Source organism: Diadema setosum, chromosome 6 (genome assembly GCF_964275005.1).
Source record: "Diadema setosum chromosome 6, eeDiaSeto1, whole genome shotgun sequence".
Classification (NCBI taxonomy): domain Eukaryota; kingdom Metazoa; phylum Echinodermata; class Echinoidea; order Diadematoida; family Diadematidae; genus Diadema; species Diadema setosum.
In genome coordinates this window covers 38,832,325-38,976,503 of record NC_092690.1, presented here as the reverse complement: position 1 = coordinate 38,976,503, position 144,179 = coordinate 38,832,325, and the positions used below count along the sequence as shown (strand labels likewise).

The 144,179-nt window shown below is 38.0% G+C and overlaps 8 protein-coding genes and 2 long non-coding RNA genes across 10 annotated transcripts in view; 8 read left to right on the top strand and 2 right to left on the bottom strand.

Moving 5' to 3' along the window:
- Window positions 1-1,655, top strand: part of LOC140229787 (uncharacterized) — an 11,706-nt gene extending 10,051 nt beyond the window's left edge. The window contains exon 5 of the mRNA XM_072310020.1: window positions 1,611-1,655. Coding sequence (XP_072166121.1) covers window positions 1,611-1,655 — 45 coding nt within the window. The remainder of the gene's footprint in view (window positions 1-1,610) is intronic.
- A 6,397-nt stretch (window positions 1,656-8,052) lies between these two features.
- On the top strand, window positions 8,053-11,874 carry LOC140229483 (uncharacterized). Its single transcript, XR_011901309.1, has 3 exons — window positions 8,053-8,156; window positions 11,087-11,164; window positions 11,755-11,874. It is a non-coding gene; the product is annotated as an uncharacterized lncRNA (long non-coding RNA).
- Window positions 11,875-13,916: 2,042 nt separating this feature from the next.
- LOC140229864 (uncharacterized) lies at window positions 13,917-17,375 on the top strand. Its single transcript, XR_011901325.1, has 3 exons — window positions 13,917-13,945; window positions 16,295-16,365; window positions 17,148-17,375. It is a non-coding gene; the product is annotated as an uncharacterized lncRNA (long non-coding RNA).
- A 10,584-nt stretch (window positions 17,376-27,959) lies between these two features.
- LOC140229785 (zinc finger HIT domain-containing protein 2-like) lies at window positions 27,960-40,089 on the top strand. Its single transcript, XM_072310019.1, has 10 exons — window positions 27,960-28,054; window positions 29,033-29,182; window positions 30,082-30,224; window positions 32,460-32,584; window positions 33,471-33,634; window positions 34,340-34,409; window positions 34,828-34,920; window positions 36,173-36,335; window positions 38,099-38,242; window positions 38,976-40,089. The coding sequence occupies exons 1-10, from the start codon at window positions 27,960-27,962 to the stop codon at window positions 39,086-39,088; spliced, it is 1,260 nt and encodes a 419-aa protein (XP_072166120.1). The 3' UTR covers window positions 39,089-40,089.
- Window positions 40,090-40,797: 708 nt separating this feature from the next.
- Window positions 40,798-57,325, bottom strand: LOC140230224 (NADH dehydrogenase [ubiquinone] iron-sulfur protein 2, mitochondrial-like). Its single transcript, XM_072310406.1, has 12 exons — window positions 57,206-57,325; window positions 51,094-51,197; window positions 50,021-50,130; window positions 49,561-49,762; window positions 48,815-48,927; window positions 48,107-48,181; window positions 46,946-47,023; window positions 45,952-46,157; window positions 44,755-44,884; window positions 44,321-44,416; window positions 42,699-42,840; window positions 40,798-42,087 (listed from the first exon to the last, which is right to left on the bottom strand). The coding sequence occupies exons 1-12, from the start codon at window positions 57,307-57,309 to the stop codon at window positions 42,050-42,052; spliced, it is 1,398 nt and encodes a 465-aa protein (XP_072166507.1). The 5' UTR covers window positions 57,310-57,325; the 3' UTR covers window positions 40,798-42,049.
- Window positions 57,326-63,216: 5,891 nt separating this feature from the next.
- LOC140229784 (carbohydrate sulfotransferase 11-like) lies at window positions 63,217-64,179 on the bottom strand. Its single transcript, XM_072310018.1, has one exon. The coding sequence runs from the start codon at window positions 64,177-64,179 to the stop codon at window positions 63,217-63,219; it is 963 nt and encodes a 320-aa protein (XP_072166119.1).
- A 9,181-nt stretch (window positions 64,180-73,360) lies between these two features.
- On the top strand, window positions 73,361-79,769 carry LOC140229783 (G-protein coupled receptor moody-like). The gene is made up of 2 exons (XM_072310017.1): window positions 73,361-74,110; window positions 79,398-79,769. The coding sequence occupies exons 1-2, from the start codon at window positions 73,361-73,363 to the stop codon at window positions 79,767-79,769; spliced, it is 1,122 nt and encodes a 373-aa protein (XP_072166118.1).
- Window positions 79,770-91,352: 11,583 nt separating this feature from the next.
- LOC140229782 (G-protein coupled receptor moody-like) lies at window positions 91,353-102,682 on the top strand. The gene is made up of 2 exons (XM_072310016.1): window positions 91,353-92,108; window positions 102,311-102,682. Exons 1-2 carry the CDS (start codon window positions 91,353-91,355, stop codon window positions 102,680-102,682), a joined length of 1,128 nt encoding a protein of 375 aa, XP_072166117.1.
- A 9,188-nt stretch (window positions 102,683-111,870) lies between these two features.
- On the top strand, window positions 111,871-117,131 carry LOC140229781 (G-protein coupled receptor moody-like). The gene is made up of 2 exons (XM_072310015.1): window positions 111,871-112,626; window positions 116,826-117,131. The coding sequence occupies exons 1-2, from the start codon at window positions 111,871-111,873 to the stop codon at window positions 117,129-117,131; spliced, it is 1,062 nt and encodes a 353-aa protein (XP_072166116.1).
- Window positions 117,132-126,421: 9,290 nt separating this feature from the next.
- LOC140229780 (G-protein coupled receptor moody-like) lies at window positions 126,422-138,033 on the top strand. Its single transcript, XM_072310014.1, has 2 exons — window positions 126,422-127,177; window positions 137,662-138,033. The coding sequence occupies exons 1-2, from the start codon at window positions 126,422-126,424 to the stop codon at window positions 138,031-138,033; spliced, it is 1,128 nt and encodes a 375-aa protein (XP_072166115.1).
- Window positions 138,034-144,179: the final 6,146 nt, after the last annotated feature.

The following is a 144,179-nucleotide window of genomic DNA, read 5'->3' as shown; positions in this document are numbered from 1 at the left end:
ATTCTTTATTAGCCCTTTTTTCATCTCATAACAATTATAAAGACAACACATTAATGAATGAGATAAGTTATATATTACTTTTGTAGGCTATTACCACACACACGAGAAAGCTTCCCTATCGACATTCCAATATAATTATAGTTGAACTATCTTCACCAGCGCCTGCAAATGTAATAATCACGGTAGACAGGTTTCATCTTTATCGATGAAAATAATTAAACCAGTGACCTCTACCCAACAATGTTGTGTAGAAATCTAAACTATGCTTCGAACATGATTTATTTTAACATTTGTTGCCGCTGTAGATTTCTGGATCAGATTTCGATCAGGACTGGATATGCCAAGCGAATGGAAAAGCAGTAAGAGGGACTTCCCGTCTGACCGTTTTACTGAAAAGGGAGCCTCAAGGTATTTACGAGTAAACTAGCATATTAAATTGTAGTTTTTGAAAGCTGTCAAAACCAAACGTTTGTGCTTTTCAATCATTCCAAGTTGTGAGGTAATAAATGTGATCCAGATCAAGAAAACATGTGAGGCCTTGAAACTTCATCTGTCGTTTTATATTTGATTAAGATAACTACACGTTTGTTGTCCCATAGTTACAATGCAATCGAGTCAATCTATTTCGAAGAGAGATGAGTAAGGGTTTTACGTTGCCATTTCAATTAGATAGATTACTACCACCATTTTGTTTCTTTAGATTTTATTTTTGAGTTGAAAGGCAATTTAAGCATAGACTGATATTTCATTTGGTTTCCAAACATTTCTTTTTTCAAGACAACCCATGATTTGTCGTTAATTCAGTCACACACCTATACACCTGGGCGCCTGGGTTGAGAGCGACATTGTGGATAATACGCGTCTTTTACAAGAAGGAGCGCACGAAATAGGATTCGAATTCAAGACCTTCTGCTTGAAAGCTTATCACAGGGACCTTTCATTCCATGTTCTACAATCTTGCTCTTTTTTGTTGGGGGGGGGGGCTTAAAAATGTAGTGATGTTGACAAAACATTGAAAATTTCTATCAACTCGAGCGTTCAGCGGGAGACACAAAAGTAAGTTAAAACGATAATGCATTTTAATAACAGTATCAGCGGAAATCACAACTTTGCAGTAAATGATATCATGGTCTATTATTAAACAACGCGCCCACCCGTGCGAACCGGGTTCTTAGCCACATGCACACAAAATTGCAATTTTTATCGGTAAAAAAAATGTCTCTAAGATCCCCTCTACAAGTTGTCATATCTAACTCAAAATGTTAACGTATCAACAATATCTAGAAGAGAAAAAAGTGTATATTTTTAAAATTCATGTCAGAAACGAACTAGAGATTTATAACGCGCAGATGGGAGATTGTTGGATCCCTTTGTCAATTAAACAATATTTCTATTTTTTGTGTGTATGTGTGCATGTTTTACTTTGTCAGAGATCAAATAACTTTTTGAACAAATGATTTTCCTTTTTCGCTGTTTTATATCGATCTTCTTGTGAAAGTAAACTGAGCTTAGCTTCACGTTTTTACGTATATAACTATGTCACTGCTATTTTATCAGCTTCGTCCATAGTTTTCGTTTCTATTACTAATTATATGACTGCTTCCTTATAGGAGATCCAAGTTCGCATGGTCGGAGTTCCACGCCGGCTCTCGTAGCAACTTTAGTGATGCTCGTATTGATGGGACTGACTTCTGTGACGGTTATAGGCTTGTTCCTTTGGAAAAGTAAGTTAGGAATCATACGGCTAAGATAAATTCAGTCATAATTGCCTCCATAATTATTGTGGATAAAGGAAAGATCCTTGCGATGTTGTTAGAAGCGGAAATTCAATCGGGCGCCGCACAGTGGCGACCATCACTGGTTCGTCTGTTTACTGATTTTGTCTGTTTAAAACTGGTTTTATGTTTTATTCGTGTCAACCGGACGACAAAGATGTTGTACACATCCCTAAGAACAGTCATGGCGCTTTTTGTGACACTTCTGGTCCTTGGAACCATGTTTATGACCACTTTGACCTTGGAATTGGATCCACAACCTGCCAGTCTGATATACACACGGACCGAGCTGCTCAACCTTCGCTGCGCTACGGCGGACAACCTACCTACTGGGTATAAGGACTTCCCGCGTGATATCAAACCACGTAAGCGAGGTAAGCGGGGCGGGATCAGGACACGGATCAGGAAAAGGGGTACAAAGACACCCCTTCCCACGATTATTCTTGGAAATGTACGTTCATTACCTAACAAGATGGAGGAACTTGAAACATTAACTAGGTATATGAATGAATATAGAGATTCTAGTCTCTTAGCTTTCACTGAAACTTGGTTGAACGATAGTATTCCTGACAGCGCCGTTGAAATCCCCCATTTCCACCTCGTGAGAGGGGATAGGACTGAGGAGTCAGGGAAAAAGAGAGGAGGGGGTGTGTGTTTGTACATCAACAAGAAATGGTGTCAAAATTGGTCATTGAAATATACTGTATGTAAGCCAGATATTGAACTCATCACTGTAGGATTACGGCCCTTCTATCTCCCCCGTGAGTTTCCACAGATCTTTGTAACAGTAGTGTACATACAACCACGAGCTGATGTTACTGTAGCGAGCGAATGCTTAGCGGAAAAAGTACAACAACTGGCATCTGGGTCCCCCGATGCCCCCATTCTCATCATGGGCGACTTCAATCAGTGTCGCCTGAAAAATGTATTGCCAACCTACGACCAGTATGTTACAATTCCAACAAGGGGCAACAACACACTCGATTTGTGTTACGGGAATGTGAAGAATGCATATACCGCTAAACCATGTCACCAGCTGGGGAAATCTGATCATCTTAACGTACAACTATTGCCGACCTATAAACCGAGACTGAAACGCTGCAGACCGGTTACCAAGCAACGATATGCCTGGACAGATGATGCTACTGAGAAACTCCGTGCTTCGCTTGACTGCACGGATTGGGATGTATTGTTCGACTCAGCCGATTCACTGGAAGAGGCCACGGACATAATCTCCAGCTACATTAAGTTCAACGTTGATGCCATCGTGCCCCGAAAGATTTTTAAGGTTTACCCAAATAATAAGCTCTGGGTAACAAAGGAACTTCGGGACCTGTTAAAGGAAAAGAATGCTGCACTAACAGGAGGTGATAAAACACGTGTAAAGGTGCTGCAAAAAGACATAAAAAGACAGATTGATAAGTGTAAGCTGTCATATAAAGAGAAGCTGGAAAGAAATTTCAGTGAAAATAACCCGGCTTCTGCATGGAGAACAATGGACATGATCACAGGGTATAAACAGAAGTCGGCTACCGTGGACTTCGAGGTCACACAGATTTTTGTAGATGATTTAAATGACTTCTATTGCAGATTTGAGGTGGACTTCACCCTGCAGAATGAGGCTATCGTTTGTAGTTTAAGAAATGCACTAACTGAAATGGGTTCTGAAAACTATGTAAACCTCACTGAACACGAGGTTAGGGTTGTGCTTGGTTCAGTGCGTCCTAATAAGGCCCCTGGGCCTGATGGTACAACACTATCAGCAACAAAATCCTTGCTCTATGTAAGAGTCAACTATCGGGTATCTTAACTAAGATATTCCAATGTTCATTAGACCATGGATCTATTCCCCGCCTATGGAAGATGTCATTAATCAAATCCATCCCAAAGAAAAAGAAGGCATCGGAGTTTAATGACTTCAGACCGATCTCACTTACCTGTAGCGTAATGAAGTGCTTTGAGAAGGTAGTACTAAAACATCTTCTTAACTACTCTTCCTCTCAAATCGATCCCATGCAGTTCGCATACAGAAGTAAGAGGGGCGTCGAAGATGCAGTTTTAACATACTTGCACAAAATGTACTCCCACTTGGACAAAACTAAGACGTATGTAAGATCTACCTTTGTTGACTTTTCTAGTGCATTTAATACTATTGTAACTCACCTTTTGACACAAAAATTGATTTCTTTTAATGTGCACCCTCAAATCATCCTATGGATCCAAGATTTCCTCAGTAACCGACCTCAGAAGGTTATAATGGGTAATGTTCAATCTAGTATGAAAATTCTGAACACAGGAGCACCGCAAGGATGCGTCCTGTCCCCAGTACTTTTTTCATTGTACACCAGTGACTGTCGATGTTCGTCAAATCAGTGTAGCATCATAAAATACGCAGATGATACTGTCATCACAGGTTATCTTGCATCTGATGACATTGAAGCATACACCAGCATAGTTGAAAGTTTTGTAAAATGGTGTGATGATCATTTCCTACTGTTAAATGTGTCAAAAACAAAGGAGTTGATCATAGATCACAGACGTAATGCTACAGAGCATACACTCTAAAAAATTCGGGGTTAAAAATGACCCCGAACGGGATTGAAAATGACCCCGCATACTTGGTCAACTATGCACTAACCCCGTGCGGGGTCACTTTAACCCCGCATTGCGGGGTCACCCGAAATGACCCTGCAGCGGGGTTAAAATTTACCTCCGGCGGGGTTGAAATTCAACCCCGTTGCGGGGTCATTTCTAGATGACCCCGAACGATTTCGGGGTCATTTCAAAATGACCCCGCATGATTGCGGGGTCATTTCAAAAATAACCCCGCATGACTTGCGGGGTCATTAATCCGACCTTTTATGGGCAGCCAAAAATGACGAATTATTTTCACAAATGTCAAATTTTCACATCAAATTTATAAACAGATTAACATGAATCTAATTTTTTTTCTACCCAGAGCAAAATGTAAAGTGGGCCTACATATCAACATGATACGGCATTCCTTGATCATTAAAAAGAAAGAAAAGAAAATGAAAGCGTACATTTAGAGTCTACCAAGCAGTCTTGAAGAATCATCGATCACTGGCGTAATTTGTATGCTTTGTATTGATCAATAATACCAAAATATCAGAATCAGCTCTGCAATGATTCCTTTCTGCTTAAGCAGATTTTGGAGAAAGTGGGCGTGTGTCAAAAGATGTTAAGATTATAGATATGACTTGTAATCGTCGATAATGATTATGAATAGATATAAGTTCATCAGTTTTCCTGGGATTAGAAAAACGATTTTAACTTAGTATAACATGTAAAAATTATTTCAGTTTTACACAACTAACACAAAAGCACACAAATCACTGCAAAGTACTAGTCTTCTTTTCTTTCCCAATTTATTTAGCACTACGATTCTATCAGAAGAAATTCAACACTTGATCGTGATCATTTTTTTTTAATTCTTTGTTACAAGCATGCGTTTGTTTACAGTTGGATTTAAAAGATAAAGCTAACCAATTTACAATTGGACAAAAATCAAAACAAAACTGTTCAATAATAGGGTTCTATAGAACCCGGGGCCAGAGTTGTCTATTTCTATAGACGGATTCAAGCGACTGTTCATGGAAGTGCGCCCTCTTAAGGCGACGCCATAACTGGGGGCCAAATAGGCCGGGTCGGCAAGCGCCCTGCGTGCGTGGCGCGCGCGGCAAGGGTGCCAGCGGCAGCCAGTGCTTTTACCACCCGGCGCCAGCCGGCCAGCTAGCTATCTCTGGCGCTGGCAATGATCGACGCAACTGGCTTTGTGACAACTAGAGTCTACATTTTTTTTTTTCGCTAGCTAATTAAAAAGAAATAAAATTAAACAACTTTTACCAACTATGAGCGAATGGGTAGAGGACATACGGCTGTAGCCAAATTTGAATTTCAAGGTAAATATCGGTACGATCCGTGAATGTTTGTGGACTCTATATCTTTGGCGATGACTTGGATACTCGCGTGTAAGCCCCGTATATTTACATTTGTGTAAGAGAACAAAAACCGCTGAGGAGAATTATTGCTAGGCACAGGCAGACGTCTTGCTAATAAGCCTAGGCTGTTGACAAGTTAACTGATATAATTAAATACAAATAATGAATAAGAATCTTGAGCTAGATATGGCACAATAAATTGCAAGCTATCACTTAACTTAACCTTTTTAGGGCAGGCTTTTTTGCCTTTACTCGGGAGTGTCGGGCCAGCAGGGTAGAATCTGTCTAACGTTAGATCTTGTCTAGAAATCTAGGCAAGAGTCCAGACTAGATCTAGACCTATTGACTTGTAGAACCCTACATCCTATATCATTTTCGGTTGTCGATAACTTCAGGCAAGCCTAAGTAAACCAGACGGAATATAAATCTAGGTGTTTCTAGGCCGTATACACTGTATGCCTAAACTTAAGTTAGGACTACGTCGCCTGATGTCTACAACCAAAACTTCTACTGTACGGTAGGTCGAAGTAACCTTGCATAACATCACGCTAACGCATAGATCCCTAATTAATATTATCATCTACAAAAGTGGTTTGCCACCATCCATGGTTTAAAATTTATAAGTATCACTTTCTCAAAAGTCAAATTCAGAGTTCCAGATCAAAATAGAATACTGAATAGGCCTATGGTCAATTCAGTGCTGAACATTGAAGAAGTGAAAACAATATAAGAATTTAACGCATCTTGAAACATTTATTTAGCCGTAGTGTAGGCTGTAAAATGTTTGTCATAATGATAAGTCTAGCCAGGAAGTGTATTCTAACTTTGGCAAGTAGGACATCAAGGATTAAAAAAAAAAATAGTGAATTATTAAATTCTTTGAGTGGTTGACCTAAACTTGTCTTCTATTATTCGATGAACAACAAATTTTACAAATATGCAGTGATAACCTAATTAAATAGAGAATCTAGTAGACATAGTTTGTTTCGAAATGTGTGCATTTCTATACAGTTGTATTTCACTTAATTGTCTTTAATTTTGCCTTAATTTATCATGCGTCAGCGTGTCTGAATTTCACACACTGCCGTGCAGCTTCCATTTCCATTTGTTCTGTTATTTGTGCACCCAACAACTGCACAATGTGTTTTCCTGATCCTTCCTTTGAAGCTTTCAAAGTAGATCAATATGTCTGAATCACTCAATTTGTCCAAAAGAAAGGTATTAAAAGCCGCTGAATGACTTTTCCACAATGAGTAAACAATCACAATTAGCGCGGCGCCGGCGGTCGCCGGCCGCGGCGCAGCGGCCGCGCCCGGCTAACTATGCGCGATGGGTACGCTAGGCTGCTGAGCTGCAAGTGCAACTCGCTGGGTAGCTAGCTCGCCGGGAGGCGTTTTTTTTAAAGACGGCACAGATTGGGGCATGGCGCGTGTTAAACCTATGGGAAAAACGTTGGGTTAGGGTTTTTGGTTATGGTTAGGGTTAGGGTTAGGGTTGGGGTTAGGGTTAGGGTTAGGGTTAGGGTTAGGGTTTGATGGTTAGGGTTAGGATTAGGATTAGGGTTAGGTTTAGGGATAGGGTCCCCGATAAATTTTTAGTTTCCCCAATCTGTGCCGTCTAAAAAAAACACGCCGCCGGGAGCCCCCGTTGGCCCCCAGTTATGGCGACCGTTATAGCGCCGCTAGCGGCGGTAGGTGAATAGGTCATCGAAATTGAATCGGTCTATAGCGAGAGACCGCGATGTGAGATAAAACTAGAGAGTTAGACTGAAAGTCTGCTAACCCTTAGACTTTGATTCCAGAATGATAGAGCCAAGACGTCCAATAACTGAAACTCACTTACGTGGTTTTTAGGAAAGTTAAGCTGCGTCTGCGATAGGTTTTAAAAAGTACATAGATAAGAAGATGATCCGTTCGATATAGCCTACATTTACAGAAATGTTAAATATTCCATATTCCAAGCTGTTCGCGTTGATCAGAAGGATGATGGCCTGGAAAGGTGCCACGATGTCAGTGAATTCGTTCCAGCTAGGCTCAGTGAAGAGCTCGATCGGCTGCTAGACCAGATTTGCATGTTCAGGATCCCCATGCATGGGCCTACCTGTTCACGACGACGATGATGACAAGATGTGTCCAGCCCTGCTTCGACGATGACCTAATTTAAATTCCAGGCGCAAAGACGAACATCTCAGCAAAGTTCGATCTCGCGACGAAGAAACACCTATAAGAGCACGATGATTAAAATGCACCTTCTGTTGCAAAAAATCTAGAAGTAGAACTCTCTTTACTTTAGTTGAAGCTGACGATGTCGATAAACAGTAACCGTGCTGGAAGTGGAACACCGGCGGCGGCTCCAACCATTTGTAGCTTCCGTTTCTGTACCCTTTCGTCTGAAATGAGAAGAGTGTATAATGGTTTAGGTAAAGTGTAGGACTCCAAATCAGAATAGGAGCCCAATAGTTCCGTAAAACCAAAGTTGAGTTATCTGCACGTTGTAAACAGAGCTGTGTCATGATTTTCCAGATCTAAAAAGATCTAATGTCAGAACTCTAATATTTTTTAGCACCCATTTTCATTCACGCATTCCAGCACTGGAACTAACGTTAGAATTAGAAATGCGCAATACAGGCGTTACAGCGTTACGTTGCGTATAGCCATATGACTATAGGCCCCATAGGCCTACCTTATACTCAGTTAGTTAGAGAGTTTCTAGAATTTCTTTTCTTCGTGGGCCTAGTTATCTAGGCCCTAACGTTAGATATCTTCTAGTTCTACATCTGAACTTTTGCAGTGTTGGTCTGCCTGGCGAGGCCAAAAAGAATACCTACAAACAAAATCAAGAAAGCACCAATGTCTGCTTATTTGCCGGGGCATAGATCTTCCAAGTCATTTATGTAAGCCGGCTACATTGAACAAATAACGAAGGTCATGTAGGCCTATTAGTACATGTACTAGTATCTCAAACTCATGTTCTCTAACAAGTTAGAGTCAGTCACATTACGGGGGTAAAACCCCCCAGTATTACTATTCGGTCATTTAAGCTTTTCTGCAATATTTTATAAACTAAAATAATACATACATACATCATATCTATAGCAACGTATGTGAAATATATCAAATTTTTAAATCTCAATTTTCATTTTTTAAATATCTCACAGAATTTCACAAAATCCCATAAGATATCACCTTGAAAATCCCCCAGAATACGGTCACCGCGATCAGAATTCGGTCACGCGATATGCTATAGAAACGTGTTATATAGCTATTGGCCCTACCATAATACGGTTTCATACTAATAGCCTAGTAAAACCCCTAACACCAACGCTGCAAAATTGATAATATAGACAAGGGGTCTAGGCATCATACGCCAGTTAATGTGAATGAACAACATAGAAAGAGATAGAAGAGGAAAATAGTACCGATAATTACTTTTCTAAACACATAGTAGTTAAAAAAACCAAAAGATTCATTCCAGATCCAGGCTTACCTTTCGCTTTGCTCTTCTTATCACACGATCCTCATCCCCATGGCCCAAACCGTGCCCCACCCACTCGGCCGGCCAATAAGTACATCAACTGCGCGAGGCGCGTCGCGTCGCGGCCCCTCATCTTTCCGTGTGCAGCACACATACATTATGTATCACTGCGCGCTGCATATAGAATTCCATGACTGACGCGAAATTAAATAGTCCCAAGAAAAATCATAGTTTTGACATATTGCTTCTTTGAATTACTGAATGAAACAACCGCTTTATTTTTTTACTTTTTATCATCTTGTTACTTCCTAACTGCAATTAGATTCGCAAGCATTGTGACCCTGTTTATCAATATCCGAATATTCGACCAGAGATTTTGCGGGGTCGCAATAACCCCGTTTTTTCTGGACACTAGTGAATCGATCGAAAATTTATCAGACGAAACAACCCCGAACGAGGTTAAATTATTTTGACCCCGCAAAATCCAACCCCGCAATTTTTAGAGTGTAGGGCAGTTACAATTCACGGGGTAGAAGTGGAACAATTCCAGGAATACAAGTACTTGGGTACGACCATAAGCAACTCACTAAACTGGTCAAAAAATATTGAATCATTGCAGAAAAAAGCAAATCAGAGGCTTTATTTCGTTAGGACCCTGAAAAAGCTTCATGTGGAAGACAGACTCGTTGCTCTATTCTACAACTCCATCATTGAGAGTGTTCTAACTTATAATATTGTGTGTTATTTTGCTCAAGCAACAAAATGTGATTTGAAGAAGCTAAATCGTCCCAGAAAAATAGTCCAACGCCTATTAGGGCTAGACTTGCCATCCCTCGATGATGTCTATCAAGAGAGAGTTGCTTCTATACTGCGGAAGATTATGCAGGACCCCACCCACCCACTCAACGAAAACTTTACCTTCAACCGTTCAGGTATTCGCTTGTGTGTTCCACGTACTCAGAAAACCCGTTTCAGGCAATCGTTCATCCCTAACGCCATACATCTCTATAATGTGCAAGTCCGAAGGTCTGTGTCACACCCGTCATGAATACCTTATACCCAGATAGCAATTGATCCTAATAACTATGGATATATATATTGTGTGTGTGTGTGTGTGTATCAGATGTAACATTGATGTAACATTACATTGATGACGTAATTCTGAAATATTTGTGTGTAAGAAAAATTTACTCACACAAACACACACACACACGCGCACCCATACATACACTCACACATACAAAATACATACCACCCTTACTCACACCATACTTTGTATTACTCTCAAATGTTATTGCACAGACATACATCTCACCATGTATATATATTTTCGTAACTTAAACTCATATGTTGTAATTAAAGATTATATTATATTGTTTTTTTTTTCTTTACACGAAAACATTATATGAGCAATTATTGAAAGTTTTCTTTTGATGACTTTATATAATACAGAATATTTTGGCCAAAATTGATTTACAAGTTGTATATTATCCATATTTGGTCTATTTCATATGTTATCTTTATGTATACATTGGGCAAGCAGATTTATATGTTATGCAATATTTACCTTTGAATTATGATGAATTTGTTAATTTGTAATATGTAATTGTAATTTTTTGTCTTGTTCACTACGTAGACTACATGTAAAAAACCAGTGAAAAGAGAATTTCCTTTATGGACAATAAAGCAATTCATTCATTCATTCACAGTTGTTGAAATATCTCAACCTGCAAATCACAGTTGAGAACAGAGATGCGTCCACAGATACACACCCACACTTAAAACCTATCTACGGTATATTCATGTCTAACTATACATAAGAAGGTATTCGAATATGAATGACATTCGGAATATATTGCATGTATTACATTTTAGGATGGCAGAAAAAGAAGCGGAAGGGTAAAGATGAAGCTGCTGATGTGCTTTTGAAATCTACCAAGGAACCCGAAATAGGTATGTCTCAATAATAATATGTTATTATGTGAACATTTTCTATTGTTTTTTTTTTCAATATATGTTGCATTGTACTGTATATTTTGTTTGTGCTTCTCTTTTTTTTTGCCAATGCATTCACATTTCTCTGTGTCTCAAGAGACTGTCAGCAAGATTATTTTGCATTATCTATTAGTACATTTCCCATTTCGTATACTCTGATTATCTTACGCTGTTGGTATCTCCATAGAAAACGCAGTCAAGGAACAGACACATCACCTATGGACTGCAAATTGTATAACACCAAGAGTCTCAGACTTTTCAGTTTACCGTCCTTTTTTTCACAAAATTCTTCTACCGTATGATGGAATACAAAAGGGAAGTTATGAAGTTTAGGTCCAAGCTGCTGAACCAGTCCAGGACAGTATCGCTTGGTTTGACAAGCTCTGTAAGTTCTCATGGTAAATTCCGAAAGCTCCAGTCGTCCACTGCGTGTGCAAATGATGAATTGTTATTTTTATTTCTCTAAGTTCATACACATTTGAATTTTAGATAGAGAAATAAGGATGAAAATTTCCTTCTTTAATTTGTATTCTGTATCTCTTGCTCAGAGGAAAAGAAAAAGAAGATCAGAGACTATAGACCAGGGGGGTTTTCTGGACCCCATAGAGCTGATGATGTGCAACTTCCAAGGCAGGTTCAAATCTCTGTAATTGGTTCTATGGGAGCCGGGAAGTCCTCATTCATAAGGTCGTTGGACTACGCCCTCACTGGTAAATTAACTGATTTTTTTGACACTGCTTCAGCAATACTCGTGGGACCACAATGTGTAAACTTTTAAATTTCACCTGACATTTTGAAAGATAGCACCAAACACCAAGTTTCCTTGTTTTTGTCTCTTCCCTGCGCCGATTTTTGAATTGAAAATGATTGCTTTCCAAAATATTTTGGTTTGCAACTCTGCTTGCAAACCAAAACGGTAGATTCTTTTTGTCTAACATGAAACTTGTTTATGGCTTGTGTTATTTGTGAAAGAGTGAAAAAAAATGCGTTGTGCGACCCGTAAGAAGCTTTAAGCATTCATAAGCTAATTTGAAACTCTGCAACCATGGCAATCCGAAGGGATTTTTAAATTAATCTTTTGGTTTACTAGGATGTTCAACACGTCAAATATCGATTCTCTTCTTCTATTTCAAACTTTTCAGGGGTCTACTTTTCAAGACGAGTCTTTTGTCGAGGTTATTTACTGGTGTGTGAGACCAGAGGGACACTTCATGATGCATTTTGTCCTACAAAGTCGTCAGCCAAATTTGCTCTCAGCCAATCAGATACAAGGATTTCAGTAATTTATTAGAGTTTGGCGAAAAAAAAAAACCCTGACAAAAGCTTCATGATATGGCCCCTGAATAACCTTAGCCCAGTTTCGACTATGTATATTGTATAACAGCAGTTTAAATTATCTCGTCTGTGGATAATGCCGCAAATCATATAAACCATGTTAACCTCCTCTTGCTCTTGTGTACAATGGAAACGAGAACAAAGTAATGCGACATGTGGAACAACTTGTTAGAACATGAAACCATCATTTCTGAAATATGGAAAAACTTACTGTGATACGAAACCGTTTTTTTTTTCTCTCTTTTTTTGGGTGATGTCGCAGGGAAGTTTACAGACACTATTGAGGATGCTGGTAAAATAACATTTGATGGGAATACTCTGGATATCACTGCACACGACCTGACTAAATTCATCGTCGTGGAGGAGAACCGGGAACTTAAGGATCTCGATGCTAGGCGAATTGATGACCTGTTTAAGTTCTTCCGTAAGTCTATCAATAACGAGGCGTCATCTCACCGTTGTTTTACCCAAGCAGAAAACTGATTGGCGCTGTTTTGATTAAGAGATTGAATCACTGACACAATGTCTGTACTGTGCTTTACATCAAAGTGTCCGTTACCATTCATTTGCTTTAAGTTTTGAGAAGAGCATAAGTAGCTATGCATGCAGCATAACATTATACGGTACTATCCAGATTCATAGGTAATACTGTAATTATGTCCCTCAGTGCAATTAAATTTCCTGTGAAACAACTGTAGATTTTGTGCTCAGTGTTCACACCCGTAGCCAAGAGTTTTGAGAAGAGGGTGGGTATAAGACAAGAAAATAGACCTTTCCTGCTGTCTTGGAAATAAATATTGACCGCATTATGATATCTCAATCTGTGGTATGCGGGATTTGTACAGTAGGCGTCTACGGCTGGTTATGATTCAGACATGTTTACATATCTCTCTAATATCTAGCTTGCAATGGTGGGATACCTCCCATATAACATTAGCATAGCAACAATACATTCAAATAACAATTCATTTGATTCAGTCAGGTCGTTTGTAATTGAAGAATATAGGGATGAGACTTACTGTACAAGGGGTCAGATAGGTGGTTATTAGAATAATTTTGATTTGAAAAAGAAAAAGTTTTAATAGAAAAGTTTAGTAAGAATAATGCCTGTCAATTGATTAGCGAAGGGCCATATGTTAACATCATGTCATTATAAGTCTTATATAGCATTACAGGCTGAAATACAACCTGCATCGTTTTGTGGTTTCTTGCTTTCTCTTTACCCAGAACTCAACTGTTGCATCCATTGTTTTCATACTTAAATCTTATAAATAAATTATAGGACGATGTTAGCCAAATCAATTTGAAATGTATTAATAAGCTTACATGCATTTTCACCTATGTTCATGACGTTGGTGGCTGTGAAGGATGCAGAGGAGTACATTGCTTTATTTTAGTATTCAAGTGAGTATGACATAACCTTACGCTCAATTTTGTTTTTACATGTTTCCTCAAGGTTATGTGTTACCGTTGTTGATCAGTTGTTTTTAACAGCGTAATATGCAATCGTAACAGTGGCTCAAACACACAAAGAGAAACCAATGGCAATTTTAATCAAAGAACATTTTACAGTTCAGTGACGGATCCAAAGGTGGGCGCACAGGGCACGCGCCCCCTCTTTATTTTTGCTATAAAAACAAATGAAAGTAAAAGAAAACTAGAAATGTCGCTTTGGCGACTGGTATGCCTCCGCCATAATGCATGATTTTCCTAATAGGTGTGTACATAGGACAATGTGTGATTACATTTTCACAAAATTGGCAAAATATTGAAATGACAAGTTTGTCACAAATGTGTTGAATGTTCACCTTCCTTGACCTAGGTTTAATTGGATGAATAGGAGAGCATGTATCTGGGGATTTAAGGACTTTAACTTGACTTTGACCCATTCATACATTTAGGCATTGAGTAATTTTCAAGGTACAGGTGTGGAGAAAAAGTGCAATTTCTGAATTGAATAGTAAATTGTTACCATTTTCATCTGGCCTTTGACCCTAAAATTCGTAAGATAATCACTTTCAGGTAGAACATGCATAATATGTACTAAGTTTCAAGAGAACTTGAGCCACTTCCGAGATATGGAGGAAAAAGTTAGTTCAGCACTTTCACTTGATCTTTGACCTTTTGACCTTTGAGGCAAAAAAGAAGAAAAAAAAAACTTTCCAGAGAATTTCTATTAGGTTACACATGCATACAACAAGTGTAAAAAAATAACCCTGCTGGCATTGCATAAATATGAGGGAAATAGTAAAATTTTGAAGTGTTGCACTTGACCTTTGACCCCTGACCTTTGACCCCATGAACCCTACATTCTCTAGATAATCACTTCCAGTCAGTACATGTATATGCTATGTTCCATGAAGATACCTTGAACAATTTTCCAAGGTACGGAGAAAAAAAAGAAGTTTTAGTATTTTTACTTGACCTTTTGACCTTTGACCTTTGACCTCACGACCCAAACTTTTACCAGAGAATCATCATTGGGTAATACATGTATACACTAAGTTTCAAGAAAATATCTTCAGGCATTCAATAGATATGGTGAAAATAGTGAAATTTTATGTATTTGACCCTGACCTTTTGACCTTTGACCTCATGACCCAAACTTTTACCAGAGAATCTTAATTGGGTAATACATGTATACACTAAGTTTCAAGAAAATATCTTCAGGCATTCAATAGATTTAGTGGAAATAGTGAAATTTTCTGTATTTCACTTGACCTTTTGACCTTTGACCTTTCACCTCATGACCCAAACTATCACCAGAGAATCTTAATTGGGTAATACATATATACACTAAGTTTCAAGAAAATATCTTCAGGCATTCAATAGATATGGTGGAAATAGTGAAATTTTATGTATTTGACCTTGACCTTTTGACCTTTGACCTTCAACATGTGCACCCAAAAGTTGATAGGCACAACTTCACCCCCTAATACACATACATGCCAAGTTTCATTAGGATACCTCAACAGGTTTTGATAGTTACCTTGTCCACAAAATTCATTACGGACGGACGGACGGACGGACGGACGGAAGGACGGACGGACGGACGGACAACCCGAAAACATAATGCCTCCGGCACCACTTCGTGGCGGAGGCATAAAAACGGGGGAGGAGGGCTGCGCAACTTTTAATTTTGTAACTAGGCGCCTCCCCTTTACCTGGATCCGTCCCTGCAGTTGGCTTTTTTTTTTACCTGCTTTTACAACGATCGCCTTCTGGTTCGTGATCGGACAAAGTAAAGGTAATGTAATGTTTAATCAAAGAAGCGATGCTTAATAACACGAAGATATCAAAACAATCGAATGATTTGATGTTATCGTAAATGGCGTGGATATAAAGAAGACACAATAACCAGATTAACAATGCAAAGTATCCTGTCTATCCCAGAATATGGGTAAAGGCTTGCAGAGAATCAATACTGTAAAAAAGTATCTATTAATACTGTGAGAAAAAAAAATTGTTTGTCAAGTACGTGTTATCTTAGAGTGTATGGGGATACATTATGCCAACACATTCTACTACATTAAAAAAAAAATAGTTTCTATGACATAAATCTATTACTTATAATCACCTGAGTTTTAAACACTTTTGATCTTTGGAAGAATACAAATTTTGAAAAATCGAGTATAAGCCTACTTCCTTAGAAACTTTACACGATCCACATGCCTGAAAATCATCCATGCCATTATGATTATTATCACTAGACTGTTGATATCGTTCTTCATTCTGTATGCTTTGAACACTTAGCTCCCGTCAGCCCATTGCTTCACTGAACGAGTTTCTTTCCGAGCTCATTTCAAGGAATTGCGAGGTTTTTGGTAAGTACTTTTTGGCACTCTCTATTAGATAAATTGATGATTTGCTTGATAATTTTATTAAAAGAAAATTATGTCAAACAACGAGCGCAGTAGATACTTCAGATCAATTCACAAGCATAATATCATTATTTTTGTTGTGATGAGTTACTTAAATTTGCATCCATGAGCTATTCAACAATATTGATGCTCAAAATATACGTTTTGCAATCAAATTTGTAGCTGTGAATTAAGTAATTTTTAATAATTCACGTTATCTATTATGTCCTTATAATACCAAAGTATACATCGTTGCATTGCACTTCTTGTTCAGTGTTTCGAAACGTTTTGTAAGCGGTAATGATGTTTAAATGTATTGGTTTTCATTATAAAAGCACTTTTAATTGCGTGAGGGACCGAGCTAAAAAAAAAACGAGTTTACTTGAATGTTGCTGCAGTGTTCTCCTGTAATCTAATGTCTCTTACATTGTGTGTGTGTGTGTACATAAGATTTCCCAAGGTGGTTTTCAGCAGTTGTGCAAAAAGCTGCAGCAGTTTATGTAGTAGTATTGGACGGTTCACGTATAAATCAGTCATTCTCAATATTAACATCATCGTCCTCATCTTAGCCACAAAAAGAATCAATGCCTACCAAACCAGCGTGATGGGATATTGGTTACTCCATTATTACCGCCTTTAACTATCCTTAGCAAAACGTTGATTGTATGCTGAAACTGTAGCCATGAATGGGTTAACAGGGAGTAAGTTTACTGGACAGGTGTGCATCATCCATTCTATAATTCTAGGAAGCCACCCTGTCCTAGTGCTAACCCACAGTCACGATGCCGAAGCCCTTGGCAGGAAGATTACCATCATGGATGAAGCCAAAGCAGTCGCTGGCTTGGGTCAGAAACTCTTCTTTGTCGAAAACTTCACAGAAAGGCTAGAAGACAATGGCCCAGAACTTGAAGAGAGAACTCTAGAATTCCTCAACGTGTTTCTCAAGCTTCTGGAATTTGCCGACGACAATCTTGTTCGGCATGCCAACAACGAGAAAGAAAAAGGGATGCAAACCAACCCTCGTCGGTTACGGAATTTTTTCAAAAGAAAACCCCACGTTTGATTAGCGAGTTGTCGTGATCTCGTTTCCTTATTGCACCGCTATTAACGCCTGCAATATTGTCAAGGTTGATAATCATATATATCAGCATCTGAGAATCTACACCCTACAAGCAATGCCTTTATATAGATTCCTCATATTTCACATGTTTTATTGTCTTAAATGCTATATTCGACAATTCAACAATACATTTTCTTTTGTTATGTTTGTGTTTTATTTGTTGAAATGTGGAACATGGAACAATAAATCAAACAAACAAACAAACAAACAAACTCGGTAAAGTCTGGTGAATATATACTGCACTAAAGTTGCAGAATAGAGCAAGAGAATGATTTCTTGTGATTCCACCCGAAAGATTTTATCATGAAAGCAAGAGAATATTACGCAAAGGGGTGAAGGTAAATTTATTTGTGAATTTTCCTCAATTTGTCTCCCTCTACAAATGAAATTTGTAAGATCGCATCTGCAGTCCTATACAATTTAACAAACATGTCTGAAAAAGCGAAATACGGGGCACCAGAGGGGTTTATGATTTAGCCAGCCGTCTCGTCATCACTGGTGCGACCAAACATAAATTGTTATAATATGCCTTCCGACCTGTGTAGATAAGAAAAATGAACAGAACCAAGGATTATTTGATTTAGAAAACATCCTATGTAGCTCTTGACAAAATCCCGCACCCTCAAGTCGCAATTCATATCGGTCATATCGAGCTATGAGAAGAATCACACAGAGTTATAGAAATATAGTCTTGCGTACATTAACATGATTAAAAAAGTTATTGGATTATCCAGTGTTCCTCTTGTTATACCTTGATATTTTTTCGTAACTTATAGGGCATATATCATGCAAACCAGTTGATAAGTTGATAGCGACACCAACTTTCAACTCTTCCATTGATTTGTTCAGAAAATACCATAACAATCAGTTTTTACTCATTAAATCAATTATTACAGTCAACCATACTTGAGTTTGTTCCCCTCCCCCCACCCCCCCCCCCCAAAAAAAAATGGTGAAAGGCTGGCTAAGTCGAAGGAAAATTTTACCCATAATGGATTAAAGATTTGTACGTTCTATAAGACGAAATTCGTATGCGTAAGTTGAAGGCTATTTTTCCGGTCACATTGGATTCGACTTGGCAAATTTGAGTGATGAATTTGAAGATGAATTTCATTTTCCATAAACTTTTTACGCTTTACATTACAGAATATGCAACAGGTGATGTTGTTTAGCCCCCTCAGAACCACGACTACCGACTATGACTGTATAATAAGTAGCTATTCTTCTAGGGGAATTAAAATGTTAACGATGTTATGACATGCTATTGCAATGGATTGTATACTGTGATGATCGTCATGTCGTATCTTTTATTTTGGAATACAATGTATATACCTTCATGTGTATCATTTTATCCCAGTGCAATTCAATGCATTTTTGTCTTTCAGTTGTGTTGAGCTCATTCTAGATGAACAAATTTTGTGTATACATGCCAGCTGTCAGACAAAAGCCTGAATTCAGGCCCTGGTAGTATCAAAGTTCAGCCTTTGTGTGTGTGTGTGTGTGTGTACAAAGGTGCCTCATGTAGGTGTATTCCAGGCCCTCTCTTTTATTGAAACTGGAATCCCTGTAACTGGACTGTAATAATTTCAAACTAGACATTTTTATGTTGTCGACGATAATACAGCATGTGGCAGCATTGCAAGACGTAAGTGGCTATATAATACAGTACAGCCACGCGTCATCCTCTGGCTATCGTATAATGAGGTAAATAAATCTAATATACCACAACCATTCATATACATACAGTTGTATTATAACATATAGCAGAATATTACATAAGGTACAGAATATGAACGATTCACATAATAAAGAAAGGATTTACCTTATTAATGGCGGATATAAAGGCTTGCGCATTAACTGCACATGCGCAACAATGTGATGCGCATCTGGAACCATACGCCAACCAACACATACACACACACACGAACAGACACACTCAACCCACACAGACACCGCCGCAAGCCTTTATATCCGCCATTAATAAGGTAAATCCTTTCTTTATTATGTGAACCGTTCATATTCTGTACCTTATGTAATATTCTGTTATATGTTATAATACAACTGTATGTATATGAATGGTTGTGGTATATTAGTATTATTTACCTCATTATACGATAGCCAGAAGATGACGCGTGGCTGTTGTACTGTATTATACAGCCACTTACGTCTTGCAATGCTACCACATGCTGTATTATCGTCGACAACATAAAAATGTCTAGTTTGATATTATTACAGTCGTCTGTCACACTACACATAAGATGAGGATACTGAATTGGTGTTTTTGTTATATACCTTCACCTCATATCGATAACACGAGTTTGATATGAAATGTATTCAATAATATGCAATTGATTATGTATATTATTATTGGAATATAACGAAGAATAAACCGGTCATGCAATATTTCGCCAATATAGAGTTTATTGAGCAACTCAAAATATTGCATTACCGGTTTATTCTTCGTTAAATTGGAGCCAATACGTGAATTCGCAACATGTTTGGACCTAGAATTATTGGAATATGTTATATACAGCTGTAATTACGGATTGATTGATTACACAGTCAATATAGACTCACGCCAGTTAGATTTATATTAGTATATATATATGAATATATATTTATTAGTGTAGCCATACGAGTGAGTCATTTTTGTATCGTTACAGCCCTGATGAAGGTCCGTTTGGGACCGAAAGCTCGGCGGCAATAAACAGGCACGTTGACCCTAGCTACGTCCACCTTGCTCTTCTTTTCACACTGAATGTAAAAAATGAAGGAGCTACACTGGTACTGTAAATGGTCGAGACCCCTTCTCGCAGTCTATATATATATATATATATATATATATATATATATATATATATACGTAAGTAGAGTGTGAACTGCAATATGGCTGACAGTGCTCAACTATATAGGAGCCCATGTAGTACAATATATAGTAGGATGGAAGGCGTTGCTTTATTAGTGACTTAGCTGGACAGTCTGTTTCGGCCGAAGCCTCGTCAGCAACTAAATCAGTTTCTTGTTAAAGTACAGTGTAAGACATACGGCTCTGGTGCACTCAAGCAAGCAAACAAAAGATACAAAAGATACAAAAATACATGCACGTGGCTACTTAACAGCACAATAAAGTTGATAATGACACTGGTACTGGGCTTAAGGCAGGGGTAATACACTTGTATGGCTTAAATTGTTACATGTGGAAGCCGGGGAGGGGGGGGGGGGAGCTAACCAAGCTCTGCGAGGGAAAACTTTTTCTTATGTTTACATGTTGAAATGAGTTCTGTTCTTGAGTTCAGGATTGCTGGTTTCTTGGCCGTGATGATGTGGTATTTCTCCCATAGACACAGGTTGCAGCGGTTTGTTTTTGGCGAGTACGGTTGGGCGTGCCTGACGATCCTCCATGTGAGTGAGTAGGGAGTGCCTTCATCCTTCAGTCCCCAAATGTATTTACTCAGTTCTGTCTGGTGTCGCTTTTCCCTGTTTGTGAAGCTTGCCTTGTGTGTGGCATATCTGGATTTGAAGGAGGTTGAGGTAAGGCCGATGTATATTTTCTCATCTTCCGGGGTCGCTACCTTCGCTTCGTATGCTTCGTATATGATGTTCCTGGCTGTGCATTTCCCAGGGATCGGGCAATCTTCCTTCTTTCTGCAGTTGCAGGAGTCCCTGGCTTGCTCTTGACTGTTGTTGATTATTTTGTTGTTGTGTGCCTTTGTTATAGTATGCATATTGTCCATGCAGCTGTAGCTTACTTTCAGAGTGTTCCTGTTGCATATCTTGCGAAGCTGATGCCCTTTAGGGAAGTGATGCTCGACGAGGGCTAGGAACTTCTTCCCGATGTTTGTTTTTACATGTCTGCTGAACGGGGGGTTGAACCACGTTATGTTTCGTTTCCTTTGGTGTTGTCTTTCTTTTCTGCAGCTGCTGGTCTCTTTGGGGGTGTACGTCAATGTTGTTTGGTGTCCCGCCTCGTGGAGTGCGTTCTCGTAGTCTGGTTTGGTGCTGTTGAAGATTTCCTCGTTGCTGGAGATGTTGGATAGGCGGGTCTGGATGGACTGTGGTATTCTCTTGGTGACGGTGGGTGGATGATTCGATTCTGTATGTACGTATAGGTGTGAGTCCCCTGGCTTCGAGTACGGTTTGAATTCCTTCTTGGTGAGGTCGAATGTGACATCGAGGAAGTCGACGATGGTGTCATTTGCACTGGCCGTTATCTGTAGCCCGAACTCTTTGAATTTTTCGCAGAGCATCTTTTTGGTGTTCTCGGCTGCTCTGCGGGGTTTGTGGATAATGGCAAGACCATCGTCTCGGTAGAGCCCGATGTTTTCTTTGGGGATTATGGTGCCGATTTCTCCTAGTATGTATGCACCAACAAGTTCGCATGTTTCAGCTCCATCGTATGAGCCCATCGTGACATCGAAGAGGTCGTCTGCGTTTGCTTTTTGCCAAGGCTCGTTGTCATGGAAAAGGAGGGTGTTCTTGGCGTGGAAGATGATCTCTTCTTCGGCTGGCGTGATCGTGGTGAATGTTTTTGCGTATTTGATGGCTTTATTGAGCAGTTTCCTGTCAATGGACGGGTAGAAATTGACGACGTCGAACGAAAGGAATGTGGAGTTTTGCCTTGTCGGGGTACCCTTGAACCAGTTGATGACTGCGGTGGTGTTTTTCCATTGGTTGACCTTCGTCGCTTCCAGGACCTTGCCATTGATTCTCTCCAGCACTCTCTTCGATATGATGCCGATTTCACTCTTGCTTGGGTTGATGAGCCTGCATGTAGGGTGATTCCGGAAATTGTCTCTGTGGTCTTTCAGTGTGATGTATGCTTGCTTCGGGGCTAGAACCTGGATCCTGTCGGAAAGCTCTAGATTGTCGGCGATCCTTTTGGCCTCTACATTCGTGCTGTGCTCTGTTTGGTGGTTTGACCTCCTGTATGTGGTTGTGACATTATCTCTCATCAGCTTGTTGTATTCTCTGGGAGTGACTGAGTAGTAGTTGTTTGTTTTGTCGGCAGGCACCAAGATGTTTTTCTCGCTGCGTATCCTTCTCAGGTCCTCCTTTAGTTTGTTCTGGAATGGTGAGTTGGCCTGATAGCGAATACATCAAGAGACTGATACAGAAAGTTGAAGACTTCATAAAACGACTACGATGGCGAGCATTCTTCTTCTTAAACCAAGACTCAAAGCCCGACTACAGAGAAACTTACGGATTCAGAAGCCAAAAGTCCCCTCCTTCTGTCCCTCAGCTGAAACCCTTCGAAGATGACTTGCTCAAACTGATTGAAGATGTCAAATTCCGCAACGCCAACTCACCATTCCAGAACAAACTAAAGGAGGACCTGAGAAGGATACGCAGCGAGAAAAACATCTTGGTGCCTGCCGACAAAACAAACAACTACTACTCAGTCACTCCCAGAGAATACAACAAGCTGATGAGAGATAATGTCACAACCACATACAGGAGGTCAAACCACCAAACAGAGCACAGCACGAATGTAGAGGCCAAAAGGATCGCCGACAATCTAGAGCTTTCCGACAGGATCCAGGTTCTAGCCCCGAAGCAAGCATACATCACACTGAAAGACCACAAAGACAATTTCCGGAATCACCCTACATGCAGGCTCATCAACCCAAGCAAGAGTGAAATCGGCATCATATCGAAGAGAGTGCTGGAGAGAATCAATGGCAAGGTCCTGGAAGCGACGAAGGTCAACCAATGGAAAAACACCACCGCAGTCATCAACTGGTTCAAGGGTACCCCGACAAGGCAAAACTCCACATTCCTTTCGTTCGACGTCGTCAATTTCTACCCGTCCATTGACAGGAAACTGCTCAATAAAGCCATCAAATACGCAAAAACATTCACCACGATCACGCCAGCCGAAGAAGAGATCATCTTCCACGCCAAGAACACCCTCCTTTTCCATGACAACGAGCCTTGGCAAAAAGCAAACGCAGACGACCTCTTCGATGTCACGATGGGCTCATACGATGGAGCTGAAACATGCGAACTTGTTGGTGCATACATACTAGGAGAAATCGGCACCATAATCCCCAAAGAAAACATCGGGCTCTACCGAGACGATGGTCTTGCCATTATCCACAAACCCCGCAGAGCAGCCGAGAACACCAAAAAGATGCTCTGCGAAAAATTCAAAGAGTTCGGGCTACAGATAACGGCCAGTGCAAATGACACCATCGTCGACTTCCTCGATGTCACATTCGACCTCACCAAGAAGGAATTCAAACCGTACTCGAAGCCAGGGGACTCACACCTATACGTACATACAGAATCGAATCATCCACCCACCGTCACCAAGAGAATACCACAGTCCATCCAGACCCGCCTATCCAACATCTCCAGCAACGAGGAAATCTTCAACAGCACCAAACCAGACTACGAGAACGCACTCCACGAGGCGGGACACCAAACAACATTGACGTACACCCCCAAAGAGACCAGCAGCTGCAGAAAAGAAAGACAACACCAAAGGAAACGAAACATAACGTGGTTCAACCCCCCGTTCAGCAGACATGTAAAAACAAACATCGGGAAGAAGTTCCTAGCCCTCGTCGAGCATCACTTCCCTAAAGGGCATCAGCTTCGCAAGATATGCAACAGGAACACTCTGAAAGTAAGCTACAGCTGCATGGACAATATGCATACTATAACAAAGGCACACAACAACAAAATAATCAACAACAGTCAAGAGCAAGCCAGGGACTCCTGCAACTGCAGAAAGAAGGAAGATTGCCCGATCCCTGGGAAATGCACAGCCAGGAACATCATATACGAAGCGTACGAAGCGAAGGTAGCGACCCCGGAAGATGAGAAAATATACATCGGCCTTACCTCAACCTCCTTCAAATCCAGATATGCCACACACAAGGCAAGCTTCACAAACAGGGAAAAGCGACACCAGACAGAACTGAGTAAATACATTTGGGGACTGAAGGATGAAGGCACTCCCTACTCACTCACATGGAGGATCGTCAGGCACGCCCAACCGTACTCGCCAAAAACAAACCGCTGCAACCTGTGTCTATGGGAGAAATACCACATCATCACGGCCAAGAAACCAGCAATCCTGAACTCAAGAACAGAACTCATTTCAACATGTAAACATAAGAAAAAGTTTTCCCTCGCAGAGCTTGGTTAGCCCCCCCCCCCCCCTCCCCGGCTTCCACATGTAACAATTTAAGCCATACAAGTGTATTACCCCTGCCTTAAGCCCAGTACCAGTGTCATTATCAACTTTATTGTGCTGTTAAGTAGCCACGTGCATGTATTTTTGTATCTTTTGTATCTTTTGTTTGCTTGCTTGAGTGCACCAGAGCCGTATGTCTTACACTGTACTTTAACAAGAAACTGATTTAGTTGCTGACGAGGCTTCGGCCGAAACAGACTGTCCAGCTAAGTCACTAATAAAGCAACGCCTTCCATCCTACTATATATTGTACTATATATATATATATATATATATATATATATATATATAAATGAAGAGTTTGTTTGCCAAAACCGATAAGTCCATATTTGCCAAACGAAGATATTTGCGATTAAAGGTCAAGAAAAATAAGGAGAATAATAAGAAAATATTTGCTTCTTTTGACCATAACTTCAAAAATGTACCTTATGTAGTGACCAATATATCATTTTAAAGGTATTATTTTGTACTTTATGATAGAGACCGTACTTCAAAATCTTCAAAAATGGACTTATCGGTTTTTGCAAACAACCTCTTCGTTTTTATACATTTATATTTATATGTATATATACACATATATATTTATATGTATATATGTATATATATACACACACACACACACACACACACATATATATATATATATATATATATATATAATATGGTTCAAAAAGTTTGCGAATACGATTATCATCCATGTGACTGTAGGCAGAGAAAAGATTGTTCTCCCAGATGAGACAAATAATAATAATAATAATAATAAAATGAGTCGTCAGCCGACATGCAGACAGTCCTATTCTTCGACTTTTGGTGGTCACATTTGTAAAATAATATTGACCAATCATATCAATATGATATCAGCAGCTACTGCGGAAGTACAACAAGGAGCATCAATGACGGCTAGCAGTCAAATGAGGAAAAGTCAAAGTCAGCGCCAAATTTATACCTTTCCATTTTCCTGGTAATGTCCGCAGTTTGTCCGCATGAATAACTTATGTTGTCCGGAAGGCATCCTGATTGTCCGCGTTCATTCCTGGTGTAATCCTAGATGTTTCCACGCTGCTCGGCTACGATTAGTATATTCCGAGGTATTTTGCGCTCTTCCGGAGTGATTCCTAGGAATGTCCGCAGTCAGTCCGCGGACAGTCAGCGGACATACCTAGGAATGTCCCAGGACAAGCTGATACACACACTTATTCCGCGTCTGACGCGGACAGGATGCCGAAATGACAGAATTTGCTTCCGCAACCCTTCCTGGGCTTGTCCGCGCCTTAGTGGACGTCCGCCCTAAAGAGAACTTTTCAAGAAAGAATAACAATACATAATAGTTATTTTTACCCATTTAGACCTGGGTAACGTAAATAATGAAAAACATCGGCATAACTTTAAATTAGTCAAGTCCTGTAAAAGCATGAGTATAATGTGCTTGGAACAAACGGAAGTTGTAAAGCCAGAGTCCATTCGGGTGGTCTGGCTAGTAGGCCCATGAATATAGATTTGTGTTAATGCGTGTGTGTGTTTGTGTGTATGTGTGTGTGTGTGTGTGTGTGTGTGTGTGTGTGTATGTGTGTGTGTGTGTGTGTGTTTGTGTGTGTGTATGTGTGTGTGTATGTGTGTGTGCGTGTGTGTGTGTGTGTATGTGTCTACGTTTGCGTGTCTGTGTGTGAACAATCTGCTGATAGAACGTGGCATAATAATGCAGATGATATATGCATAACCAACATTAGGTCTTACACTGAAGCATATTATTTTCAATGATAATCAACATACTCCATGAACATACTCTTTTCTTCGAAATAGGAGTCTACATGGATATGAGGGGCGCAGCTCGGCCCGAAGATAATTGTACCCTCGGCGAGTTCCGTAATAGTAACTGACCAGGAGCTCGAAATTAAGTAGAATATAGGCCATGTTCAAATTTATTTATTCATTCATTTACTGTATTTTCTTTTTTTTAGGGGGGGGGGGTTCAAATTCATATGAAAAAGGGGAGATGGATATGAGAAGAATAATTGTTTAGAAAAATCATATATAGAGGGATCTTTTACTGTCGTATACGAAGCTTGCATCGAGCGATGATCAGGGTTCTTGCGGTTCTGAAAAATCTTGAAAAGTCATGGAGTTTTTAAAATATTTTTCCCATGCCTTGAAAAGTCATGGAAAATGCAGAATCATGGATATATTACGGAAAAGTTGGAGAATTTATGCATTCATTTTTTTTTTTGCCTTTCAATGATCATCTTTTTTTTTTTTGCAATAATAGTAGCAAATATTGTTTCTAAGACAAGAATTTCGTCAAGAAGCTCAGACCAAATTGTCGTCCAACGACAGTGTTGATGTAATAATACACAAGCCGTAAATGATAGTAATTGGCCTAGTCATTTCCGTTTGTTTACCACAAACCATTTAGATTAATTTCATGAAGTTATTGTCTAGGAAAAGGGTTCTGGATTTCTAAGAGTTTATTTAGGAAAGTCATGAAATTTATTTTTGTAAAAGATGGAGAAACCCGGGATGATGTCCTTCAACATTGCTTCTTGATGTCTCAATTAGCCTACATGAACTATTTCAGAAAGTGTTGTATGAAAAAAAAAAAGTGACGTAATTTTCCAAAAACATGTACACTAAAAGTCTTGCAGTATCATGGAGTGCGTCCAAGCATGCATCAAACGAACAGCACGCATGCCGCCCATGACTTTGCAATACACGTGTATATTTTTTTTCATTTAGCCACCCGAAGATTTCTGATATGTAAAGTCAGTAGCAATGAGAATAGATCGCCCCCACTTTTTTTGCATCATATTACTACAAAGGAATACAAAGGTGTCATCACTCCCCCCTCCTCCGCTTTTTTTTTACCCCGCAAGTGCGTAAGTAGCACTAGAAAGAAATAGATAGAAACCTTGAAGTGTGAGCGCAGTAAGGTTATATTTTTGCGCTGAAGACCTTTCTTTTTTCTTTTTTTAAAGGAACCCCCAGAAGCTACTGTAGCGCTGAAGGCCTTTTTTTTTTCGTTTTCGTTTTGCTTTGTTTTGTTTTGTTTGTTTGTTTGTTGTTGTTGGTGGTTTTTTGTTTGTTTTTTGTTTTTTTGCTTATTAACTCTTGAGACCCGGAAGTGTCCCCCTCCCCCACCCCCACTTTTGAAAACGTACACCCCCTTTGGAGCAGCTGCTAGAAAGTCTCTGGAAAGATTTCGGAAGTCCCCCGTTATTGGGCGCTGAGGGCGGCATTTCAAACATGGCGGCCCCCTGTGATGAAAGAAACACGTTCTCTGTCGAGCAAGTACTGGGTCAACCCGCCACTTTCAAGCAGTCAATTGGCGTCTGTAAACTGTAAGTTACATTGTATCTTCATTTGATAATGGAAATCATGTTAAAGATAGATGATGGAATAAGAAAGAGTGAGAAATGATGCTCAAATATAACGAGACTACTGCGACGAGACTTCTTTAGTCCCATTGCCCTGATTTGGTGTAAGTGCGATAGTATTATTGGAAAACAGGAACATACAGTAGTACGCGCGCGCGCGCGCGCCCGCGGCCCCAATGACCTGTGCCATCGTAATGGCATTCTGCTGGGCACATCTTTCTTATTATTGAAATGTATTTATTGAATAACAACCCATGCAGCCCGCAGGCTGAATTGAGGACATCTTACAAGCATCAACTTGAATACATTTCTTGAATTGCATCCGTTCATTCTGTTCTGCCAGGAACACGATAATCTGTGAACCCATTTCTTTTAGGTGCCTTTCTTTTAACTAATTGTGAGGTTGTGAAATCTAAATAAATTTTAGATACTTTCCCTTTGACTGCTAGTAGTGACCTGCCCATCAACAGGTTTGGTACAATTTTGTAGGTGATGGTATAGAATGCAATGTCTAGTATAATACCTGGTAGCAAGTGAAAGATTAAATGAGCATTGTGTGCTATCTGCATCAGTTTCTATCACTCTCATACTGGTACTCCTTTTCTTTACTGGTTAATCCATTCCATAAATAATGAGTGTCTGACTCGAAAACAGTGAAAGCAAAAGGCACATCAATTCATTTTATCTTCTAATGTTTTAAACCTGTTTTTTTACATAACAAACATTATTATCATTGCTTTTTTATTATGTCCCTGCTGAAGGCAGATTGTTGTTGTACACAGTTTGTTCATAAGGCAGGTCTGACTTCATCGCAAGTCAGCTGTCCATATGGCTAAGTAATACAGGTTGGTCAGTAAGGCACGTGTAATCATCTGTTAGTCAGTTTTCTTACTGGCAAATGTTTTGTCCATGTAACCTTGCATCATCCCATTTTCATTTCAGATGCCTTAGAGCGAGGGCGTCCTACACATGTCCCCGCTGCAATGTCTCCTATTGCTCTCTGTCTTGCTACAAGGGTGAGAAGCATTCTGAGTGCTCCGAGTCCTTCTACAAACAAAACTTCATTCAGGCTTTGAAGGAGACAAAAGGAAGGTATGTACATTTATGAAGAGTTTGATCACAAAATGGACTAAGCGTCATTTTTAAACATTTTGAACTAAGTCCATCATTTGATAGAACAAAATCAAACTTTTTCCAGTGATATCTCACTTGGTGCATAGCAAGGAATGTTCTTGAAGATATGAAGAAAAAAATTCATATTTCTCACTATTTTCTTTGTTTTTAGCAGATTTAATTACATAAAGTTCAAATTGACAAGAATGGAGTTAAGTCATTTTGCAATCAAACTCATGGTAAGCTAATGTTCACTAAACGTTTACTGTTACAGTCCTGTAATCAATATTTCTCATCTCAACATTAACCTGTCATGAATTCATTTTAAGGAGAATAATTTGTATCCTTTTCATCAAATTACAGAAATGTTGTAATAACTTTGATAAAAAATCGTAGCTCCTGTTTAGAGAAAATCAGGAATTAATGTTGCTGTGTTATTGACCAAAAGCATACATGATTTTTTTTTTCTGTGTACAACGAATGGGAGAGTTGGAAGGTGATGTCATCATCACCTCATCTAGTCTCTAACCCAGTTACATGAAGTTTCACTGTGTTTTACACATCCAATCACATCCAAATTCAAAAGACAACCTCTTGACTCCATTTTGTGTGTTTGATTTACATCATTCCAAAGTTAATCTGAACTTTTTGGGCATCAATACAGTCAACCTTGCTTGGTAACATCAAATGTATTTGGACTAAAGCAATAGCTCCGACCTAGAGAAAATTTGACTTCTGAGGGATTAAAATTGATAGAGTACAGAGAGAAGAGGGCTTGAAAAGATCTTCAACTTAGGCCATCGTTTCGACTTGTGGGAGATTGACTTCAGCAAGCTGGACTGTACTTCAGATTTGGGATTTGCTTTGCATTCCATCAGCCACAAAGACAAGGAGCGAGTCTTAGAGATGCTGAGGCGACTTGAGATGGAGGAACCAACTGTTGACAGTGATGATGAAGATGAGGAGGTGCAGAATGGACAGGTGGAAAGCCTGGAAAGAAGGCTAGCTGGACTTGACCTTGGTAATAACAATGTACTGCCTTTCTTTGACATTATGCCATCAGTAGCCCAACCCCAGGTTTTCCCTTTACCTGTATTCCATCATCTTTGTAACTTATTCCCCAAAATGCTTGCATTGAATATGTAGCTTGACTTTCATAATATGCATATCTGTCAATAATTATTGTGTGTCAGTAGCTGACCTTTTTCTTTGTTATGTCTATTGGGGGGGGGGGGGGCGGAATCCGCCCATCCCCTCGACGTTTCGCGCTATAATTCTGTAATGCGAGAAGGCCTCGTTGCGAAGCTTCTTTACTTTGATTGTTCAAGTCTCGCGCAACTTTTGAGACCAAATTTGCGACATCCGCGCATACTTATGCGAAGCCACGCCCATTTTTGTAACGGAATGTCGCCCCAAAACGGGCACAATTTTGTGCTTTCAGCCCCGGTGCTACGGTGCAATTAACTCACTGATAAGAGGCCAAAGCTTTTGAATTCTTAACGGTCATCGAAGCGCTGTGCGGAGCGAAGGACAAAAAATCTCGAAAGTTCACCTCCTCGTATCTCCCTTATTTTACCACCAAATCCCTTGAAACTTCACACATATATCAAATATGAATATATCATCCTTCATATGATTTTTGGGCGAAAACGCTGATGTATCTTTCGAGATATGTGTATTTTTCTGCTTGAGTCGACTGTGGGAAAGGGTTATGATTTTTTCCCGACACAAGTCTGCGCCTGCATGAATATGCATTTGATCAACATATTACTAGTCTGTGTACACCAGACTCACTACCTGCGAAGTCTCGTGTTTGTGCAATTAGTAGTTAGGTGAAAATAAGAGCAAAAAGACAACCAACTTTAAGAGAAGATACTGGACATGCACAACTAGATCATCCTCCTGCGCATGCGTTTTCTACTGGTAAGTGCACGCTTAGCCAATCAGCGGTGTCAGGCTCGGCGCAATGCGACAGAGGTCGATTTTCGGTCAGCAGGGTGGTGAGTGGGCAAGAGAGGAACCCTGCTTTGTGCTTCAACTGTTTCAAGCAGCACAAAAACCAATACATCGGACTGCGTATTCCTTACGCCATGGATTTTTACGTGGGTCACAAGTGACAGTGATCTCGATTTTTTCCAGACATAGCTGTGCGCCAAATGATACAGAAAAGATATTTGGAGAGCAGCATGGATATACTACCATAAGTCATATACCGAAGTTTCATTTTTGTGCAATGAAGGAAAATGTGAGAAAATAACACTTGTTCTGAGACCAAATTTTCTGTTTTGGAAGCTAAGTTTCGACATTATTTTCACACGTTTATCCTCAATAAAACCCCAAATAACTAACATTACGAGTTAGAGAATAGTTTCTTCTTCAGTTTGCTGTATAGATTTAATCATTTGATGGCTTTGAGGTGAGATATTGCGATTGTCCTGCAACACTTCCCCAGCGGTTTTACGCACACAAGCTGTCTACTTTTTGCAACTGAGGCTTCGAGGTCATAAGCTTTTGGCGAGTTAATTGCACCCTAGCGCCGCGCCTGCTTTTGTGTACATTTCCTATGGAAAACAGTGCTCTGTCGTGAAAGTCATAAAAACCCGATTATTTTTACAATTAATCACTTTCATTGATTAGTTTTGTGCTAATTATGGTAGAAAAGTGGTCAGTGACAATTTCCAATGAAAAAACAAAGAAAAAAACAAAAGTTGAAAAACAAAGAAATAGATAAGAAATTCTGAAAACAATAAAATACATAAGAATTGAAATGAATTTTGAAAGTTTTTGTGATGTACAATTGTTGGATATGCTAAAACAGATTTACAGATCAAAAATTAGACTCTCAATGCTCTTAATTAGGCTAAAATATGATCTTGAACTTAATTTGCATAATTAATTAATTATAATTAGATATTGATTGTTTCAAAAAATCTTATGACATTATCTTGTAGATTATGACGTGGGTCTCACGCATGCAAAATTTCATCGCGATCACACCACCGATGGCCGAGATCTCAGGGGGGGCCGGAATCCATCCCCCCCCCCCCCCCCCCGGTCTGAGCATAGCCAAAAAAAGCCCGGCCCCTTTAGGGTTAGATTTTACTCTGGAAATGAATACCAGTATATTCAAGCAGATTAGAAGCCAGAATGTGCTGAACGGCCTCTCTTTATCACCAACATAGCATACATATAATATGATTATAACAGACAAGAGGGCTTACAGAAAGTTAACTGACGCTCTCCCTCATGTTTTCAGACAAGGAACCAGAGAAGGTGTGGGACAAGCTGACCCCAGAGGAGCGGAGAGAATTTGACGAGGTCCTCCAAGGTGGAGGGATAGGAGCCATGTTAGAAGAGTGGGATCCCTGGTGGACCAATCATGTGAGTGAACCTCCATTGAAGAAATCAGTGGAATATTCACTATTCTGATTCTGTAAAACCAGTGGGGAATCCAGAGGGGGACACACAGGGCTTGTGATCTTTTTTTTTTTTTTTTTTTTTTTTTTGGGGGGGGGGGGTTAAAACAAAAGAAATAAACAGAAAAAAAGGGGGGAGGGGTGGCGTGCACCCTCCCTTCAATTTCGTAAAGGCGCCTCTCCTTTAGTGGAATTCCTTGATCCACCCCTGGTAAATTTACTCTAGATTCAACAAAGACTTATTGCTGATAATGTCCAGGCATTGTTGGCTCACTTCTCAGGTGAGGCTGATTTTCCTTAGTCTAAATTAAATATAGACTAAGGAAAGATTGTAACAACAATCAAAACAATCCTGACACATTCAAAGTTATTATGAATATCGATATCTAGTCATATCCAAGGTATATCCATACAATATCAAAACAAATCACAGAGTTAAAGAGTACACAGTACAGCATGAATAATAAGGTATAGAATAGTATTGAGAAAAAGAAAGATATTATTCAGAGGGGTGAAGGTTCAGGTGTGAGTTTCTTCACTTTGTCTCCCTCTACAAATTAAATTTGTTAAGATCGCAACTACTGATCTGTAAATTAACAAACATGTCGGAAAAAGGAACCAGTGGGACTAGAACCTGTCATCTACTGCTTTCTGGGCAGTGACACTACCACCAGGCTGTCCCGAAGCTCCAAAATTCTGACATTGTTATAGTTGACATAGAATAATATTATAGTGTATGTATGTAATTCATACCAGGACATCCAGTGATTATATATTTTGTGCTTTTTACTTGTATGTTTGATATCTGAGGTATTTTGTGGATTTCATATTTTCTCTGACAAACCAAACAGGATCGTGAGCTAATAAGTGAGTTGGGAAATGCGTCAGGACCAGAGAAAAGACCCAAAGTTCCAGTTAGCCAGCCACCAAAAACTCTAGACTCCGTCCCCAGCCTTTCTGAATTGATCAAGACACGGCCCTCTCCTCTGGTGGCATTCAACCTCGTCAATATCCTGTATCCTTTTCAATGAGGTGCTGACATGTTTATTTCCATGTGAATAATCGTGCTGCAGTTAACCCGGTGAGGACGAGTCCCTAGTATACTCCGACAAGGGTCTATGGGAAATGTGTGTTGTAGCAAAATCAGCCCGTCCTAAAGGGGTTAAAAGAGTAAACAATCATTTTATTGCTAATACTGGTTAGGGTGAGTATATGGCAGAAATTTGAGTAGTATGTGCTTCCTGATTAAATCCACTAAAGCATATATAGAGCATGAATCAACCGAAAACAGAAGTTGAAAACAAAGGAACTTACATTCCAGAATGCTGCCAGAGTCTGAGGAAAATTGACTCTGGTTATTCTGTCTAAACTTTAATTTGGCAAAGTTTGTAAAAAGCTGTGCATAATATTCTCAGATGAATAAAAAAAAACCCTGGTAGATCTGAACTCTATTCATCCCTCAGGATTTGTAAACATTGTGTGGTACAGGTAATCTAAACCATTATTTAGTTATCAATATGATAATTTGGTAAGTCTGTGATGCAGGATGGTTAGGATAATATGCTGAAAGCACAATCTTTGTGTCCACTAAATGTCAGACAAGGTTTGCAATTATCAATTGTTGACAGATGTCAATGAGCAGTAGCCTCCATCTGCATTCTCTAGTCACTGTCAAAATCAACTACCTATTACTTTCTTTGACCCCATGTCTTCCCATCAGATATTGCTATGCATTTGTGGCAGTGCTGTACAACGGCTCACACATGGAGATTCCTTTGCATGCAATACAGGTGAGGACAATTCTTTCTTAGAGTTCAACTCCAGTTGACCTGAATGAAAGGCGTAGAATCATTTGAAATCATTGGGAAAGTAGATTCCTATTTTGAATTTTTAGGCTGACAAAATTGAAAAGTTTCCATTGTTTTCACTGAAATATGGTATTGGTCATGACAGTATGATTGATGATGTCATGAACCAACGATTTGACAGTTACACACAAAATGTCCACACAATTATTTTTGGTCAACAATTTGTTTACTGCAACCTTTTCTCCACATCTAATATGCATTGCTAGGTTACAGCAACACAGCATAATTCTCCATGTTTTGTCATCACTACAAGTTTGTACCCTTTCATTGTCGATTACATTGTATGTCTATCTTTGTGAAATTCTACAAATAATCATATTGTCTTTGTTTTACATTACAGAGTTTTGTAGAGATCTGTTCTGTCGTTAGTGCCAAGGCTAGCTTTTCCTGCACAGAGGATGCCATTGAGAGTGCAATCCACACAATTACACAGGTGAGCTGACTAGTCTTTAATCAAGCCTGTTGTCACTGTTTTCTTTATGTGATCAGGAAATATTACTTCTGTAATGTCATTATAAACTGAATTTTAAAGGGGATATAAAGTCAGCATGTGGCCAGTTGGTTAGGCAGTCCATTACAAACGATTGTGGAGCAAATTGATTGCACAGTTTCAAGCAATTTTGATGAGCTTTGATACACACAACAGCTCAGAAGTTTAAGTTGGCAAGACATGCTCACCTGTAAAGTAACCCGGGTTAGGAGCGAGAGATCAAGATAATGAAATCCTGGTGATTACAATATGTGACCGTGCATCACAAAACGAACAAAAAGTCGCACACACTGATTTTGCGTGAGGACTGAAAATAAGTGAAATGGGTCAACCTAGCCGACCTTGACTTTTTCATATTTTCTGAAAGAACATGTCTTCTTTTACATTATGCTAAAATTTGGTATCATAAAACGGACAGGAAAGTGTGTTTTTTTAGCAGTTTATCTCGAACATTTTTGGTTGAACAGTGTGATTAGGTGTGTCTTTTTTTCATCTCTGAAAAGCCTTGTACACACTCTTCACTTTCAACTCTAATAACTTTTGTAAGGATAATGCTACTGCTTTGAAAGTTGGCATCAATTATGGACAGAATGAGTTAATGAGGCATGCTTAATTTCAATTTAATCTGATTATCCCTTCATTGTTGTTACTCTTGTGGATTACTTCCTGTTTTTTGTCTCATTCATCGCACAGTCAGCGCGGTTAGGTTAAGATTAAGCGCTTGAATAGACACTGTAATTCGGAGCCCTTTTTCTCAGTTCACACTTTCCTGAGTTTGTGCTTTCTTCACGATAATAGGAGAGTCCATTTGATTTGAGTTATACGTTATTTCAAAGCTTAACCCGTTGAGGACGAGTCCCAAGTATACTCGGGCAGGTGTCTATGGGAAATGCATGTTGTAGCCAAATCAGTCCGTCCTCAACAGGTTAAAGTCCGCTCTTTCAGCATAATTATGGTCTAACTAAAAATGCATGTCTGGCGACTTTTTGTTTGTTTTGTGGTGCAGGGTAACATATGACTCAAATTGGCAACTTTTGAGTCACATCTTTTAATCTGTGGGTGGATGAGTGTGAATTATTTCTTTTTTCTTGTACTGTCCTGAGGAAAATTATGAGAGCAAGTTCAAAGACTACAATGTGAAATGCTAGTAAAATTGAATAAATTCCTCATCACAAACTTTCTCTTTCTGTATCAGCTCAAGAGTCTACCAAGTGAGAGGGTGCGGCTCGTTGCCGTGGTGAAGGATGTTGTGCACATCCTACTGGGGAGGAGTCGCTCATCTCCTGCTGTCTATGTAGAGGCTGCCCTCTCTGACCTGCATGAACTTCTGAAACGGAGTAGAGCAATCTACAAGAAATGTAAGTTTTCAAATTCATGAAATTCTTCTGTCGAGATGCTTTATGCAACTGATTGATAAATTGCCCTACATTGATGTAAATAAACACTGAATTGATCGGTAATTTGGTAGTTACCATGATAAAAGAAATCATGGGTGTACATACTCGAGCAGGATTCAAATACACAACCTCCTGATGTAGGTCAATAAGTCAATCATCTGCATTAAGCATCTCGAAGTAAGAATTTTGTAAATTTGAAAGATGCAGTACCCGCTGCATGCTGTAAGGATTAGAACCAGCAGTTGCTGTCAGGCGGAAGCTCGGTGGTCTATTGGAGATGACGCCTTTCCTAAGATCAGGAGGTTGTAGGTGCAAATCGTATTCGAGTACGTACGCCCATGATTCCTTTTGTCATGGCTACAACTAAAACACTGATGAATTCAGTGCTTATTTACGTCATTGTATGGCAAAGTGTCAATCAGTTGAAATGTAAGCTGATGTTTCACCATGTCGCTGATTCCATAGAGATGAATGTTTAGGATATTTCAGCCTGTGGTGCCTATGCATATGCAGAATACCAAAAAGATGATCACAGACTTAACCCTAAAAAGACTGGGCTATTTTGGTAGCTCGAAAGACTGGGGGGGGGCCTAAAGGGCCCCCCCTTAAGATCTCGGCCGTGGATCGCGCGATCGCCGCGGCAATTTGCACAATGGTAGTGTGCGATGTAATCTACAAGATCGTATATTTAAATTTTCCAAAATAGTCTTCTTTCATTTTATTTTGATTAATTATGCTAATTTATGCGAGAAATCAGACTTTTTTATCTAAATCAGTAAATAAAGCTCCAAAAGTGCTCTTTTTTGGTCTAGATATTCTTTGTAGCATTCTTAGCAAATGTACTTGAAAAAAAATTCGGTATCAAAATTAATTTCTTATTTATTTTATTGTTTTATGAATTTCTTATGTATTTCTTTGTTTTTTCGACCTTTTGTTTTTGTTGTTTTTTTCAGCAAAATTTGTGGCAGACCCTTTTTGAAGCATAATACTACTAAAACAAATTGATTTTAGCCATTGAGAGTAAAAATAAGCATATTTTTATGAAACATGTGATAAAACTCAATTTGCATTGACTTTGTACACAAAATCACATTTTTGAGCCATTTTCGGTCTCACGTGCATGTACAAAAAGTTATGTAATTTCAGAACCGTACCCCCGGGCGTCACAAATTTGGTGTCAAAATGTGCGGGAAACTCAAAAGGAAAAAGTCATAGAGCATCGCGGCGAGAGCATTGCGTGTTGCTGAGTAATCGCGCGAAATGTCGAGGGGGGGGGGCCTTTTAGGCCCCCCCCCCAGTCTTTTTAGGGTTAAAGAACGCACAAATTCTAGAGTGGAATTGACTATGAAATCATATCTTACACAAGGTCTATAGACCTTCAGTTTCTTTTCATCATTTTCTGTCTGTTTTTTTTTTCTTCTCCTGTCTCTTTCTTCTTCTCTTTCCACTCCTTCACCTGCCCTATATTCTTCCTTTGCTTTTCTAATTTTCTTTTTTCTCTTCTGTAACACTGATAGAAGACTAACTGTGGATTGTCAAAATATACGCCTACAGTGCTATAGTAGTAAGTTATAAAAAGAGTAAACGAGAAGTGTCAAAATATAAGCCGTAAGTGCTCTAGTAGTAAATTATAAAAAGAGCAAATGTGCTAACAGAAAAGCAGCATGCTTTTCAGTCAGTGTAATGTTTATTTATCCAATTACATTCATCTTTCATATTTGCAGATCCTGAGTCCAAACAGGAAAGCATCAGCAAGTCAAAGTCAGCAATATTTCAGGCCAAGAAGAAGGTCCTCTTTTATCTGGCCTGGACAAGAGAAAACCCTGGTGTCTTGAAGGACAGGGCAGCAGATGTCAAACTACTCCACAGTGAGTTGGGCCTGTAGAAGAGAGTGTTGATGATGATAATAGTGATGGATGGTGTTGATGGTGATGATGATGAAAGTGATGGTGGTGATGATGGTGATGACGGTGATGGTGGTGATGATGAAGGTGGTGATGATGAAGGTGATGGTGATGGTGATGATGGTGATTGTGGTAATGATGAAGGTGATGATGGTGGTAATGATGATGGTAATGATGATGATGATGGTGGTGATGATGTGTATGAGATGATACTTTACAATAACAAATAGTGTGAATAGATACCAAAATGTATTTTCCTCTGCTTAAGATTAAAGCTTTTTTCTGGCCAACTTTATTTTTCTCATATACCTGTATGTTCAAAAGTAATGCGAGATGGCACCAGAGAGCATTCAATCCTGGAACCTGGCCACATGAAACATTGTACGCTTTGTGCTTGCGATGTTTGCTACATGCATATAATATTATTGTATAAGCATATTTGTGCAATCAAAGACGCCAGTTGCTAAAGGACCCGGTAGGAGAATCTCTAGTTTGAGAGGTACTCGGGGCTCGAGTCTCTGATTGTCTTTCTCTATTCTTGTATATACACTGTATGTATGAAGAGACTGAGGAGAAAGAGAGAAATGTACACTTCTTTTGCATTGTCATGTTTTTGCTTGTATTTGTATTTGTTCCCACAATATCCTCCTGAAGTAAATGTACAAGAAATCATGTTTTTGTACTGACTTTGTTCCAGGGTCTATGGAATTGGATCTAATCAGGCACTCTCAGGTCAAGACACTGGTAGAGAAAAATCTGCCCAAAGTGAAAGAGAACTCATCACAGAAGCTTATAGAAGAACTGGACTGAGTGAGGACTGACACTTTGAATGAGATTCAGCATCATGGGATGAATGGCGAAGGGATGGATTCACAGGGAATGAATGGAGAAGGGATGGATTCAAACAGGATGAATGGAGAAGGGATGGATTCAAACGTTGGATTTCCGACAAAACTGGGGCCTTTTTACTCAAGAAAACTTAGAACAGAAAGTGAAAGTTTGAAACTGCTTTACATCGGGTTTAACAGACCTGGGACTCAAAGAGGGCGCTGTTGTGTAGCTTGATAATCACAGCCATTATCATGAAAGCTTACTACTGTAAAAGTGGATATCAAGCAAGTGATTTTTCACATTTGGCTGGGCAGGATGAATTTGGCAAGTTTTTCTTCCGTGGTATCAGGACATTATCTACTGGAACATGCATGGTAGGCAGTGATATTCACATAAATTATGCTTTAATTTTCACGCTATCTTCTTGTTGCGTTAAATGCATGAAAATTTCCACTTTTACAGTATGTGGAATTGATTGCTAATACAAATTGGTCACATACTAACTAGTAGGCATACTTTGTCTTCAGAGGATTCGTAAGTAATAGGTGAAACCAGCCAGGAACAAGGGCTGAATCAAGAGACGAACTGAGGTTGATATTCTTTTTACCGTTTCTGACAACTCACCGTATGAATTAGATTACTTACATGTAGACATGCAAAACATGGCAGATGCATTTTTAGTGTGGGTCCATGCAACATCGCCAGCTCAAAGCTTGGGTTCCCCCGTACATTTAAAATTATGTTCATGAACTTTATAGTGATTTTCACCAGCATTCGAGAAGACAGACCAAATAAAAGTGGCTGAACATGTGTAAGGCATCACATTGTTTTGTGAGCTTTTCTCATTTCCCTCAAAAAAAAAATACAGTAGCTCTCAGTTGAACAGATATAGCAGTACAGTATCTATCGTTACATGAGATTTTGATATACGGATGAAGATCATAAAAGTGCAGACGAGAAATAAAGAATAATTTTGCATAGGATGAAGATGAAATCCTAAACCTTTCTGTAGTTTTAGTTTCATTTCTTTCTTTGTTTTCCCTTGCTTTTGTTTGTCGTCTGCTACAAAGACATACAACTGTTGTACATGTATTTTGAATACCAGGGCCTGTTTCATAAACTTCAGTAAGAACTGTGTTATCAGTTGTGATAGTTGTTTTAAGCTACTTATCCTTGCATCTGAGAACAATAATTTGTCATAGAAATGTGGTACATGTAGTTATCACTTATAACATGTTTTTTTTTTAAACGGGACTCAAGAGGTACATGTACTACCATTGAAGTTTGGCTCAAATAAACACAATCATGAATCAACAATCACAACACATCGTGTATGTATCTATACTTTAATACTCAGGCGTCACCAAGTCACACCATATTTGCTCAAACACTCTTTTCGCACAAATCACACAGTACAGCTGTCTCACAAAATCAATCAAAAGAAAAGGTCAAGTCAAAAGGAGCCTGAGCTTTTGCTCCTAGTAGAATCTTTGTCAGAGGCACATTGACAAACATGTAGGGACACACACAAGTACAGCCTGAAGAGGGTTAGGGGACACAGAACAATGAAGACAAAAGGAATAGGAAAGAAGTCAAAGGTAGGGTGTCAAACAGGTAAGGAAGGGGGATTACAGCAAAGAAAAAAAAAAAGAACTGAGAAAGGATATAGAATACACCGAATCACAGAGTAATATCTTCGTTCAAATTTTAATACATTTCTTTTCAATGTTTGAGGGCAAACCTGTCTTTGCACTTCAAACTTCACAAAGATTGCAAAGAAAAGATTCACAATCCAAAGAGCTGGGTTTTGGAGCTCACAAGCACAGAACGTACAAGTGGTCTCACCACAGAAAGATCAGGTGTAGTTGCTACTAAATACCGGAGTAGAGTATCAGAATCAGAATCACTTGACAGGAATGAGAGCTATCCACTGTCTTCTGTAAACATCTTGAGCAACATGTTTAGACTAACACCCCAGCATTGTATACAAGTTAATATCACTTTTTATTGTTATGTACACTGGACATCACTTACTTAAGAGCTTTACCTAAACTTATGTACTAACAAATCATTGATGATGGAAACTTTGGTAAAGATTTGTCATCATGTTTAAATGGGCGATAAAGTAGAAATAATTTCAAAGAGGTCCAACTACATTGTATTAACCGATTTGCCGTCAGTATTATGCATTGGCACTCACAATATACAACGTATGTGGGGAAAACACACCCACATGTTTCTTGGGGGTCATAGCATTGATATCATTGCTCTCTATTTACAAAGTCACATAATCTTGCATCGGAGGGGTGGAAGGAGCGAAACAGGGAACATTTCATAGCTTGTTTACCCCCCCCCCCCCCCCCGACGTACTACAACTTCTGTACGCGAACCCAACTCTGCAAACTGCTGGTGGACAGATGATCTACGTAATAGATTGACAATCACAGCAAGTCTAACATATCAAACAGTACCAACTTGCATAAAGTCAGTGCTCAGTAGACAAATGTCTGTGCTGCTGATGCAATTACAAAGTGTGGTTGGAGGTCAAATCTTTGAAAAGAACTCTTTAACTATATGAGCATAGACAGAGACAGATGGGATAATACTCTCTGCAAAATTTGTGCAAATAAAATGGAGGACCCACAAAAATAGTATTTTAGTTCAGGAAAATCACTTCTTTACAGTATAGCTACTGGGACTCAGTTTATACATGTACAGACATCTTGAAATTTAATTTGAGTGAGGGGAAAGAAGATTTAAGTAGCAAAGATATCAACCAAATGGCTTCTGAGAGTGTAATGAACCCTGACCTGGTGAAATAAATATGAGATATCATGCATCGTGAGTGATATTGATTTCGTATATAGATATATGCAAATTTGTGTTTTATGTTCACATGTCGGCAAATATCCATTGCCTCTTAGCAACAGGAAATATTCTTTATCGGTCCACCTCTCCAAACACAACATCCAATGTTCCTGTGAAAGATAGAGAAAGACAAATATATAACCTGTAAACCATAGTATAGCATACATTATGACACAACAGATATACATAATTGTAGGATTGTGAAATTGGTATGTGCCTATGTACACTGGGAAAGGTCAATTCAGATAAAAATTCTAACATTAAAACACACACACACACAATCTCTGAGGTTGATTAGAAAGAGTATAACAAGGAATCCTCATGAATATAGGCTGCTTGAGACCAATTAAAGATCCATTATTATTTTGGGCATCATGTTTCAGGAATAAAAACAAGGAAATATAAAAGGAATAGAATCTACAAAATTATCTCTTCATATCAGGTACACTGTGTATCTCGCTACATCCAAACTTTTGTTTTTCTCATGTTTTATTGACGAAAAAGCATAACATACAAACAAGAACAAAACAATACATGCATTATAATTCAACACAATCAAACAAGACATTACACATTAAACATGTATTTATTGAAGTAGATGCCAAGATACCATTTTTTTTTTTTTCAGGCAATGTTATACTCTGTGTTGTGCTTCACACGAATATAAGAGAACAATGAAGGCAATGTATATCGATACATCCAAACTTTGAGCGAGACTCACCGATGATGGCCACAACGTCTGCCAACATGTGACCTTTGCTGACCTTGTCCAAACCAGCCAGGTGGAGGAATCCTGGGGCTCGGATCTTACACCTGTAAGGCTTGCTGGAGCCGTCCGACACCAGGTATACACCAAACTCACCCTGTAGGATGAATCAAAGGAGTAATACATATGTTACAAATCTTACACCGGTAGGGATTGCTGGAGCAGTCCTACACCAGGTATACACCAACGTCACCATGTAGGATGAACCAAGGGAATAATTCGTACACTACTACACTACAAATCTTACACCGGTATGGCACGATGTAGTCATTTGACACATGGTATGCACCATACTCGACCTGAAAGAAAGATTATTGCACGAACTTGTACATGACAAATCTTACACCAGTGGGGTTGCTAGAGCAGTCCTACACCAGGCATACACCTAACCCATCCTAATGGAAGTATCATAGATGATAAGTATGCACATAAGAATACACCTGCTAGTCGTGCCAAAGCTGACACCATGTATACACCAAAATCGACCTGTGAGGAGAAATACCTAGGAGGAAAAAACACATACAGTCCGACCTCTCCTACCTGGACATGTTGGGACTGGCGCTAATCCGGATAAGGGATTTGGCCGGATTTGGGAGAGTCAATTCAATGCACGCAACTGGCGAAAAATGCCTGTACCTACAGTGCCCCAATTTAACGAAAGGTTTTCTGTCCATGTTCTTGCAGTGATTTGGGGTTAGTGAATGTCTGAATGCATGTAAATGAAAATTAGATGTGAATGTATATTGATTATGTTGATAATAATATATAATTCATGTGATTGAGTTTGTGTACGAATTTTGTTTGAGTTTGAAATCCCCCTTTCCCTCGTAATTATTATAGCTTGAAAAAAAAAAAAAATCATGCCAGGATCGCATCCAGAAAATAATGAGATCCGGATAAAGGGAAGCTGGATAGGGGAGTTTGGACTGTCCTTTAGAATCACAAATCTCACACTTGTACAACTGGCTTGAGCTGTCTGACACCAGGTGAAGGCAAAAGTCACCTTGTAGGAAGGATTTTAGACAGAGGCTTGCTTGGGGTCATGAAACACAAGACACAAACCAGATTCAACTTGGTAGGTAATGTATGAAGACTTTGAATGCAAAACAGATAAATGCCATTTTCAAATATTTTACAGTATACTACTTAAGATCATCATCAAATGGAGAAAAACACAATCTTTTCAATGACACTGCATTCATTACATGACAAGACACATTTTTTTTTTAAGTTATCAAAACAATTACACACATTTCATTTACTTTATTTTTTTTTTCACACTAAATCCCAAATATCTCAAAAAATTATAAAAATGGATATTAAGTTTTTGCATTTGAACTCTTCATACAACAGGTGAGAAAGAATGCTGCATTAAACATGTGTATTATACAGCAAGGCAAGTCATACTGACACAAAAATCAATGAAATCAAGCATGCATTATATCATCTCCGGAAACAGAGATGCTCAAACAATATTCTACACTCTTCTCTGTTTCATTTCCCACATCCTCATCCCTCACTCTTCATTTTTTTTTTTTTTTTGACATTGACAATGACCTTTGACCTATGATACTGACCTTGGGGGCCTCAATGGCAGTATAGGTTGCACCTGGAGGAACCTGGAAGCCCTGGGTAAAGAGCTTGAAGTGATGGATGAGGGACTCCATTGAATCCTGAGGAGGGAGAAGAAAATAAAAGAAGACGTGTTACATTAAAACAGGATTCTCTATGCCACAAAATGTGACAAAACATTATCGCTTTGGTGGAATTGAGGACAACCGTAAATCAAAACTGCCGTAAAGTCCATGGAATATGACTTTTAAGATTATTTTAGCGACTGCTTCCAGAAGTTTACACAAGAGCTGGAGTAAACAGAGAGGTATGATGAGAGGGTATTAGCACAGAAGAAATTTGCACAAGCTATGGTTTGAATCTATATCACCTTTGTGAATTTGGGACGAGGATTTTGTCATATATGACCTCTTCGTACCAGGGTTCCACTGTAACCTACCTTCATCTCCGCCCTACTGGGAGGCGAGATCTTGTTGTCGTCGACTTTGATCTCCCCCTCCGGCATCTCGTTGAGGCATTGGTGGATGATGCGAAGACTCTGTCTCATCTCCTCAACCCGACACAGATACCTGGAGGACGGAAAGGTGGGAGAAGACCATTCATCATCAGTGTTCACACATTCTATTTTTCAGGGCATGACCTGAAGTGCACTATACTGGATTGCTTGCATGAACTATTACTTTAGATTAAATGTAGAATTGGCCCATGTGTGGCTACTGTATATTCACATGAGGTCTAATTATGGAATTGGGAGTGGACATTGCATACAATGTAATCTACAATGGTGTTTCAGAGAGCATCATAATTACCTCCGCCAAGGGAGGAGGTTATGTTTTCGTTACCGTTAGTTTGTTTGTTTGTTTGTTAGTTAGTTAGTTAGTTAGTTAGTTAGTTTGTCTGTGTGCAAAATAACTCAAAAAGTAGTTCAAGCATTGGGATGATACTTGCAGGAAAGGTTGAGAATGACACAAGTAACAAACGATTAACTTTTGGTAGAGATCCAAAAATTTTGGGGGAATTTATGAAGGATTTTTTATATTTTGGCAGGTAGGGTAAATGAACTTGGGAGTTCAGGCTGCAGGTATTTGAGGTTTGCATGTGCGCACTAAAGTGCGTGCTCTAGTTTCTGCTAGGGCGAGGCGCTTCTATGATGGGAAATCGGGCTACTTTCAGCACACTATAAACACTTTCAGCATGGTGCCTAAGTACGTATTGGTGGAAATCACTGATATCTCTATGGAAGAACAAGATCAGTGGTGAACATGAGCTGCATGCTTGGCGGAGGTCTGCGCTCTCAGAGTGCTTCTCTAGTTTTGCTATGATTTTCAAATGAAATAAAAAATGTACACCTTTGACACATTGCTTTCTCTTACAACAGTTCAGGATAATAAGGCAATCACCCAAAAACCATGTTGAAATTCACTCACTATTATGAGTAGACATAGCACATGAAAAAGAATTGCTGTACTTTGACCATAAAATTTGTAAACATTCTGGCACATTCACAGGTATGAGACCAGTGGTATGTAAACACCAATAAATTACATTCATTCATAGTACAACCATTTATTCATTCAGGCTCACGAAATCTGTTTTTGTGAATGGCCAAAATGAAGGAGAGCTAAGGCAAGCTTACCTGTCATAGCAGTCACCCTTTGACCCTATGGGGATGTCAAAGTTCATGTTCTCGTAGCCGTCGTATGGCTGTACCTTACGCAGGTCCCACTTGATGCCGGACCCTCGCAGCATGACCCCGCTGAAACCGTAGTTGAGAGCATCTTCGGTGGTGACCACCCCAACATCGACGGTTCTGTCCTTCCAAATACGGTTGTTGGTCAGCATCTAGTACGGGACATAAAAGGCAATATGAGCAGCTGTCCTTTTGCAACAGAAGCAATACAAGAATGAATCACATGCATTATCATCAATGAAGCACAGCAAGAGAGGCAACTGACAAGGATTCCATACTGTATAAGCTGTTATTTACGTGTACAGATATTTTTGCGAATGAGGTCACAGGCATTTTCGCAAGTTGACATGACGCTATCGTAAATGCACTATTAACTTACCGTATTGTGACATTTTCATCTGTTGTTAAATTCCTGACATGCGAAAATTTGCAAAAATTAAACCCTCGTGAAAATAACAGCTTACAAAGTATTTAAAAGAATATGGCAGTAAGAATTTATGTGACACATTTAATTTTCAACTACCCAGGAAGTAATCAGCAAGGGATGATGGGCAAAGAACGCAAAAAAAGGCTTCGGACACAGGCTTTCCTGTAAAATGATCCCCCTAATATCAAATACCCAATGAACTTATCAATGCGAGCATAAGACTTTAATTCTGTCCTTGGTATTAATGTCAGAAGGTTGCAAATAAGCCAACCCCCCAAAAAAAACAAATAAACAAACAAACAAACAAAAAACAAAAACAAAAACAAAAAAAGGACCCAGCTTCAGATATCAAGCCCTGAGAGGTACAACATATCATTTCTCCTTCTCATTTCTATATCGAATACTACGACCCCTTTCAACCCCTCTTCAACCTTACACCATCCACTTATCCCAGTCATCATGATGCAAAGATATAAGAATGTCTAATGCCAAGATTTCTTGGGAAGCACCTACCTCCTCAAGCTCATCAATGCGAATGGAGAAATTCTTGATGAAGTCATACATGTCATCCAGGAATCCCAGAGGCAGATCCTGTACATTGCGAATAAAATATAGTGCATGTCATGAAGTGGTATCAAAGTTTGTCTGGTAGAATACTTTCAATTTCAATTTGGGGGTTGTATGGTTTCCATGAAAGTGGTAGGAAGGATTTAGTCACTTTTCGGTAGAGTAATAAGGATGATTCAAAGCTTTCCATCATAGTTACTCTTATGAGGGCATTGACGTACATGTAAGGGACATCATTAGAGAATTGTGTTGCGGATCTTGTGGTCTGGTGGATATTCACTACAGGATCAGGTCCTGCCAGAGCACATGTGTCCTTGAGCTACAGATCTAATCCACGAAATGGGAACCTGGTAGGAAGCAGAGGGATAATGCTGTGGGACTAAGGTCTGTGTGAACCACAACGGACAGCCTGGATGAAATCCTTGTAAGGCTGTGGAATGAGTGCAGGGTACGTGCCAGTTTCATTCCATTGATGAGGGTGATAATCACAATACTAAAATCAACCAGAGCAACAAATATTACAATAGATTTTCATCATCCTCGCCCTGGCCATCATTTATCTGGCTTACTCTCCACATGCCCATTACATATCTCAAGGGAAATGGAGACCGGGCATTTTCCTCTATCACTCCTCACCTATGGAACTCCCTCCCATCATTTCTCTGTGAAATTGACTATTTGGAGCACATCAAAGCTTCACTCTGGTCCGACCTACCTCACCAGACACTCAATTACTAACTTTCTCCATGGAATCTGCACCTTTTTTTTTTTAAATCATTATTATTATCATTATTATTATTATTATTCATTTATTTATTTATTTGCATTATCGTATGGGCCAAATGCTGTGAACAATCATCATTATCAGTATAGTTTACTGCCCCCCCCCCCCCCAGGAGCTCTAGATCACAATGGCATCAATGTTGTACTTCTGTACCTCCAAACCACAATGCATTAAAAGGGTAACCTGTAATAAATAATGGTCTGAATCAAGGGAGAAAGTTTTATTAAGATCAAAAAAATACAAAATCCACCATTAGGTATCACAGCAAGGAACAACAGCATGAAGTAAGACTCATTGATGATGCTACTCGCTGTTGATCTCACCTGGGAAACACCCCCGGGCCTGACGTAGGCGGCATGCATCCTGGCGCCAGACACACGCTCATACAGCTCAAATGTCTGAAAAACGAGAGGTATGCAAGAAATGAACATTAGACCAAGAATATGGCATTTTCCACTATGTTCCATTCACAAATTAGAGTATCTGTAAGTCTTTGCCATTTGGCATTTGATAGTGTACAACTACCTGGAATTCTGTTGACTGCGTCAAGAACAGCAAAGAAAATCCTTTTAATAAGCATTCCATCTAGAATTTATGTTCAAGTCCATCAGAGCACAGAGCACACCATCTCAAATGAACTCAGTTATCTCCTTCCATCCAAAGGGGAGATATGTACAGCTATGCTTGTAAAAAAAAAAAAAAAAAAATGCAAGACGAAAGATTCTAATTTTCATTGGTCACTTGCATTGATAAAAGAAACAAACACATAAGTCCATCCATTCCTATCACACGAAAATATAACTAAAATTCAACCTTTAACAGAGAAGAGAAACTCGGATCTCGACAAAGAAATAATTCCCCTGCCAATTGTGCCTTGTCTTGATGTGGAAACGTTCCTCCTGAGGTAGATTGATATACAGAAGAGAGGTTTATTTGAATCAATTATACTGCTAGTAAACATGCTGTATACCGTAATATGATGGATGGTATTCCTGTACAGGAGAGCCAAAAAGGATTTATCAAATTCTCACCTTCTCTCTCTCCTCAAAGAGCCAGAAGAAAGGTGTCATGGCTCCAATGTCCAGGGCATGAGTACCAACGGCCATGATGTGGTTGGCGATCCTCGTCAACTCTCCAAACATGACTGCAAAGCACAGGAGGCATGAATCCACAATGACAGAAATTCTTCAACAACAGTATATCACCTGCTAATGTAGTTGAATGTTCCTGCAATCATTCTTAATTGCTACATCATCTCTTCTTTGGATGTCATCCTGCACATTCAAACAGAGCATTTTGCCTCTCTGCGTTGGAACAATTTCATAAATGTATAATAGATGCATCAGTTTTATTTTTATGTAAAAACACACTTTTTCAATGACTTCTAAAGTGCAGAGTGTTTCCCACAGACATGATTTCAATATTATTTCATTATTAACTTGTATTTATGTCATCCTAGTTACCCCTCCCACAACTGTTCCTTTTCAGATTTAAACCAACAAACATGGAGTGTACAAAGCAAACAAAACTGATGGAAATTTTCTCAACGATGTAGAATCCAATCAATTTCAAGTCTACTCTATCAATGCAAGCCAGAGCAATTCCAGAGTCCAATAAGGCCACTCATCACTTTTATGATATCCATCCCTTTGTCCCTGTGTAATGCAGAAGAAAAAAAAAAATCCCACCATGTTGGTAACTCCTACAAATTGACAACTACCAATCCTATCAACCTTGAAAAGAATACTTCTGATAGGAAGACCCTAATTTGGCTTACTGCGGATGTACTGCGCCCTCTTGGGGACGGATATGTTGAGGAGCTTCTCGATGGCGAGGGAGAAGGCCTGTTCATTGCACATCATGGAGACGTAGTCCAGGCGGTCAAAGTAGGGCAGGGCCTGCATGTAGGTCTTGTATTCAATGAGTTTCTCTGTGCCACGGTGCAGAAGGCCAATGTGAGGGTCGCAACGGACGATGCTCTGAGGGGCAGTGAAGGAGAACACTGCAGTCAGTCTCCAAGATCAAGCAGTGTCATTATCATACATACTCATCTAGCAAGGCTTTGAGGACAACAATCTATGTTAATTTCAGTGACTTTGTATCAAAATAAAAGTGTGTGTACACTGTATCATGAAGGTACTACAACCAATGACACATGCCAACTTATTTTTCGTTTCTATTATGACGATGCCAGGAAAAAACGAAAATCATTATTAGCCTTCAAGGTTTCAACTCACCTCTCCACTCAATTCTAGCACAAGTCGCAACACACCGTGGGCTGCTGGATGTTGGGGACCGAAGTTGATCACCAAATTGGCAACATCTTTCTCTGCGATGGGATCACGATCTGCAGGAGAAAAGAAGTAGCACATCATACATGGACACTGATACAGAAAATGTATTATGCATGAAATACTTGCGCACCACAGCACTACTGTTGCCATGCCATTCATTATTCAACTGTAGCTTTGCAAAGGAAAATGAAAATGACTAGAGTCTAAGTTAAATATATGTGACCCGCTACAACAAAAAGGTCCTAAAGTCGCGCACGGTCGAAGCCGTGAAAATCGAGTTTGAAGTCAGAGCATTAAAATTGGTCAAAACTTACGATTTTCTGATTTCGATATACATTATTGGAGTCTAACATGTCTTCTATCATCTGTCGAAATTTTGAAGCAAAATGATGAAAGGAAAGACCAAAAAACAGTGTTTTTCTGAGCCATGTTTTTGGCGTTTCAACGAAGCAGAAACTGGTTCGAAAATTTGGATTGAGCGCCACAGATAGGTTCCGCCCCTAACAACGACCAGAGTGATCTCATTGGTCAGTTTGCTGCTTGCTGCTAACCGAAGCGTGAAGCTCGCACACTGCCCAGTCGACTGGTGCGTGCCGGCGGCGGGGTGCGCTATGCTCAGCCGCTTCTCACATCCTGGTCACTGATTGGTTGGTGAGGAGACCGCCGACGCTGATGTGCTTGAATGAACTCTTCGGGGGTTGCTAGGGCTTACCTTCTATTGTCCAGAGGTGAAAACTGACTTGCGTGTCCGTTGATTGCGATTGCGTCGAAAGGAAGACTTTTAGGGCGCTTTTCTCGAAACAGTGATTTTCCAAAAGTCTCGACATGCTCTCTTTTAAACATCGATATCTCCGCAGCCGATTATTTTTATAAAATGTGTTCAATCTAAAGCAGAAAGATTAGGGGATTATATCGTGCAATTTTCAAATAATCGACCTCGCCCGACTTTAGGATCATTTTGTTGTAGCGGGTCACATACTATTTCAAACAACAATCTGGATCTGTCTATTTCTTACCATCCCAGGGAGGAGCAGGCCATTTTGCCGTGACGTCATCAGGATACATCACAGCCTTGGAGTACTGCTCGATATCCTTCACTTCTGGCTGCCATTGTTTGTTTCTGTGAGAAGGAAAAACCATTGATTACGAGTCAAGTAATTCTGTTCTGGGTCACAGGCTTCACTCTTTAATAGTCTTACAACTGTAGTCTTAGGTAGGTCTGCATGTGTGAAGTGATTGTCTACATCAAATCACAAATCAATGAGTCGACTGGTTATTGTGCAATTTACCACAATAACAACAAATGCAATTAGGCATGATGGCCCATTACAGATGAGCAAATTCGTAGTTTTTATGAGCCCAGTGGCGAGGAACATTTTTTTTTTTTTCCTCCCAATCATGTATTTTGGACCAGTGGACCATACTACTGTATGTAAAATATGGACCAGCTATCCATAGTTTACTTGGAAGAACAATGTAATTTAGAATCGAGAAGGACAGGTGGTCTGTTAGTGCATGTACATACAAAATGTATACGTACATTGTACAATGTAGACCTTCGATACCAATCCAAGTAATTTATGGGTAGGACAATTGTGCACTTTATGGCCCTACATGTATATCATCGGTGTGAGATTTTACCCTAATTGAGCAGTGCATGTGAATTAGGGTACCTATCAGGCACCCCGGGTTCGACAGCGTGTCTTCCGGCACTGTACTGTGTGCATGTGTGTGTGAGATTTTACGTTGGGATGCAGTGTGTGTGAATGTGTCAACGTGTGTGCGCGTGATGAAAGCACTTACGGTACGCCATATGGTTGCTCTAAAGCCCATCCCTGTGCGGCGCTATCGAGCGCGAGCAGACCCTAGAAGCAGGGTGCTGTGCATTGGCACACAACGGAATGCAATCAATGATAAACTTCTGTGCTTCAATCATGATTTTAAATGAATGAATTTTGTGTTATATCTTAAGCAGGGGATCAATAATTAACCTACATGTACAGTATATTGCAGAGGACATACATATGGGTCAATCCACGTCAAATCAACCAATGCTGTTAACCCGACCCCCTTCAATTTTCTTTAAACTCGCACCAAATGTGCCCCCAAGTGTCTGACGGAAGATTCTGAAATATTTTGCCCCAAGGTCAAACGGTTGCTAAGATACGGCCTCCCTTAGCAACCAATGCGTGGCCGAATAACCGAGTTTAAATAAAATTTGCTATTTTTGATTGACTGCTGCAGCCAGGTTAGATGAGATACATTGCTCATTTTCTGTAAATTGGAAGAACTTTATGACCTTAACATGCGCAATATATTATGGCGCGGATCTGACAATCCGTTATTGTGCAAGAGGTCACCGAAAATGGTGTTAAGCGTCAAAGTTAATGTTTTCGGGTGCATGTTTGGAAGCTGATAACTTCAAAATTCAATTAGCTGAGATCCCAATAGTATGCATATTTGGAGACTCTCACTTGCTCTACACACCTACCAAAAATCGGCCAAAAAGTATGCGTCGTTTTCTTGTAGGGCGCCCTCAAAGTTGGATTTTTTCAAAAAGTTGCCAAGTTCAAGGTCACAAATCACCCCTCGTCCCATCGAGGAGTGACACCAATTTTTGTGTATTGATAGACATTTACCTATATTTTCATTGGTTACCAAAAAACTTTTGTAACCGAAATGTTTAATAGCTGGTTTACGCATTCGAAAATGGTCGTAAACACCCCCAAAATCAACGTAAAATGACACCTGGGGTTTACAGCACATTTCAAATTGTGATAAATCAGAGATGAAGTGCCAAGACACAATGGTATCTTCTGTGATGATAGTCTGTAATTAGTACAAAAAGGATATACATCACAAATTGTTTTGTCCTATTGGCAATGACCTTGAAAATGTAGCTGAAAACCGCAAAAAAACAATAAATCGGTCAATTTTCCGTAGCCATAATGGTGTTAAAGCGTGTTTACATTGACTTTCATTTGTCTGCCATTTCAGTACTCTTGGTGACTTTAAGCTGAAAACTGCTAATCATGTTCCATTTTTATTCTATTTTAACCTACAAATAATATTTCACGTCATCTTTAGATCTTTTGACCTTGACATTGTTCTGAAAATAGCTGTAAATTCCTTAATATTACAAAATTTGTAGCATATTCCCAACACACAAGATTAAAACCATTTTCAAAATTAATATTTCTCTCAGACAGAATGCCTGATCATATTTAAATTTACAGTACTTGTAGTCTGTAACGAGTATTTAGAGGATCTGGGATTAATTTATTTGTCTAACATGACAATGACCTTGAAAATACAGCTGAAAAACATAAAATCAATAATAATTGTTCAAATTTCCAATATATTATTATAGGGTGTTTGCACCGACTTTGAATAGTACGTCATTTTAACATTACTGATGAGTTATAGCTGATAATTGCAAATCATGTTCCCTTTTTTTTCCATTTTAAGCTACAAATAGTATCAAAAGTCACATCCATATCATTTGACCTTGACATTATTCTAAAAATAGTCATAATGCCTTAAAATGAGCATATTCACAACACGCAGTCATGAGCATTACAGCATATATTTCAATATTGATTTGTTCACAGACAGAATGCCTTATCTTGTTGATATTTGCAGTATTGGTAGTCTGTAATGGATACTTTGAGGATCTGTAATGATCAATGCACACACATGCAGTAGTTTCCAATTTATCCAGGTTGTAGGCCTATAGATAATGGATGCACATTATTATCTCCATTAACATTTTAGCCAGAAACCTAATATTATCAAAACACTAACAATTTCAAGACTACTTCCATCCTATGAATGTCATTGACTTAGATTTTCTGGTTTTGAATTTCACACACTCAGCTTTCTGTCTGTGAAAATTTTTTTTTGAAATGTGCTGTAAAGATCAAGTGTCATGAATATGCTCATTTCAAGGCATTTATGGCTATTTTTAGAATACTGTCGAAGGTCAAATGATATTGATATGAATTTTGATACTATTTGTAGCTCAAAATGGAAAAAAAAAAGGAACATGATTTGCAATTATCAGCTATAACTCATCATTAAATGACGTACTATTCAAAGTCGGTGCAAACACCCTATAATTATTGGAAATTTGAACAATATTGATTTTATGTTTTTCAGCTGTATTTTCAAGGTCATTGTCATGTTAGACAAATAAATTAATCCCAGATCCTCTAAATACTGGTCACAGACTACAATTAGTACTGTAAATATAAATATGATCAGGCATTTTGCCTGAGAGAAAAATCAGTTTTGATATAATAAATATGGCTAAATCTTGTGAGTTGGGAATATGCTAATATTAAGGAATTTACAGCTATTTTCAGAACATTGTCAAGGTCAAAAGTTCTAAAGATAAACTGAAATATTATTTGTAGCTTAAAATAGAATAAAAATGGAACATGATTAGCAGTTTTCAGCTTAAAGTCACCAAGAGTACTGAAATGGCAGACAAATGAAAGTCAATGTAAACACGCTTTAACACCATTATGGCTACAGAAAATTGACCGATTTATTGTTTTTTTGCGGTTTTCAGCTACATTTTCAAGGTCATTGCCAATAGGACAAAACAATTTGTGATGTATATCCTTTTTGTACTAATTACAGACTATCATCACAGAAGATACCATTGTGTCTTGGCACTTCATCTCTGATTTATCACAATTTGAAATGTGCTGTAAACCCCAGGTGTCATTTTACGTTGATTTTGGGGGTGTTTACGACCATTTTCGAATGCGTAAACCAGCTATTAAACATTCGGGTTACAAAAGTTTTTTGGTAACCAATGAAAATATAGGTAAATGTCTATCAATACACAAAAATTGGTGTCACTCCTCGATGGGACAAGGGGTGATTTGTGACCTTGAACTTGGCTACTTTTTGAAAAAATCCAACTTTGAGGGCGCCCTACAAGAAAACGACGCATACTTTTCGGCTGATTTTTGGTAGGTGTGCAGACCAAGTGAGAGTCTCCAAATATGCATAATATTGGGATCTCAGCTAATTGAATTTTGAAGTTATCAGCTTCCAAACATGCACCCGAAAACATTAACTTTGACGCTTAACACCATTTTCGGTGACCTCTTGCGCAATAACGGATTGTCAGATCCGCGCCATAATATATTGCGCATGTTAAGGTCATAAAGTTCTTCCAATTTACAGAAAATGAGCAATGTATCTCATCTAACCTGGCTGCAGCAGTCAATCAAAAATAGCAAATTTTATTTAAACTCGGTTATTCGGCCACGCATTGGTGGCTAAGGGAGGCCGTATCTTAGCAACCGTTTGACCTTGGGGCAAAATATTTCAGAATCTTCCGTCAGACACTTGGGGGCACATTTGGTGCAAGTTAAAAAAAAATTGAAGGGGGTCGGGTTACAAATTGTCTGAAAATTGGTTGATTTGACGTGGATTGACCCATATGTCCACTCGCGGCCTTGCTGAAATTATTCTGTGAAATAATAATTTAAAAAAAACAAAATCGTATCCCGATTCATCTGTTATTGTTTATTTTGTCTACACAGTCACTGTTTAACGAGCCCGACCAGACACGTGCAAAGTGCATAAAGATTAAAACCACCAGTTTTCGGACACTTTTCTGCAACATCTGTTCATCTCAAATAATAGTCTACAAAATTATATTTATAACAATGTATAGTTGAATATATCACATTATTTTTTCCTGATAATGACTTTTTAAATACATCATAATATCTCACAAAATCCCCAAATACCACCTTGTCAAATCCCCAGAAGTCAGACAGCCTCTCCAAAGTCGGACACGCGCTATGCGTGTTAAATGTCAATAAGCATGCAAAGCCGCTGAAAAATGAGCGCGCCACACCTTGTTGGTGCAAGGTGGCGCCCATTCATGTCCGAATTTTGGTAACTCGGCACTTGCATTCAGCTCCTGTAGACGGTTAACATAACTGCATCGGCACGTACGGAGATTTTGTTTATCTTTTGTGTTTTTGAGGATACCATTACACCGACCTTGCGATGAGCGAAAAATCTCGCAACAGAATGGCATAATTTTTCAATTTTTAGCACTTTTTCAGTGACCCTCATCCTTTACACAGGACCTAATTCGCGCTTCCTTTGGAAAAGTTGCGCTGATTCTGTGTATTTGATGGCGAAATTTGGAATTTTAGATGGATTTTTCGGCACTTTCCTGTGGTGAACGAGTGTGCCACAATGTACATGTACATGTATGTCATGTGAAACAATGTGATATGCGTGTGTTGTGACAGTAGAATTTGCTGGCTTGTGATTAAGTGATAAGTGTCCGGATTCTGGAGGCCGGCCGAAAACTGGGGGTTTTACACTAGGCTAGCTAACGATTTACGGGCAGCCACATACATGTACTGATGTAGCAACACACACACAAGCCTCACGTACATGTACATGTAGCTCACCCGCGTGGACTGGTTAGTTTGCACAATTTGTGATGGGGTTGGATCAGGATGGATGAAGGAGGTATGAAAAGTATTCACACTGTTGTGGTGAGCTGGCGCAAGGATGTTAGTAAAAATGGAATCTGTTGTATCGCAGACTACAAGTACCACCAACTTTCTCACACTTTGCGCCATGATCATGGCAATTTTCTGCGATTTGCCGAAGCAACATTTTGTTACAATACTAATAGGGGACCTAGGATTCTACACTTGGTTAGACCCGTTCTACAATGTAAAAGTAGCCAGGCCAGCTGCTCAGTGTGGCGTGGTCGCGGTTGTGGTTCACCTTACTTGCCCTGGCTGGTGTGTTACGGCCTTAGCTTGGCATATAGACAACGTTGTCTACGGCGAATGTTTACCGATACTATATAACATAATCTAGTCTAACGTCAGATCTTGGCTACACCACTGATAAGTAAGATGTCTCACGTCAGAACCCTAACTAACCGGTAACGAGTTAAGTAATTTAAACGAATCGAACTTCGAAGGAATGTCTGCCATTACCCGACACCTAAATAAGTACGTGGGACTACACAGGTACAATAACCCGTTGGTTCACATTTTTCAGTAGAACGAACGATTAACAAGCCAATATTGAGATCATAACGTATTATTTACATGAAATTGAAACTCGTACCTTTTTGACGAAACTATGGGGAGTCTACTCAGTGCTGGGTTCGTGAGAACCGTGCGGAAATTTGACGCCAAGCTGTACGTCGTACGGCCCAAAATCGACGCCATTTTGTCACAGCTTACATCACTATCGATCAATGCCGATAGTTCGACACGATAGCCAGGCGATTTTGCATTGTGTTCCTTTTTTTTTTTTTTTTTATGTACACAGTGTGCAGAAAATCACGTTATGCAAGCAAGTGGCTTGATGTTTGATATAGCCTATAGGGATGTGATTCTTCACAGTCTCAGAACCTTCGAGGTTGTTAACTAAAGAAAGAAGAAACTTTATGATCTACCTATTTCAACTGATGTAAAGTCGAAAAACAAGAAGGATCACAGGCCTAAAATAGTGACAGGATAATAAAAGGTCCCCCCCCCTTTTTTTTTCCTAGTCTTTACAGGACATGTAGTTTCAGATGACCGACCACCACTCATATGCCAAGGTAGACAGAGACAATCCGTCTTTCCGGAGGAGTTTCATAACATCATCCTATTATCCTTACAATTATGATGTTATTTTGTTATTGATATCATTATTACCCTTTGGAATAATCTACCTCTTAATTATTCAGAATGCCTCATCTGTTGAATCATTTAAAATTCTTCTCAAAACTCATCTGTTTAATCAGTTGTAATTTTTATTCCTGGAGGTGCACACAGTCAGTTTTTGATTATTGAATCTCCGTATCACATGTATTGTTTTTTTTTTTCTTCTTCTTCATTTGTTACAGTATACTGTTGTGTTGATTTTGAATTGTCTTAATGCTATTGTGTTTTCAAGTCCTTTTGTATGAATAGCACCAGTGCGCTTAAAAACACCAGACATGAAGCGCCTTATAAATGCAATTATTATTATTATTATTATTATTATTATTATTATTATTATTATTATTATTATTATTATTATTATTATTATCATTACTATCATTATCATTATCATCATTATTACTACTACTACTACTATTAATATTACTATTGCCATTACTATTACTATTACTATTACTATTACTATTACTATTACTATTACTATTACTATTACTATTACTATTACTATTACTATTACTATTACTATTACTATTATTCATGGTTCTCCTCCGGATTCCGCGGAACATTATTATCTCCGACAGTATAAAAACTGTTGCAGGGACGGAAATTCCGTAATAAAGAGGGGGCCCCAGTTTTTTTTTTTTTATTCTGTTGATTTCCTTTGTTTAAAAAAAAAAAAAAAATAATAAACTAAAGGGGCGCCCACCCGGTGCACCCCTGCCTGGATCCGCCACTGCTGTTGAGACCTAACTTTCGGATGGCTTAAATTCATTTTACTTTGTTGTTGTTGTCTCATTAACCCCAAACCGATTTTCATCAAATAAACTTTGAATTGCTCTTAGAATGGTGTGCTCTGTATCATTTCCTTGTAATGTTTTCTTGATATCTCGCAAAAAGTGAAAGCCCAATCCTCATGTCTTCACAAATACCGTATAACTATCCCTTAAGGAAATTGCATAAGCATGTAAGTTTTGGATAACGCATCTTCATGTGTAAATTGAAGATGATAAAGTCGTTATTGGCAGTGGCTGACTGTCAGTTTATGCGTAATAAACATAATGTTATAATATTATAAATAGACCCGAAAACTGCCATGACTGCCTTTACGTACTTGTCGGCATTTTGAAATATCATGATTATAATTATTAACCATATCATACATATAGGCAGCCCTGTCAGATTCAATCGCAAACACTCGACCCTTTTATCACTGATAATAGAGACATTTATCATGATGCAGGAGGTGAGATACAACCAAGATATTAATATTACTAGAAAGTATGTTCCATGAGCTAGCAGGTGCATAGAGGAAGGATATACAGTATGTATTCATAGGCCTATAGATCAATTGCTCTTCGATGTCCCGGTAGGCCTACGGAAAACTTATAAAATTCCCTTTGAGAAACACATATCATTATATTATATACAAACACACGCACACATGCACATATTGTATATCCTTTTCTCCCCCGTTCCTATTATGTCTCTCCCGTTCTACATATCCCGCTTCGTTGTTTCATTCATCACAAAGGGCTGGGTGTTTAACCCGGTGAAGTGGTCCCGCCTCACATCCAACTGGACCCCATGGAAGACCAACTTAGCATATAGCAGCTGAATATGGGCTAGCTATCCAGCCATCTTCTCAGATGGAAAATGAACGAACGAACGAACAAACAAACATTTTGATCATACATATCAAAACAACATTGTATTATAATCTACTACATAACGACATAATGGGGTGTTGTAGGCCTTTTGGAGTATACAGCTGATACGCTTTTTTTTTAACGTCTGCATGTGTTGTAAAGTTCCCATCCTATAGAGAGGGTGACACATTGAGATAACCAGACATTCTCATAATCAGTTACTTTTGAAGGAAATTCGTTTTTTTCTTTTCAACCTTTCACCTATGAAGGCCTATCGTTTACATTCGCTGAATCCAGTCATCAGATTATACGTTTACTTTAATGTCTCATAGGCCAACATCCGTATGATGCAGGCAAAGTCTGTTTATAGATCGTCTGTTCTGGAAGATTTTCCTTTTTATTGTTTCTTGGTAAGAAACCACCCGCTTCTTCACATACACGCACAGTGCCTGATTCCTTGAAATAATATTTTATCATGAAATTAAACAGCGCTCTTTCCACAAACATGCAGCAACTAGCATGGAACGCAGTATATCTAATTACCTCCGCCAAGGGAGGAGGTTATGGCCCATTCTCAGATAAAGCGTTCATTTTCAGTCCGAGCAAACTCCAAAAAATAACCAACACTCATCCTGTTGAAAGTTCTATTCCTTTATTAACCGGAGAACATGCCAAATACGAAACAATAAATGGCACATATTAAAAGTTGGGCACTCAAAGAGCAAAAATGACTTGAAGTAGAGCTTATGACTTCGTAACAGATACGTTACCAAAAGTAACCAATTTGAAATGTACTTACAAATGGGACATACATTCATCTTTATTGTTTCAATTTCTTTGTAAGAAATTAAGTACTGGACATTTGGAGGATGTAGTCCTCTTGAAGAATAAAAACATTTAGAAGTTCCTGCTAAAACAAGCGCTTAATGCAAGACATTATTTCTGTGCGTTTGGGTTAAATTAAGGTTTCTTTTACAATCGGAAATAAGCTTAAAGATTGGCTTTATGTATGATCGACATATCGCTAACAAGTAGCGTTTTGAAGCCAAAATATCATGGAAAATGGCACATCCGATCTGAAATGGGTCATGTAAACATAGATTTATAGTTTTGTTAAAAGATAAGTACCCGAAAACTTCAAGGTGTCTTTGATAACGTATCTGTTACGGAACATCATAATTTCTTTGAAACGTGTTAAGAGAAAACATCGCGTGTTCTATTGTCATTGATTCCAGGAAAAGATGTTTAATGTGTAATGTTAACACTTTTCAAATAAAATCTAATAAGTATTGATGTCGTTCATGTTATGTCAATATAACTACAAGCGTACTTTGACTCACGGTAACGTACATGTATATCTGTCACAAATAGCAAATCTGTCAAACAGATTACATATAAATCCTCGTATTTCCATTAGAATTAGAATTTCTTTTCCTTGCATGAAGTCGTGTTTGTCTTCAACACTAGCGTAGCGAACCGGATTTTCTTATACGCAGTGCGTACGTTGTATGGGCTAGTCACGAATAAAGGCTGACCCTCTAACTTATTACGCGTAGTCCAGCTCGCTATTAAGCATGTCAACGATGAAGAATGCCAGTTTTCTGCATAAATAGATGATAGAAAATGACAGTGGCCAGTTTTATTCTTAAATGTACTGTATGATTTGTGAAATCGCCTTTAAGTCGCTGATCCTTTGTTAGATGTTTGGCATTTCACCATCAGAATTAAAGGTAATGTTTACCTTTGGGAACAGTGATTTTAAAAATTTTCAAGATATGACATTTAATGCACATGTGTAGGTCTGTTGTACCACAAAATATCCTATCACATAAAATTTTCGCTATAAAGCCTAAAATATAAGGAGATATCTGTATTTTTCTTAATAAACTGTAACTGTAGACGGTTTAGCCTGGAAACATTTTTATTATAACTATTGTTCACATTTTGTATATTCAACAATAATGAACACCGATTTAATCAATTCAAATTCTTAAAGTGGTTGTTTCTATCCCTAACTCACATTTTAGAACTATTTAAAAGCATTAATGCTGGATATTTGTTTCATGTGCAAATGGTAAATTATGCCTTTAAAGGGGCCCTGAAATCCAAATGCATGTTGATTTGTGTTGATTTACGATACCCTCAACATCACTTTTGCGGTGAAACGAATATCTAGAAACATTATTTTTAACGATTTTTTCTTCTATTTTTTTTTTTCAGATCTTGGGAACGCCCACAAAAAAAAAAAAATCCTTCCAAACAAATCAATATTGATATTCTTGAGATGACCTCATCTGTTAATCATTGCTAAAGTACTGAAATGTTTAACAAAAGGCATTGGAATGCACCTCCCTCTGGACTCAGCATAACTTGCATGTTTCTGTCATATTAATGTGACTAACAAAAGACATGGCGAGGGAACATGCAAGTTATGCTGAGTCGAGGGAAAGGTGCATTCCAATGTCTTTTGTTAAACATTTCAGTACCTTAGCAATGATTGACAGATGAGGTCATCTCAAGAATATTAATATTGATTGGTTTGGAAGGATTTTTGTGGGCGTTCCCGAGTAATCTGAAGAAAAATAGAAGAAAAAAAATCGTTAAAAATATATGGAATGTTTCTAGATATTCGTTTCACTGCAAAAGTGATGTTGAGGGTATCATAACTCAACACAAATCAATGTGCATTTGGATTTCAGGGCCCCTTTAAGTCACTGCTTTGTATTAATAGTATTCCAAAAGTTTCAAAAGAAGAAATTGTCCCTCCAAAATCATATTTTGTTTGATTTTGTTTTCTTTATGATGATCATGACTTAGAATAGTATATGGACGGATATTGCCTCAACCTGTGCAGAATTCCCCAGCCGAGGCACTTGTTACGCGTTTCATGCAAAATACTCTTGGGTGTTATACAAACCACAGATAGACCAGCATCAGCAGAATTAAAAACAACAGCAAGAACAGTATGATGAGATTGATGATAATAGGCCTTATGTATACTGAATATTTAGTAACAAATACAATACCTGTAAAACAAAAATAGAACTACAGTATTTGAGAAGGGGATGGGGTGGACAACAAAGAATATACAAAAAATTACAGTGCTGGATGTTTTATAAATTTGTGCTGATTGTATGACAATCAAGGGCAGGTATGGTGCCCCAATATTAGCGAATTCTGTGTGAGTTGTTGAGCTATGATCAAGTGATTGAGATATCACGGTCTCATTTCTGTCGTTGTTGTTGTTGTTCGTTTAATTTAAACATTTCGACAATTAATGAAAGCTCGAGTCTGTCCTCATCTGTTTTAGGACACCTGTCTGTATTGTTTGAAAACAATAACCGGTTTTCTCTATAGTAATGATTATAATGGAGAGCTAATAGAAAATCAATAAAATCGTAGCACTACCAATATCCTTATGATTTTGTTAGTGAAACATGAGACCACATTTTTGCTTCTTTTGCCACAAAAATGAAAAAAAAAAATCTACACCATAAGCAAAGGCGCTTGACCACCACCGTAAAAGAAAGAGAGAACAATAATAATCAGTATCGCGCTGTCATTATTATTACTGTTATTGTTCGATTTGCAGTCATGACGTTTTTGTCACAACTGATGTTAAAAATGAGACACTTTCGTAAAAGTTATCATCTAACTTGTTAAACATGGATATGTTGTCGATAGATGGGCTGTCAAAGCTTTCTATCCACATGACCACGATTGTGTTGATCAATGAATGGAAAACATACAGGTAAGTGCTAACTGAAGTGCATGAGGCCTACTAATGTCCCGAAGGTATAAACCAAGGTTTGGGGTAATCAAAGAGGGTGAAATCGTCCCTGAATAATTCCCACAGTGTTCTTAGTGCGCCATCATCGAGTTGTTTAAAATACGTCTCGTAAGTTCTCGAATGTGAGCTGTTCGTCGGCCGACTCGTTTGCGCTCCAAGGTAGGCTACCCGATCCTCAACGCCCCACTTTTTTAGGAGGTACTGCGATTCTTCCGGAACAGTCTCCAAGTGACCAATGAAATCGAAGTGGACATCACAGGGCGAGCATATCTTGTTCATCTCTGTCCAATGGTCGCTGAGGTATGCGGTCGACTTCTCGAACTTTTGTCGATGCTTTGTATCCGTGACGTATTTGATGAACTCTGGCCAGGTGGCGTTTTCTCCTGTTGCCACGGCGACGTCGCTGGCATCCGGACGCCACCTCTTGATGATTTCCCGCCCAAACTGATGGAAGAAGCGATTGTGACGATAGTACGCCAAATCCTCCAGTTTGTTTTTGTACACAGAAAGAAGCCGCTCAAATGGATGTCGCACAAAAAGGAATTTCTCGTACTCTCTGAGGATGCGATTTTGATCCGCAGCGGAATAAGAGTAAAGATACTTGAAGCGCGACCTCTTATGAACCTCATCAGACGTCAAGCCGTCCACCGATTTTCTCTGTCCATCCAAAACCATCAAAATTCTCTTCCAGTTGCTACAACCGACTTTTGGAACGAGACAATATATCAATTTGTGCTTCTCGAGAACTAACAGATGTTTCAGCGAGAAGGAACTTACAAATATTTGCGTCTCGTTGTCGTTTCTCTTCGGACACCGCTCAGCAAGGATGCGGCGGCGCTTTGCTTGGATGCTCTCCACTTTGGCCTTAAGATCAACTGGAGCTCTACTTGCTGGAGATCCTTCGTTCCGCTGTTCAAGTTGTCCGAAAGCTCTTACTTCCTGGTCTTTTATCATTTCTGGAGAAATGAACAAGAAATACCATCGGTTATCACTAAAGTCTCATTCCCGGGTCTCATATTATGTCATTCGTGATCTTATGAGGCATTTGGTCAAGTCCATACTATAACTACAGGCACGGTGCAGATTATACAGGGCCAGAAATTGCCTGGATTGATGATGAGTTCACTGATGAAAAAATAAAACAATCCTGCAATTTATTATTCAAACTTGGAGAGAATTTCCCTCTAATTTTCTTGGACTTTAAGCCTCAAACATAATTCAAGGATAAGTGATTATAACCTGAGCGATATATCTTTAATAACGGCACATCTGTAGAAGAATTGTAAATATGTATAACACTATCATCTATTAAGATAGAAATGAACATAATGATATTCAACAATCATGGCCGCGATTGTTACTATAATACCTGTGAGATAATGTCATTACGAATCTTTAAGCTAACCTGTAATGATGGAAGTACTGGGCATGTTTGAGGGGGAATTGGCTTAATTCGTAGCAGTTACAAACAAAGCATACTGTAGTATATACACAAAGTAGAATGTATAGAATTCAACGAAACACTTAGGGAATGACACACAGATAATTGGCGGATGGGGGGGGGGGGGGGACGCACCGGAAGAAGCACCAGAAACATAGTTTGCGCCAACCCTATACGGAATTCCTAGATCCGCCCCACGGGCCTGCAGTAGTAGTATTGATCTTCGTGTTGGTAATGCGCTTGCAGTCGTAGGAGGTCTAAGATTGGTATTCCAACAAAGTGTATCGGCCTATACAACATGTAGGCCTACACATGACGGCAGAGAGGGTACATCAGAAACATGAGAAATATCACATTTATGGATTAATAGGGGTAGAACCTACTGAGTACCGACAATGACCAATATGGAATAACAAGCTGAAACCTCTGTTATAAGCCGCTTTATATTGCAATTGGCCATAATATAGATGTACATGCTGTATTTCAGAGAGTTGGTGAATTCATTTTCTCTATATGTTGCATATGTACTTACCAAACATCATCATTTCTTCAGTAAGGAAAGGGGTCGAAAGTCTTTAATGTGAACAAAACTTTGAGTTTCATATTATGACCCTTGTTTACAGTATAGGAGAGCTGTGGAATGAAGATACGCCATTATGCATCTTAGCCTTGTGGTAGCGACCTGTTTGGCTAACACTATATCGCTGCGTGAAGAATTATATAGTGCTTGTAGGCCTAAATGTCTTATCATTCCAAAACTTCATCATTTCATTTCCGATTTTGATGTACACTTCCACCATCTTGATTGGTTGATCTGACACCAGCACTATAGTATAATACGACTAACTGGTGGCTAGTAACTGGGAATCAGTGGGAATGCTGAGGGATGATTGTTCCAATCCTTGTGGGATTCATTTAAGAGTACATTATATATCTATTCTTGTGTGAAAAATATTTGCTTCAGAACGGTCTCATATTCAAGTAATGTGCAGTTTAATGTTTCCGGGTAAGCGTCCCTGGTCAGTGACGGGGCATTAATCTGCATATTACTTGAATATGAGACCGTTCTGAAGCAAATAATTTTCACACAACAGTAGATATATAATGTACTCTTAAATGAATCCCACAAGGATTGGAACAATCATCCCTCAGCATTCCCACTGATTCCCACTGATCGGTTACTAGCCATCCCCTGGCTAGTTATGGTGCACCATAACTTGTACTGGAGTAGGCCCAATTAGGGACGGGATGGGGTGATCGACACGACACGCCGGTGACTGTTAAAATTTTCAAGTCTGCTTGCAAGTCAAAGCAATAGGAAAACATTACTATTGTTATGCACTTACCATTTTCTTGTCTGTTGGGGAAGCGTGTGAGCCAGATAGCTAGCAGTGCTACAAATAATATCCATAGTAGAATTAGCACTCTGAACACACGCACTCGAATGGGAACATAGGCCATTACGATAGCATAATCAATCCACTCTCCTGATGGAATCAATCTGTAATCTTATCTAATGCAGTCAACAATATTCCGATGCTGAAGATGTAGCCAAGCCGGGGAGTTCATTCGCTGAGTATATCAAAACTCCTGTTAGGAAGACTCGAAGTTGCATCAATAGCCACGATTATACCTCCCCCTTTACAGTCTACTCATTCAAGCGGGGAACAAAAGCTGTGAGGGTCGGGCTTTCGGGATTTAGATGGGTGAAGGCTGTCGACGTTTCCCCATCACTACAATAATGCCTTTTATTCTTACAAATCGATCCATGGAACACGGACTTTACAAGCTGGTAGCTATAGGTGCTAGATGGTGTTGTCCACAGGCTCAAGGCATGCCATCCCTTGCGCTTGTTTGTTTGTTTGTTTGTTTGTGTGTGTGTGTGTGTGTGTGTGTGTGTGTGTGTTGGTGTGTATGTGGAGGGATGTAATTCATTCTGTCAGTCTGTTATATCGCATTGTCACAGCGTAATGGACGAGGCAAAAAGAGTATGAAGGAAGATCAATGTCTGAAAGGATACTTTGTGAACACTGGTACCGAGAGAGAACTATACATTGGCGACAAACTATACAATGAGGAGAGGGAGGGGTAGATATCCACCAACATGACCAAGGTAGAATTTGGAAACCACAGACACGCAGGAAGAAAATGGTGCGCCTTATTTTTAAAAGATCAAAATAGAGCACATTCTTTCAATGTCTATATTGATGGTCTATTGGTCGTGCTCGCGTGCATGGGAACAGTCTGATGGTTTGCACAATCACTGGGGGATAGAAAGCAACTCGAAATACCTCCTCGCGTTTGGATTTGTTGTTGTTGTTTATTTTTTTATTATTATTATTTCTTTCTTTAGTTGGCCGACTATCACCACGCCATCAAAAAGGTTCTACTTGAGAAGATAAAGGATATCGGTGAAAAACAAGCGCATACACTGCAAAAAGTCCGGTGTTAAATAAGAAACACCGAGCTGGTGTTAAATTTCCGGTGCTCATTCATGGTGTTAGATTAACACTTCCGGGTGTCATTTCAAAATTCAAAATTGTTTTTTGAATAGTTTCTTAGTTACTGTACTTCTTGTTAATTTTGAACTTCAACAAGACCATAAAGAATTTTCCGATAAAGTACTTGATTTTTGTAAAAATGTGTAAACATATTTACACCACAGTAACACCAGTTGGTGTGGTCCCCTATTGAAGCTGGACGGGTGTTATACCATTGAAATTAACGCCACCAATATCAAATCAACACCATGCGGTGTCATAATTGAATTAACTCTAGCGCAGTGTCAAAAATATCACCAGCCACAGTGTCAAGTTAACACCACGAAGTGCCAGGCGAACACTTTTTAACACCGTCACAATACATTTTCAGCACCTGTGGGTGTGGTCCTCTATTGAAGATTGATCGGTGTTAGATTTAACACCTATGGTGTTAAATCTAACACCGATGTTTTTACAGTGTAGTGACCTCTATGTTCAAGTTAGAGCTTGATAGACCGAAATAAGGCCAAAATACAGAATAATCAGACAAACAGAATGACAGTGATTTTGAAAAAAAAAAAATAACATAACAAAATAAGCCCAGAAAAACAAAATTATGAAATTCTACATTTTCTCATAGTCATACGAGAGAATACTATTAAGAGCGACCACATTGTACGAGATGGGGAGGTTCTCAGTGCACCGAGCTCCAATTGGCCTGCACATTAACGTCTAATGTAACTATTTTTTATTATTATTTTTTTGTAAACATCAAACAAAGTAGAATGAATTTTATTATGGGGATTTTGATTATACTATAATAGACTTGTAATAACGTAGTAGGCCTATCTATCAATAACTTTTATAGAGAAAATTCTTTAAGATGCAATGCTATCGCCCAAGAAAATACTTGTGAAGATTTCGTGTACAGATGAATTGGAGAATTAAGAAGTGTGAGGTCAACGTCTTTCCAAATGTAATATGCCTAGATACATTTTTTTTTTCCGGCCAAATCACGTCCGGGTGAAATTTTCAAAGTCTACAAAGTTGTTTTTTCCTTCTTCTATTTAGGTTACATTTAAAGGGATCGTATAGTTTTGGTTTCAGGTTTCTAACATTTTTTGGTGAGATAATGAGAAACATCTTATGAAATATGAAAGAGCATGTAATTCCATGAGGAATTCAAAGTTTATTTGATGAAAATTGATTTTGAAATAGCTGAGATATCCAAAACAGAGCGATTGTAATAAGTGTGGGACCCACTCTTTATTATGATCGCTTTGTTTTACTTTGTTTTTGGATGTCTCAGCCATTCCAAACCCGATTTTCATCAAATGAACTTTGAATTCCTCTTAAAATGATATACTCTGGTATTTCATAAGTGTTTTCTTGGTATCTCGCAAAAAGTTAAAAGCCCAATTCTCATCTCCACCAATACTATACCATCCCTTTAAACTACAGAGAAAATACAAAGAATATTACAACATTGAACAAGTGTTTAGAAACAGACTTTATACTAATTGAGTAATTATTATTTGCGGGCGTACGGGCGAACTTGAATCGCGTGACACATTTTCCTATAATCTCATGTGGCCAGACATGGTCGAGCGGTATTCCTAAATAGCTAGAGCTCAGCTGGATCTTGAGTGCAGGTTTGCAGTTGAACGGTCTTGTCTCTTCCATAAGATTTAACCCTAATCCCACCGTTTTTTTTTGTGTGTTTTTTTTTTTTTTTTGGAGGGACTTGAAACCACAGGGGGGTGGAGATCTTTTGCACCCCCCTCCTTCAGATCTCGGTCATGGATTGCGCGATTCTCGCGAAAATTTGCACTAAGGTAGAGGCCAATGTAATCTACAAGACTGTATACTTAGATTTTTTCAAATTTTAATTTATGTATTTTATATTAATTAATTTATGCTAATTTATGCATTTCTTTTTTTACCTATAACTCGAAAAATAAAGCTCCAAGACTTTTAATTTTTGGTGAACATATTCTTTTCAATATCCTCAACAATAATATTAAGCAAAAATTCGGCTTCATATTCATTTCTTATGTATTTTATTGTTTATTTAATTTCTTATGTATTTCTTATGTACTTTTTGTTTTTGCTGGTTTTTTTCGTCAAAATTTGTCGCAGAAACTTTTCAAAGCATAATCAGGCTAAAATAAATCATTATCAGCCATTGAAAGTAAAAATATTTATTTTTATATAAATTGATTGCAAAAAAAAAACAACAACAATTTAATTGGATTTGTACATAAAATCATGTTTTTGAGCAATTTTTGGGTCGACGAATTTTCTTCAAAGGGGCGTGGCTTCAAAACGGTAAGCCCGAGAGCGACAAATTTGGTCTCAAAAGTTGCGCGATACTTGCACGAAAAAAGGCCTAAAATGTCGCGGCGAGAGCATCACGCGTTGCGGAATAATCAAGCGAAACGTCGAGGGGGGGGGGGGCAAAATGCCCCCCCCCCCCCGGTGGGAATAGGGTCAAGGAATTGGCGCTTATCCTTCTTTACCTGGCAGGTAGATCACTTCCATCATGGTATGTAGGTTAGGCCTACTGTAGGTGGTTCGTCTCTCTCCATTGCGTAACGCACTGGAGAGAGACTAACAATCTCAGTTCGGAGTTATCTCATTGGGCACATGGTCCAAGTGACATTTCTTTCTTTTTCAGCCGGTTAGGGGCACTTCACTAATTTTTAGCGACATAATGCGTAAGCTTTACGTAACAAATGTTATGGAATTCTACAGGAGGCCGAACGGATGGAAACGCGTGGAAAACGACAAAGTACAGTATAGATACAGGAGAAAACGTATAACCATCGGACAAGGATCAGATCGTGCTATCCGTTTTTGGCGAGAAAAAACTTTGTGCATGCATAAAGCTTTCTGGCTGCTCTGACGAAAATCACCGGAAGATAAATGTCCATCCAAAGGATAAAAAGGACAATGAAACGCATCTTAACGGATATCAAGAGATGCCAAAATTTGACATTCGTTTTTAATGCGTTTGCCATATCCGGAAAAGTGTGACAGGGGCATAACCATCTCAGTTCGGAGTTAGCTCATTGGGCACATGGTCCGAATGACCCTTTTTTCTTTCTCAGTCGGTTATGGGCACTTCACTCGTTTTTGAGCGACATAATGCGTAAGCTTTACGTAGCAAATATTATGGAATTCATTCAACCTGTCCAAACAAAGAATGAACTTGTGTAGACCAGATGACTAGAATGATCCGTCAATATTAACACTCGAGAAAGCATCCATTAAATTATTTTGCAATGAATGTATTAACAATCTCTTTCTATTGATATTGCCAAATACCACTTTTGCTGTCAGGTGGATGTGCTGGCAAGCAGCATTTAAAAGGATTACATGAATAATCATTACATCCCAGATGCTTACCCCAGTGAATTTAAAAACTAACATGCTTGTCAGTACGAATGACCTTTCTTCTGCTAATGCGCAAAGTGGAACTCATTCAGACTGGCTTATTACGGAGATTATGAAAGCTATAGCTGGTGTATAGTTTGACCGTTTACCATGCTGTTCTTACAATAGGCAATCTGCCATCAGACTCGTTTCAGTATCCTTGCAGTGGAACTGTAACAGAATATATAATCGTATTAAAAATGTGTTGGCGTTATTGCACACAAATATAATAAAAATGGAAATGTAAAACCCCTCGCAGTATTTTCCTTTTCAAAATAACTGGTTCACAGACGACAGGAGGCGTCCTACGCAGAGTAGAAGTGTGTATATTATGTTTTTAAGGGGAGCGTCCTATACGCAGAGTAGTGTGTATTATGTTTTAAAGGAAAAATTATCCCCAAAGCTGTTACAAGTAGAAACTTGTAAATGCAGAAATATTTGCAAAACCATGAGTAAAAGTTTAAGGGAAATCTGAAAGTTTGTCAAAAAGCTTTATAAAGGCTCTTAAAGTTTTGGAAAATTCCATGTAGGCCTACACAACACTCTCCGGATGTAACCCTGCAATAATTCGCAATGCGAAAGAATTAAGTAGAATGATAAATTTAAGGAAGACATAGAAGGAATTTCTTAGAAATTAAGGAAGATATGTAAAAGGAATTTCAGAAGAATTCATTATAAAACATTGATTTCCCAAAGAGAGCTTAATTGTCTTTGCTGCAAGAAGGCATGAAGGAAATACTTGAGCTAACATACCTTACAAACCGGTCAAGTAATCAAGTCAAGCAAGTCAAGTAAATGAAGATTGATAATGGTTTTCCTTTACATTTTCTTTTTAAGGCTAAATTGCTTCCTTGTAATGATCTCTGAATCTCCCACTTCCCCTCCACCACGCTTCGCACGCTCCTAGAAACCCTAACTCACCAATAATCACTATCCAGTGCTTTTTCTATGAACTCAAGACTATATCATTTATCACAAGACTGTCGACATACCTCGCCCACCCAGCCTCTTCAAGCAACAACATACGTATCAATTTCTGACTTCAGAAACAATATCCCATCGATCGATTGTTCGCCTTTGTCGAGTATACCAGCAAAATGTAACTATATAATTTCATGTCACGCCATAAAGTCAAACAGACATGGAGTTTACCTAAAAGTATTTCCGAGAAAGTGAATTTGATTCTTTATGACATTAACATAACAAGTCATCGCACTGTGATTCCTTTCAACCCGTCACCCACCCAAATGTTGCCCCCTTTGAGTGTAACGAAGTATTTGTTACGTTCGATTAACTGTTAGAAATGGCAATGCTATGAATTTTGGTGTTATTATCCCAAGAGTAAAAACAGAATGTGGTAAACGTGCCCTTTCAGTTGACGGTGCTCTACTGTGGAATAGCCTGCCACCCCCAGTACTTGATTACTGACGGGGCCACCCTGTATAAATAAAACGAAATAATAACAATAATTATGATAATGATAACAAGAATAATAATGATAATAATAATAATAATAATAATAATAATAACAATAATGTTCATTTGTATGATTTTTCTTGCTGTACCTTTCTTTATTTTGAATACATAATTCACAAACGCATCCATGACTCGTCGAAAGTTTTAGAATATTTTCACATATCAACCAGTTTACTATTTCCCAACTCACAAAAGGATGAGAAAACGGCGATTTTTTTTTTTGAATATTACAAAAAAGACATCATAACTAAAGTACCAACTGTTCAGATACATTGTGTCAAGAAAATAGAAATATTAAAGTTATGACGTCATTTAAATTGTGTAGTACATTTTTTTTTTTTTGGGGGGGGGGGTGTGGTTCTGCCGCTGATGTTTAATTTGTCATAATGCTATTATCAAGTAAAGCTGCATCATGTATGATACAATGTAATTGATAAGTAGAGGCTTTGAGAAAGTTCTGTGAATATCAATCGTTATATATAGGGATGAAATTGGGTGTGGTTGTGGAGGGGATGTAGCTTCAAGATGAGTTTCTGATTAGACATGCTTCTTGATCAAGCTGTTAGCCAGCTCAGCAATGCGATATCGTTCATATTTTCCCCAATCATGTGCCACTAGCCTTCGTATTTGTAACAAATATTGATAGGCAGCGGCAGTTGTGGATTAGAAATCAGTAACATGGCAACATACTGGTCGTTGTTATTAGTGCGGTTCATGTATCTGGGGGAAAATGTATTACAGTCAAACAAACAAACAAACATGCTGGCACGTTTGATAGGATGGCCCGCAACTTTCCTTCTTTTCCGAAAAAAAACAACAACAAACAAACAAACATGCAGTCACACGCTGAAGCCTTGTTGGTCTACAGCTAATTTTGGCCACCGCAACATCCCGTAAAGTGTGACGGCCGCCATGTAGTGGTTTATGGCACTGATGTACACACGTTGGTTGTCGAACGTGATCTATTCTCAGTTGTCTAATTTACAGTTATTCAGTACTTTTCCCTACTATACGTGGTAAGTGGTATATATTCCGACTCGGTTGTACAGATACGCTGTGCATCTATGTCAATCTTACCACCTCTTCTGGGAAAAGGGACATTAGAAAGTGTCTATCTAATAGACTTTTTGGTGGTGTTGATTTCGCCTGTCCTGGTGACCGTGGATGACGTGAATAAATGCGACTTGGTTGACGAGCGAAGTCTCAATTTCTTCCTACATGTGAAGAATTAAACTTTGCGAAAAAATTGGCAGGGAATTATTATAAAAGAATAGGAAGACGGATGAAAATTGATGGACTAATTATGGCAGATGATCACAATGACACTATGAGTGACGATGTCGATGTCGATTTCACAAACTACGGCGGGAGGATCGCGATATCCACGTACTTCATCGCGGTATGCCTCTTTGGGCTTGTCGGCAACCTGATGGTTGTCACGGCCGTGATCAACTTCACGAAGATGCGATCTGTCACCAACGTTTTCATCTGCAGCCTGGCGGTTAGTGATATCGCCACCTGTCTGGTGATCCCGTGGATGGTGGTGGGGATCTTGTCTCCCACAGGATGGCCGTTGTCCGACTGGTTCTGCGTGACGATTGCCATCGCACGAGACGTCACGCTCGGGAGCAGCGTCTGGCATCTCGTGGCCATCGGGGTCAATCGCATGGTCCTCGTCACGATGTCGCCCGTCGTCTACCAGCGCATCTATCAGCGCGGTCCGATCATGGCCATGATTGCAGCCACCTGGCTCATCCCCTTCAACGTCGTCATCATCCCGTACATGAGCGGCGCCATCACGCTGGGCTTCGACCACGGCACGAAACTATGCAGCGACCTCGAGCGCGACGCCACCGGGAGAGAAACCACTCTCCTTGCCTACATCGAAGGCATCTTCCTGTCATGTCTTCCTCTGGCCATCGTTCTCTCATCCTACATTCGCATCTTCTTCTTCGTAAAGCGTCATCTTCGGCGACGAAGCCAGGCACAGATCGACCTCGGTCCGTCCCCTGGCGTTTCCCGCTCAGAGTCCTATGACGTGGTGGAGAGTAAGGTATACATTAAGATGCTGCCTCCTTTGCTTACCAACATCGCCAAATGTGATTGCGCCTTTTCGTTTCCATTCAACAACAAAAGATAATACAAATACACAGTATACATATGATAAAACATATTATAAAATGGGTTCAAGAATGTAGCCAATTGGAAGCGCTGAAATGAGTCACGTGACCGTGCATTAATTTCTTCAGGTATGCACTAAGAAGAGTCTCTCTTCCACCTCCCTGGCCTGACGTACGTCACAATGTTTACACTAGCAGTGCGCACTCAATCAGTTGTTACAAGTGCGTCACGCGCTACTATACGCGCTGTCAATCCTGTAAACAACTTCTAGTTCGGGCCGCGGGCTGCCACACAACAGCCGGCGGCCTTTCTTGTGCATAACACGTAGCGTACGTATACTCTTATACGTACGTACGTACAGTACTTATATGCGGGATTTCCGAGTGCGACGTGCGCAAATGTTTTGGACGAACATCTTCGGACATCTTGACTTTTGAGCGAGTGCTACATGTAGCTGACTGGTATTGACCCACAAAGGTACGTGAATAATGCTGTTATTTTTCGACCCATTTTATAAAACAAATGATGCACAGGATTATTTCGTGGCGTTAGTGAAGGTGCGGCGCACTCTCGAGTATTGACAACGGTTGCAAACATGCACTCGGCTGCGCCTCGTGCATGTCGCACCATTGTCAATACTCTCGAGCGCGCCGCACCTTCACTAACACACTCTATCCTGTGCATCATTTGTATACTATTGTTGATCATTCAAAGTAATGTTAATCACAAAGTTTAATTCAAAGCGTATAAAACAAATGAAATTCATTCATATACTTATGACGGTAAAGTTTTACACTCTAGGCCCTATAGACAAAAGTGTGCAGCTCCAAATACAACAAAAGTCGAGAAAATATAGACAGTCGGTATTATCAAAATATTGATTGGTCTTCTGTTTATCAGATCCAAATTTATCATTTGATAATTTTATGCAAATAATCAATAATTATGAATTTAGATATTCGTATTGCAATAAGTAAGGTTTAGAAAAAGGATAAAATTCAGAGAATTCCTTGGATTACAAAATCAATTTTAAGATCATTAACAGAAAAGTGTCTTTTTTTACAAGTATAAGCATAACCCTACTGAGCAAAATAGATTGAAATATAATATTGAAATTATAATCTTATTATAAGAATATTCTTACAAATGTTCTTAAATATAAAAAAGGGAAATGTTATACAAATCAACTTGATTTAGTCAAGCATAATATGAGAAATACATGGAAAGTTATTAAAGATGTAAGAAATATATCTGAAAATACTTTTAAAGTTTCAAAAATAAGATGGGGTAACGTTATCAGTGAGAAGTCAATTGATATAGCTGAAACTTTTCATGAGTATTTCTCTTCAGTTGGTAAAAATTTAGCGCGGAATGTTCAACCGACGCATAAAACATTCAATGACTTCTTATGTGCGTCTAACCCCAATTCAATATTTTTTAATCAACTCATAGAGAAGAAGTTTTCAAAATTGTATGTGATCTTTATGATAAGAAAAGTTCTGGTTTTGATGGTATTAATAACCGTTTACTGAAAAATATTATTGTTTATGTTGTTGATCCCCTTGTACATATCTTTAATTTATCTATCTCGACTGGTGTTGCACCCGACAATAAGAAAATAGCTAAAAGGTTGTCCCAGTGTTTAAAAAGGGGGATAAAAGTGATGTTAATAATTACAGGCCCATTTCTTTACTATCAAGTATGTCAACGGTTTAAAAAGAATTATATATGTTAGAACATCTAGATTTTGCCAAGCAAATCATATATTTTATACTGATTCACAATTTGGCTTTCGTGAAAACCATAGCACATCACATGCTCTACTTTCGTTTGTAGAAAACATTAGATAGGTTCTGTCATATGGTAGGTATCTTCCTGGACTTCTCCGAGGCCTTCGACACTATCAATCATGAAATACTACTCAATAAATGATATCATTATGGAATTCGGGGGAAGACCTTGGAGTGGTTCAGGAGCTACCTATCTAACAGAAAACAATTTGTGACTTTCAGCAACATAAACTCTCAGATGTTAGATATAGATTGTGGTGTTCCACAAGGTAGTTTATTGGGCCCATTGCTTTTTATAATTTATGTTAATGATTTTCACAGATCTTCGAAATTATTATCATTTATTCTGTTTGCAGATGATTCTTAATCCTCATACTCTTCTCCATACCCTGAATTCAGAATGTTGATATAGGTTTCACACTGGATTAAGTCTAATAAATAAATTAAGTCTAAATTATGATTTTTAGTAATTCGATAGAAATATTGCCTGGGGACATCGATAATATTTCTTGAACAAATCAATAGTATAAAATTTCTTGGTATTTGTGTTGACAATAAACTTACATGGAGAGATCATGTCAATGTTCTCTGTAAAACAATTTCACGAAATAATTATAGGTATGATAAATAGACTGAAATATTTTTTTCCAGTTTTATTTGACCGCATTTGAATTATGGGATTTTAGTGTGGGTCAACATGCATCAATTCCTTTCGGAAAAACATTTTATTAGTGCAAAAAAGTCGTTGAGAGTAATCTCCAACTTAAATCCACGTGCTCATACTAATAATTTGTTTTGTGATAATAAATTATTAAAGATAAATGATTTATATTTATTTCAGTTGGGTCAATTTATGTTCAAATATGATAATAAAAGTTCACCACAAATATTTGATCAAATTTTCGACGCAATGATGCGGTACACAATTATCCTACTCGACGTTCCAATGAATATCATTTACCATAACTACGTACAATTCTCGCCCAAAATACATTCGTTTTCACTGGCGCGTGGTTCTGGAACAGCCTTGATAGTACTCTAAAAGATTCTCTGACTTTTCCCTTCCTTTAAATCAAAACTTAACAAATTCTTTTGTCATCCTCACGAAAACAAACAAATAGATTGAAAAAATTGGGGGGGGGGGGTATTTTCATAAAAATAAATAAATTAATGATGAGTATATCTTAATCAGTAAGAGTTTGTGTTTTTTAAGCCAAATTTGTATGGAATTTGAGGTTTTTCCTCATGCCTTGGTGACCTTTCCAGATAACTAAATGCATGAAATGTAGACATTGTCTTGTTTTGTTTCCCTCCCTTTCCTTGTCATGTCTATCTTTAGTTTTATTTTCTGTCTGTTCGTCCCTGCTTTTGTTTTTTCCTTGTCATAGTCTTTTTTTTTTTATTTTCTGATTATTTCGCCTGACATCAGAATATCAACATTTTATATATGGAGTCCTTGACGGATCCTGAGGTGCCCTAACCCTCTAGAGTAATTCACAAATTTTACAAGCTATGCTTTTATTGTGAATTCCTCTTTTCCATGTAGAGTTATAAATTAAGATTGTATCGCTTACTTGTTTATTTATCCAAACCAGAGTTGATATCATTATACTAATTGTATTCATGTTTTGTTGAAACTTACGTGATTCAAAGTTCCTTTGAATATTATGTTATGTATTATGTACATTACTTTGTATTACTTTATATGGAAATAAAATCATTTTGAATTTAATTGAATTGAAATATTTAAATCATCATCTTTGATACCTTCTGTATATGCTTTCTTTCATTTTTTTTTTTCATTCCCAGGGAAAGTTCTCATGGCAATAGTAATGGCTCGAACCATGCATGATTATGTAACTAGCATCTATCAGACTTTGTATTTTTTTTTTTTATGATGCATAAAGCTGGAAAAAGTCGTGATGACACTTATTTTAAATCTATGAGACTTGTATATTCAATTCGATTAATGTTGTACAAAAAAAAAAAAATGTTTTACACCATCTATAGATTGAGCGCCTTATCATGTGGTATTCAGATTGTGTATCACCGGAGTCTTTAATTTGATAAGTCAATTTATTAAACCACGTGATGTAGTGTCGGTCTTGGGGGCTTTTTTGTGTGTTTGTTTGTTTGATTTCTTTCTATCAAGGGTCGAATTCGAAGGTCTTTTTGCTTTGTGCCGAACTATAGCGGGCCTAATTTGCCTAATGTCGGACTCATGGGCCTTATTCGCCTGGTGTCGAGCTCATGGGCTGTATGACTCGTGGGTGTAGGTCTGTTGGGAGAACCCCGTTGCAAATTTTGATATTCAATCTAAGTAAATATTACATATTTGTAAGTTACTCTTATTGTCACGAGAGACCGTGGAGTTGCGTATTCCTTAGAATCAGTGATCAGGTGCACCCTAAATTCGTTGGATTAAAAAGTAATCTAATAAGACCATGAGGATGGACAAATCCATATCAGATTACAATTTTTAGTCTAATTGATTTAGAAATTAAATCCATTAGATTTGAAATTAATAATCTTATTTAGATTTGTCCCTCCTCATGGTCTATTAGATTACTTTTTAATCCAACGAATTTAGAGTGCGAATAGGCGCTGGGCCGCACTGCTGTGAAATAATGCCCGGTCATGCAATAGTTTTATTGCATGACCGCGGTGATGAAAATCACTATTGCACATGTTCAGCGGAATGGTGCAAGGAAGAGAGATCCTCTGTCTTTTCTTTTTCTTTTCGGAATTGACTTTCCTTTGGGAGGTCAAATCATAGAAGAATTGCGGCAGAAACCAGAATCTAGAGCTATATGTACAACCCTTGATATTTCCGGCTATAGTCTGACGCTTCGGAAATGTTTCCAAGAGAATGATAAGAATTCAAAATCATCATAAGAAGCTGCTCTCAATATCTAAGTCATGTTTCGCTGTGACTATTAGAACAGACAAGTTACGGTTTTCCGGAGCTCACTGAATTACATGTAGGTATTACGTAAGCGTTGCAGTTTCTGTAGAATGCCGTCCTTGTTTGTGACTTCATAGGAAAGTATCACAAATTAACCATGACTATATATATATCTATCTATATATATATATATATATATATATATGTGTGTGTTCTTCGTTTTCCTCTTTACAAAACATTAAAATACATGCACACACACACACACACACACACACATATATATACTCACAAGAACAGGTAAGGCCATTGTTTGCGTTCAGCTTGTTCACTGCATATCATGAAGCGGTTTTTTTTTTTTCAATGAAAATAGTTATACTAATTTGTTGATGAGCATTGTATAGCAAAAACAATCCGTTTGCCCGGCTGTACCATTCCAATTGTTAGAATGAATGTCATAGCTTTCATTCATATATCATATCTTCTGTCAAATTCCTTCCATTTTCTTCCTCTATCGTTCCCTAAAGTCTGCTGCGAAGAGATCCAGAAGAGCCCGGCAACTGTACGAGATGGATTCCCGTATCACCAAGAACTGTTTCATCGTGGTCCTTGGATTCCTCCTCTGCATCATCCCCTACGGTGTGTGCATCTTGGCCCAGTTTGGCATCCGGGGAGTTCCCCTGGCCATGGTTTTCCTTTTCCTCAACCCTTGCCTCAACCCAGTCATCTACGGCACCAAGCATCCACACTTCAAGACCGCCCTCCTCAACATCATCCACGCGAGGTTCAGCCGCGACTCCAACATCATCGTCACCCCTGGTGGTACCTCTCAAGCTGGCAAACGAACCACGGCCACACCCAGTCTGTCTCAGAGTGAAGCAAACATCGTGAACGGGTGACTCTGAATAACTATGACGACTCTCCGGGACAACAGTATATATCACAAGGATTTATTCAATGTCACTCCACTTCTTGCTCAGCCAGTGGCTGTTCTTCTGTGAGTCTGTGTAGTCTGTCATCACGAGAGATAGAAAGGGATTCTCCAACTGGGAAATGTCGAAACAGCTCTTTCCCTCTCAATCGCTCTATTTCCTGTAGATCTTCGCGTGTATAAATCACCTAGCAGCAAATTTCCACCTGAGAGAAGAGCCTGTTGATTTCTCACACGTACACGTTAGAAAAATCTATTTCCTAGAAAAAGTTGTCAGGGATATTTTGAATAAGTATCTGTGAGAACATCAGAGAAAGAGGAGTGGAGTGTGTGTTCCCGTTATTTTTCCTCCTCCTTCGCAAAAAGTCTGTCATTTGTCGGATTTCTAACAGTGCCTAAGGATTATCTGACCGTTGTATATATATGAAAAAAAAAAAACAGAATAACCGCAAACATTTCGCTGAAAAACAAAGTACATGTGGTATAAGAAGAATAGTACAGCATACTGCAATACCGAATTATTTTCCAATTTATTTTTCATTTACATGATTCAACAGAAAGACTCATTTATATCATGCTGCTTTTCTAACAACTCTTAAGAATCTGTTGTTTTAGAGGGCAGATGAGAAATAGGTTTTTATTAGTCGTTTTCATCTTCTTCTCAGTGTATAAATGAGATGGGTTGAGGGAGAAAGATTTGCGGTGACACCATGTGTATGTAGTCCTTGACCGGATTGTTGGTTGGCAGAAGAAGAGCCTAGAAAGAGGGGAATTGAAGAGGGAGGCGACATATGGGGGCTGTAAGGAGGGCAAAAAGTGAAGAGTGGGGAACAGTAATGGACTGGAAGTTGAAGTTGCACTAGCGGAGACGGTAGAGAAAGGAACAGAGAGAGTGGTAAGGAAGAATAGAGTGAGAATCAAGTAATATGTTCGGACATCGTCAGGAGGAGAAAGAAGAAATGGAAGGGAAGAGGAAGAGGAAGGAGTTGAAGATTGGAAAACCACGGAGATAGGAGAGAGAAGTGAAGATTAATGAAACCAAGAGAAGAACGAAGTCGGCGAACAATGTGGACTATGGAATGCGGAATCAATGGAGAAAGGATGAATAATCCTGCGAAGGAAAGGTAAGTCGAGAGAGATGAGACCATGTTGAGAGAAGGGAGGGAGAGGAGGGGGAGAGAAAACTAAGAGAAGAAGAAAAAGAAGAAAAAGAAGAAAAAGAATAAAATTCAAGAAAGTAAAAGAGAGGGGCTTGGGTGGATCCTAGAAATAAATGCTGCAGAGGAGAGAGAAAAAAAAATGTGGAGAGGAAAAAATAATAACAGTTAAATCCTGAAAAGGTTCCTGTGGGAGAATCTTCAAGCAACACATGAGATAGGTTGTTTATGACACAACGGTTTTGAAGGGCAGAATGATAAATTTTCACTTGAATTTGAAATGTTGTTGTGTTACTCTGTCATCTGTTAGACTTTGTATTTTATGCCGAGATATTTTAATTCTCCTGGAAATAAGCCGTAGGTTGAATATGACCAGGAATTTACTGATCAATAATCGTTTTGACTGTGCGGTCCTCACGTTTTCATCTTGATTCTATTTAAAATCAATTTTAATCACCATGTGTATGCAAAGAAAGAGTCAGAGGAAGGTATTTGGAAACTACGTTGAGTAACGTTCTTGTGATTCGCTAACATAACTGTTGATAGAACAAACTACAAGAGGATGATTGAAAACTCTGCGCTTCTTTTTCTTCCAAACCACGAGAGGGAAAAATACTAATAGAATCCCCTTTGGACGCTTCTTCAGGTAATATAGATTGTATACAATATCTATTTATTCATTTATATGTGTTATTACTGAATCCCATTTTCTTTGCTCAATATTTCAATAATGAATTACATTTATTTCTGGTCAGTTTTCCTCTGCTTCCGTTTGCCACATACTCAAAAAGCTGCATCACTTCGGTGATCCCTCGTACATGCCCAAGTTGAATTATCCTTCGGGTTTATGCCAGGTTTAAAGGGACATTCCAGACGATTTTCATAATTTCACATCATGTAGTACATAAATCGACAACTCAATGTATAGATTTGTGGAATTTATTGTGGTTCTTGAGCAGAGAAACAATAGTTTGAAAAACCTTAAACAAATTACACTGAACAAGGATGATGACATAGGAGGTTCACATATTTCAGAAATGTAGCAGCGTAATTCCATTACAATACCGCTTCCTTGCGAGTTCACCTGTTTATAATCTATGCATGCCTTTTTCTTTTGTTCTGCTTCCTTGAGCCCCAACTCATGCATTCTTACATGGTGACTCTGCCATGTCATCATCCATGTTCATTGCAATTTGTTCTAAATTTTGAAAATATTCTTATTCTTCATCCCAATTATCACAAATTCTGAAACTCTGTAAAAAGTTTTACTAATCTATAGTTGTTCAAATGTAAAAATCTGAAAATCATCCGGAGGTCTCCTTTAAGTGCGTGCGTGTGTGTCACACACAAAGTGCACTGCTATAGCTTCTGACCATCCGAGCATTGAGAATTTAGGGTTTCTGGGACAATCACTGAACTAGGGCTTTCTATAGCTCAGTCGGTAGAGCACCGGGCTAGCATCCGGAGGTCTCGGGTTCAAATCCCGATGAAATCCCATTTTCTTTGCTCAATTTTTCAATACTGAATTTTTAGAATAATATTTCAGAGCATGAAAGTACTAAAGGAGGAATAATAGCTCAGTCGGTAGAGCACCGGGCTAGCATCCGGAGGTCTCGGGTTCAAATCCCGATGAAATCCCATTTTCTTTGCTCAATTTTTCAATACTGAATTTTTAGAATAATATTTCAGAGCATGAAAGTACTAAAGGAGGAATAATGGATGAGTACTCAGACCTATGGACAGAAGTCCTTGTTGCTGTACTACTTACTAATGGAACAAGCATGATATATACAAGGTTTTATAATTTTTGGCATTTGAGTGAAAATAGAATTCCCCCAAATACACTGAACAATCAACTATCCAGGGTCAAACTAATTTTATATAAATTCATGTAAAGATAAAATTCTACTTTAACAGCACCATACAGATGTCGGTGAATGTCTTTATTAGAAGTTACCGCGAGTCATTTGTTGTTGTTGTGGTTGTAATATTCCCTCTAAAGTGACATTTTATGTTCCACTGATATCTAGACTAATCCTCACGTTCCATATCACTGATCAATGAATCCATTTAAAGAACAACAGCAAAACCTACGGGGGAAAAGTCGAAGAGAAAAGATGCCGCAGCCTAACATTCTTATTGCCAAATGTGTTAATGTCTACACGCCCTCCTTGCACCTACCTCAGCCCGCCCTCATTTTTTAAAATCTTATATTGTGACATTCTTTTAATTTTCCACGCTTAGTCATTGGATTCCAATGGGATTAATGTATTAGTATTGTCTGTATAGAGAAGAACCTCTGAAATTTTGCTATCATATGGAATCTTAGAATAAATACAATGGTGTAAACTACACAATCAAGTTTACCATGCGTACAATTCGTAGCGGGACGCCATCTATAGATGGCGCTCTTCAACAATCACCCGAGAGAGAGAGAGAGAGAGAGAGAGAGAGAGAGAGGGAGAGAGAGAGCAGATTCCAGTGCTGCACAGAACAGAATTCGGTGACATTTTTTTTACATTCGGAAGAGTTGGAATGTCTCTATTGAGAGCGACATGATCATAACCATGATTAAAACGAGTCAGGGCCAAAACCTATATACGGAACAGGGGGTTCGGTGTAAAAATGGCAGAGGTAAAAATGGCAGGGGTAAAAATGGCAGAGGTAAAAATGGCAGAGGTAAAAATGGCAGAGGTAAAAATGGCAGGGGTAAAAATGGCAGGGGTAAAAATGGCAGAGGTAAAAATGGCAGAGGTAAAAATGGCAGAGGTAAAAATGGCAGAAGTAAAAATGGCAGGGGTAAAAATGGCAGAGGTAAAAATGGCAGAGGTAAAAATGGCAGGGGTAAAAATGGCAGAGGTAAAAATGGCAGCGGTAAAAATGGCGAGGTAAATGATTATGTGGTAAAAATGTCAGAGGTAAAGTTGTCAGTGGTCGAGATGTCAGTGGTCAAAATGCTAGAGATAAAACTGCCATTGATAAAAGTTTAGTCGTTGAAATGCAAGAGGACGAGGTATAAGTGACAGAGATTTTTCTTTCTTCATGTTTCTGACACCTTTCTCGCAATACGCGCTTTTCGTGCCTTCTCCTGAAATAAAGCACGTGGGAGACCGGGGAGAAATGGGACACGGGGAGAAATATGGGACACTCATGTAACTTGAAAAATGCTCGGCCAGTCAACAATCCAATTACATATCAGTAAAAAGATAAGCCTCGGTTTACACCTAAAAATGGATATACTAACCACTATACAGCTCTACAGGTATCTTGTCAGTAAAATATCAAACTTACTTTAGATCTGGTAGGTCCTATACTATGATAATAAGTATTTTAAAAAGTGTGCAAAATTCTGAAAACAAAATTGTTCGATAACAGACATGCAGGTATGAAAAATTGGCAGGGTTCTTTTACTGTTTCTGTTACCACTGGGAGAAATTTTATAGGGCCGTGTTACATTTCTCCCCGCGGTACATGTAAAGAGAGTCTTGCAGAGCTTCAGCGATCCCTGTGTAAATTGAATCGCGATCATATGGTAGTCATAGGCGGTGATTTCAATCTACCTGGATGGGATTGGATTGGATTTTCTTACTGTTGTTGTATAACGAGGGAACAACGTCATTTTCGGTGGCTGAATCTACCAATCTTTAGCAACACACCATGTTGATAACATAATGGAATCTGACTTTGGAGTATCAGCTAAGTTTGAAAGGCATCAAACATTTACATTTTTTTCGCCTGCGGATTCGTTCAACAATGATTGAAAGAAATCCCATGGCAAACTATCAGCTTTTACACTCACTAGAACAGTTTATCGCTAACGTTCGTCTCCAGTTTTAATAGGCATAAGTTTGTAAAGTGACCACAAAGTGTTCATTAAACTTCGAGATATTTGTTTTTGCGCCATGTGATACTTGAACAATGTAATAAAATATTTTGCAAGAACTTATTTGTTTTTACGCCATGTGATACTTGAACAATGTAATAAAATATTTTGCAAGAGCTTACTTATGTCTGACGATACATCTGCTGTAGTTTGTTTTTTGCGTTTTGTATTTTTACTTCTACATTATGTCGTGATCAGGCCTTGTGAGATAAATAGGCTCCGACGAAACCTGAATGTGAGAAAACAATATTGAACAGGTGAAAAATTAGCGGTTTACTTCGACTATGTCTCCTTCACTTCTTTACACTAAACAGTTCAAAAAATGAAAAATAATGACAATATACTAGCCTGGGCGTGAGCGGAATTCGTTTGTGTATGTGTGTATGTGAGAGTATGTATATCTGCGTATATGTTTATACCAAAAGTGGGTTAGTGTGTGTGTGTGTCTGTGTGTGTGTGTGTGATAACTTTATTGGGCGAAACAACGTAGGATTATACTGTTTAAGGGCTTTGCAGCATTGTTGGAACCCCCTTATAATGATAGATGATAATGATATTATTATTGATGATAATGATAATAATAATAACAATAGTAATAATAATAATAATGATAATAATAATAATAATAACAATAATAACAATAATAATACTGAATAATAAAAATAATTTCCCATAGGCCTACTCGGCTCTTAGCTGGTTTATTATTTCTCTGCACACAGACAGATTGCACTTGAATCAAACTCAGAATAATGAGAGTGCTCTAATCTTTTTAAAACATAATTCAATCAATATTCTTCGAATCTGCAATTTGGATTTGATAATTCGATAATTACAGTTTGCTCTGGCTAGGTTATCATTGAAAACCTCTTCATACGTTTATATCTGACGAAATCGCTCTCATTACTTCTGACATTTAACTTCTGCCATTTTTACCTCTGCTATTTTTACCTCTGCCATTATTACCTCTGCCATTTGTACCTCTGCCATTTTTACCTCTGCAATTTCTACTTCTGCCATTTTTACCCCTGCCATTTTTACCTCTGCCATTTTTACCCCTGCCATTTTTACCCCTGCCATTTTTACCTCTGCCATTTTTACCTCTGCCATTTTTACCCCTGCCATTTTTACCTCTGCCATTTTTACCCCTGCCATTTTTACCCCTGCCATTTTTACCCCTGCCATTTTTACCTCTGCCATTTTTACCTCCGCCATTTTTACCTCCGCCATTTTTACCTCTGCCATTTTTACCTCTGCCATTTTACCCCTGCCATTTTTACCCCTGCCATTTTTACCTCTGCCATTTTTACCCCTGCCATTTTTACCCCTGCCATTTTTACCTCTGCCATTTTTACCTCTGCCATTTTTACCCCTGCCATTTTTACCCCTGCCATTTTTACCTCTGCCATTTTTACCTGGCATCGAACAGGGGGGGGGGGGTGGGGACTCGCCTCCTCCTTTTTTTTTTTTTTTTTTTTTTTTTGCACAATACATACTAACTAGGAAATACTCAGCGTGTAACGACTTTGGACCCCAGCTCCCCACTTTTCTTTTTAAACTCCGGAAGTGGCACCAGAAGAGAATAGAATGTAATTATCAAAGCTTTTGCCGATTGCAAGTACCAGAGGGATTTTGGCGGGGGTAAGAAAACTTTTGAAGAAACCCGGAAGCGGAATCAGAGAGTTGCGCTGAACTACTGAGACCTTTTTTCTCTTTTTTTTCTTTTTTCTGTCTTTCTTTCTTTCTTTTTTTTTCTTCTGCTTAGCTGATGAAACCCAGAAGTGACATCAGAAATATAAGCTGCCCCCCCCCCCCTTTTTAAAAACGTGGCGCCGGTCATGAACCACATTCATATCACAACAGTGAAAACTAGAGAAGAAATATGGTGAATAGTGGCAACAGATCTAAAACTAGCCCAACCTGACGCCGTGCGCGACGACACTTGTGTACAGCGACAGGGCTATAGTGTATACTTATCAAAACGTTTAATGTCCTTTGGAGCACGTTGTGTTGTATGGCAGTTATTTATGATATAAATAATTCACCAGTATCTTTGCTGGGGAAAAGGCATGCCTAATCTTGAAACTTCGTGACTTGCACAATTATGACAGTCATATATATATATATATATATATATATATAATAATTATATATATATATATATATATATAACTTACAACTATATATAAGCTACATGTATATATAAAACTATCATTATGATAACCGAAAAGGCACCGAAGTATGATAACAAACAAGAAAACGAAACAAAAACACACACACGCCAAAAAAAAAAATAAACCAAAGGTAACAACAACAATAACACATGATAAATGATTAAAGGAATGGTACAGTATTGGTGGAGATGAGAATTGGGCTTTTAACTTGTTGCGAGATACCAAGAAAACACTTATGATATAGTACAGAGCATACCATTTTAAGAGCAATTCAAAGTTTATTTGACGAAAATCGGGTTTGGAATGACTGAAACATCCAAAAACAGAGTAAAACAAAGCGATCGTAATAAAGTGTGGGTCCCACACTTTATTAAATCGCTCTTTTTTTTTTTTGATATCTCAGCCATTCCAAAACCAATTTTCATCAAATAAACCTTGAATTCCTCATAGAATTATATGCTCTTTCATATTTCATAAGAGGTTTCTCATTATCTCACTAAGAAATGTTAGAAACCGGAAATTAGGTCTCAACCAAAACTATACGATCCCTTTAAAGCTCTCCCAGACTAGCCCAGGAAGCAACAAAAAAGAAAAAAAAAACAACCAAAAAAAAAAATGAGGCATGTCACTACTTCCTCTGTTCCGGTGAAAACCTCAAAGCTTTATAATATGAGAATTCCTTTTCTATGTTATGTGGTACTAGGATCAAAGAAGTTATTGATATCATTTATAATTTGAAAGAAGGGAAAAGCCCAGGTTGTGATGGAATCGATAATTATTTGTTGAAAAATATAATTCTTCAAATAATAGATCCTTTAGAATATATTATTAATTTATCACTTATTACTGGGCTTGTACCAAATCAGATGAAGACTGCCAAAGTTATACCTATATATAAGAAAGGGGAGAAGAATGATGTCAATAATTACAGACCAATATCGTTATTAATTTCAATTTCTAAAATTTTGGAAAGAATAGTATATATCCGAACTGTAAAATTTTTTAATATGAGTAATATATTTACGAATTTTCAATTTGGATTCAGAGAAAATCACAACACCACCCACGCTTTACTTACCTTTGTGGAAAAGATTACACATGCACTTGATAAATTTTCGCATACAATAGGCATCTTTCTGGACTTTTCCAAGGCTTTTGATACGATTAATCACGATATACTTCTCTCTAAGTTATCCCATTATGATATTCGCGGAAAAGCCTTGCAATGATTTACAAGTTATTTATTTGACAGATATCAATATGTACATGTGAACAGTTTTGATTCTTCTATGAAAAAATAGAATGTGGTGTTCCGCAAGGAAGTTTGTTAGGCCCACTGTTATTTATAGTTTATATTAATGATTTTTATAGATCTTCAGATAAACTCTCTTTCATATTATTCGCCGATGATTCCAATCTATTTTATTCCCACCCTGACCCTAATACTTTAATTAGTACAGTGAATTATGAATTGAAGAATGTCTCACAATGGATATATGCAAATAAATTGTCACTGAATATTGAGAAGACAAAGTATATGTTTTTCAGTAATTCTTTAGATAGATTACCAGGTAATGTTATATTTGACACTACTCCCCTAGAAGAGGTTTCGTCTATTAAATTCTTAGGTGTTTGTGTCACATAAACAATATTTGTAATGTAATTGCACGTAACATAGGCATAATGAATAGACTGAAATACTATCTTCCTTCTTCGGCTTTGATTACGCTTTATTCAAGTTTGGTATTGCCGTACTTGAATTACGAAATTCTTGCTTGGGGGAATACATATTCGACATTGCTAGATAAACTTTTTCTTCTGCAAAAGATGGCGCTCAGAATTGTTTTTAACTTTCATATCCGAGCACATACTGACAAGCTGTTCCTTGAACACAAAATTCTGAAAATAAAAGAGTTGTATTTGTTTCAACTTGGTCAATTTATGTTTAATTACAACTGCAACCATCTACCCAAAATATTTTATTCTTTATTTCACTGTAACAGCCACGTACATAATTATCCCACGAGACAATCTAAAGAATTTCATCTTCCCTTAGTGAGAACTGTACACACTCAAAATACATTTGTTTATACCGGACCCAGATTTTGGAATAGCTTAGATAATCATCTAAAAGAATCTGTGAAGTTAATTACATTTAAGTATAAACTCAAAAAAATATTTGTTTTCTAAATATTCCAGTTAATTCTGTTCAATGAAAAAACCCGTCATGTTTCACTTTTCCTTGAGATTTTGTAGTGTGTCCACAGACCTTTTCCATCCCTCTCCTTTTCCCTCTCCTTTTCCTTCTCTATTCTTCCCTGCTCCTTTTTCCTCGTTCTTCGTTGTCCAGTATCTGTTTGAGTGCATTTCCTCAAGTTCTGTTATTTCTGTGTTTTGTGTTATTGTTGTTGTTGTTGTCGTCGTTATGTTTTTTGTGGCCGATTGCATATCTTCCTTTCCGTTCAATTTTCCTGGCATACCTGGCCCCATAGTGTCTGTGCCACAAATGTGATATGTTACATAGTTTATACGTTTGCATTCTACAAATCCTAGTAAGTATTGTTCATAGTATCAGCATCGTTATATCAATGAGTAAAATGTACAATAGTATATAGAAGAATTTAAAATGAATATGTTTTATTGGTATAACAAATTGGTGCTGTTGTTGTTTTGTTCCAGTGTTCCACGTCTTACAAGCTTGGCTTTTTTAGTGGAACACTGTTTTCCATCATTGTGATTATTTACTATTTTTGTTGCCATGGCAAAGTGCATTGTTTCTTTTTTACGACATCATTCGTGTATATACTTTATATTGTATCTAAAAAAATCCTTTATCAGACGAGTGTAAGAGAAATGAAAAAAAAATATTGTATCACTTTGGATCATGTCAACTTTTTCTTTTCTTTTCTTTTCTTTTTGATGATGGAAATAAATAAACTATTGAATTGAATTGAATTGAATTGAATTGAATTGAATTGAATTGAATTGAATTGAATTGAATTGAAAAATCAGATCAAAGTGCGGATAACATTACCTTTAACAATCTATGCAATCTTTGAAATCAAGGCACTCACTAACTTCGACGGTGAGTACGGTGCTCGGGTGTTAGTGACAGTACTATAGGCCTATACATGACTCACGGAAAGTTGTAGATTATTTTTCACATTTCGACCAGTTTACTGTTTCCCAACTCACAAAAGGATGAGAAAACGGCAATTTAACTCATGTTTATTTTCGAATAGTACAAGAGAGGGAAACATAACTAAAGTGCCAAATGTTCAGATACAATGTGTCAAGAAAATAGGAGTATCAAAGGTATTGCCTTATTTGAATTTATGACTTTGTTGTATAGCTTTGCTGCTGATGCTTAATTCGTAATAATGCTATCATCAAGTAAAGCTGCATTATGTATGATTTGTCAAGTAGAGCCTTGAAGGGCTTCTAGACCGGCTTCGAGAAAGTTATTTGAGCATCGATCTTTTAGGAGTGAAATGGAGGGGGGGGGGAGGTAGCTTCAAGCTGAGTTTCTGATTAGCCATGGTTCTTGATCAAGCTGCTAGCCAGCTCAGCAATGCGCTATTGTTCATATTTTTTCCCGATCATGTGCCACTAGCCTTTGTATTTGTAATAAATATTGATAGACAGCGGCAGTTGTGGATTACTAAAAAAGAAATCAGTAACATGGCAACATACTGGTCGCTGTTATTACTCCGGTTCATGTATCTGGGGGAAAATGTATTACAGTCAAACAAACAAACAAACAAACATGCGGGCATGCATGACAGGATGGCCCGCAACTTTCCTTTTTTCCGAAAAAAAAAACACACACCATGCAGTCACACGCTGAAGCCTTGTTGGTCTAGATATGAAAATATGAACATGATCTACAGCCAAGCAATCTTTGGCCATGCAATATCCCGTAAAGTGTAACGGCCGCCATGTAGTGGTTTTTGGCACTGATGTACACGTTGGTTGTAGAACGTGATCCATTCTGAGTTGTCTCACTTACAGTTATTCAATACTTTTCCCTACTAAGTGGTATGATATTCCGACTCGGTTGTATAGATAAACCGTGCATCGTATTTGCCGTGATATGTTTTTTCTTTCTTCCCGCCCCTTCTACTGGGTAAGGGGAAATTAGAAAGTCCCTATCTAATGGACTTCTTGGTGGTGTTGATTTCGCCTGTCCTGGTGACTGTGGATGACGTGAATAAATGCGACTTGGTTGACGAGCGAAGGCTCAATGTCTTCCTACATGTGAAGAATTAAACTTTGAGATAAACTTGGCAGGGAATCATTATAAAAGAATAGGACGACGGATGAAAGTTGCTGGACTAATTATGGCAGATGATCACAATGACACAATGAGTGACGATAACGATGTCGATGTCGATTTCACAAACTACGGCGGGAGGATCGCGATATCCACGTACTTCATCGCGGTATGCCTCTTTGGGCTTGTCGGCAACCTGATGGTTGTCACGGCCGTGATCAACTTCACGAAGATGCGATCCGTCACCAACGTTTTCATCTGCAGCCTGGCGGTCAGTGATATCGCCACCTGTCTGGTGATCCCGTGGACGGTGGTGGGGATCTTGTCTCCCACAGGATGGCCGTTGTCCGACTGGTTCTGCGTGACGATCGCCATCGCACGAGACGTCACGCTCGGGAGCAGCGTCTGGCATCTCGTGGCCATCGGGGTCAATCGCATGGTTCTCGTCACGATGTCGCCCGTCGTCTACCAGCGCATCTATCAGCAGGGTCCGATCATGGTCATGATTGCAGCCACCTGGCTCATCCCCTTCATCGTCGTCATCATCCCGTACATGAGCGGCGCCATCACGCTGGGCTTCGACCACGGCACGAAACTGTGCAGCGACCTCGAGCGTGACGCCACCGGGAGGGAAAGCACTCTCCTTGCCTACATCGAAGGCATCTTCCTGTCATGTCTTCCACTGGCCATCGTTCTCTCATCCTACATTCGCATCTTCGTCTTCGTAAAGCGTCATCTTCGGCGACGAAGCCAGGCACAGATAGACCTCGGTCCGTTCCCTGGCGTTTCCCGCTCAGAGTCCTTTGACATGGTGGAGAATAAGGTACAATGTACATAATAAAATGCTGCTTCCTTTGCTTGCGGACATCATCAAATGTAATTGCGTGTTTTTATTTCCATCCAACAGCAAAAGATAACACAAATTCACATACTATTGTTGATCATAAAAAGTAGTGCAAATCATGAAGTTTAATACAAAATGTATGAACAAGTGAAATTTATTCATATGACAGTGAGGTTTTACTCTCTGTAGACATAAGTGTGTAGCTACCTTTTGTTAAACCACCCAATGCAACAAAAGTCGAAACAACATAGATAATCGGTATTATCAATATTCAAATCATCATCTTTGATGCCTTCTTTATATGCTTTCTTTCGTTTTCTTCAATCCCAGGAAAAAGTGTCATCATAATAGTGATTGATCGAACTATGCATGTGTAACTAGCATTTATTATGACGATCAATGTAAATATGATATTTATTTATGTACATGTATACTAATTTGAGCAATTGGTTTGAGATTTGTCACACATTTTCACAATCATGTACAATGTAAATGTGCAAGACATCATTTTTTTAGTTGTTGATGTTGGTGATACGCTACTATGGAAACAACATTTTGTCCGCGAAATATATGGAAATATCTGCCCAGAAAAAGAAAAGAAAAAAGTATATATATGTATATGGGCCGTGACGCGAGAAAATGGCCCTCAGGGCATAAAATACCGAAAATGAGTTTCCACCTCCACATTGTAGAAGGAACTCTGACGTATTTAGATATGCAAACCTTTTTTCTGAAATTCCAGTCCTAAATGACCCCATCACGACATTCAAAACAGCTTGTTTTGTCCAAATCCTGTCACTTTTTGATGCGTCTATGCATGTGCGCGCAGTTAGCTAGTTGATCTTTTTTGGCGCGTATTGTTTTGTCAAACTTCCGCACCGTTTTCTGGCGTTTGCGCGCAGCGGCGTTAAGGGCCCTTTTCTCGCGTCACGGCCCATATATATATATATATATATATATATATATATATATATTTCTTTTTATATATAGGGCCTATAGACCGATTCAATTTCGATGACCTATTCACCTACCGCCGCTAGCGGCGCTATAACGGTCGCCATAACTGGGGGCCAACGGGGGCTTCCAGCGAGCTAGCAACCCAGCGAGTTGCACTTGCAGCTCAGCAGCCTAACGTACCCATCGCGCATAGTTAGCCGGGCGCGGCCGCTGCGCCGCGGCCGGCGACCGCCGGCGCCGCGCTAATATTGTGATTGTTTACTCACTGTGGAAAAGTCAATCAGAGGCTTTTAATACCTTTCTTTTGGACAAATTGAGTGATTCAGACATATTGATCTACTTTGAAAGCTTCAAAGAAAGGATCAGGAAAACACATTATGCAGTTGTTGGGTGCACAAATAACAGAAAAAATGGAAATGGAAGCTGCACGGCAGTGTGTGAAATTCAGACACCGCTGACGAATGATAAATTAAGCCAAAATTAAAGACAATTAAGTGAAATACACAGTATGAAAATGCACAGATTTCGAAACAAACTATGTCTACTAGATTCTCTATTCAATTAGGTTATGACTGCATATTCGTAAAATATGTTGTTCATCTTAGAAGACACGTTTAGGTCAAAGAATTCACTTTTTTTTTTTTACTTTTTTTTACTTTTTTTTAAATCCTTGGTGTCCTACTTGCCAAAGTTAGAATACACTTCCTGGCTACACTTTATTATTATGTCAAACATTTTACAGCCTACACTACGGCTAAATAAATGTTTTAAGATGCGTTAAATTCTTATATTGTTTTCACTTCTTAAATGTTCAGCACTGAATTGACCATAGGCTTATTCAGTATTCAATTTTGACCTGGAACTCTGAATTTGAATTTTGATAAAGCGATACTTATAAATTTTAAACCATGGATGGTGGCAAACACCACTTTTGTAGATTATAATATTAATTAGGCGTTAGCGTGATGTTATGCAAGGTTACTTCGACCTAAAACAGTAGAAGTTTTGGGTGTAGACATCAGGCGACGTAGTCGTAACTTAAGTTTAGGCATATACGGCCTAGAAACGCCTAGATTTATATTCCGTCTGGTTTACTTAGTTAGGCTTGCCTGAAGTTATCGACAACCGAAAATGATATAGGATGTATAGGGTTCTAGAAGTCAATAGGTCTAGATCTAGTCTGGATTCTTGCCTAGATTTCTAGACAAGATCTAAGGTTAACGTTAGACAGATTCTACCCGGGTCCCTGCTGGCCCGACACTCCCGAGTAAAGGCAAAAAAGTCTGCCCTAGAAAGGTTAAGTTAACTGATAGCTTGCAATTTATTGCGCCATATCTAGCTCAAGATTCTTATTTATTATTTGTATTTAATTATATCAGTTAACTTGTCAACAGCCTAGGCTTATTAGCAAGACGTCTGCCTGTGCCTAGCAATAATTCTCCCCAGCGGTTTTTATTCTCTTACACAAACGTAAATATACGGGGCTTACACGCGAGTACCCAAGTCATCGCCAAAGAAATAGAGTCGACAAACATTCACGGATCGTACCGATATTTACCTTGAAATTCAAGTTTTGGCAACAGCCGTATGTCCTCTACCCATTCGCTCATAGTCGGTAAAAGTTTTTTAATTTTATTTATTTTTAATTAGCTAGCGAAAAAAAAAAATGTAGACTCTAGTTGTCACAAAGCCAGTTGCGTCGATCGCTGCCAGCGCCAGAGATAGCTAGCTGGCCGGCTGGCGCCGGGTGGTAAAAGAATTGGCTGCCGCTGGCACCCTTGCCACGCACGCAGGGCACTTGCCGACCCGGCCTGTTTGGCCCCCAGTTATGGCGTCGCCTTAAGAGGGCGCACTTCCATGAACAGTCGCTTGAATCGGTCTATACATAGGCCTACATATATCATGCTCAAATATGCAAACAGTATTTACCACAAATAACATAAGAAGTATAATTAATGTTCAGTATTGCTAAATATACAAAGTGTGAACAATAGTTATTACAGAAATGTTTCCAGACTAAACCGTCTACAGTAGTGTTTATTGAGAAAAATACTGATATCTCCCTATATTTTCGGCTTTATAGAACATTTAATATGGTAGGATGTTTTGTGGTACAACAGACTTACACATATGCATGAAATGTGATATCTTGAACATATTTTAAATCACTGCTCCCAAAGGTAAACAGGACCGTTAAGTTAACCTGAATGTGCGCGAACTAACTGCTTCAAATCAAATGGAGTGATTTCTTTTTTTTTTTGACAGAAGAGGGACCCACATAGCAGACTGTCGTCGAAAAGACGTCTTAATTTGGTCCCAACTGGTCAAACTGGTCGCACGTCATAGAATGACCAGATAATTACGTGATTTTAACGTCTTTTTGCAACGTATTTATCACGTCATGTTAGGGACCTCGTAATGACGTAAAGTTTACGTCAGTTTTTCGTCATATGTTTTACCAATTGTTAGCGACGCATTTATGACGTAAAACTTACGTCAATTTTGCTACGTATTTTTCACGTCATATTAACGACGTATTAATGACGTAAGATCTAAGTTGCTTTGTGACGTATTTAGCACGTCATGAAAACGACGTAATAATTACGTCAAACTTACTTTGTTTTGCGACGAATTCCTAACGTCATATGAGCGACGTATTGATAATATAGCGAAGTTTACGTTAGTCTTGCGACGCATTTATGACGTCATATAACCGACTTACAAAAGACGTAAAATTTAAGTCAATTTTGCGTGTATTCTTCACATCATATTAACGACGTATAACTTAAGTAAAATTTACGTTGCTTTGCAACGTATTTATGACTTTATATTAGCGACTAATTGATAATGTAAAATTTACGTTAGTTTTACGACGTACTCATATTTTGAACGTATTACAGACGTACAATTTAAGTCAGTTTGGGACATATTTCTGACGTCATATTAACAGCGTATAAATAACGTCAAACTAATGTTGCTTTTTGTAGTGTTTATCACGACATACTAGCGACGTATTCCCCGATACTAGAGACACGTCAGAATGACATCAATTTCACGTCATTATATGCCGTCTTTTTGACACAAAATAATCAAAGAAGATAGACGTCATCTAGACGTCTCAATCTGACGTCAAAAAGTCCTTTTTCTGCTCAAATGGAAGATAGACGTCATCTACAATGTAGACGTCTCAATCTGACGTCAAAATGTCCTTTTTCTGCTCAAATGGAAGATAGACGTCATCTAGACGTCTCAATCTGACGTCAAAAAGTACTATTTCTGTTCAGATGGAAGACATTTAAAAGACGTCATATTTGTGACGTCTTTCTGACGTCTTAGTGGTCATACAAAGATGTCATAAAGACGTGTAGATTGATAATTCAAAGACAAGATCTGACGTCAATAAACGTCTTCTTAACGAAATATAGAAAGTGGACGTCATTATATCTCAAACTGCCGTCAAAATGTCGTATTTTTGCTCAAATGGAAGTTGTCCAAAAGACGTCATTTGGTGGTCATATAAAGACTTCTTAGTGACGTGTAAGTTACCTTTTCAAATACAAGATGTCACGTCGGAATAGTGTCATAAACACGTCGTTTACACGTCAATTCATGCCTTTTCAACGAATTTGTTATTGGTAAAGAAAACAAGATACTGTAGATGTATTAAAGACGCCTTTTTATGAAAATAAAGAAAATGGACGTTATTTTGATGTCATTTTTAAGTTGTGACCACTAGGCTAAGTAGTATTTCATTAAAAGATCTAATAAAATGGTGAGTAACCCAAAGCAAAACCATGATACGAATCTAACCTACCCTACTCCTAATGTCCTAAATTCTATATCTACGTCTACCACCTATTCCTACATTAAAAAAAAAGTTGCAACACTGTTGTATCACGTTTTGTTCGTTTGTTGTTTTTGTTGTTGTTTGTTTGTATACAGGCAAAAATTTGTAATGCTTTATTACATAGTTACCAATCTAGATCACAATATATAGGTTCAATGGAAATATGAAATATGTGTTCATAACACAAGTTGAAAGTTTGACTAATGTAACAATAGAGTGTACAATGTCTGACAAGTTTATGATTATGACCGGAATGTTTACTTTTTCAGACATGAACAATGACCAGCTCTGACCTCGCTTTCATTTTCTTTCAGAATAAATCTTGATTATGTTGGGTGTTGTGCAAGACTTTTGCAAGTAACGATATACTGCACACAAGCACATAAACCAACAAACACATAACACCAACACGAAAACACACACACACACACACACTCACACACACACATAGACACACACACCAGTGCATGGAATGTGCAATCATTGCGCTGTCAGGCCCCCGTCGAGTTTTCGGTACAAAGAAAATACAAAAATGAAAAAGAAAAAAGGCTGCAACATTGTTCATGTAACAGTGTAGATTACGTACTTTTGTCCAGGCTTTGAATGGAGCTAGAACACTCTGGCTAAAATATCATCCTTCAAACATGTAGTGATATGTCAGTTTCCTATGAATACGAATTATAAAACTCGTCAGTAACGTCTGTGACTGTGATGTGATGCTCGATGCTCGAACTTAATGAAAAGATCTTGAATCTTGAAACATCGGGTTAAGTAGCTGTCTTTAATATTTTGTTATTTACCATTAAAAAATGAAATTATCTTTTGCCAAATGACAACACATAATAAAACGATCTTTTCACATCGCTTCAACAAATGTGTATATTGCTTGAGAATCGTAGCTGTGGGTTGCATTTCTTTTTCTCTCGTACTGTAGACATAGTTCTGCTGATGTAATAAAGTTCATACGGTTAAGTGCTATCATATGTCATATATCATATATCATCTCTTTCTATGTGTATACACTAGGACGACTTCGAAACAAGAAATAATGCATCATTTCCTTGAGTGTCAGTCGACGACAAATAGTTTGTACACATTTAAACTCATTAACCTCAGTGGCGTATCTAGGGGGGGGGGGGCAAGGGGGGCACGTGCCCCGGGCGCCACTCCGTGGGGGCGCAAAAAAACGAAAAAAAAAAACGAAGAAGAAGAAAAAAAGAAAAGAAGAAGAAAAAGAAGAAGAAAAAAAAAAACTCGCCCGGAAGGGGGAGGGAGAATGGTGGGGGAGGGGGGGGGGGGCAGAAAACCAAATCAAACAAGATAAAAACAAAACATGATGATGACGCGGACAAAATGATAGTTTTCACACAAAAATTCCATGTTCTGTGAGCTGAAATACAACAATTTTCGGCTCGCTCGCTGCGCTCGCTCGCCAAAATTTATATAAAAAAGAAGGTAAGAACAAAACGTGATGATGACAAAATGACAGTGTCTATTGTGTTCACACATATCATTTTATATTTAGCAGGCAAAATGTTTCACGGAGCAGCGGCTGCAATTTCATTCGTTCTGCAATTATTTCATTCGTTCTGAAGCGATCGCCAATTGGATCAAAAGAGGGCGTCAACGGTTTCGAACATACGGGGGGGGGGCGCAAAAAACAACAACAAATCAAACAAGAAAAGAACAAAACGCAATGATGACGCGGAAATATACAAATTTCGGCTCACTCGCTCGTACTAATTTAGAGTATTTTTTCAAGTCCTCAGTTTGTTGGTATAAATCGTTATCTATAAGGCCGTCACTATATCTTGATTAGAATTGTAAGATTTAATAAGCAAAAAATGACAAGAGTTTCATGATTTGTAAGCTGAAATACAAAAATATTCGGCTCGCTCGCTGCGCTCGCTTGCCAAAATTTGTATAAAAAAAAGAGAGGAAGATAAGAACAAAACGTGACGATGACGCGGACAAAATGATAATGTCTATTGTGTTCACCCATGTCATTTTATATTTAGCAGGAAAAATGTTACACGGAGCAGCGACTGCAATTTCATTCGTTCTGAAGCGATCGCCGATTGGATCAAAAGAGGACGCCAACGGTTTCGAACATACGGGGGAGGGGGGCGCAAAAAAAAAATAAAAAAGATAAGAAAAAAACGTAATGATGACGCAGAAATATACAAATTTCGGCTCACTCGCTCGTACTAATTTAGAGTATTTTTTTCAAGTCTTCAGTTTGTTGGTATAAATCGTTAGGTCGTTACTATAATTGTAAGATTTAATAAGCAAAATATGACAAGAATTCCATGTTTTGTAAGCTGAAATACAAAAATTTTCGGCTCGCTCGCTCGCCAAAATTTATATAAAAAAAATATAAGAACAATACTTGATGATGACGAGGACATTTACAAATTTCAGCTCACTCGCGCGCACTAATTTAGAGTATTTTTTAAAGTCCTCAGTTTTTTGGTATAAATCGATATAAGGCTGTCACTATATCTTGATTAGAATTGTAAGATTTGGTAAGCAAAAAATGACAAGAATTCCATGTTTTGTAAGCTGAAATACAAAAATTTTCGGCTCGCTCGCTGAGCTCGCTCGCCAAAATCTATCACAATTCATTACATTTAAATCACCCTCAAAAGATCCCTTTTAAGTGCTTGAAAAAGCATCATGTGGACTTTGTTTAAAGTCCCTACCGGGATGGGGTTGGGGTTGAACACTTTTTCAGAAATTAGGGGCGCAATTTTCGTGCTTGCCCCGGGCGCCGTTTTCCCTAGATACGCCACTGATTAACCTAACTGGAAATCTGATACCAGTAAACGCTGGAACTTGTCTTCTGTTGGTTTCTGTATTGATCATGAATTTTCATGAAAACGGACGAGTAATATGCGTGCAATTATCGTGTATGATATTTATGAAGTGTATCTTAATGTATAGGAATTAGACAAAATGATAGTCCCAGTATTTATTTTGTACTAGGTGTATTTGTAAGATGTTTGAAATATCACTCAGCTAGCAAACAATAACGACATACTCAATTTGTAATCAAATATGAATGATGGAACCGAAATACTTTTTTTTAAAACAACATAAAAGATAATCTATAATTTGGAAAATAGTGGAAATAGATAAAACACATAAAAATACTTATTAAGTTAAAATTGAATATGTTACAGTTGCCTAGATCAATAATCTTTTCGTAATTATATTTTATATGACATGATTTTTACCAGTCTTAATGCTTGTGACTGGTCGTAACGACGTCAGAACGACGTCATACGATCATGAATATTCATAAGTTTGAATCTAATATGCAAAAACTAGTGAAAATATGGAAAACATTGATAATTACAGTATTTATGCTGGGTTTAGACTTAAACTGTGCCAGAAATTGTACATTTTATTCTTATCTTATTCGAACTAATCCACTTTGACATCAACTTGTGTTATGGAGACATATTTTCATAATTGGGTTTCTCACAAAATTGTTGCCTAGTTTAGTAACCATACCATGAAGCATTAGAACTTTTCGCCCATCTGGTATAGAAACGTGCTACATCAATCCAGTAACTAGGAATAGGTGGTAGGCATAGGCACAGGCATAGGCATAGCCATAGGCATAGGGTTTAGGACTTTAGTGGTAGATAGGTTAGATTCGTAGAAAAGTAGCTGAAGGTGCCCACACCTTCATTAGACTTTGTAATTAACGTAGTAAATAATGTATCTCGGCTTAAAAACGACGTCAAACTGACGTCTTTTTTCTTTGGTTATTTGTGTAAAAAAGACGTCTTTTAGACGTCTTTTTTTTCTGTATCAATATACGTAGAAAGGTCTTAAACTGACGTGTAAACAACATGTTTATGACGTTATTCTGACGTGATATTTTGTCTTTTAAGTAGTAATCTAACCGTCATTAAGACGTCTTTGTATGACCACCTAAACGTCAGATAGACGTCACAAATATGACGCCTTTTTTACGTCTTCCATTTGAGCAAAGATACATTTTGACGTCAGTCTAAGTCGTCTAAATGACGTCCTTTATCTTTGTTCATTTACCTCGTTAAGACGACATATTGCGACGCCTTTATCACGCCTAAACATCACGTCTATTTTACGTCTTCCATTGAAGCAAAATGACGTATTTTTGTCGACAGTTTACGACGTCTTTCTGACGACAGCGCTGACGTGAAATAGACGTCATTCTGACGTGTCTCTGCTATCAGGGGAAGAGCCAAGTAAGTAACTGTTATTGTCACAAGACACTATGAGTTAGTTTATTCCTTAGAATCAGTGATTACGGTGATAGGTGCTCTCGGCCGTACGGCTGTGAAATAATGTCCGGTCATGCAAGAGTTTTATTGCATGTCGTGCCCGCTGTGATGATTACTATTGCACATGTTCAACGGAATGGTGTAAGGAAGCGATTATCCTCCTTTCCCTATTTTTAGACATGACCTTCCTTTGGGAGGTCGAATCATAGAAGAATTGCGGCGGAAACCAGAATCAATAGAGGTGATATAAATGACTCTTGAAATTTCCGGCTAAGTCTAACGCTTCGGAAATGTTTCCAAGAGAATGATAAGAATACACATTATCATAAGAAGATGCTCTATGGAAATTATGTTTTCGTTGTAACTATTTGAACAGACACGTTACGGTTTCCCGGAGCTCGTTGTATGTAGGTATTACGTTGCAATTTCTGGTGTCCCTGTTTTTGATGTCATAGGAAAATATCACAAATTACCAAGACAATATAGGCCTACATGCTTTTAAAAAAATGTTTTCTTCGTTTTCCTCTTTACAAAACATGAAAATACATGCACGGACACACACACACACACGCACACTCACAAGAACAGGTAAGGCGAGTGGTTGCGTTCAGTCTGTTCACCGCATATCATGAAGTGGATTTTCGATGAAAATAGTTCCACTAACTTGTTGATGAGCGTTGTATAGCAAAAACAATACGTTTGCCCGGGTGCTGTTCGATATTCCGAAAGTTCGTTATTCCGAAGGTTCGTTAATACGAAACACACAAATTCCCTATACCTACAGTTGTAGAGGTTCGTTAATCCGAAAATGAAAAAGGGTTCGTTAATCCGAACATTTGTGGCGTTATTCCGAAGGTTCGTTATTCCGGAGATTCGTTAATCCGAAAATGAAATTCAGAATAACGAACCTTCGGAACAACGAATCTTCGGACTAAAGAGCCTTTGGAATAACGAACCTTCGGAATAATGAGCTGTAACTGTTTGCCCGACTGTACCATTTCAGTTGTTAGAATGGATGTCATATAGTTGTCATTCATATCACAATGCGTCTTCCTTGTCGTCAAATTCCTTCCATTTTCTCCCGCTCTCGTTCCCCAAAGTCTGCTACGAAGAAATCGAGAAGAGCCCGGCAAATGTACGAGATGGATTCCCGCGTCACCAAGAACTGCTTCTTTGTGGTCCTTGGATTCCTCCTCTGCATCATCCCATACGGTGTGTGCATCTTGGCCCAGTTTGGCTTCCGGGGGGTTCCCCTTGGCATGGTGTTCCTTCTCCTCAACGCTTGCCTCAACCCAGTCATCTACGGCACCAAGCACCCGCACTTCAAGACCGCCCTCCTCAACATCATCCAGGCGAGGTTCAGTCGCGACTCCAACATCATCGCCACCCCTGGTGGTACCTTTCAAGCTGGCAAACGAACCACGGCCACGCCCAGTCTGTCTCAGAGTGAAGCAAACATTGTTAACGGGTGACTCTGAATAACTATGACGACTCTCCGGGACAACAGAATATATCACAAGGGTTTATTCTATGTCACTCCACTTCTTGCTCAGCCAGTGGCTGTTCTTCTGTGAGTCTGTGTAGTCTGTTATCACGAGAGAGAGAGAATAGGGCTCTCGGAAAAGGTCGAAACAGCTCTATCCCTCTCCATTATAGCGCTCTTTCTGTAGATCTTCGCGTGTATAAATCACCTAGCAGTAACTTAGAGAAGAGCCTGTCGATTTCTCACACGTGCATGTTAGGAAAATCGCTTATGAAAGTGTTGTCATCAATACTCTGAAATGGTCACTAAGAAAAAAGTTCAAGCACAAGTTGACAGTGAAATCTTGTATAACGTATCTGTGAGGACATCAGAGAAAGAAGAGTGGAATTAAAAGTGTTCCCCTTATTTCTCCCCCTCCTCTTCCTCCTCCTCGTCCTCCTCCCACAAACTCACAAAGTCTGTCGTTTGTCGGATTCCTAAGGATTATCTGATCTTTGTATTAAGTTGATCGAAAAGAAAAGAAAAAAACTTTTTTTCAGTGTATAAATGAGATACTGTAAAAGTGGTTTCTTTCGCGGTGGTTTTATTTTCGCGCTTTTCGCGCCTTGAGGTTGAACCACGAATTTAGTAGGTTGTTTATCACACAAGGGGTTTGAAGGTCAGAATGATAAATTTGTACTTGAATTTGAAATTTCATTGTGTTACTCTGTAATCTGTTAGCCTTTGTATTAGTTATGCGATATTTTATGATTCTACTGGAGATAAGACGTAGGTTAAATAATATGACCAGGAATTTACTGATCAATTTTGACTGGTGTGGTCCTCGCGTTTTCATCTTGATTCTATTTAACATTTAATTTCAATCACCATGTATACGCAAAGAAAAAGTCAGGGGAAGGTATTTGGAAACTACGTTGAGTAATGTTCTTGTGATCACACTAAAGAGTTATTTTTAAAGTTGCAATTATTGGATATTTATAGTATTAATGAATTTCAGATTGCTTCCTTCATGTATTCCTTCACCAAAGAGTTATTACCTTATGCTTTTAATGATTATTTCATTTATAATTTTGATGTGAATATGTATGTTACTAGAAATTCCCATAAAATGTATATTCCTTTTTATAGATATACATTCTCAAGAACAGTGATTTCTTATAAAGGTCCTGTACTTTGGAATAATATGTTGGATAAGTTCAAACAGTGTTCCACTTTAAGTGATTTTAAAAGAAAGTATAAATTTTATTTATTACAGAAAAATAATATGCAATATATTATGAGGTATCTTTAAGTTTTATTGATTGCCTGTTGTTTGTTCATGTATTGTTTGTTATTGTTGTTATAGCTCATTAGCTTGTTTGTATTTGTCTTTTGAGTTTAGTACATGTAAATCTTGTCATTACTTCTCTCTATCTTATTCTTGCCATGTTCACTACTGTCTTTCTTTTTGTCTCCGTTTATGTTCTGTGATTTAAACACAATTTTTAAAATGCAAACTTGTAAGATGCAGTCCATGAAGGGTTTGACCTTTGACAGGCCAATGGCCTTTTGTCATTCCCACACATCTGCTGCAGATCTTACTGTTTTGACTGTGTTTATACTTCACTGTAACTATCCTTGTACTGCTTATGCTTTGTTTTGTGTATATTTCTGTGTTCTGTTCTGTACATTTTATGCATGCATGTATGTCTATCATTGTGGTTTTTTTTTTTTAAAGATGTGAAATAAATTGAATTGAATTGAATTGAATTGATCCGCTCTCATAACTTCTGAAAGAACAGACAAACTAAAAGACGATGAGTAAAAGTGCTGCCCTTCTTTTTTCTTAATTCAATTCAATTCATTTATTTTTCATTCTTCTTTTTCCAACAAAACATAACGCATAATATATTTGGAATTATATCATAAACATAAATATTCGACTTTGTAAAAGATAAATGATACAAATAAACAAAAGAATGCATACTGGCAAAAATAAAAGTACAAAGTTATGCTTCAGTTGAGAAAAAAAAAACTGAGAGGTCCACTAAAAAGCAAGCTTGTATGTTGTGAACCACTCAAAAAATGAACAAACTTATGAATTACTTATTTACAATACTTATCACAGATATGATTTACGACAGAACGGAACAAGACAGGAGAAATACAAAAGACATGACACGACTTGACAAAAAAGGCGGAAAGAATGGGGAGAGAGAAAGCAAAAGAAAAAGAGAGAAAGAGAATAAAAGAATGCCTACACGCTGAACTAGGGAAATGGAACAGGGGGTGATTGAGAATGTGCTTCAGAGGGCTGGTACTGCACGCAGCTGTGCAGGGATTTAATGGCTATTGCATAATAATCCATGTAATCCATTACGTGATAATGGAGTCAGCAATCGAAAGATTGGTGGATGGATGATGAACCCTGAGATTGATGAGATCTAACCAATAACGAAATACACGTATATCAAAGAGGATTTAACAGAAATGATTTCAACTTGCGCTTGAAAGAATGCAAAGAAGGGGAATTTTTTATTTCACAGCTTAATGAATTCCACAATCTAGGACCGCTGTATATAAATGTACTCTGAGCTAATAAAGTTCTCAGGAGGGGCAAATGAAACTCATTAGATTGTCTAGTGGGATAATTATGAAAAAACTGATTCCTTGGAAACATTGAATTGAAAATACATGTACTGGGAAGTGCATTTGCATTGTAATTAAACACAAACTGACCAAGCTGAAAAAAATACAAATCTTTGATTTTCGAAATCTTATATTTAGTAAACAATGGCTCTGAATGGGAACGTGGCGGGACGCCGCGTATGATACGAAGTACCTTTTTTTTGCAGTAATAGTAATTTATCTAATAAAGTTTGATGGGCACTTCCCCATGCTAGGAGTCCGTAATTAAGATACGGTAAAATCAGAGAAAAATACAAGGTCAACAAAGAGGATATTGGAATATGAGACTTGAGTCTATTTATGATACCAATATTACGTGATATGTACTAATGTTAATAATGTGCGGTCTCCATGAAAGTTTATCATCCACTGTGACACCAAGGAATTTAATATGAGATACACGTTCTAACAGAATATCACCAAAAATGTTATTTGTGCGCAAAGCTTCTACAGAATTGCTAAAAAGCATATACTTAGTTTTCTGGAGATTAAGTGATAATTTATTAGCTCTTATCCACTGAGTAACTTTTTTCAATTCGGAATTAACAATGCTTACGAGAGTATCTGGATTTCGGTGAGAAAAGAAAACATTGGAATCATCAGCAAAAAGTATAAATGAGAGTATATCAGATGATCTACAAAAGTCATTAATATGAATGATAAAAAGTAAAGGTCCTAATAAACTACCCTGTGGGACGCCACATTTAATAAATTCTAGATTTGAGTCATTCTCGTTCAGAGATACATATTGTTTTCGATTTTGTAGGTAACTCCTGAACCACTCCAAGGCCTTCCCCCGTATTCCATAATGAGACAATTTATATAATAAAATGTCATGATTTATCGTATCGAAGGCCTTGGAGAAGTCCAGGAAGTTACCAATAAGATGAGAATGATTATCAATAGTATGAGCGGCGTGGTCAATAAACTTCAAAAGGGCATGAATGGTACTGTGTTTCCGACGAAACCCAAATTGAGAATTTGTAAAAACATTATGAAAATTAAGAAAATTAATTGTTCTTACAAAGACCAATTTTTCCAAAATTTTAGATAAGGATGAAAGCAAAGAAATGGGTCTATAATTACTCACATCAAATTCATCTCCTTTTTTAAATAAAGGAAAACCTTAGCTATTTTCATAATTTCAGGAAAAACACCACTTAGTATAGATTTACTGAAAATATGTGAAAGTGGGTCAGCAATTGATGATATAATTCCCTTTAAAATAGAATTACTTAAATCATCATAACCGGCACTTCGTTTATTATTCATTGCAGTAACAATATCTATTATTTCATATTTGGTAGTTGGAACAAAAAAAAAAAGAACTAGAATTAGGTTGACCTAAGAATGTAGAAAAATGCGTATTTGACTGTGGTACTTTTTCTGCCAGATTTTCCCCAATCATTGAAAAATAAGAGTTAAGAATATTAACTTTATCATTAGGATCTTCAACAATTTTATTACCATATTTTAACTTTGTAATATTTAATTTCTTTTTTTTTATATATTCATAGCCTGCTTCAATATCTTCCATGTATTCTTTATTTCATGTTGATATTTCTCTAACTGAATCATATAATATTTCCTCTTTTCCAACCGTATAATCTTCGTTAAAATATTTTTATACGAAGTGTATTTATTTTTGGACTTCCCAGTTTTTTTTTTCATTTTGAATTTATAATATAACCTATTTTTCCTATTTATTGAACGAAAAACAGATTTTGAAGTCCATGGAAGTTTTGGAGACGTTTTATAATTAACTAACTTATCTTTTATTTTAGGAATACATTCATCTAAATATTTATTCATAATCCCTGAAAAATTTTCAAATGATGCATTTACGTCATCATTATCATAGACGCTAGACCAGTCAGCCCTATCTAACCAAGCACCAAGGCTACCCAAATTTTCTGGTGAAGCTCTACGTCTAAATGAAGGAAATTGAAACTTATTAACCAAATGTATAAGATCAAAACATGTAATAATAGGGAAATGATCAGTTATATCAGATAAAATTATAGCAGAATTCAAAATCTGCACAGAATTAGAAAAAAATATTTTCAAGGAGGGTTGCGGAGTGATTTGTGATACGAGTTGGCTTCGAAATTAGTGGCAAAAAGGAGGCTGACAAAAACATTTCAAGAAATTCTTGAGATGTGATATCATCATTGTTAATCAAATCAACATTAAAATCACCCATTATGAAAATGCTTTTACTAATAAATAAAGGACTTTTTAATAAATTTGTCATACAATTCAAAAAATCCTTGGAACTAGAACTTGGGGTCTATAAACAGTACCAATTATAATATTCTTACTTTGTGGAATACAAATTTCCACAAACAAAGTCTCTACAATTTCATTCATTACATTTAATTCATCACAAACACTAATTCAAATTTTTTTAGATAAATAAAAAGCGACTCAACCACCCGTCCTGTTTACTCTGTTATTAACAATGAATTCATAACCATTTAATGCATACGGCAAATTAACGTCAAATGATAACCATGTTTCAGTTAAGCCTATTACTGAATTTGTTGTTTATTTTGATTATCTAGTAATATCTGTAACTCATCAAAATGTTTATTAATACTCCTTATATTTAAATGTAACATAGAAAATGTACTTTGTGAAAAACTTTTTGTATAATCTTTAAACTGATCAACAGTTACATATTTAGAAGGAATTTGAGGGGAGTCATATTCAAAATCAAAATCATTATATATATCTTTTGAAGATGAGTTTACATTATTAGCAATAAGATCGTCAAAAAAGCAGACGATTGTGACTTATTCCGACTTAATTCCGAAGGGGAACATCTAAACAGATCAAAGAGTTCACCATAATCTAGGGAATCAAATGCTACATTAAGTCTATTAGCCATAACAAGAGGCATAACGTATATGAAGGCATGTCAACTGACGAGTTAGCAAAGGAATGAAAATATTTGGCACAAAAGATGCACGAGCAATTCCGGGTTCACGGATAGTACAGCGAGTATGCAAATTCTTCCAAACCACGAGAGGGAAAAATACTAATAAAATCCCTTTTGGACGCTTCTTCAGGTAACGCATATTGTATATAATATTTATGTACTAGTATTGTATGTATGTATGTGTGTATTTATTTATTTATTTATTTATTTATTTATTTATTTGTTTATTTATTCATTAATTTATTTATTTATTCATTATTGACTTTTTAGAATAATATTTTAGAGAAAAGTAATAAAGGAGGAATAATGGATGAGTACTCAATTTTAATACTCCTATGGACAGATCGAACTCCGTGGTGCTGTACTACATGTACTAATGGAACAAGCATGATAGATACAAGATTTTGTAAATTTTGGCATATGAGTGAAAATAGAATTTCCCCAAATACACTGAAAAGTCAAATATATCCAGGGGCAAACTAATTCTATATAAACTCATTTTAAGTTAAAATTCTACTTTAACAACTTATAGTGTACTATTTTCCTGGTACAGCACCATGTATACAGATGCCGGTGAATGTGTTTACTAGAAGTTAAAAGTCATTTGTTGTAGTTGTGGTTGTAATATTCCCTGTAAAGTAACATTGTTCCAGTGATATCTAAACTAATCGTCACGTTTCATATCATTGACCAATGAAATCCATTTAAAGAACAACAAAATCTACGGAAAAAGAGATAAAGCTGAGCAGTGTAACATTCTTATTGCCAAATGAGCCTTTTGTCTACACGCCCTCCTTGCACCTACCTCAGCACGCCCTCCTTTTTTTAAGTCTTATATTGTATACTCTTTGTCTGTTCTTTTAATTTTCCACGCTTAGTCATTGGATTCCAATGGGATGAATGTATAAGTATTGTCGTTTGTATAGACAAGAACCTGTAAAATTTGTTATCATGAGGAATAGAATAAATACAATGGTGTAAATTACACAATCAAGTCCTTTAAGGAAACCCGGAAGTGAAATCAAAGAGTTGAATTGAATTGAATTGAATTGAATTGAATTGAATTGAATTGAATTGAATAAGCACCGGTCTTACACTCGAGACTCGGTAAACAGTTCCAGCATATTTATTTCATATTTCACTTGAGATACATTTTATCGAAATACATTAAAAAAGAATACAAACCAAGCAAGATATACAAAATATGTTATAAATCGGGTCATGGACAGAAAGCGTGTCAGCGTATATAATGTACATAAGACAATATTCTCTACAACTTGTGAAATATGATGGAACCGCAAAAGCAAAGCTTGTAAACACAGGTTCCGATGAACTACTGAGTCTCTCTCTCTCTCCCTCTCTCTCTCTTCTTTTTTCTTTTTTCTTTCTTTCTTTTTTCTTTCTTTCTTTCTTTGCTTAGCTGATAAAACCCAGAAGTGGCACCAGTGATATTATAACCCCCCCCCCCTTGCTTTTAAAAACGTGGCGCCGGCCATGAAGAGAAGAAAACCTAATAGTGTGAATCCATTCTAAAATATACTTTTCGATTTTATCCCCTCGTTTTTACTGAAGCTTACAGTATTTTAAATGAGTTTTGGTCTTGCAAATTGCAACATCTACGGTGCATACAAGACATTTTCTTGTACGTTTTCAACCCTCTTGGTCATTGCTGATACACAAAGCTACTGATAACAAAGTGGATACACATAAATAGAAATACGTTAATCTAGCTAAAAACTCTTCAATGAATGACTTTATACCTGCCTTCTGTAACCACTAATGATTATGCAGAACGCCATGACCGTCTTTCATATAGAATCTAACGTCATTTCATAATAGTCGTATCAAAACTAGCCCATCCAGACTCCGTGCGTGACCACACTTGTGTAACTTGTGTGCAACTTTATATAATCTAAATATAAAACTATTATTATAATGACCACAAAGGCACCGAAGTATGATAACAAACAAAAAAACGAAAACAGAACAAAACACAAAAACACAAAAAAGGACAAAAACAAAAACAAAAAATACAAACAAAAATGTATAATAACAACAATAACACATGATAAATGATTTGAGCTCTTCCAGACTAGCCCAGGAAGAACAAAAAATGAGGCATGTCACCATTTCTTCTTGTTCTGGTGAAAAACTCCAAGGTTTATAACATAACATGTGAATTCCTCTTCTATGCTATGTGGTACTATATAGGATCGAATCGGATCGAAGTACGGATAACATTACCTTCAGCAACCTACGCAATCTTTAAAATCAAGGCACGCTCTGACTTCGACCGTGAGTACGGTGTTCGGGTGTTAGTGACAGTACTATAGGCCTGTACATGACTCGTGGAAAGTTGTACATAATTTTTGACATTTCAACCAAGTTTACTATTTCCCCACTCACAAAATGATGTCAAAACGGCAATTTAACTCATGTTTATTTTCGAATAGTACAATAAAGGGAAACATAACTAAAGTGCCAAATGTTCAGATGCAATGTGTCAAGAAAATAGCAATATCAAAAGTATTGCCTTATTTGAATTTATAACTGTGTTGTATAGCATTGCTGCTGATGCTTAATTGGAAATAATGATATTGTCAAGTAAGCTGCATTATGTATGATTTGTCAAGTAGAGCCTTGAAGGGCTTCTAGACCGGCTTCGAGAAAGTTATTTGAGCATCGATCTTTTAGGAGTAAAATAGGGGGGGGGGGGGAGGTAGTTTCAAGCTGAGTTTCTGATTAGACATGGCTCTTGATCAAGCTGCTAGCCAGCTCAGCAATGCGCTATTGTTCATATTTTTTCCCGATCATGTGCCACTAACCTTTGTATTTGTAACAAATATTGACAGGCAGCGGCAGCTGTGAATTACTTAAAAAGAAATCAGTAACATGGCAAAATTCTGGTCGCCGTTATTATTGCGGTTCATATATCTGGGGGAAATGTATTACAGTTAAACAAACAAACAAACAAACAAACAAACAAGCAGACAAGCAGACAAGCAGACAAACATGTGGGCATGCATGACAGGATGGCCCGCAACTTTCTTTTTTTTCCGAAAAAAAACCCCAAAGCCTTGTTGGTCTAGATATGAAAAATTAACAGGATTTACAGCCAAACAACCTTTGGCCACCTCAACATCCCGTAAAGTGTGACGGCCGCCATGTAGTGGTTTATGGCACTGATCTACACACGTTGGTTGTCAAACGTGATCCAATCTCAGTTGTCTCATTTACAGTTATTCAGTACTTTTCCCTACTATACGTGGTAAGTGGTATATATTCCGACTCGGTTGTATATATACGCTGTGCATCTATGTGCATCTTACCCCCTGTTTTACTGGGAAAAGGGAAATTAGAAAGTCCCTATCTAATGGACTTCTTGGTGGTGTTGATTTCGTCTGTCCTGGTGACTGTGGGTGACGTGAATAAATACTACATGTACTTGGTTGACGAACGAAGGCTCCATTTCTTCCTACATGTGAAGAATTAAACTTTGAGAAAAAAAAAACTTGGCAGGGAATTATTGTAAAAGAATAGGATGACGGATGAAAGTTGCTGGACTAATTATGGCAGATGATCACAATTACACAATCAGTGACGATAATGATGTCGATGTCGATTTTACAAACTACGGTGGGAGGATCGCGATATCCACGTATTTCATCGCGGTATGCCTATTTGGGCTGGTCGGCAACCTGATGGTAGTCACAGCCGTGATCAACTTCACGAAGATGCGATCCGTCACCAACGTCTTCATCTGCAGCCTGGCGGTCAGTGATATCGCCACCTGTCTGGTGATCCCGTGGATAGTGGTGGGTATCTTGTCTCCCACAGGATGGCCGTTGTCCGACTGGTTCTGCGTGACGATCGCCATCGCACGAGACGTCACGCTCGGGAGCAGCGTCTGGCATCTCGTGGCCATCGGGGTCAATCGCATGGTCCTCGTCACGATGTCGCCCGTCGTCTACCAACGAATCTATCAGCGCGGTCTGATCACGGCCATGATTGCAGCCACCTGGCTCATACCCTTCATCGTCGTCATCATCCCGTACATCAGCGGCGCCATCACGCTGGGCTTCGACCACGACACGAAACTATGCAGCGACCTCGAGCGCGACGCCAGCGGGAGGGAAACCACTCTCCTTGCCTACATCGAAGGCATCTTCCTGTCCTGTCTTCCACTGGCCATCGTTCTCTCCTCCTACATTCGCATCTTCTTCTTCGTAAAGCGTCATCTACGGCGACGAAGCCAGGCACAGATAGACCTCGGTCCGTCCCCTGGCGTTTCCCGATCAGAGTCCTTTGACGTGGTGGAGAGTAAGGTACGTATTAACATGCTGTTTCCTTTGCTTACCGACATCATAAAATGGTTGATTGTGCGTTTTCATTTTCATCCAACAACAAAAAATAGCACACAAAGACAAAAGCGTGTAGCTTCATTTTGTTAAACTGACCAATGCAACAAAAGTCCAGACAACGTAGACATGATGCTTTCTTTGGTTTTCTTCATAAACAGGAAATGTCTCATGGCAATAGTAATGGCTCGAGCCATGCATGTGTAACTAGCATTTATCATGACGCTCAATGTAAACATGATATTCATATTATACATGTTATGTACACATACATATTAATTTGAGCAATTGGTTTGAGATTTGCCATACATTTTCACAATAACATTATGTACAATAAACGTGCAAGACATCATTTTTGAGTTGTTGATGTTGGTGATACACAACATTCTGTTCATGAAGCAAATGGAAATATCTGCCCAGAAAAAAGAATATGTGATATATACATATATATATATATATATATATATATGCCATTATTTGTGTGTGTGTGTGTGTGTGTGTGTGTGTGTGTGTGTGTGTGTGCAAACGGTATTTACCACTAATAACATTACGAAGAATCCTTTCTTCACTTTAAGCGGTAAAATATCAAGAATAAATTACAACTAGCAAGAACTGAGAATGTGTGAAATATGAGGCGATCTTTAAAAAGAAACAGCTTGTTAATCAATGAATATACTCCAACACAATAAGAGGATGCTTGAGAAGACTCTGTGAAATATAGTCCAGCGGATATAGAGCAATATAGTGAATCATGCACATTATGGTAAAAGCACCATATTTGGTACACATGTACATGATGCCAATACAAGTCATCTCTGATTCTGCCTGTGGCGGCCGCGGCGGCCATTTTTCAAAATGGCCGCCATGTGACATAGCAATGCTGTGTATTTTGGAAACTATAAGTCCGATTGTTGTGATTCTTCTACCAAAGTATATGTTTTCAGGGTCAAGGATTCCAATGAAATAATTTTTGAGAGGATAAAACCATGGCAACCTACTTATTAACGGCCATATTGAAAAAAACATGGCTGCCGCTCTACATTCTATTCATATATCCTGAAAACCGATGGATGCATCTTCATGATTCTGGTACAAAAATGTGTTTTTGAGGTTAAATTATAGAAATGGATACATCTTTTCGTGTATACAACCATCATATCCTATAATTTTGGCTGCCATTTTAACCCTATAAACCCCAAGCTATTTTGACCTCTTCCAGGCCCAAGGGGGGGGGGGGCATATGACTTCTTTATTATATGATGTATGACCGTCATATTTTGCACATGGGTAGAGCAACTCATACTCTACATGACCGAATTTTTGAAATTTCTCAAGGTCATCAACTGACGTTGCTATTCACCAAAATATAAAGAAATACATATGAAATACGCTAAAATCATGTTTTTTTCTTTTTATTTCTTTATCCCCAGTATATGTTTTTTTTTATCTTATATCAATCATTTTCATATTCACCACTTCAGACATAAAATTGTGAAGATCATGTTTTTCACATACACTGTACACACAGAAATCCAATAGAGGAAGTTGAGCAATATTTTCCAAAATGCTTACAAAGTTAACTATGCCCAGATGTTCCACACTAGAATACTAAAAATGAGTGAACAAGTAATATTGTTGACCCCTAAAAAAAAACGTTTACACCAGAATCAATCCACAATGGGCATCCCGCTTTCATAACATGAAACTGGAGGGAGGCCACATTTATTAAATGGCCGCCAAAACAAAGGATGTGATGAACCTATTCACTTTGCTAAAACATCATTATATTGAAAACCTTCACCCCAAAACTATACTTTAACACTTGAATCGTGATTATGTATCTTTTGAGTTCGAAGACATACAATATTCATCATCCCTTGTATGGCAGCCATATTTATTAAAATGACCGCCAAAACGTAGGATGAAACGATTCATATTCATTTACTGTTGAATTTATCGGAATCCTTGACCCTGATAACATATAAGTTGGTACTAGAGTCATGACCCTTTGTCCATGCGTTTTAAAGGGATGGTGCAGTATTGGTGGAGATGAGAATTGGGCTTCTAACTTTTTGCGAGATAACAAGAAAACACTTATGATAATCTGTACAGAGCATACCATTTTAAGAGGAATTCAAAGCTTATTTGATTAAAATCGGGTTTGGAATGACTGAAACATCCAAAAACAAAGTAAAACAAAGCGATCGTAATAAAGTGCGGGTCCCACACTTTATCGAAATCGCTCTTTTTTTTTGATATCTCAGCCATTTCAAAACCAATATTCATCAAATAAACATTGAATTCCTCATAGAATTACATGCTCTTTCTTATTTCATAAGAGATTTCTCATTATCTCACCAAAAAATGTTAGAAACCTGATATTAGGTTTCAACCAAACTATACGATCCCTTTAAGGATATGTTGTATCTAGCATGGTGGCCATATTTTTCAAAATGGCCTCCAATAAGTAGGTTGCCATGGTTTTATCCATTCAAAAATTATTTTATTGGAATCCTTGACCCTGAAAACCTATACTTTGGTACAAGAATCACCAGAATCGGACTTATACTTTCCAAAATACATAGTATTGCTATATCACATGGCGGCCATTTTGAAAAATGGCCGCCACGGCCACCAAAGAGAGAATCAGAGTGGCTTCCATATCAGAAATGACTTGTATTGGGATCATGTACATGTGTACCAAATATGGTGCTTTTACCATTAAGTGCATGATTTTTTCTATATCCGCTGGACCAATAGAGGAGAGTTTATTCAAAGGGAATGGAAAGATCACATCAACGAATTTGTATATCATGTGTGCTTGTGATTGATATTACGACATTGTCATGATAGTGGAAGCAAGGGAAATCTGCACCTTGTATCTATACCACTTTTCATTATACGTCTGACTTCATTAATATCTATTTTTCTATTTGTTTGATTGATCTCGTTTAAGTTAATCTGAATGTGGGCGGGCTAATTGCCTCAAATCTAATGGAGTGATTTGTTGCTTACAATGCGCCTTCATTGAAAGTACAGTTCGACCTCGATTATCCGGCCCCCTTTCATCCGGAAATCTCTATTATCCGGACGCGTTCACGTAGTGAAGGACTTTTTTTTTCATCCAAAAATTGAGAAAAAAACAGTGATTTTGAAACATCTTTTCATGATCTATTTCACTAATTTCATTTGATGTGCATGATAGGTTTTTCAATATCTAATGAGGTAAAACATGTATGATTTTCACATAAAGATAAACTTTATTTTTGTGAAGAAGGGACTACAATTTTCCGCAGGCTAGCATAGATTACACCACCGTTGCGGGGTTCCTTAGGATCAGTGATCACGGTGATAGGCGCTCGGTCGTATTTCGGCTGTGAAATAATGCCTGGTTATGCAAAGTCTTTTTGCATGACCGCTGTGATGATTACTATTGCATATGTTCAACGGAATAGTGCAAGGAAGCGAGATCCTCTTTTCCCCTAAGGGAGGTCAAATCATAGAAGAATTGTGGCGGAAACCAGAATCTAGAGCTGATATGTATAATAGTTACTCTTGAAATTTCCTGCTAAGTCTAACACATCGGAATTGTTTCCAAAAGAATGATAAGAATACAAAATTAATCATTAAAATAAGATGATCTCAATATCTATGTCATGTATTTGCTGCAACTATTTGAACAGACACTTCACGGTTTAATGGAGATCATTGAATTACACGTAGGTATTGCGTTGCAGTTTCTGTCGAATGCCGTCCTTGTTCGTGACGTCATAGGAAAACATCACAAATTAACAATGACTATGTTATATTCATGATTTTTTTCCAATTTGTTTTCTTTGTTTTCTTCTTTACAAAACATGGACACACATGCAACATGCGCGTGCACACACACACACACACACACACTCACTCACAAGAGCAGGTATTCAAGGCCAACGTTTGTGTTCGGTATGCTCACTGCATGTCGTAAGGAGGATTTTTTGATAAAAATATATAGTTGCACTAATTTGTTGATGAGTGTTTTGTAAAAAGAAAAAAAAAATCCTTCTGCCCGGCTGTACCATTCAAGTTGTTACAGTGAATGCCATAGATTTCATTCATATCATATTTTCTGTCAAACTCTTTCCATTTTCCTCCTCTATCGTTCCCCAAAATCCACCACGAAGAGATCGAGAAGAACCCGGCAAATGTACGAGATGGATTCCCGCATCACCAAGAACTGCTTCTTCGTGGTCCTAGGATTCCTCCTCTGCATCATCCCATACGGTGTGTGCATCTTGGCCCAGTTTGGCTTCCGGGGGGTTCCCCTGGCCATGGTGTTCCTTCTCCTCAACGCTTGCCTCAACCCAGTCATCTACGGCACCAAGCACCCACACTTCAAGACCGCCCTCCTCAACATCATCCAGGCGAGGTTCAGCCGCGACTCCAACATCATCGTCACCCCTGGTGGTACCTCTCAAGCTGGCAAGTGAACCACGGCCACGCCCAGTCTAATATCCCAGAGTGAAGCAAACATCGTGAACGGGTGACTCTGAATACCTCTGACGACTGTACAGGAGAACTGTATCACAAGGGTTCATTTTATTTCACCACGGGTCACTCCACTTCTTGCTCAGTCAGTGGCTGTTCTTCTGTGAGTTCGTGTAGCCTGTTATCACGAGAGATAGAAAAGGGCTCTCAGCAAAGGTTGAAACAGTTCTTTTCCTCTCCATTGCGCTATTTCCTGTAGACCCCAGTGTAAAAATCACCTAGCAGCAAAACTCCATCTTACAGAAGAGCCTGTCGATTTCTCACACGTGCACGTTAGACAAATCGCTTATGAAAGCCTAGTGTTATTGTCATTAATACCCTGAAAGTTGACAAAGAAAAAGTTCAAGCAAAAAGTTGACAATAAAATCTTGTATAACGTAGGCCTATCAGAGAAAGAGGAGTGGAATTAAAAGTGTTCCCCTTATTTCTCCCCCTCCTCTTTCTCCTCCTCGTCCTCCTCCCACAAACTCACAAAGTCTGTCGTTTGTCGGATTCCTAAGGATTATCTGATCTTTGTACACTCAGCAAAAAAAAAGAAAGAAAGAAAGAAAGTAAGCACTTTTTCAAGTTTATTTTTCTCATAGACTATTTCGCTAAAAGTTAATGTATTATTTACAATATTAAAGAGGATGGCTAGTAACTGATCTGTAGGAATCAGTTGGAATGCTGGGGGATGATTGTTGCAATCCTTGCGGGATTCATTTAAGAGTGTATTATATGTCTATTGTTGTGTGACAATTATTATTTGCTTCAGAATTGTCCCATATTCAAGAAATGTGCAGTTACTCGTTAACGATCGCCCCGTCACTGTACAGGCATGCTAATCTGGAAACATTAAACTGCACATTACTTGAATATGAGACCATTCTGAAGCAAATAAATGTCACCAAACAATAGATATGATTATAATGTTCTCTTAAATGAATCCCACGAGGATTGGAACAATCATCCCCCAGCATTCCTACTGATTCCCACTGATCAGTTACTAGCCATCCCCTTTAAAGGTATTTGGCTATCAATCTGGTAGGTCATCAAAAAGGGAGATTTTAAGCATCAGTGAACACCTTTGTTTTTCTCTTCCAGGGCACAAAAGTAAAAATTGCAAAACTGATCAAGTTGTCATTCATGCGTATGTGCTCTCCCATAGAACAATAAGAACAAACAACACATCTCACACAAAACGAAACATGAATTAAGTTGCAAAAATAGACCTTTGATCTCTATGATATCTTTAAAGCCAAAATGATCAGTGAAGCCTAAAAAGGGAGGAAAATACAAAATCTTTTGTCAAATCTAAATTCAATTGAAATACAAGAAGACCTAATAATTGATAAAAATTGGTAGAAATTTGAGGGTTATTTTAAATCAGCAAATTGTGAATAATGTTTTGTTATTGAATTTGTCTTATGAATTTTTAAATTGCTAGATTAACAGAATTAAATAAAGAAATTCTGCTCATTTAATCATCTTTATGCTAATTATTCCCTTATGTCATTTGAAGTTTGACTTGACAGAAAATTCTTATTTTCCCCTTTAGTTCCCCACTTTGCTTTTCTTAGAGGTTATAAAGAGATAAAGAGAACGAAAGCTTATTTTTGCTATTTCATTCACGTCTTTCATTGTGTTAAAGTACTCTTTTGTTATTAATGTTATCGTGAAGGGCATTTGCAAATAAAAGAGCACATGCCAGCAGTTTTTGCAATTTTTTATTTTGTGTCTGGGAGGACAAAAACGGATCTGCTCACTTATGCGTAAAGCTTTCATTTCAATTAACCTATTAGCTTAATAGCCAATGAAATTACCTTTAATATGGTATATAATACATTAAATCATATCAAAATCTTCTACGAAAAATATGACCTCAAAATAGTGTTTACTTACGTTTCTTGCTGTGTGTATTAAGTTGATCAAAAACAAAACTTCTTCTCAGTGTATAATGAGATAGGTTGTTTATCACACAACGGGTTTGAAGGTCAGAATGATAAATTTTCACTCAGTCTGAAATTTTGTTGCGTTACTCTGTCATCTGTTAGCCTTTGTATTAGTTATGCGATTCTGCTGGAGATAATCCGTAGGTTAAAATTTCATATGACCAGGAATTTACTGATCAATAATCGTTTTGACTGTGTGGTAGTCGCGTTTTCATCTTGATTCTATTTCAAATTAATTTTAATCACCATGTATACGCAAAGAAAAAGCCAGGGGAAGGTATTTGGAAACTACGTTGAGTAATGTTCTTGTGATCCGCTCTCATAACTGTTGATAGAACAAACAAACTACAGGACGATGAGTAAAAATTCTGCCCTTCTTTTTCTTCCAAACCACGAGAGGGAAAATACTATAATATTATTTGGACGCTTCTTCAGATAACGTAAATTGTATACTACATGTATATTTATTTATATATTTATTTATTATTGAATTTTTAGAACAATATTTCAGAGCAATTCAGTAATAAAGGAGGAATAATTGATGAGTACTCAATATACTCCTATGGACAGAAGTCCTTGGTGTTTTACTTTTAATCGAACAAGCATGATAGATACAAGATTTTATAAATTTTGATATATAGGTGAAAATAGAATTCCCCCAAACACACTGAACAGTCAACTATCCAGGGTCAAATTAATTCTATATAAATTCATTGAAAGATAAAATTCTACTTTTAGTGTACTATTTTCCGGGTATAGCACCATGTATACATGTGTCGGTGACTGTGTTTACAAGTCCACCAGGATAAACATGTGGATTGAGTGAAGGCAACAATATTGATAGAACACATCAGCGAAAGTTTAGGGGAAATCGGACAATCCGTTCAAATGTTATGAATTTTTTAAGTATTAAGTAGTGACTGCTTGATGAGAAGACTACAATAGTGTGTGATGTCACATGCGTACAACGATATAAGAAAAATAAAAAGAGAATTTCACAAAACTTTACTTTTTTAATAAAGTGCACATTTCTTTGACTTTTTAACTGATGTATGTTAGGGTAATATTATTCCCCCTGCTTTCTGAAAAAGAGAAGTCAAATGTTATGCGAGAAAAGTGAAAAATGTGTTGAATTTTCTTTATTTTTTTCTTTATATCGTTGTACACATGTGACATCACAAGCTATATTAGTCTTCTCATCCAGCCGTGACTGAGCAGAAACTTCAAAAATTCATAACTTTTGAACAGATTGTTCGATTTTCCTCAAACTTTTGCTGATGTGTTCTGCTAATATTGCTGCATTCACAAACCCCACATGTGTCTATGAAGGTGAACTTGTCCTTTAACACGAGTCATTTGTTGTAGTAAATTGTGTGGTTGCAATATTCTATGTAAAGTAGCATGTTTATGTTCCAGTGATATCTAGACTAATCTTCACGTTTCATATCATTGACCAATGAAATCCATTTGAAGAACAACAACAAAATCTACGGGAAAGCTGAAAGAGAAAAACTGAGCATTGTGTCATTCTTATTGCCAAATGAGCCTTTCGTCTACAAGCCCTCTTTGCACCTTCCTCAGCCCGCCCTCCTTTTTTAAAGTCTTATATTATATACTCTATGTCTGTACTTTTAATTTTCCACGCTTAGTCATGGGATTCCAATGGGATGAATGTATCAAGGAGCTACTACAGACATGGAGTCCCATCAAGCCAACCTTCTTTGATCTAGCTTCGATGCCGCTTCGACGAACGCGCGTATACGCAGCGGGGAGCCGAGCGTGATTTACGACATCTGTGTCCACGTCCGTGGCATAATCGCCCGGGTTTGGCGTTTCTATCGCACGCTTTGGTGGTTTCCGCACTGCGTTGTGATAAACATTACGGAGCGATCGCGTTTTCATCGGGGAAAACCCACTAGTAATCCGTAATTCGGAAATGTGTGTTTGAAGGAGGAAGTGCGGAATTGGTTGATATTTGTGCGGTTTCTGGGAGACACTGCATAATGCATGCGATCCATCGCGTTCGAACTGCTTGATTTTGCTTGTTCAATTCGTTGTGTACCGTCCAAACATTTGTTCGATATGGCGGGTTTTGACGATATTGCGGAGAGTGAATTGTGTAACCTGTTAGAAATCGAACAGTTGGAATTGGTTCCCGATGATTCTGAGATTGATTCAAACAGAATGTCGATTTTCATTGTATTTTTGGCCTCCCCAAATCGGTCTTTATACACCAATTCTACACTACAGTACAGCACTACAGCTACAAGTACCCACCTGCATGTTTTCGTGTCCGTAGTTGTGAAAATATGAGGGAAAGCAAGGAGCTACTACAGTACTATTACTAAAAAAAAACTAGCTCCTAGGGGAAAGGAACAGACCATGGCATGGGATGGAAAGGCAAAGGAGAAAGCCGAAACGGCTTAAAGGTCAAGTTTACCTTTGGGAGCAGTGATTTCAAAAAATTTCAAAATATCACATTTGATGCATATGTGTAGGTCTGTTATATCACAAAACATCCTACCATATAAAATTTTCTCAATAAAGCCTAAAATATAAGGAGATATCAGTGTTTTTCTCAATAAACCGTAACTGTAGACGGTTTAGTCTGGAAACATTTTTATTATAACTATTGTTCACATTTTGTGTATGTAGCAACACTTAACATCAATTATACGGATTCAAATTTTTACAGTGGTTGTTTCTATCCCTAACTCAAATTTTAGAACCATTTTAAAGCACTAATGCTGGGTTTTTGTTTCATGCGCAAATGGTAAATTATGCCTTTAAATTTACTGATTTAAGTTTCAACTCTAAGACTAAGATCTAGATCTAGTTAAGAGTTTCATTGGTGACTTGGCTTGGGAAAACATGACAAAATGAGATTCTACTGTATTACCTGAAATGTTCGCGCTTTTATTTTCGCGAATTTCGTGAGTTAAGACATGACTGAGTATCACATATTTATTTTATCAAGCTTCTTACTCCAAATTTTGATCTATAGTAAACTAAGTAACAATTTAGTTTTATTCTTATTCTTAGACTTAAGCTAAATCTTAAGACTAAAGTTAATTAATCGTGATGAACGGATAATCGTATTCGTAATCAAGTCTGAGTCTGGGCAGAGATCAAAACTTTGTCATGAATTGACGACTAACACAAATATGAACAAATGGGACTGTACGAAGACGTGAGCAGACGACAGTGTCGCCCACCGTCAGCTCACTTCCAATGCATTTTAATATGTGTTGGCACCTGTTGGTACTCTTATGCTCGGTTGCATTCGAAAGGTTGAAGTATCCTCTTTCGAACGAAATTTCTTTAAAAGTTCCCACAAAAGTAATGTTTCATGCAGAGGAATTTAAAAAGCGAAGGTAATATGGATCGTATTCGTAATCAAGTCTGAGTTTGGGCAGAGATCAAAACTTTGTCATGAATTGACGACTAACACAAATATGAACAAATGGGACTGTATGAAGACGTGAGCAGACGACAGTGTCGCCCACCGTCAGCTCACTTCCAATGCATTTTAATATGTGTTGGCACCTGTTGGCACTCTCATGCTCGGTTGCATTCGAAAGGTTGAAGTATCCTCTTTCGAACGAAATTACTTTAAAAGTTCCCACAAAAGTCATGTTTCATGTAGAGGAATTTAAAAAGTGAAGGTAATATGGCATGTTTTTATACATATTTCATCATAACTCACCCATCTCAGGTCCAAATTTCGCGAAATAACGACTACCAGATTCGAAATTTCGTTGTGGATTCGATGATTTCGATTGCGCATACTAAAATGGCTGACTTATGGACTGCGCATGCACAAAAGAGACGTGTGTTTGTTTCGACAATTTTTACTCTCCTCCACTAACGGACAGAGCTGCGGCATCGAACTTGATCTTGAAAGCGCGCTGCAGCTGTCACCGGGGGCAAGATTTTGGTGATAACGTCGCTGCGGCACTTTGAAGTTAAGCGCGTTGCGTAAAGAGTTCGGTCGTAAATTACTCTGTTGGGACTCCATGTCTGTAGTAGCTCCTTGAATGTATAAGTCAGGGCCGGCAAAGTGTTTTCAACAGTGTAGGGGTCCACTTCCGGGTTTCATGAGCTACTAAATGTCTTCAGAGAAAACACATAACCTTACCGCCGCAATACTTGAAGATCTCTATCTATTTCTATTTTAGTGCCACTTACGTACTTCCGGGTTGAAAAAGTGTGGGGGCCCAAAGTGATAACACCTTATGTATTCCTTTATATGGTGCACAAAAAGTGTGGGGACCCTAGCCCCCACGGCCCCACGGCTGCGCCGACCCTGTAAGTATTGTCGTTTGTATAGACAAGAACCTGTAAAATTTGTTATCTTGTGAAATAGAATAAATACAATAGTGTAAATTACACAATCAAGTTTCCACTTTATTATGCGTACTATTTTGTAGCGGGACGCCATCAATAGAGCTGCATGGAACAGAAATCTGTGAAATGTTTCCCCTCCGAATGAGTAGAAATGCCTCTACTGAGAGCGACGTGATTAGAACCATGATTAAAACGGACTAAAGGCCGGCGGAACGGGGGGGGGGGGGGGGGGACTCGGGTCCCCATTCCCAATGATTGTGCGAAAAACAAACAAACAAACAAACAGGTGACTTGTTTGTTTGTTTGTTTGTTTTCTTTTCTTTTCTTTTCTTTCTTGCACAATACATGGGAATGCGTGTAACGACTTTGCACCCCCACTCTTTTAACCCCGGAAGTGGCACCAGAACAAAAAGCTTTTGCCGATAGAGGGTTGCACCAGAGGGATTCTGGCGGGGGTAAGAAAACCTTTGAGGAAACCCGGAAGTGGAATATAAACTGCACCCCCCCCCCCCCCCCGCACTTTTAAAATCGTGGCGCCGGCCACTAATGAAACACATTTATATCACAACAGTGAAAATTAGAGAAGAAATATTGTGAATAGGGGCAACAGATCTAAAATACACTTTCGAGTCTATCCCCCGTTCTAACTGAAGTATATAGTATTATAAATGAGATTTGGCCTTGAAATTGCAACATCTACGGCACATACAGGACATTTTCTTCGTACCTTTTCAACCCTCTTGGTTAGTGCTGATACACAAAACTACTGATAACAAAGTGTATACACATAAATAAAAATACGTTATTCTAGATAAAAGCCCTTTAATGCTAATGACTTTATATCTCCCTTCTTTAACCATCAATGATTATGCAGAACGCCATTAGCGTCTTTCATAGAATATAACGTCATAATTATCATAATAGTCATATGAAAACTAGCCCAACCAAACGTCGTGCGCGACAGTATAGTGTACAGCAACAGGGCTATATAGTGTATACTTATCAAAACGTTCAATGTTCTTTGGAGCACGTTGTGTTGTATGGCAGTTATTTATGATATAAATGATTCACCAGTATCTTTGCTGGGGAAAAAGGCATACCTCATCTTGAAACTTCGTGAATTGCACATATGTATATAATAACTTGCAACTATATATAAGCTATACATAAAACTATTATTATAATGACCGAAAAGGCACCGAAGTATGTTAACAAACAAGAAAACGAAACAAAAAAACAATAAAATATAAAAACACAAACAAAATAAACCAAAGGTAACAACAACAGTAACACATGATAAATGATTAAAGCTCTCCCAGACTAGCCCAGGAAGAAATAAAAAAAAAAGAAAAAAAAAAAGAATGAGGCATGTCACCGCTTCCTCGGCAGTCTGTTCTGGTGAAAACCTCAAAAGTTTACAACATGAGAATTCATTTTCTATGCTATGTGGTACTAGGATCAAATCAGATCAAAGTACGGATATCATTACCTTCAGCAATCTACGCAATCTTTAAAATCAAGGCACGTTCTGACTTCGACCGTGAGTACGATGTTCGAGTGTTAGTGACAGTACTTATTGGCCTATACATGACTCGTGGAAAGTTGTAGATTATTTTTCAAATTTCAACCAAGTTTACTATTTCCCCACTCACAAAAGGAGGAGAAAAAGGCAATTTAACTCATGTTTATTTTCGAATAGTACAAAAAAGGGAAACATAACTAAAGTGCCAAATGTTCAGATACAATGTGTCAAGAAAATAGGAATATAAAAGGTATTGCCTTATTTGAATGTATGCCTGTATTGTATTGCTGCTGATGCTTAATTCGTAATAATGCTATCATCAAGTAAAGCTGCATTATGTATGATTTGTCAAGTAGAGCCTTGAAGGGCTTCTAGACCGGCTTCGAGAAAATTATTTGAGCATCGATCTTTTAGGAGTGAAATGGAGGGGGGGGGGAGGTTTTGTAATTTTGTAATGATTATTGACAAATGTTATTCTTTGCTATCTATGTATCATTCCTTCAAACGCATGTCGAATCTATATTTTTTTTTTTTTTTACATTCTGTTGAAAGAAGTGAAAATAAAACCTTTGAATTGAATTGAATTGAATTGAGGTAGCTTCAAGCTGAGTTTCTGATAAGCATTGTTCTTGATCAAGCTGCTAGCCAGCTCAGCAATGCGCTATCGTTCATATTTTTTCCCGATCATGTGCAACTAGCCTTTGTATTCACAAATATCGATAGACTAAGCGGAAGTTGGGATTACTTATAGAGAAATCAGTAAAATGACAACATACTGGTTGCTGTTATTACTGCGGTTCATGTATCCGGGGAAATGTGTATTACAGCCAAACAAACATGCGGGCACGTTTGACAGGATGGCCCGCAACTTTTTTCCGAAAATAAAAAAACCCCACAAAACCATGCAGTCACACGCTGAAGCCTTGTTGGTCTAGATATGAAAATATGAACAGGATCTACAGCAAAGTAATCTTTGGCCACTACCATTGACATCCCGTAAAGTGTGGCTGCCGCCATGTAGTGTCTTTTCCACACTACATGGCACGTTGGTTGTTGAACGTGATCCATTCTCAGTTATCTCATTTACAGTTATTTGATACTTTTCCGTGTGATTTATTTTTACTTTATGTGATACTTTTCCGTGTTAAGTGGTAAGTGGTATATATTCCGACTCGGTTGTGTGATACGCTGTGTATCTATGTGCATTTTACTCTCTCTTCTGGGAAAAGGGGAATTAGAAAGTCCCTATCTAATGGACTTCTTGGCGGTGTTGATTTCGCATGTCCTGGTGACTGTGGATGACGTGAATAAATACAACTTGGTGGACGCGAACGAAGGCTCTGTTTCTTCCTACATGTGAAGAATTAAACTTTGAGAAAGACTTGGCAGGGAATTATTATAAAAGAATAGGATGAAAGTTGCTGGACTAATTATGGCAGATGATCGCAATGACACAATGAGTGACGATAATGATGTCGATGTCGATTTCACAAACTATGGTGGGAGGATCGCGATATCCACGTATTTCATCGCGGTATGCCTCTTTGGGCTGGTCGGCAACCTGATGGTAGTCGCGGCCGTGATCAACTTCACGAAGATGCGATCCGTCACCAACGTTTTCATTTGCAGCCTGGCGGTCAGTGATATCGCCACCTGTCTGGTGATCCCTTGGATGGTGGTGGGTATCTTGTCTCCCACAGGATGGCCGTTGTCCGACTGGTTCTGCGTGACGATCGCCATCGCCCGGGATGTCACTCTCGGGAGCAGCGTATGGCATCTCGTGGCCATCGGGGTCAATCGCATGGTCCTCGTCACGATGTCGCCCGTTGTTTACCAGCGAATCTATCAGCGCGGTCCGATCACCGCCATGATTGCAGCCACCTGGCTCATACCTTTCATCGTCGTCATCATCCCGTGCATCAGCGGCGCCATCACGCTGGGCTTCGACCACGACACGAAACTATGCAGCGACCTCGAGCGCGACGCCAGCGGGAGGGAAACCACTCTCCTTGCCTACATCGAAGGCATCTTCCTGTCCTGTCTTCCACTGGCCATCGTTCTCTCCTCCTACATTCGCATCTTCGTCTTCGTAAAGCGTCATCTTCGGCGACGAAGTCAGGCACAAATCGACCTCGGTCCGTCCCCTGGTGTTTCCCGATCAGAATCCTTTGACGTGGTGGAGAGTAAGGTACATATTAAAATACTGCTTCCTTTGCATACGAACATCATCAAAATATGTGATTGCGCTTTTTCGTTTCCATTCAACAACAAAAGATAACATATGATAAAACATACTATTGTTGATCATTCAAAGTGATGTAAATCATAATATTTAATTCAAAGTGTATGAGCAAATGAAACTCATTCATAATCATACTTATGATAGTAAAGGTTTACTCTCTCGGCCCTATAGACAAAAGTGTGCAGCTCAATTTTGTTAAACCGCCCAACATGCCCAATACAACAAACGTCGACACAATATTAGACAATCGGTATTATCAATATTCAAATCATCATCTTTTGAAGCCTTCTTTATATGCTTTCGTTCGTTTTCTTCATTCCAAGGAAAAAGTTTCATGGCAATAATGGCTCGAACAATCCATGATTGTGAAACTAGCATTTATCAGACTTTGTATTTTTTTTTTTATGATGCATAAAGCTGGAAAAAGTCGTGATGACACTTAATTTAAAGGGATCGTATAGTTTTGGTTAAGACCTAATTTCAGATTTCTAACATTTTTTGGTGAGGTAATGAGAAACCTCTTGTGAAATATTAAAGAGCATGTAATTCAACATTTGAAGGAAATCGGTTTTGAAATGGCTGAGATATCCAAAAAATAGCAATTCTAATAAAGTGTGGGACCCACACTTTATTATGCTCACTTTGTTTTACTTTGTTTTTGGATGTTTCAGTCATTCCAAAACCGATTTTCATCAAATAAATTCCTCTTAAAATGGTATGCTCTATAATTAGGTGATCCGAGTATCCTCTCGGATCACCTTCTGTATCTGTACTGAATCTTTCTTCTTTCTTTGTTTCTTTATTTCTCCTCAAAAGTTGTGCAGAGGTTAGCTCAGAAAGTGTATTGCCTCTCAATGTCAAACTTATACCATATATGTATCATGTCGCAAAGACGACAGCGCAAGTAAAATCATAGTGATCAGTCGACCGTGACGTCACTATGACGTCATTATATGAAAACACATTTTCATGCATATCTCATTAATGGAACAGAATATTTCAATGAAATTTACGTCACATATATTTCAAGTCATGCGAATTCTACTCATATTCTCAAAATTCATTTTTATCTCAAAACGTGCGCGTACGCGCGCGTTGAAATATTTGTATGCTCAAATCGAGCTCAAAATTTTTTTGCACACGTTTCAGACCATTTGGAGCATTTTTTGAAAAATTGAAAAAATTGGACGGACGCGTACGCGCGCGCACATATTCGCACGCACAGCTCATATGGAATAGAAATTTTCAATTTTTTCACATGGATCGGATGTCTGAAATGTCAAGGAATATTTATGCCAAGTTTCAAGTCGATCCGATTCAATATGACGTCATACGGGCCCCTCAAATTCAAAGTTCCGCGCGTGCGTCAATGGGGATACACAGTGCAACTATGCCAAAAAACCGCCAATTTTAAATCGGATTTTACTCGTCAGGATGGACGGTGACCCCCCATTTTCTTGACATATTCTGAAAGCTGATGAGTTGTACATGTCATTTCATGGGCTGGCTATGCTGACAAAATGATTAAAAGATATCAAATTTCTTAATAAAGTAAAAAAAGTAAATTTTCAAAATGACGTCATCAAATTTCAAGTTTGCTCGAGCGTGTCTCACTTATCCTTTGCCAATTTTCACCTAAATTTCAATATGTTGTAGCTTATGAAATGCTCTTTCATAAATGTAATTACACAATTTTGATTAGATGACGACATCACCTCGAAAAAATGGATTGAAGGTAACCTTGTCAAATTTGACCAGTTTACGTGTAATCTCTATGGGAGTGCAATTTTTAGGGAAATGAAAATTGACATGACTATCTTTATCGAGCACTAGCTCACTTATGCTTCGGTGAATTTCTCTAAGATTTTGATATGTTGTAGCTGAGACATAGGGCTATCGTAAGTGTGCCATTCATTTTTTCATACGTTGTCGGGATCACGTCAAAAAAAAATTGGTTGAAATTAAAGCTTATCTTCGATGTATTGTAATATTTCTTTCTTTTTACAACTTTATGTGCAATAACTCAAGAAAAACATACCCTATCACCACCATATTTTGCACATGTTTAGTTCATGTCACGAACATTATTTCACAAAAAAACAACTACTTGATCAGACGCCATCTTGGGTATGTAAATTAGGGTCAAAGGTCATAAATGTATCATCCTGTATCTTGGTGAATACATGTCCTATCTTTCCCATATTTTGCACACGTAAAGACCATGTTACAAGAATCATTTCACTAAATAACCACTTTTTGCTCAGATGCCATCTTGTCTGTGCAAAGTGGGGTGAAAGGTCATATGTACTTTTTTCTGTATCTTCGTTATGACGTGTTATCTCTATGGGAGGGAATTTTTCTAGATGTTAATATTGACACGATTGTCTTTATCGAGCACTAGCTCACTTACCCTTCGGTGAATTTTTCTCAGATTTTAATATGTTGTAACTCAGACTTTGCGCTATCGTTACGTGCCCTTTGCTTTTTTCATATGATGTCGGGATCATGTTAAAATACTTGGTTGAAATTAAAGCTTATCTTCGATTTGCTGAGATATTTCTATGTTTCTGCAACTTTCTTTGCATAACTCAAGAAAAACAGCCCCTATCACCCCCATATTTTGCACATGTTTAGTTCATGTCACGTAGATTATTTCATAAAATAACAACTACTTGATCGGACAACATCTTGGGTATGTAAATTAGGGTCAAAGGTCACAAATGTTTCATCCTGAATCTTGGTGAATACATGTCTTATCTTTCCCATATTTTGCACACGCAAAGATCATGTTACAAGAATCATTTCACAAAATAACCACTTTTTGCTCAGATGCCAGCTAGGTTGTGCAAAGTGGGGTCAAAGGTCATATGTACTTGTTGCTGTATCTTCGTTATAGTGTATACAGAGTTGGTACCAAAGATGGCAGATACGACTCCCTTTTCTAAATGAGAATCCAAACATCACACGGCCAATGTCTCTGAACACAGAAGAAACCTGCATGGTCATGCCTATTGCGATCAGGACTTGAATCATTGAGTAAAAAAAAAAAAATCGGATCACCTTAATTTGTCAGTGATGACAAATTACAATCTCTAGTATATCATTAGTGTTCTCTTGGTATCTCGCAAAAAGTTAAAAGCCCAATTCTCATCTCCCCCAATATTGTATCATCCCGTTAAATCTACTAGACTTGTATATTTAACTCGATTAATGTTGTACAAAATGTTTTACACCATCTATAGATTGATCGCCTTATCATGTGATATTCAGATTGCGTATTACCGGAGTCTTTAATTAGGTGATCCGAATATCCTTCGGATCACCTTCTGTATCTGTACTGATTGTTTATTTCTGGACAAAAGTTGTGCAGAGGTTAGCTCAGAAAGTCCGCAGCCTATCAATTTCAAAATTATACCATATATGTATCATGTCGCAAAGACGACAGATCTTATAAAATCATAGTGATCAGTCGACCGTGACGTCACTATGACGTCATTATATGAAAACACATTTTCATGCATATCTCATTAATGGAATGGAATATTTCAATGAAATTTACGTCACATATATTATAAATCAAGTGAATTCTACTCATATTCTCAAAATTCATTTTAATCTCAAAACGCGCGCGTACGCGCGCGTTGAAATATTTGTATGCTCAAATCGAGCTGAAATTTTTTTTGCACACGTTTCAGACCATTTGGAGCATTTTTTGAAAAATTGCAAAAATTGGACGGACGCGTACGCGCGCGCGCATATACGCACGCACAGCTCATATGCAATAGAAATTTCCCGTTTCTTTACTTTGATCGGATGGCTGAAATGACAAGGAATATTTCTACCAAGTTTCAAGTCAATCCGACTCAATATGACGTCATACGGGCCCGTCAAAGTTGAAATTCCGCGCGCGCGTCAATGGCGATATACAGTGCAATTATGCCAAAAAACCGCCAATTTTAAATCGGATTTTACTCGTCAGGATGGACGGTGACCCCCCGTTTTCTTGACATATTCTGAAAGCTGATGAGTTGTACATGTCATTTCATGGGCTGGCTATGCTGACAAAATGATTAAAAGATATCAAATTTCTTAATAAAGTAAAAAAAGTAAATTTTCAAAATGACGTCATCAAATTTCAAGTTTACTCGAGCGTATCTTACTTATCCTTTGCCAATTTTCACCCAAATTGCAATATGTTGTAGCTTATAAAATGTTCTTTCATAAATGTAATTACACAATTTTTATTAGATATTGACATCACCTCGAAAAAATGGATTGAAGGTAACCTTGTCAAATTTGACGAGTTTACGTGTAATCTCTATGGGAGTGCAATTTTTATGGAAATTAAAATTGATATGACTATCTTTATCGAGCACTAGCTCACTTATGCTTCGGTGAATTTCTCTAAGATTTTAATATGTTGTAGCTGAGACATAGGGCTATCGTGAGTGTGCCCTTTGTTTTTTCATATGTTGTCGGGATCACGTGATAAAAACTTGGTTGAAATTAAAGCTTATCTTCGATGTATTGAAATATTTCTTTCTTTCTGCAACTTTCTGTGCAATAACTCAAGAAAAACATACCCTATCACCACCATATTTTGCACATGTTCAGTTCATGTCACAAACATTTTTTCATAAAATAACAACTACTTGATCAGACGCCATCTTGGGTATGTAAATCAGGGTCAAAGGTCATACATGTTTCATCCTGTATCTTGGTGAATACATGTCCTATCTTTCCAATATTTTGCACACGTAAAGACCATGTTACATGGATCATTTCATAAAATAACTACTTTTTGCTCAGATGCCATCTTGTCTGTGCAAAGTGGGGTCAAAGGTCATATTTACTTCTTTTTCTATCTTCGCTATGACGTGTTATCTCTATGGGAGGGAATTTTTTAGATGTGAAAATTGACATGACTCTCTTTAGCGAGCACTATCTTACTTATGCTTCTGTGAATTTCTCTCAGATTTTAATATGTTGTAGCTGAGACTTTGCAGTATCAGGACTCGTATCATTGATTTAAAAAAATCGGATCACCTTAATTTGTCAGTGATGACAAATTACAATCTCTAGTTTTATTAGTCATTTCATTAAACCCCATGATGATAGGTGTCGGTCTCGTGGGCTTTTTTTTTTGTGTGTGTGTTTTTGTTTTGTTAGGTGATCCGAGTATCCTCTCGGATCACCTTCTGTATCTGTACTGAATCTTTCTTCTTTAGGTGATCCGAATATCCTTCGGATCACCTTCTGTATCTGTACTGATTGTTTATTTCTGGACAAAAGTTGTGCAGAGGTTAGCTCAGAAAGTGCATTGCCTCTCAATGTCAAACTTATACCATATATGTATCCTGTCGCAAAGAAGACAGCGCAAGTGAAATCATAGTGATCAGTCGACCGTGACGTCACTATGACGTCATTATATGAAAACACATTTTCATGCATATCTCATTAATGGAATGGAATATTTCAATGAAATTTACGTCACATATATTTCAAGTCATGCGAATTCTACTCATATTCTCAAAATTCATTTTTATCTCAAAACGCGCGCGTACGCGCGCGTTGAAATATGTGTATGCTCAAATCGAGCTCAAATTTTTTTTGCACACGTTTCAGACCATTTGGAGCATTTTTTGAAAAATTGAAAAAATCGGACGGACGCGTACGCGCGCGCGCATATACGCACGCACAGCTCATATGCAATAGAAATTTCCCGTTTTTTCACATGAATCGGATGTCTGAAATGTCAAGGAAAATTTCTACCAAGTTTCAAGTCAATCCGACTCAATATGACGTCATACGGGCCCGTCAAAGTTGAAATTCCGCGCGCGCGTCAATGGCGATATACAGTGCAACTATGCCAAAAAACCGTCAATTTTAAATCCGATTTTACTCGTCAGGATGGACGGTGACCCCCCATTTTCTTTACATATTGTGAAAGCTGATGAGTTGTACATGTCATTTCATGGGGTGGCAATGCTGACAAAATGATTAAAAGACATCAAATTCCTTAATAAAGTAAAAAAAGTAAATTTTCAAAATGACGTCATCAAATTTCAAGTTCATTCAAGCATATCTCACTAGTCCTTTGTCAATTTTCACTCAGATTTAAGTATGTTGTAGCTTATTTAATTTTCTTTCAAACATAAAATTACAACATTTTGATTGGATAACGGTATTACCTCGTAAAAATGGATTGAAATTAATCTTGTCAAATTTGACCAGTTTACGTGTTATCTCTATGGGAGTGCAGTTTTTCTGGAAATGAAAACTGACCTGACGGTCTTTATCGAGCACTAGCTCACTTACCCTTCGGTAAATTTCGCCCAGATTTTAATATGTTGTAGCTGAGGCTTTGCGCTACCGTAAGTGTGCCCTTAGTTTTTTCATACGATGTCGGGATCACGTCAAAAATTTTGGTTGAAATTCAGGCTTATCTTCAATGTATTGAGATATTTCTTTCTTTCTGCAACTTTCTTTGCAATAACTCAAGAAAAACGGCCTCTATCACTTCCATATTTTGCACATGTGTAGTTCATGTCACGTAAATTATTTCATAAAATAACAACTTCTTGATCGGACACCATCTTGGGTATGTAAATTAGGGTCAAAGGTCATAAGTGTTTCATCCTGTATCTTAGTGAATACATGTCCTATCTTTCCCATATTTTGCACACGCAAAGACCATGTTACACGGATCATTTCATAAAATAACTACTTTTTACTCAGATGCCATCTTGTCTGTGCAAATTGAGGTCAAAGGTCATATGTACTTCTTTTTGTACCTTCGTCATGACGTGTTATCTCTATGGGAGGGAATTTTTTTAAATGTGAAAATTGACATGATTGTCTTTATCGAGCACTAGCTCACTTACCCCTAAGTGAATTTCTCCCAGATTTTAATATGTTGTAGCTGAGACTTTGCGCTATCGCTAAGTTGCCATGATTTTTTCATACAATGTTGGGAACACGATAAAAAACTTGGTTGAAATTAAAGCTTATCTTCTATGTATTGAGATATTTCTTTTTTTCTGCAACTTTCTTTGCAATAACTCAAGAAAAACACGCCCGTTCACCCCCATGTTTTGCACATGTTTAGTTCATGTCACGTAAATTATTTCATAAAATAACAACTACTAGATCGGACAACATTTTGGGTATGTAAATTAGGGTCAAAGGTCATAAATGTTTCATCTTGTATCTTGGTGAATACCTGTCCTATCTTTCCCATATTTCGCACACGCAAAGACCATGTTACATGGATCATTTCATAAAATAACTACTTTTTGCTCAGATGCCATCTTGTCTGTGCAAAGTGGGGTCAAAGGTCATATTTACTTCTTTTTCTATCTTCGCTATGACGTGTTATCTCTATGGGAGGGAATTTTTTAGATGTGAAAATTGACATGACTCTCTTTAGCGAGCACTATCTTACTTATGCTTTGGTGAATTTCTCTCAGATTTTAATATGTTGTAGCTGAGACTTTGCAGTATCAGGACTCGAATCATTGATTTAAAAAAAAATCGGATCACCTTAATTTGTCAGTGATGACAAATTACAATCTCTAGTTCTTTGTTTCTTTCTTTATTTCTCCTCAAAAGTTGTGCAGAGGTTAGCTCAGAAAGTGCATTGCCTCTCAATGTCAAACTTATACCATATATGTATCATGTCGCAAAGACGACAGCGCAAGTAAAATCATAGTGATCAGTCGACCGTGACGTCACTATGACGTCATTATATGAAAACACATTTTCATGCATATCTCATTAATGGAATGGAATATTTCAATGAAATTTACGTCACATATATTTCAAGTCAAGCGAATTCTACTCATATTCTAAAAATTCATTTTTATCTCAAAACGCGCGCGTACGCGCGCGTTGAAATATTTGTTTGCTCAAATCGAGCTCAAAATTTTTTTGCACACGTTTCAGACCATTTGGAGCATTTTTTGAAAAATTGAAAAAATTGGACGGACGCGTACGCGCGCGCACATATTCGCACGCACAGCTAATATGAAATAGAAATTTTCAATTTTTTCACACGGATCGGATGTCCGAAATGTCAAGGAATATTTCTACCAAGTTTCAAGTCGATCCGATTCAATATGACGTCATACGGGCCCGTCAAATTCAAAATTCCGCGCGTGCGTCAATGGGGATACACAGTGCAACTATGCCAAAAAACCGCCAATTTTAAATCGGAATTTTACTCGTCAGGATGGACGGTGACCCCTAATTTTCTTGACATATTCTGAAAGCTGATGAGTTGTACATGTCATTTCATGGGCTGGCTATGCTGACAAAATGATTAAAAGATATCAAATTTCTTAATAAAGTAAAAAAAGTAAATTTTCAAAATGACCTCATCAAATTTCAAGATTACTCGAGCGTATCTCACTTATCCTTTGCCAATTTTCACCTAAATTTCAATATGTTGTAGCTTATGAAATGCTCTTCCATTAATGTAATTACACAATTTTGATTAGCTGACGACATCACCTCGAAAAAATGGATTGAAGGTAACCTTGTCAAATTTGACCAGTTTACGTGTAATCTCTATGGGAGTGCAATTTTTATGAAAATGAAAATTGACATGACTATCTTTATCGAGCACTAGCTCACTTATGCTTCGGTGAATTTCTCTAAGATTTTAATATGTTGTAGCTGAGACGTAGAGCTATCGTGAGTGTGCCCTTCGTTTTTTCATACGTTGTCGGGATTACGTGAAAAACTTGGTTGAAATTAAAGCTTATCTTCGATGTATTGTAATATTTCTTTCTTTTTACAACTTTATGTGCAATTACTCAAGAAAAACATACCCTATCACCCCAATATTTTGCACATGTTTAGTTCATGTCACGTACACTATTTCATAAAATAACAACTACTTGATCAGACGCCATCTTGGGTATGTAAATTAGGGTCAAAGGTCATAGATGATTCATCCTGTATCTTGGTGAATACACGTCTTATCTTTCCCATATTTTGCACACGTAAAGACCATGTTACAGGGATCATTTCATGAAATAACCACTTTTTGCTCAGATGCCATCTTGTTTGTGCAAAGTGGGGTCAAAGGTCATATGTACTTCTTTTTCTATCTTCGCTATGACGTGTTATCTCTATGGGAGGGAATTTTTTAGATGTGAAAATTGACATGACTCTCTTTATCGAGCACTATCTTACTTATGCTTCGGTGAATTTCTCTCAGATTTTAATATGTTGTAGCTGAGACTTTGCACTATCAGGACTCGAATCATTGATTTAAAAAAATCGGATCACCTTAATTTGTCAGTGATGACAAATTACAATCTCTAGTTTTGTTTTCTTTTTATCAAGGGTCTAATTCGAAAGGTCTTTTTGCTTTGTGCTGAATTTCGTCTGATAGCGGGCCGATAGTTTGCCTAATGTCGGACTCATGGGCCTTATTTGCCTATAGTGTCGAACTCATGGGCTGTATGACTCGTGGGTGTATGTCTTTTGGGAGGACCCCATTGCAAATTTTGATAATCAATCTAAATGAATATTATATAATTTTTTTTTTCTAAGACATTGTCACAAGAGTTGGAGTTGCATATTCCTGATTAGGTGATTATAGACGCTTCGCTGCACGGCTGTATAATATTATGCCTGGTCATGCAACATTTTCATGACCGCTGTGGTGATAATCACTATTGCACATGTTTAACGGAATGGTGCACTTGGTGCAAGGAAGCGATATCTTCTTTCCCCATTTTCGGACATGACTTTCCTTTAGGAGGCCTGGTCAAATCATAGAAGAATTGCGGCGGAAACCAAAAACTATAGAGCTGATTTGAATAACTCTTGAAATTTCCGGCTAAGCCTACAGCTTCGGAAACGTTTCCAAGAGAATGAAAAAAAAAAAACACCCAACAACAACAAATAAAAAAAAGTCATCATAAGAAGATGCTCTCAATATAAGTCATTTGTTTTGTTGTTAATATTTGAACAGACATTTTACACTTTCCAGGAGCTCTTTGTGTGTTGGTATTTACATTGCACTGACTTTCTGGTGAACGCCCCCCCCCCCCCTGTTTGTGACGTCATAGGAAAGTATCACAAGTTCATCATGACTATGCATAGTTTGTTTCAAATTTTCTTTATTTTCTTTTTTCCAACACATAAGCACACACGTACTCACACACCCACACACACACTAACAAGAACAGCTAAGGCCAGCGTTTGCGTTCAGTTTGTTCACTGCATTTATCATGAAGCGGATTTTCGATGAAAATAGTTCCACTAAATTGTTGATGAGCGTTGTAAAGCAAAAACAATACGTTTGCCCGCCTGAACCATTCCAATTGTGAGAATTAATGTCATTGCTTTCATTCATATATCATATTTTCTGTCAAAATTAATGCCTCTCATTTTTCTCCCGCTCTCGTTCCCCAAAGTCTGCTACAAAGAAATCGAGAAGAGCACGCCAAATGTACGAGATGGATTCCCGCATCACCAAGAACTGCTTCTTCGTGGTCCTAGGATTCCTCCTCTGCATCATCCCATACGGTGTGTGCATCTTGGCCCAGTTTGGCTTCCGGGGGGTTCCCCTGGCCATGGTGTTCCTTCTCCTCAACGCTTGCCTCAACCCAGTCATCTACGGCACCAAGCACCCACACTTCAAGACTGCCCTCCTCAACATCATCCAGGCGAGGTTCAGCCGCGACTCCAACATCATCGTCACCCCTGGTGGTACTTCTCAAGCTGGCAAGCGAACCACGGCCACTCCCAGTCTGTCGCAGAGTGAAGCAAACATCGTGAACGGGTGACTCTGAATAACTATGACGACTGTACAGTGGAACTATATCACAAGGGTTTATTTCATTTCACCACGGGTCACTCCACTTCTTGCTCAAGCAGAAGCTGTTTTGGTTGGTTTGATTTGTTCTTCTGTGAGTCCGTGTAGTCTATTATCACAAGAGACAGAAAAGGTCTCTCATGGGAAATGTCAAAACAGCTCTTTCCCCCTAGATCGCGCTATTTCCTGTAGACCTTTGCGTGTAAAAATCACCTAGCAGCAAAATTCTATCTTAGAGAAGAGCCTGTCGATTTCTCACACATGCACGCTAGAAAAAAAAAAAACGCTTATGAAAGTGTTATTGTCATCAATAATCTGAAATGGTCACCAAGCATTTCCAGGAAAAAGTTGACAATGAAATCTTGAATAACGTATATGTGAGGACATCAGAGAAAGAGCAGTGGAGTGTGTGTTCCCGTTATTTCTCCTCCTCTTCCTCCTCCTCCAGTAAACTCACAAAGTCTGTCATTGTCGGATTCCTAAAGATTATCTGATCTTTGTATCGAGATGAAAAAAAAAAAGAATAACCGCAAACATTTCGCTGAAAAAAAAATACATGTGGTATCAGAAGAATAGTAGAGCATACTGCGATACCGAATTATTTTCCAATTTGTTTCATCTACATGATTCAACAGAATGCCTCATTTATATCATGCTGCTTTTCTAACAACTCTTAAAAATCGGTTGTTTTAAAGGGCAGATGAGAAATAGGTTTTATCAGTCGTTTTCATCTTCTTAGTGTATAAATGAGATAGGTTGTTTATCACACAACGGGTTTGAAGGTCAGAATGATAAATTTTCACCTAGTTGGAAATTTTGTTGTTTTGATTACTCTGTAATCTGTTAGCCTTTGAATTTTATGCGATTCTGCTGGAGATAAGCCGTAGGTTAAATAATGACCAGGAATTTACTGATCAATAATCGTTTTGACTGGTTTGGTCCTCACCTTTTCATCTTGATTCTATTTAAAATTAATTTTAATCACCATGTGTATGCAAAGAAAAGTCAGGGGAAAGTATTTGGAAACTACGTTGAGTAATATTCTTGTGATCCGCTCTCATTAACTGTTGGTAGAACAAACAAACTACAAGACGATGAGTAAAAATTTGCGCTTCTTTTTTCTTCCAAACCACGTGAGGGAAAAAATACTAATAAGATCCCCCTTGGACGCTTCTTCAGATAACGTAAATTGTATACAATATTTATTCATTTATTTATAAGGGTTATTATTGAATGTTTAGAATAATATTTCAGAGGAAAGTAATTAAGGAGGAATAATTGATGAGTACTCAAACTCCTACGGACAGAAGTCCTTGGTGCTGCACTACTAATGGAACAAGCACGATAGATACAAGATTTTATAATTTTTGGTAATGAGTGAAAATAGAATTCCCCCAAATACATTGAACAATCAACTATCCAGGGTCAAACCAATTTTATATTAATTTATGTAAAGATAAAATTCTACAGGGGTTTCCGGATACAGCACCATACAGATGTCAGGGAATGTTTACTAGAAGTTAATGCAAGTCGTTTGTTGTTGTTGTGGTTGTAATATTCCCTCTAAAGTGACATTTTATGTTCCAGTGATATCTAGACTCATCTTCACGTTTCATATAATTGACCAATGAAATCCATTTAAAGAACAACAACAAAACCTACGGGAAAAAGTCGAAGAGAAAAGCTGCCGCAGTCTAAATTCCTATTGCCAAAAATGAGTCTAATGTTTGTCTACATGCCCTCCTTGCACCTACTTCAGCCCACCCTCTTTTTTTAAACATCTTATATTGTATACTCTATGTCTGTTCTTTTCATTTTCCACGCGCAGTCAGTGAATTCCAATGGGATGAATGTATTAATATTGTCGTTTGTAAAGAGAAGAACCAGCTCTGAAATTTTGCTGTCATGTGGAATAGAATAAATGTAATGGTTTTAAACTATACAACAATTAACCCTCCGTGTGTCTCATTGATTACCTGTCCATAGGTTTGTGTGTGGAATTTGTGCACATTTAGCTCATTTTGGCACAGGATGGGTCAATCTTTTGCATGTCTTGCGTGCAATTAAAGGTCCAGTTTACCTTTGGGAGCAGTGATTTCAAAAATTTTCAAGATATCATATTTGATGCATATGTGTAGGTCTGTTGTATCATAAAACATCCTACCCTATGAAATATTTGCAATAAAACCTAAAATATAAGGAGATATCAGGGTTTTTCTCAATAAACGGTAACTGTATACGGTTTAGTCTGGAAAATTTTTTTATTATAACTATTGTTCACATTTTGTGTATTTAACAACATTTAACATCGATTATACGGATTCAAATTTTGACAGTGGTTGTTTCTATCCCTAACTCACATTTTAGAACTATTTCATAGCACTAATGCTTTCATCTGCAAATGGTAAATTATGCCTTTAAAGCGGGACGCCATCAGTAGATGGCGCTCTTCAATAATTACCCGAAAGAGCCGCGGCAACTGCTAGCGGTAGGCTACACGGAACAGAAACCTGTGACATTTTTCAAATTCGAAAGAGTGGGAATGTCTGTCCAGAGCGACAACGCATGATCATAACCATGATTAAAACTGGACAGGGGAGGCGCGGAACCGGGGGGGGGGGGGGGGGGGGGCTCGGGCCCCCACTTGTTTGTTCGTTTGGAGTTTTTTTTTTTTGCACAATACCTTGTACATAGGAATTACGGAGCGTGTAATGACTTTGGAGTCCAGCTCCCGCACTTTTTTAACCTCGGAAGTGGCACCAGAACAGAATAGAATTTAATTAATAAAGCTTTTGCCGATTGCAAGTTGTATCAGAGGGATTTTGGTGGGGGTAAGAAAACCTCTGAAGAAACCCGGAAGTGGGATCAACGAGTTGCGCTGAACTACTGAGACCTTTATTTTTTTTTTCTTTCTTTCTTTCTTTCTTTTTTTCCTTTTCAAGTTTCAAGTTTCAAGTTTATTCAAAGTTTCCACAATACAAAAATTACATGAGAACAATAACGTGTAACAAGGAATACATTGTTGAATATATGCGATTAAAACAAATTGCAGAATTGAATATAAATTGACAATGCATGTAGATGCATAGAGATGTAAAGTGGAGGGGTCTTAGAAAAGCAAGCTTGTATAATAAGAACCCCTGAAAAGGCAAGTTAAGACATGTGATATAACAACTCACTACTATATACAAGCATATTAAAGCCATAGAATAATTCTAGTGGAATCCCTCAAGAAGCACAGCAGCAACACCCTAAAGACCAAAGAAATTGACACCAAATTTATTGCCCCCCCCCCCCCTCGAGTCAATTTAAAATTTATATTATCGGCTAGTGATATGACCACAAGAGGGAGCAGCATTTTTTTTTTTTTTTTTTTTTTTTTGGTATGGTCTCAGAACCCTCACTTCTCCACAGGTAAGGACCCTTTCAAATGGAGAGTTTCTATCAAATTTTTACCATAAACCAGAATTACAGTGGCTTTAACATTATACATGGATGGATTCTAAGTGCACACACACACACACACACACACACACTACCTATGCAATTTTAAAGCAAAACATAATTAGCATTAGACTATGTTACTCAAATGGAAATCGATGAGATGAAGTCATGTATCTTTCCTTTCTTTCTTTTTTTCTTTGTTTCTTTGTTTCTTTGTTTTTTTTTGTTTTTTTTTTTTGCTTAGCTGATAAAACCCGGAAGTGACATCAGAAAATAATATAAACTGCCTCCGCACTTTTAAAAACGTGGAGCCGGCCATGAACCACATTCATATCACAACAGTGAAAACTAGATAATACAATATTGTAAATAGGGGCAACAGAGCCAAAATACACTTATCAAGTTTATCTCCCGTTTAAACTGAAGCCTGCAGTACTGAGTATTTTGAATGATTTGTCTTACTAACTGCAACATTATACGGTACATACAGGACATTTTCCTTTTTACTTCAACCCTCTTGGTCAGTACTAATATACAAAGCTACATCGTATAAAGTGGATACACACATAAATAAAAGATACGTTATTCTAGCTAAAAGCCCTTTAATGCAGGTGACTTTTTAAATTTGCCTTCAGTAACCATCAATGATTATGCAGAACGCCATTACCGTCTTTCATAGAATTTAACGTCAGATATATTATCATATAATATTAGTCATACGTGTATAAAAAATCTGTAATGTCCTTTGGAGCACGCTGTGTTGCATGGCAGTTATGTCCGATAGCAATGATTCACCACTGGTATTTTTGCTGGGAAAAAAAGGCATGCCGTACCTTGAAAATTTGTGACTGGCATAGTGACCGGAAAGCTCCGAAGTATAATAACAAAACAAAAGAAAACACAACAAAAACAAACAAACAAAAACAGAAACCAAAGGTAACAACAACAGTAACACATAATAAAATAAAATGATTAAAGCTCTTCCAGACTACTCAAGTAGTCCAGGAGCAAGCAAACAAAACAAAAATGATGCATGTCACCACTTTCCTCTTGTTCTGGTGAAAACCTCAAAGGTATTATAATAACATGGGAATTCCTTTTCCATTCTATGTGCTGTACTAGGATCAAATCGGAACAAAGTACGGATAACATTACCTTCAACAATCCATGCAATCTTTGAAATCATGGCACACTAGGCTGACTTCGACTGTGAGGGAGGTGAGTATGGGGTGTTCGGGTGTTAGTGACAGTACTATAGGCCTATATATCAAAAGAGTTTGATTTAGTGCAAACGAGTTGAACGCCATATATTCAAACACATCAGAGCAAAATAAAACCTTTCCAATGATTTCTTTCTTGTTGCGTATCATATTATTGAATATTCTTGATAAATTATGATGATAATTAGAAATATCCCATGTGCTATCTTTTAATTATTTCATTTATATTGTGGCAGGTTCAGTTGCAAATATCTCAAATTGACCAAAATGGACTTAACACTTTTTCGCGATTAAACCCTAATGCACACACCTATACACACATTAGTGAATTTCGGAAAAGATTGGCAATCAATCAAAGGAAATATGTCAATAGCACTAAAAGAAATCAATCAAGCAAGCCTGCAAGCAAACAAACAAACAAACAAACAAACAAATGAATAAATCGGCCTAAATAAATGAATAAATAAATAGGTAAGTAAGTAAGTAAGTAAATGAATAAATAAATAAATAAATAAATAAATAAATAAATGAATAAATAAATAAATAAACAAATAAATAAATAAATAAATAAATACATAAATAAATAAAATAAATAAATGAATAAATAAATACATAAATAAATAAAATAAATAAATGAATAAATAAATACAATACGAACCTATGAAATCGCATTGCACCAGCACAAACAAACAGAATAGCGAACTGTATACGCATTCTATCCAATCACAATGGGAGTCTTCTTCTATTTCAGCTGTATTTCGTCCTTTTCTCTTTACATTTTGTAAAACATGATCACCACAACAATCCTAAACGTTTGGGAGCAACGATTTATGTACAATTCTTTGACATTGTCAAGTTAGAAGGATGTTGTTAACCCCCATCCCCCCCTCCCCGTGAGGTTTCAGCAAATCGAATAAAACATTGGAGTGTTAACAAATTTCAACACTTATCATGCACCTTTGATTTTATAATGCATCTCCCAAGTCCCCCTTCGGCCCCTAGCTAAATCGGTTACAGCTCGTTATTCCGAAGGTTCGTTATTCCGAAGGTTTGTTATTCCGAAGATTCGTTATTCCGATGGTTTGTTAATCCGAAAATGTGATGAGGTTTGTTATTCCGACGGTTCATTAATCCGAAAATGAAATAAGGTTCATTATTCCGTGAAAACCATGAAAGCCAATGGGAGGCAAGGAAGGAGATGACGTCATCATTCCTCTCAATTGCCTCCAACTTTGCTCTTTCGCAGAAACATGCGAAAATTCAACAATACATAATTTTCCTAGCTGATGAAACCTTTACTAGTTTGTTGTTCTTCCGATATACACTATTCATCGAAGCCAGTATAAGTTGGTCCTATCACTGATACCACTACTTCTGTTTGAAGTATTCTAGAGTCATATTGGATTGTACTTCTTTTACTACTTTTTTTAATACTACGGCAAGTTCAATTCCC

Bases quoted from the DNA above. Each gene is read 5' to 3' on its own strand.
- LOC140229785 (XM_072310019.1), top strand. From the start codon at position 27,960: ATGGCGGCCCCCTGTGATGAAAGAAACACGTTCTCTGTCGAGCAAGTA. The intron at 34,410-34,827 runs GTGAGGACAATT...TTTACATTACAG, and splicing joins TTCCTTTGCATGCAATACAG to AGTTTTGTAGAGATCTGTTC. The intron at 34,921-36,172 runs GTGAGCTGACTA...TTTCTGTATCAG, and splicing joins CAATCCACACAATTACACAG to CTCAAGAGTCTACCAAGTGA.
- LOC140230224 (XM_072310406.1), bottom strand. From the start codon at position 57,309: ATGGCGTCGATTTTGGGCCGTACGACGTACAGCTTGGCGTCAAATTTC. The intron at 50,131-51,093 runs GTAAGAAATAGA...TTTCTCCTGCAG, and splicing joins GCCTGCTCCTCCCTGGGATG to ATCGTGATCCCATCGCAGAG. The intron at 46,158-46,945 runs GTAGGTGCTTCC...GTCCCGTACTAG, and splicing joins GCATTGATGAGCTTGAGGAG to ATGCTGACCAACAACCGTAT.
- LOC140229784 (XM_072310018.1), bottom strand. From the start codon at position 64,179: ATGATAAAAGACCAGGAAGTAAGAGCTTTCGGACAACTTGAACAGCGG.
- LOC140229783 (XM_072310017.1), top strand. From the start codon at position 73,361: ATGGCAGATGATCACAATGACACTATGAGTGACGATGTCGATGTCGAT. The intron at 74,111-79,397 runs GTATACATTAAG...CGTTCCCTAAAG, and splicing joins ATGACGTGGTGGAGAGTAAG to TCTGCTGCGAAGAGATCCAG.
- LOC140229782 (XM_072310016.1), top strand. From the start codon at position 91,353: ATGGCAGATGATCACAATGACACAATGAGTGACGATAACGATGTCGAT. The intron at 92,109-102,310 runs GTACAATGTACA...CGTTCCCCAAAG, and splicing joins TTGACATGGTGGAGAATAAG to TCTGCTACGAAGAAATCGAG.
- LOC140229781 (XM_072310015.1), top strand. From the start codon at position 111,871: ATGGCAGATGATCACAATTACACAATCAGTGACGATAATGATGTCGAT. The intron at 112,627-116,825 runs GTACGTATTAAC...TCCACCACGAAG, and splicing joins TTGACGTGGTGGAGAGTAAG to AGATCGAGAAGAACCCGGCA.
- LOC140229780 (XM_072310014.1), top strand. From the start codon at position 126,422: ATGGCAGATGATCGCAATGACACAATGAGTGACGATAATGATGTCGAT. The intron at 127,178-137,661 runs GTACATATTAAA...CGTTCCCCAAAG, and splicing joins TTGACGTGGTGGAGAGTAAG to TCTGCTACAAAGAAATCGAG.